This window comes from Lepidochelys olivacea (assembly GCF_965140295.1).
Source record: "Lepidochelys olivacea isolate rLepOli2 genome assembly, chromosome: 1".
Taxonomy (NCBI): domain Eukaryota; kingdom Metazoa; phylum Chordata; order Testudines; family Cheloniidae; genus Lepidochelys; species Lepidochelys olivacea.
The window spans coordinates 26,222,731-26,351,193 of record NC_140411.1 but is presented as its reverse complement, the minus strand read 5'-3'; the positions used below and the strand labels follow the sequence as shown (position 1 = coordinate 26,351,193).

General features: G+C 42.8%; 2 protein-coding genes across 6 annotated transcripts; both read right to left on the bottom strand.

The window, feature by feature from the left end:
* Positions 1–11,565: 11,565 nt before the first annotated feature.
* Positions 11,566–60,088, bottom strand: NAALAD2 (N-acetylated alpha-linked acidic dipeptidase 2). Of its 2 annotated transcripts, XM_084647401.1 has the most exons (19): positions 59,823–60,088; positions 57,687–57,798; positions 54,130–54,316; positions 51,319–51,420; positions 50,303–50,428; positions 49,068–49,254; positions 48,307–48,400; positions 47,692–47,790; positions 41,667–41,752; positions 40,731–40,850; positions 40,158–40,240; positions 37,146–37,209; positions 34,197–34,264; positions 27,991–28,082; positions 25,502–25,592; positions 22,826–23,090; positions 16,494–16,575; positions 15,205–15,297; positions 11,566–13,709 (listed from the first exon to the last, which is right to left on the bottom strand). In XM_084647401.1, exons 1-19 carry the CDS (start codon positions 59,902–59,904, stop codon positions 13,520–13,522), a joined length of 2,223 nt encoding a protein of 740 aa, XP_084503527.1. In that variant the 5' UTR covers positions 59,905–60,088; the 3' UTR covers positions 11,566–13,519. The 2 variants fall into 2 exon arrangements, with proteins under 2 accessions (XP_084503527.1, XP_084503528.1); XM_084647402.1 differs by lacking the exon at positions 47,692–47,790.
* Positions 60,089–62,886: 2,798 nt separating this feature from the next.
* On the bottom strand, positions 62,887–124,210 carry LOC311526286 (glutamate carboxypeptidase 2-like). 4 transcript variants are annotated; one of them, XM_084639159.1, is made up of 20 exons: positions 124,075–124,198; positions 123,703–123,833; positions 121,021–121,129; positions 116,855–117,041; positions 109,280–109,381; positions 96,095–96,220; positions 93,859–94,045; positions 92,622–92,715; positions 89,403–89,501; positions 86,980–87,065; positions 85,496–85,615; positions 83,502–83,584; positions 81,160–81,223; positions 80,510–80,577; positions 74,393–74,484; positions 72,913–73,003; positions 72,072–72,336; positions 70,498–70,579; positions 68,620–68,712; positions 62,887–67,531 (listed from the first exon to the last, which is right to left on the bottom strand). In XM_084639159.1, exons 3-20 carry the CDS (start codon positions 121,059–121,061, stop codon positions 67,342–67,344), a joined length of 2,070 nt encoding a protein of 689 aa, XP_084495285.1. In that variant the 5' UTR covers positions 121,062–121,129; positions 123,703–123,833; positions 124,075–124,198; the 3' UTR covers positions 62,887–67,341. The 4 variants fall into 4 exon arrangements, 3 of the variants coding, with proteins under 3 accessions (XP_084495285.1, XP_084495286.1, XP_084495284.1); XM_084639160.1 differs by lacking the exon at positions 123,703–123,833 and having other exon boundaries at positions 124,075–124,210; XM_084639158.1 differs by lacking the exons at positions 123,703–123,833; positions 124,075–124,198 and adding an exon at positions 123,134–123,438.
* Between the last annotated feature and the right edge of the window lie 4,253 nt (positions 124,211–128,463).

Sequence of the window (128,463 nt, the reverse complement as noted above, 5' to 3'; positions counted from 1 at the left end):
AACACAGCCTAAACAGACACCTTGTAATGCTGCTTAAAGTCCAAAGACTTGCTGTGCTGGTTGACGCAACCCAACAATGTGTTCGTGGGAGTCCCTTTCACACTGACTCCACTTTCAATGATTTGCACAACCGATGCCGCCTCGATAGGCTGGAGGGCTATTATCACACAATTCAGGGCCGGAGGTCTCCCACCGACATGGTTACACACATCTCCTGGAACTGCATGCAGTTAACAACGCGTGCTTGCACTTTCTGCCATTGATCAGGAACAAGACTATACTGGTAATGACAGACAACATTGCCTGCATGCTTTATATAAACCGACAGGGAGGGACAAGGTCGCACTTCCTATGCACCGAAGCCATGAAACTATGGAACTGGTGTATCCGGCACAATGTCAGCATCTCAGCTTTGTACCTTCCAGGATGTCAAAATACCACAGGTGAGCAGGGAATTCTTCCAGGACCACAAGTGGGAGCTAAACAACACAGTCCTACATAACATATTCGAGCACTGGGGTCACCCATGCATAGACTTCTTCACAACCTCCCAGAACTGCAAATGCCCGTAGTTCTGCTCAAGACCAGAATTGGGTTCCCGTTCCTTGGGTGATGCCTTTCTCCTCAAATGGGATGTGCCTCTGCTATACGCATTCCCACCTATCCCCCTGTTAGTAAGGGTGATACATAAAATAAGAGCCAACAAGGCCAAAGTCATCCTGACAGCCCCACATGGCTCAGACAGACTTGGTGCTCGTACCTGTTGAGGATGGTGGTAGGTGCAGAGTGTACTCTTCCACTCTTGCCGAATCTTCTCTCACAAGATGCCAGAGAGGTTTACCATCCAAACCTAGAGAGACTTCACCTGAGAGCATGGTTTCTAAATGCCTCCAGCAGGACAAACTGAGCTTCTTTGAACAGATGAAAAGACATATTAGTAAACAGTAGGAGGACAAGCACATGAAATACTTACCTGCATAAATGGAAGAAATTCACAATCTGGTGCCGAAACAAACGAGCCTGACCTGTTGTTGCCCCCTTATCAATAGAATACATGCTGGAACTAAAGAACTCCAGCCAATCCCTTAGCTCACTTAGAGTACACCTCACTACTGTTACTGCTTTTCACCACAAGGTGGATGGTATATTGATATTTGCCCATCCTGCCACCAAACGCTTTCTTAGGAGCATCAGAAATGTCTACCCTGAAATATGAGTACCTACCCCACCTTGGGACTTAACTTGGCACTACGCTGCCTTATCAGGGCCACATTTGAACCATTAGCAATATGCTCTCTAACACATCTGTCAATGAAGGTGGCATTCTTAGTCACTATCATGTCCACCTGACGAGTGGGAGAGTTAGGAGCCCTCATGGTGCTAAAACATCTTTTGCAAAGATAAGGTTACCCTAAGACCTCACCCTAAATTTTTACCTAAAGTATCCTCCTCTTTGCACCTGAACCAACCACTCCATCTTCCCTTTTTCTTCCACAAACCTCATGGGAGCAAACATGATGGAACTATCAGCAGTTTATTCATTGGATTGTTCTCTCTCTCTCTTAGCATTTCAGTAGTTTAGTTAATCCATTTTCTCTTAGTTGTAGAGCTTTATTTTCTCTCCCCTGCCACTTTAAAAAACCCTTTTTATTTTTGCCTTGTCTGTTTTTTTCCCAGAGACATGCCTCTTGTGAAAGGAGGTCATCTCTGTAGTGGATAAGCATTCTTGCTGTATCTGCTCCCTCAGGGAAAACCACATTCCTGAAAAGAGTGGTTTCTGCCAAAAACTCAAGCCCAGATAGCAGAAGGACAGAGAACTGAGACAAAAACTCATGCTTATGGAGACAGCTCTTCAGCCTTGCCTGTAGCCACACCAGGAGTCACCCAGATGGCACGAATCTTCCCCACAGCCCTCAACATCTAGGGACCATGGACTGAAGAAAATAGCTGCAGACCCCTCACATAAGGCTTCAAAAAGAGAGCAGGTTTCAGAGTAGCAGCCGTTAGTCTGTATTCGCAAAAAGAAAAGGAGGTTAGTCTCTAAGGTGCAAAAAGAGAGCAGTTAGTCCCCAGGTTGAGCCCAGAGCTAGCCAAAAAAGGATCACTGGCACATTAAGTATCGTCAATACTGAAACAGTCCAAACATGGTACCCATAGCTTACAAGGGTCTGGAGCGGCAGGTACTAAAGACCTGTTGGGCATAAGCACCAAAACAATGGGACAGGCTGATAAAGAGAAGGACAAAGGTCAAACCACTGATAAGATGCTGCCGGTACAAGCAGTACCATAGGCACTCAACAGTGAGCACCCAACCTTGGAGTCCTTGGTATGGCCAAGATCCCCGATCCCCTCTGTGTCAACCCACCGACCATCACCATCATGGCACCGGTTCAGTTGGTACTGCAGGAATTCAAACATTCAAGAGAACTTATGGTATGTGTCATACCAGTCTCCCTTGGTCTCCCCTTACCAAGTCTCCTTCAGAAACAGGAATCTTTACAGGCACCGTGCCACACACCTCCATTCTCCAGTGGTGAATCAGAAAGTGAGCTGGAGCAGGTCACCTCTCACCACTTTTTCCACGCTCCTTATGGTGGCCACTGTCAACTTGGGACCCTTCAGTCATACCCTCCGTCTGTTCCTCAACTACCATGGTATGCCCAACCATGGGCGCTGCCATTGACACCTATCCCACCACCTTGTATGCCATCCTTGGATGGCATACAGATTTCCCGCTTCCCGAGCATCCAGCAAGACCCACCATGAGCCCTTGAGGCATTCTCCCTCAGCCATAGCATCTACAGCCTCCAAACCCCAGAGGAGATCATGAAGGAATAGAAGGGCAGATTTGAAGAGGAAGTCATAACAAAGACCATCTTTTCCTCCTGTCCAGACGAGGCAGTGTGATCCCTTCCCACCATAAGCTCTTGGACACCTTGCCTTCCTCTTCCTGCAGAATAGCCCTCCCCATCAAGGAGGTTCTTCTGGACCCAGCCAAGCTTATGTGGCAAACCTTGGCATCAGTCATGCCTACCTGCAAATGGGCTGATGAAAAATATTACATCCCAGACAGGGATATGGGATTTTTTCCCCATTCCCCCTCCTAATTCTATTGTTGTGGATGCCATAAACTCCCATGCCAATACCAAATGAGATCCATTCCCTATGAGAGGTATTGGAAAATCTTCGACCTACTCAGGAGAAAGGCCTCTTCCTCTGCCACACTGCAATTCAGAATTGCAAACTATAATGCTCTAACAGCAAAGTATAACTACATCAAGTACCCCAAGCTTAACACTTTTATTGATCAGCTCCCAAGGGTCCTGTGAACGGTTTCAGGCCATTGTTAATGAGGGGCAACTATTGGCCAAGACAGTACTCCAATCAGCACTTGATGTAGCCAACATAGCAGCCCAGTTCATCTCCACAGTGGTGGTTGTGCGGTGAGCATCCTGGTTGCACCTACCTGGTTTCCATAAGGAAGTGCAGACGACTGTAGAAGACTTTCCCTTCAGAGGCACCAAATTGTTTGCCAGGAAGACTGAGGCATCCCTCCATATGCTTAAACGCTCCAGGGCTGCTCTCCACTCATTAGGGATTTATACTTCTGGACAAAAAAGAAAATTTAGTCCACAACCTCAGCATAAATCCCACACTCTGCATTTTCCAACTCAACACTACTCTGAGCCTCAGAGGAAAAAATCTAGATTACCTAAACATTAAACAATGAGGCCTCCAGTCTTTGCTGTCACAACCATCCACCTCAAAACATCAGTTTTTCCATATTGGTTGAAGCACTGACAGACCACTCCCCTCAATACCAACTGCAGCTGACGAACCCGTCACACCTATTTAGGTACCCCCTTGCTTCGTTCCTCAAAAACTAGGAACAAATAATATCCAACCAATGGGTCCAGGAAATCGTCCGCAATGGATACTGTGATGGGTTCAGTCACAGAGACCCCCCCTTGGGACTGTCGCCTGATGTGCTGAAATTACCTCTGAGCCTTGCTAGCTTGGGACTTCCAGAACCCTGTCTTGTTGAGCCAGACATGCTAGCCTGCAGCAACACAGACCCAGGGTCTGGTCCACGTCCCCAAGCTGCAGACTTAACTTGCTGAGCTGTTTTCAGTTACCTGTTTCCACAACCCAGACACCCAGTTCCCAATGGGATCCAAACCCCAAATTAATCCATTTTACTCTGTATAAAGCTTATACAGGGTAAACGCATAAATTTATCCACCCTCTATAACACTGATAGAGAGATATGCACAGCTGTTTGCTCCCCACGTATTAATCACTTACTCTGGGTTTATTAAACAAAAGTGATTTTATTAAGTATAAAAAGTAGGATTTAAGGGGTTTCAAGAAATAACAGAACAAAGTAAGTCACAAAGCAAAATAAAACAAAACACGCAAGTCTAAGTCTAATAAATTAAGAAACTGATTACAGGTAATATATCACCCTTAGAGATGTTCCAGTACACTTCTTTCACAGACTAGATTCCCTCCTAGTCTAGGCCCAATCCTTTCCCCTGGTACAGCCTTTGTTAGAGCCAGCAGACATCTCAGGTGGTAAGTAGGGGTTTTCTCATGATTGGCAGCCTCTTTTGTCCTGCTCTCCCCACCCCCTTTTATAGCTGTGGCACAAGGAGGGAATCTTTTGTCTGTGCTTGTCCCCACCCCCCGCCTCATCAATGGAAAAGTACAAGGATTAAGATGGATTCCAGTATCATGTAACATGGTCATGTCACCTTAAGACCCCTAGTCTCCATTCTTTCTGGGTTGGCCCACACGTACACAGGAAGGCGTGCAGGTAAATAAACCATTTACAACCAATTGTCCTAGTCAATGGGAGCCATCAAGATTCCAAACCACCATGAATGGTCCAGACTTTGCATAATTACAAAAGGACTTCAGAGTTATACTTCATATTTCTAGTTTCAGATACAAGAATGATACAGGCATACAAATAAGAGGAATATATTCAGTAGGTTATAACCTTTGTTTTGATACCTTACAAGAGACCTTTTGCATAAAGCATATTCCAGTTACATCATATTCACACTCAAGCATATTTCCATAAAACATATGGAGTGCAACATCACACCTCCCTCTTATGAAGGGGAAAAGACCTGTTTACTCTCACAGACAACACAGCGGCAATGTTCTATCTCAACAAACAAGGTGGCACCTGCTCATTTCTGCTCTGCCAAGAATCAGTTCACCTAGGGGATTTTTGCATTGCCAACTCTATCGCTCTCAAAGCTTCTTACCCTCCTGGAGTGCAGAACAAGCTGGCAGATCACCTAAGAAAGTTATTTACGAGTCAGCCATGAGGGGTCCCTTCATCTGAATGTAGCCAGTCCATTTTCTAGTCCTGGGGACTCCCCAGGTAGCTCTGTTTGCAGTGAGATAGGGAACAAAACTGCTGGCATTTTGTGTTGTATGTGGTTCCAGTCTGTTCCCTAATGGATGCTTTCCTGATACAGGAAGTTGCTCTCCCAGGGTACGCTTCCCCAATTTGACTCCTTCACTACTAAAAATCAGACTGGATCACGCCTGTGTCATTCTAACTGTCCTAGTATGGCTGAGACAGCACTGTCCCTTTTGGTGAAAGAGCTGATAACTGCTTCCATTGGATGGACATCTAATTTTTCAAGACCATGGTTGCCTGCTCTGTATAAACCTGCAAGCAATCCATCTAATGACATGGATGTTCCATGGTTAGATCCTGTGGAGGAATCATGTTCAAAAGAGGTTCAAGATCTGCTGCTGAATAGTAGAAAGCTATCTACTAGATCTTCTTACCTTTCTAAGTGGAAGTGTTTCTCTATTTGATCTGTCTGGAGTTTGAAAAATGCAATGGCAAATCTAGCATATTTTGGACTATCTTTTGTACCTAAACCAGCAAGATTTGGCAGTTAGTTCCATCAAGGTCACCTAGCAGTTATCTTGGCCTTCCACCCTCAGGTGGATAACTGCTCTGTCTTTTCTAATAGAATGTCAATAAGATTTTTGAAAGGTTTGGAAAAATTGTATCCTTAAGTATAAGATCCTAAATTTGGTATTGTCAAAGCATACGAGTCCTGCTTTTGAGACTTTTGCTCTTTACTGTACATTTCAATGAAGGTAGCATTTTTGATGGTCATCACTTGTGCTAGTAGGTTAGATGAGCTGCAGGCCATGATGTCTGGCCCTTTTAATGCTGCTTTCTTTAAAGACAAAGTTTACCTGCATTCTCACCTGAAATTTTGTCTCAAAAGTGGTGGTTAGATTCAATATCAACCAAGCAGTTTACCTACCTTCATTCTTTCCCAAACCACGCTTGAATAAAAATGAGGAAAGGCTACACTCTGGATGTCAAGAGAATGTTGGCGTTCTACCACAACAGGTCCAACCAGTTCCTTCCTAGCTCTTTGTAGCAATCACAGAAAGGATGAAGGGGCTCCCAGTTTCTGCTCAGTGGATATCATCTTGGATAGCCTCATGTATTCACCTGTGCTACAATTTGGCTAATGTTATCCTGCCACGCAGAGAGACCGCATATCAGCAAGATTGCAAGTGGCTTCTTCAGCCTTCCTGGCTAAGGCTCCTATCCTAGACACTTGTAAGGTGGCAGCTTGGTCTTCGGTGCACCCGTGCTTCCATTATGCCATCACTTGGCAAGCTAGAGATTATGCCAGATTTGGGCAAGTTGTCCATCAGTTTTTGTTTAGATAGGCTCTGATCCCACCACCTGTTTGCATGGTTTGTGAGTCACCAAGAGTGGAATGCACGTGTGTAATCACTCAAAAGAACAACAGTTGTTAACCTGTTCAGTAACTGTTGTTTGAGATGTTGCACATGTCCATTCCACGACCTGGCCTATCCCCTCTGCATCAGAGTTTTTCCAGCAAGAAGGAATTGGGGGGGGGGGGAGATCAGGTGGGCTCCACCCTTCATGTCTGCACACAGTGGCACTTGGCAGCAGAGGATGCTTGATCTTCATCGACAGGTATCCTGAGGGAAAAATTTCCAACAGCTGTGTTTAGGGCATGCACATACCCAGAGGAGAAAGGGACATGTGCAACACATCTCAAAGAACAACAGTTACTGAACAGGTTAGTAACGGTTTTTGACTGGAAAAGTAAAGACATCCCATTAACTTACGGGTATATGAAACATTTTAAAATTAACATTTTCTACTTGGCTCCTCAGTATGTGTGACCATTCTGCATGATGATTCCCTCCACTGCATGAATGCAGAGACACCAGTGGAACCAGGAAGATGGCAGGAGACATACTTCCAGTTTGCTGGGGGGGTGTCGGGAGCTGGCCAGAAAGAGGAAGATTGCTAAATAGCCGTATGTTGCAGGTAGAAGAAGGTACCATGTCCTCCTCACAAACTACTTAACATCTATATTTGAAAAATTATTCCATGGTTAAATATCAAAATTACAGCCATTGTTGTTCAAAGCTGAATCTCAGCATAGCCGTACCTTTTACTTAATTAAAATATTTTTAGCCTAAAGTTATGTATTTTAGGACAGCTTTGGCTTTGATAAACACATTATAAATCATCAAATCTATGGTGACTTTACTGCAAATATCATTTTGGTATAAAATGTTCCATAACCTAACAGCCAAAAATATGATCTATATGGTTTTTTTCTAGAGAAACTGTAGTCATGTATTTGTTCAGAAACAAAATAAGCCTTTCTGCTTTCAAGAGTTTCCTGTGTAGAGACTTTTTTATAGCATCTAATGCTTTTTAAATAAATGGAATTGTTTTTAATCAAATGATATTGTGCTTAATGGAGAAAACATTTTAACCAAAACTCTACATGTCCTTCATTAAATTTCCTTTATGCCCACTTTTGTGACAGTAATTAACATTAAGGGCACCCACTAATGAAAACTACCTATAGTAAAAGCATTGGTTCAGAATTATTCTTTAATGATGATGGCACAAATTAAGAGGATGTCAGCACTTCCATGATGAGCTGCTGGCTTCAAAGGGTTTATAAATTGCAAAGAAACACTCATTCCAGCGTGATATCTGCAGTATTAACCATTTAGGGAGGAGTGATATTAAAATGCTGCGCAAATAAAATAGCTATAACCATTGGCATAATTTACCCAGAGTTGTGGTGGATTCTGCGTCACTGACCATTTTAAAATCAAGATTGAATGGCTTTCTAACAGCTATGCTGTAGGAATTATTTTGGGGAAGTTCTGTGGCCTGTGTTAAGAGGTTGGACTAGATGATCACAAGGGTCCCTTCTGGCCTTGGAATCTATGGATCTATTTCCAAACTTTAAGTGGCAAGGATTTTCAAACATAATTACAGAAAGATACAATGGAGTCTGAGATAATGTGCCAATGTTCAAGGTTAATACAGTAGAATGTAACTGCTCCAGAAGGGAATAGTCTTAAGTTAAAAACAAAAAGAAACAAAAAAAAAACCCCTTCAATTGTGTATTGTCATGTTTATAAAACTAAAACTCTTCCCTATCTTGCTTTGTGTATCTGTATAGCACTGCTACACTTAGATGCATTGCACATGCATCTTTTAATGTATGACATAGGAGCACTGAAGTGGGGATGGAAAGGAGTCTGACATCCCACTCAAAGCAAGGAAATCCTGTCCAAACGTAAGCCTGCTCCATTGTGCTTAGGTATAAGGTATTACAAATATCTCCAGACAGTGTAAAAAAACAAACAAACAAACAAACAAACAAAAACAAAACAAAACCGGCCTACCTTAAATTTAGACACCGTGAATGAGTGACCACATAATTGATGTCCTTTCCTTTGTTATCATTTCCTCCTCTTTTAGTCTTGTTATATTTTAGATTGTCTTTTTTTATAATATTAAGACTCACTCTCTTCCTCTCCTCACAGTGAAAAGCATAGTAGTAAACCAAGTTAATTAGAGTGGGTTTTAATATCAAGAATGAATGGGACAAATTCATAAGTGTTGTAATCCACTGAAGTCAATGGAATTACACCAGAATCAATTTGCTCTATTATTGTTTCTCCCAAAGCCACTCAAAATCATTGACTGATGTCCATACATCACTGCATTAGAAATATGCCAGTTTTGACTGTCTCCAGCTCTCAGATGACACATAGGCTTCAACGTCAGACTTTTTTCTTTGGGGCACTAGTAGATGGTAGCAATTCTTTCCTACCCTGACGATCTGCTGCCTACGGATTAAGGAAAGGGGAGTACTATCAGTATCCACAGTTCAAGGGCTGTGGCTCAGGTTTCACTCTAAAAATATGGCCTAGTTTAGAAATGATGAAAATGGTTGCATAAATAACACAGCAGTATGCCACTGTAACTGGGTGTGACTTTACATGCCTATAGGGCAGAAAGAGCCGGTGCAAGCAAGAAAAGCATTTCTCAGTAGGATATCAGATAAAAAAAAAAAAAAAGGGAGCTGACAGCCTCCTGTGAGCTGCTTTTCCAACTACTCTCTCTCTTTCTGAGCTGTGTTTATTTAGAAGTATATAACTCCTCTCTGAAACACCTCACAATAGATTTAGAAATAATCAGCCAAACCTTGCAAGAGAAATAATGGACTATCTAATAATGAATTAGCTTCCTTCATTAAAGTGTCCAGAAAACCTATAGTTTTCAACCCTCACCAAGGAAATAGATGAGCCTTAGAGCGTGGCCTGATGGTCAATGAATTCAGTCTCTCACCGCTCACAGGAAACATTTTAATGTAGAGAATACATCCTGGGAAAAATCCCCTGCCAACAACCCCCCCCCCTTTTTTTTAAACCAGAGGATTAATAGGTCAGCAACCTACCTACGTGGATCAGCCCTGGCAGTAGCATGTACAGACACAGGCTGTGTGGTACGTAGGTACAGAACCATTTAGGGCATGTAAGTTTCGCCTGCTTAAAGGGACTTACTGATGTAACTCACATTGCCTTGTACCTGGCTTCGAGCCTGATCTCTTACTAGATTTACTGCTGTGTTGTTCCTTTACTTTGATGGAGCTACTTTTTATTCTCACCTGTGAGAGCTGGGAATGGTTTCAGGGCTAAGATGCAGCGGACTAAATTAATCACTGGTGAAATTCCTCGAGGCTTCTGTGAAGTTGATCCAAGAATAAATTATTGCCCAATGGCTGTATGTCTTACTACTTACTAGCTGTTGCTCTGTGGGAGACAGAAGTCACTTTGATAAGGCTGAAAAGATGCAAAAGTACCAGCGCCAAAGAGTTCAATAATGAAATGCTCCTACAAAAGCATCTCACAAAACTGGGTGACTGGGCAACAAAATGGCAGATTAAATTCAATGTTGATAAATGAAAAGTAATGCACATTGGAAAACAATCCCAACTATACCTATAAAATGATGGAGTCTAAATTACCACTCAAGAAAGAGATCTTGGAGTTTTTGTGGACAGTTCTCTGAAAACATCCATTCAGTGTGCAATGGCAGTCAAAAAAGTGAACAGAATCTTGGGAATCATTAAGAAAGGGTTAGATAAGAGAAAATATCATATTGCCTCTATATAAATCCATGGTACACCCACAGCTTGAATACTGTGTGCAGATGTGGTCGCCCCATCTCAAAAAAGATATATTGGAATTGGAAAAGGTTCAGAAAAGGTTAACAAAAATGATTAGTGGTATGGAACGGCTGCTATATGAGGAGAGATTAATAAGACTGGGACTTTTCAGGTTGGAAAAGAGATGACTGAGGAGGGATATGATTGAGGTCTATAAAATCATGACTGGTGTGGAGAAGTAAATAAGGAAGTGTTATTTACTCCTCCTCATAACACAAGAACTAGGGGTCACCAAATGAAATTAATAAGCAGCAGGTTTAAAACAAACAAAAGGAAGTGTTTTTTCACACAATGCACAGTCAACCTGTGGAACTCCTTGACAGAGGATGTTGTGAAGGCCAAGACTATAACAAGGTTAAAAAAAAAACTAAAGTTCATGGATAGGTCCATCAATGGCTATTAGCCAGGATGGGCAGGGATGGTGTTCCTACCCTCTGTTTGCCAGCAGCTGGGAATGGGCAATAGGAGATGGATCACTTGATGATTACCTGTTCTGTTTATTCCCTCTGGGGCACCTGGCATTGGCCACTGTTGGAAGACAAGATACTGGGCTAGATGGACCTTAGATCTGACCCAGTATGGCTGTTCTTATGTCCGTAACTGCATTAAACCCTTGTTTGAACACATTCATTCAAGATAGCTCAGTCTCTAACGTGCTTCAAGCTATGGTCTCTCTTGTAAGGCTGAGAATACAGATGGTAATTAAAAGTTAGTTTTGATAGAATTTTTTCTTATGTTGACACCTGTCCTCTAGGATCTGGACAAAAGCCACTAAAATAGCCACTCAATGGTTGATCGCTGTCAACCTGGGTTGGATTTGAACCTGCCTTTTAGCATCTCCACCCACCCCGTTCATAGTAAGGCTTTTTTCCTCCTGGTTTCCAGTGAAAATGAATTAAAACCTGACTGGCCATTTTAAATGACAGAGCTAAACTATTTGGCAGTGTTTCCCTGAAGTTATTTTTCTGAGTTACATCTAGCAAACCAAACATCAAGTTTCATCCAAATTTAATTTTGTCAAACTGCTTTATTGTCCCATGCTAGGCTTTAAATGCTGAGGACTGGATGCTGTTCAGCTACATGACCCACAGATTGCTTCAGACAGGTTGAATAAATGAATCAAAACATGGGCACTGTGTAAATGGAGTTGTGGAGGGCAGTGTAAGTGATATTTAATATTATCCATTTCTATGGACAGCCTGAAAGACCTCATAACCCTTATATGCAGCCAGAGCCACAGAAATGCAGCCACTTCTGGAACTGAAGGTAGCAGTAAGCTGCCGTATTGCACACCCAGGGGAAGAGAGGGAATGTTGGCCAAGCCACTGAGGAAAATCCCCACTCTTACAACATTTTCTTCTTTTTATATCTGGCGTATGGTTTCTGAAAAGCGTTTCAGTTTCCTTTTTGTGTGGTCATTTTACTTTCTTCCTTCATCCCTGTAATTTAAAATAACTGTAAGTTTCACATTAAAATTTTTACTGGTAACATTAGAAGACAAAAATTGTGTGTCGCTTAGTCCTGTAGAAGTTGAAGGAGAAATGCTGAGCATTCCATCCCTTCTGCTCAGAACAGTAATTAATAGCATTCTGGGAAAACATTTTCCATCTCTGTCATCAGACATCAGGTAGTGGGTGAGAGCATGGTATAAAATAGCTTTCCCAATTAAAGAGGGCATGAAGAATAACAGCTGATGAGAGGAAAGTGATAGCTTGTTACACAGGGAGCAGATAGCTCATCACAGGAGGGATGGTGATTCTCTACTGGCCCTTTTTCCTCTTAAAAATACCTGGGTAGTGATATTGCGTAAGTCTGGGATTTTCAAAAGGAAAATTTCAAAAAGGGATTTGGATGCCTAACTCCCCCCATCCCCTTTGTAAATCTCAGCCTGAGGGTTTTCAAAACTTCTGCATAGAAATAGATTATTTTTAGTACTTCATTTGATTAATAAAAATGGCATAAAAAGCATCTGGACCTACATTGTCAACTGTTCACTGATTATAGGTGTGCAGCATGGGACACCTAGAGCTGGAGTTTTCAGAGGAGGAGGAGAACACCTAATAACATTGAAGTAAGTTGGGATTGTGGGTGCTCACCATCTTTTATAATCACACCCACAATCAAAGACTATGGGTAGGGAGATAAAGCCTGATAATTCAGGGTATAAATCAATCTCTATGAGGGGATGACTGTGAGTTTCTTGTACCTTTCTCAGAAGCATGTGGTGCTGACCACTGTCAGAGACATGATACTGGACTAGATGAACCATTGGTCTGATCCAGTACTGCAATTCCTATGCCCTAAATCATTGTCCACACTGGGGAAAATTAGGTCATAGGCATGGCCATAGTGGATCAGACCCAATGCACAAGCTGCCTCAGTGATGGAAGCTCTCGTGTGGACAGAGTTCAGGCATTCTTACCATGTTGTTTAATCCTGCTCAGAACACCATTAAGACATGGTGTTAAACCCCTGAGTCCTATCTGCATTATGGCTTCCACGTGTTACCACTAACAAAGCTGCACCAGTAGCAGGGTCTAGTTTCTCTAGTGCAGATGTAGCTTAGGAGATTGATTTTCAGAAGCGCCAGGAATCCAAAAACTGAGGTCCCCAAAATTAGTGGATCCTTTGGAAAATGTAAGCGTTCTAACTGACATTTTTGAAAAAAAAAAGGCCAAGTAATTTTTTTTTTACTAGAGTTTTGTTTTGTTTTTTTTAAACACAGCAGTTATGCCAGTCTCAGAGAACTAACACTGGTTCCTTAACCATCAGTCCCATAATGCCAACAGCTCTCACTGACTCCCATGGGACTTCTGTATGGAAAACGCTGGTTATATTGCAACCCTAGTAAATACTATGCACAAAGTGGAAATGGCATCACTCGAGTACATTCACTGCCGTTTTTAAGAGTTAGCCATGTGTTCAAGCCTGCTGGTGCCTTGTTCCTATGCTACATCCTTCAGCGTCCCTGCTGCAGCCTGCACAGTGAAGGCTGCAATGGAGATCTGCCTCTTTACTTCTTCCCAGGCTTTGCGCTGATCTGCTTTGTTTTCAATATCAAACATGGCATCGTAGATCCCTGGGAATGACTCTCCAGCGTACTTGTTGTGGCTGCTCGGAGCAAAAACAATGTGTCTGTGGGGAAAGAGAAAAAAGCCTTAGACAGGAGGGAGGGATACAAGGGAGAAAAGGGGAGCTACTGAGACACAGCTGGGGGGGAATCCCTGAGAGAAAGAGCAAAAATTGTGCTGGAACTAGAGCTGTTTAAAAAAAAAGTTAATTTTCAGTAAATTTAATATCATTTGAAGTTTCAGTGAATTTTTATTTCATTTTTTGGCCAAAATGAAAAACTTTTGGCTCCTCCCTTTCATGGGAAAATGAAAAATGTTTGCCCAAAGTTGAATTTTTCTGCATAGATGAAAGAGCAGTACACTTTGAATGATGCAAAAACCTGAGCTGTCCAAAAACTGTCACTATGTGGAAAAAAAAATTTGAGCAGCTCGAGCTGAAACCCTTGCAAGCACGGGAAAGGATTTAGTAGTGGGAGGGTGAACAGTTGCTTCCTGGAAGGCTGTTGCATCTGAGGAGGCCTGAACACTATTTAGCTTATAAAGAGCTAAAGATTGTCTTTGGATTTCTGTGTGCCCTGGGATTGGAGGACTTCTGACTTGGCCAGAGGGCCACATCACTGGCACCCTTTCTCTCAGATAACTGGGCACTTCAATGAAACGGAGGCATTGGGGCAAAATGAGGTAGAGCCATATGCTTGACACCAAAGAGGGAAACTGCTCTATCACCAAAGCCTTATAACTATAAATCTTACAACATACTCTCCTTGTAAGACAGAATAGCATTACTACGCTCAAGTGAAAATCCTCCTCGGAGATAAGCAAACCTTACTAGCTGACAAGAAGGATGGTCCAGTGGTTAGTACAGGAGTTGGGAAGACCTGGGTTCAATCCCTGCTTCACCATGAGTCCTGTGTGACCTTGGACAAGTCACTTAGTCTCTTTGTGTCTCAGTTTCCCAGCTGTAAAAACTGGGCAATAACTGCCCTTCCCTACTTCACAGGATAAATGTGTTAAATGTGAGGATAAATGTGTTAAAGATTGTGAAATGCTTTGAAATCTAAGAGCAAAATTCAGAGACATTTAATACTACTAAAAATACAGTCCTATGCCCAACAGGAGAAGCTCAATAAAGGATGTAGATCACAACCTCGGCGTCTTTCCTTCTCCCAAATCTGCTCCACCATCAGGAGGGATGGAATCAGCAGGGGGAAGTCCTCACACTGCTGTAACCAGCACAGTTATTTTCATCTTATCTTTTTAGCACTGTCCTAGTTACTGTTCCGTGTAACCAAGCACTCTCACTGCCACAGCGAAGGTGCAGGAGGTGTTCACAAGAGGATCTCTGTTTTAGGAAGCTGTTCACAATATGAAAAAGTTCAAGAGCCATTAGGGTGAGCAGATGTCCCAATTTTATAGGGACAGTCACGATATTTGGTGCTTTTGCTTATATAGACATCCTGTCCCAATTTTTCACATTTGCTGTCTGGTCACCCTAAGAGCCATAGGGCTATGCCTTGCAATCAGTGCTTTTTAGTAGTCTGCATAACCTGTTGCCTTACCTGTAAAATTTCCTGCCTGGTAAACCAAGAGGATCGATAAAAGCTCTTTCCACAAACATCAGCTGATCATTCATGATTCGCACAGCAATTGGACTGTGGGGGACGAAGATAGAAGCATTTCACACAACAACAATGCATGAAAATGTATGAACTACATGGTTTTCTAATAGAGCTGGTTGGGAATTTTTCAACATTGTCTTTTAGTCAGAAAAGCTGATTAGGTGAAACCAAAACTGCTCCTGGGAACATACTGGCTTTGATGAAACTTTCACGAAGAATGGTTTCTCAGGAGAAGTTTTGGTCAAAACCAGAGCGATACCTCCAAACCCCAGAATAGGCAACAGCCTTGTGGTTAGGGCATTCGCCTGGGATGTAGGAGACCTGGAGTCAAGTTCCTGCTCCAAATTAGGCAGAGCAGTGACTTGAACCCAGTTCTTCCACAGCCCAGGTGAATGCCCTAACTACCACGCTATTGCCTTTTCACTGAAAAACTTCAGAAGTCTCAGTTTCATTCTGATACACAACAATAAAAATTTCCAAACTCTCAAAAATATTTCTGGGATAGGAAAGCCATTGCCAGCCCCGTTCTAGTTTACAAAGCATTAAACAAATATTAGCTAGTTACTCCTTCCTGTGCACCTGATTAGGCTGACAAGTATCATGACATAAATGGGGAAAGTGACACACAGGCGTTACATGTGTTGCCCAGCGCTACAGAAGACGATGGACTCTAAACTGTGATTAGAATTCAAGAGTTCCTGCTCGTCATCATGTGCTCCATTAGATCACATCGTCTTTCAAATTAGGACTGCTGATTCCAGAAGATGCTGCTTCAGACCGATTATCCTTCACACAAACTTGAAGGATAAAATCTGCATGTTAGACTGGGGGAACTTCTCATTATATAAACAACAAAAGGGGAGGCATCCTTTTCAGAACAACGGAAACCTGTGTTTTATTAAACAGTACTAGAAAGAGCCCACCAAAGAAAGAAGACACTAGCTTTTCATTGATAGCTGCTGCTTTACATGAAAAATATGTTCATTACATTATATAAGATATTCACTAAAATTATCACTAAGCTCATACAGTTCACTAGTGAGTGCGCCCAAGAAACAGAATGTGTTGAGGTTCAAATTCTGTAGTCCTCACTCAGGCAAAACTCCTATTGATTTCAAAGTGAGTTTTCGCTGACCAAGGCCTGATTCAGGATTGCAGGACTTGGCCCACAGCAAACAAAGTTGAGGAGCCTGGAGGTGAAATTGTCAAGACTGGGCTTTTTAACTTACTTATTCACATCCACCTCTTTAAGTCTTCTGTGAAAATCGGCAGCAGCTTCAGTGAAATTCGTCACAGCAGAAAAAAGGGGACCTAGAAATAGAAAGTCCTTGTTTACTTCAGCATCACACATAGAGTCTTGAACAATAAACAGTTCACTTATTGAGGAAAACCACGTATTTATTTTATTTAGTGACTTGACAAGGAATCCTTGGCTTCCCCATTTCTTCTGGGTCTGACTTTTAAAGGGCTGCAGTGCCCCCTCGTAATATGCAAAACCTATTTTAACCATGGCCACAGTGCAGAGGAAGAATGTCTAATAAAACTTCTACAAAGCGGCATTAAAATAATATTTCATTGAAATAGGCTGAGAATGATTCTTGGGGAACCTCTGGCAAAGAGAAAGTTCTGAGATTGGGGTGGATGGGGAGGAGGAAAACCCTGGATCTGCAATTTTAAGTTTACTGTAGACTTTACATGAAGAAGCTTGAGATGTAGCAACATTTCCAGCACTTCTGCCTGCCTGTGCAAGGACTGCACCGTTTTCACCTGAGGAGATTTCCACCCCGCCCTCTGCTTGTTTTATGTGAGCTCTTTCCCCAGCCATACCAAGACAGACTTGGAGTAGCAAGATCCCATCGGGGAGGAATCCTCCCGGCCAAGGCAAGGATGATGGTAGAGCCATTCTACCGCTGCTACTCAATACCTGGATTGTCTCCCATTATGTGGGAGCGCAGGCCCAGTGGATCATTGAAGTTGCAGAACACAGACACCCCCAAGCTCGTCCCCACTCTTTCCCTGGCAACACACTCAAGCCTTCTTAGCAGCTACTGGCAAAAGTCCCCATGGAACTGAGCTCTGTGGCATACAGGGCAGCCACGGCCCTGGGGGCAGGCCCTCCCTACACAGCCGCAGACCTGTACTGGTTTCATTGCAGCCAGGGTGGACAGGACTTCCATAATGGTGTCTATTTCATTCCTACAGCTAATTTTCCTACCTCCCTTTCCGCTGCCAAAAAAAAAAAAGAAAATTGGTTCCGGTTCATTGAGCAACAGGGGCTAACTTGCAAAAAAAGGGAAACTTTAGAACCTTGCCAAAAATACAAGTTTTATAGGCAAAAGGGAAGCTTCAGAGTATTTCAAATTTAACCATGAGTTTCAGAAAATCCTGGCTAATCTAAAGTAGCTCCCTCCCTATAAAGCCATCGCCCCTCTGATTGTTTATATCAAGAGAGTTGAATTACCCCCCCAAGGTCAAGTTTCTGTGTTTGGCTGCCTCTGTTTACTGAATTGGAGTTATGTGCAGTGGTTAGCTGGAGCCGGTTGTTAAATTTAGAAGCCCTTTTAGAACCCGTTGTTCCGTGAGGGACAACCGGTTCTAAAAGGGCTTCTAAATTTAACCGGCCAAAAGTGGCGCCTTAGGCGCTGACTCCATGGGTGCTCCAGCCCTGGAGCACCCAAGAGGAAAATTTGGTGGGTGCAGAGCACCCACTGGCAGCTCCCCGCCCCACCCCCGGCCCCAGCTCACCTCTGTTCCGCCTCCACCTCCTCCCCTGAACGCGCCGCCCCGCTCTGCTTCTCCGCCCCCCCTCCCCCCAGGCTTCCCGCGAATCAGCTGTTCGCGCAGGAAGCCGGGGCAGGCTGAGAAGCAAGCGGCGGCTTCCCGCTCAGGCCCAGAGAGCGGAGGTGAGCTGGGTCGGGGGGGAGGGAGGGCGCGAGGAGGGCTGCCCACACCGCAGCAGGTAACCCTGGTGGGGGGAGGTGCGCAGGGGAACTGCTCCCCGCCCCAGCTCACCTCCGTCACCCTCGGCCTGAGCGGGAAGCCACCGCCTGCTTCTCAGCCCTCCCCGGCTTCCTGCTGAACAGCTGATTCGCGGGAAGCCAGGGGAGGGGGCAGAGAAGCAGAGCGGGGCAGCATGTTCAGGGGCGGAGGGGGAGCGGAGGTGAGGTGAGCTGGGGCCGGGCGCAGGGCGGGGAGCTCTGCTCCAGCCCCGGAGCACCCAGGGAGTCGGCACCTAAGGCACCACTTTTGATGTGATGAGTGGGGGAGCGGCTGCTCCCCCTGCTCCCCCCCAGCTACACTCCCCCGCCCCTAGGAGCCAGAGGGACCTGCCAGATGCTTCCTGGGAGCTGCCCCAGGTAAGTGCCTCCGGGACTCCCCACCTCGCCCCCCGGCAGGTGCCCCTGGCTCTTAGGGTGGTGTGGGCACCCACTACGGTGGCCCACGAGACCCTCCTGCCCAGTTTTGGGGGCAGTCAGGGGACAGAGGTGGATGGGGCAGGGGTCCGGGGGGGGCGTCAAGGAATGCGGGGGGGTTGGATGAGGCAGGAGTTGTGGGGGGTAGGGGTGGGTAACGACCCCCTCGTGGGGTGAGGAGGGAACCCGTTGTTAAGATTTTGGCAGCTCATCACTGGTTGTGTGTATGTGCAAGGACAGTGTTTAGCCATTGTTGATATTATAGCCACAGTTTAGCAACAGCTCATGTTTCACAAGCAGAAGGAGAGGGCTGACCAGGGAAAAGGTCTCCTGAAAACATACATGTGTACTTATCACAAACAATACCAGTGTTGTTCACTCTACTTCTTTTTTTAAAATCACAATATTTACAATATTTCTGTTTCTTTAAGCTCCACTTTCTGGAATTATGTGATTATGAGAGAAATTTGTATTAAAAAACAAAAAGTTTCTAGCCCTTATTGTTGCAGAGGAAAACTTGAAAACCTGAACCCAAAAGGCAAATAAGCTCAATTTATTTATTTATTTTCAATAATGATTTTAAGCCAATCCCATGAGTTCACTGGGCCTGAGTTATGATCTTTGAATGTTTGGCATTGGCAACATCACAATGCTATGACAAAGGCTAGCAAAGTCATGTAAATGCATCATCCCAGAATACTATTGTGAGGCTGAGCCAATGCGGGTTAAGCAACACAGCAGCCGATGAAGTGAGCTGTAGCTCACGAAAGCTCATGCTCAAATAAATTGGTTAGTCTCTAAGGTGCCACAAGTACTCCTTTTCTTTTTACAGTAGGCTGAGTGACTTAAAAGCAACCCTTAAGGACATATTAGAAGAGTACTGAAATGGTAAACAGGGTCATTCCTTGTAGATAGACCCTTGATGTGTAGGCTTGTACTGTTAGAGAATCAAGAATAGATACTACAGTAGAACCTCAGAGTTACCTCAAGAATGGAGGTTGTCTGTAACTCTGAACAAAATTTTATGGTTGCTCTTTCAAAAGTTTACAGCTTTGACTTAATACACCTTGAAACTTTACTATGCAGAAGAAAAATTCTGCTTTTAACAATCTTAATTTAAATTAAACAAACACCGAAGCAGTTTCTTTACCTTGTAAATCTTTTTTAAAATTTTCCCTTTATTTTTAGTAGTTTACATTTAATGCAGTACTGTACTGTATTTACTTTTTTTTTTTTTTTTGGTCTCTGCTGATGCCTGATTGCATACTTCTGGTTCCAAATGAGGTGTGTGGTTGATCAGTCAGTTCATAACTCTGGTGTTCGTTACTCTGGTGTTCATAACTTTTGCGGTTTTACTGTCATATTTGTCTGTGTTTATCTATACCTTGTTAGAAGTTTAACAACGTGATCTAATTAGCTTGTAGATGCTAAAATTTTGTTCCTGTCTCTAATGATTTCATTAATGTAGTCTATTGATTCAGAGATCAAAAGGGAATATTATCAGTTAGATGGAATTTGTAGTGTAATAATATTATTGTCCTCATTTCTCTTTGAAACTTGTAAATTCCACATAGTAAACTTCCTGTGAACTCTTTGAATGGTTAATTGACTCATGCTAATGAATTAACTAGTTATGGGTATATGCCTAGGAAACAGAGATTAGCTTCAAAGTAACAGTATGCACTACTTATTGTTCAGCCAAGGAAGGCATGTTGTGACCACAACTGGTTTCAAGCTATAAAGCAGGGATCCGCAACCTTTGGCACCCAGCCCGTCAGGAAATCTGCTGGCGGGCCGGGACGGTTTGTTTACCTGCAACGTCTGCAGGTTTGGCCGATCACAGCTCCCACTGGCTGCAGTTTGCCGTTCCAGGCCACTGGGGATTGCGGGAAGCGGCGTGGGCCGACGAATGTGCTGGCTGCCACTTCCCGCATCCCCCATTCGCCTGGAATGTCGAACTGTGGCCAGTGGGAGCTGTGATCAGCTGACCTGTGAAGGCTGCAGGTAAACAAACCATCCCAGCCCGCCAGCGGATTTTCCTTATGGGCTTCATGCCAAAGGTTACCGATCCCTACTATAAAGAAAGTGTGGGGCCTGATCCTTGCTATCTCAGATCTGCTTAAACTTTGACAGGGAAAGTCTAAGCCTGCAAGACTGAGGTCTCCAGGTCTACGCTGAATTAACTCTGCAAATTCTCGTGGAAGAATTTGAATAAACACTGCACATGGACTGCCTTTTAGATTGACTCCAGAAGGATTTTTACAAATCAGCAGCCTCACCATCTCTGCCATGAAACTGACTTGAGAACTTTATTCATATCTGTATGTATAATGATCTTTAACTGTAGCAACTCTCTTTCTTTTCTTTTTATTAATAAATCTTAGATGTATAGTTAATAAGAACTGGCTGTAAGCATGTATTTAGGTAAGATCTGAAATATTCATTGACCTGCTGGGCAATGTGTCCAGTCTTTTGGGATTGGTAGAACTTTATATATGGTGAATAAGGTCTTAGTAACCCTTGCTATATTAGACTTAGCTGTCTGGATGGGAGCCAAAGGCTGGATTGCTTAAAGGGAACTGTATTTTGGCTTCTTGATAATGAGTAAGATATTACAGAAGCTGTTTGGTTACTGGTTTGGTGAAAATAAACCACCAGCTTTGGGGATCATCTCCCCTGTTCTTTGCAGTTTGCTCTGATTGAGCAATCTCAGCATGGCCCCTTCAGCAACCACGGTCAAAATTGTGGATGAATTTTATTGCATAATATTGTGAAAACTATCTATAAATTAGGACTGTTGGATACTTTATTATGATAGAGTAAAACAAAAGGAACAATAAATAACCTTCAGTAGATTGCTAAAGCTGATCACAAAATTTTTTTGCTGCAGGTTCATAGAAGAATCAAAGAATCACAAGAATGATTAAAGGACTGGAAAACCTGTCTCACAGTAACAGATTCAAAGAACTCCATCTGTTTAGCTTATCAAAAAGAAGGGTACGGGATGACTTGATCTATAAGCGTCAACACTGGGAACAGAAATTTGGTAGTAGAAGGCTCTTCAGTCTAGCAAACAAAAATAAAAAAGATGCAATGACTCGAAGCTAAAGCTGGACAGGTTTACACTCTAAAGAAGGCACACATTTTAAACAATGAGAGTAATTAACCACTGGAACAGGGCTGTGGTGGATTTTCCATCACTGGAAACTTGTAAATTGAGACTGGATGTTTTTCTAATAGATATGCTCCAGTTCAAACAGGAATTCATTGAGGAAAGTGCCTTTTACAACATATTTTAGAAACTTTATTTTTTATAATAAATGTTTTAGAGTAACTTTTGAAATAAAAATTTAAATAAGCAAACTGGCTCCATTTTTTATTTTTCAGCTACCTGAAGATATTTGCATATGCACTCATTCACTAGCTAAGACCCAGTTCCTGCCCCTCATCTTTGGACACCTAGGGTCTCAAAGGCATAAGACCAGTAGTGACAGACTACAAGGCCACTGGTGCTTTGTGGCCTGTGAGGAGGATTCCTTCTTCTGTAATCCTCCAGAGAACTCCTGCCCAAGCTTGTGCTTTAATATTTTTATCTAAGGTATTACCAGAGTAGCTGAGCATCATGTATTTATCCTCATGAGGTAGGAAGTACTATTTCCCCTTTTACTGATGGACAGAGAGGCCAATGCCCAGATTTTTAAAGGTATTTAGGCACCTTAGCACAGATCCTCAGAGGTATTTAGATGTCTAAATTCCATTGATTTCAGCAGAAGTTACACACCAAAATACCTTTAAAAAATCTGACCCTAAGTGACTTGTCCAAGGTCAAACACAGCAGAGTAGGGATTTGAACCCATGTTTCAAGCTCTAGGCTAGCATCCCAACCTTTAGAGAGTCTGCCCTAAGTAAAGAATGAGGCAATATACAGTGTTATAAGAGACATTTTGACAGTAATTTTTTATACCTTTATTATATTGAGAAACTTCTTAGGGAGATCTTAAAATCAGTTGTTTTATTCCGCTACAAGGCACACTGAAACTCAAAGTCCAGTTTCATAGATATAACAACCATATTTCTTCCCTTTGTGTACTTCTAATTGATGCACTCAGGACAAATAAACATTTAATGTCTGCATGGTCATTACTCACCAAATGATACTCCATAAGTCTCTACCTGTTCTTCATGTTTCTTGGCCAAATTATAGATTCTATTTGTGTATTTTCTTAAGTCTTCTCCATAATCTTGGCAGTTGAAAGGAATGACCTGGGAGTCTGCCAGTTCATACACCAGTCCTCCTCGTAACTGGGCAATGGTAAGCTGTTTTGTGAATGTGGGGTCATAAAATTGTTCTACTAACTCAAAGGTCTCGTAGACGGTGTGGTAAACTGGGTAATTGCTGAACTTGTCTGCTCTCTGAAAGAGAATAAACAACATCTCAGATGTTCTAACTAAGCCAGTTTGAGGGATGAAATTGGTCAGAAATGGCCAACAATAGATCACTACAACTTCCGTATCATGATAGCTCTTTTCCAGACACAGATGAATTACAGTCCTTACTGCTGTTTGTGTGAGGCTCCTATGAGGCAAAAAGCAATCCAAATTCGTGGGGTACTATGGCAGAACAAAAGTGTGTAGCAATCCTTACTTTCTGTCTATGGTAGCCTCTTTCTGGCCCCATCCTGAGCTCTAATACCCACTGACTCACTGCAAAAAAAAAAACAAAAACAATCTGGTAGAGTAGCACAAGTGCAAAACTGTAGTCCCATTGGATCTTGTGCAATTCAGTCACCACCTACATCTATTCTCTCATTTCCTCCTCCTCATCTTGCACCAGACTATAATCTTTCCATTCTCTATTCTTGTCTTCTGTCCTTGTACACTCCACTGTGTGCTTTCTTTCATCCAGCCTTCTACCGTTAGAATTACCTTCCATTTCTCATGGGCCAAGTTGCCTTCCTCCTTGAAATGCATGCTTCCTCCCCCTAAAAAACAGCCTCCAGTGTTGACCTCTTTCTAACTTTGATCTCTTTATGGACAGTGTCTCTTCCCAACTGCTCTTGAACTAACAGAATATTTCAAAACCATAGATTAGCTCCTCAGGGCAGAGAGCTAAGGCCTGATTGTCCACTCCATCCTGTGTAACCACTTACACTTGTGCTAAGTGGGTATTAAAAAAAACCCTACAGCTCTGATTTGGAAGTACTTCATGCCCATCTTACACATTTTAAAATGGCTATGGATACTGACTGGTAAAGAATCAGGCCCCAAGTCTTCTGTGTTCTGTAAAGCATCATGCAATCACATGGAGCCTGACAAATAATGATCCTAGAATCTTTAAAAAGACCTTAATTAGGATTTTTAGATATATATCTTCTGCATCTCAGCTTGATTTTTCTCCTCCAAAAAGGTCCAGTTTTACTAAATGTCTTCAGCCTGGCCTATACTTAAATATTTTTACTGACTTAACTATGTCCATAAGGAGTGTGATATTTTGCTGACACAGTTATGCTACTACATACCAGTATCTGTTTGGATCATTTTGCTTTATTGAATCAGGATAAGCTATACAGATATAAACCCTTTTATGTCAGTGTAATTGTGCTTATACCTGGAGGGGAGAGCAAGAGAGAGTTGCAGCTTTCAGTATGCCCGTATGGGTAAAATGACAAAACTTTTAGACATAGCCTCAGTCTTAAGTTCCAGTTGTCCCTGACTTTGGAGGGGAGGGATAGCTCAGTGGTTTGAGCATTGGCCTGCTAAACCTAGGATTGTGAGTTCAATCCTTGAGGGGGCCATTTAGGGATCGGGGCAAATATTTGGGATTGGTCCTGCTTTGAGCAGGGGGTTAAACTAGATGACCTCCTGAGGTCCCTTCCCAACCCTGATATTCTATGATTGTAGGACCTTGACCGTTAGTGCTAATGAAACACTTGTAAACTGGTTTAAACATAAAACTGTAGTCTAAAAGAAAAATTGAACAATCCTTTACTGCAGTGGGTTACAAGTGTGGTTTTTCACTTATGAGACGATGTGTCAATAGAACGAAAGAAAATACTACATGTAAGGGGACAATGTGATATGACAGCTGCGACCAGTAGCTGACTTGATCTAACCTTCTTTATCGAGGGCCCTCTTTGTGTAAATAGAGGGCTTAGAATGTACACATCACCATCATGGGTGAATTGTCCTTCCAGAGTCTGTTTCTTCACAAATTCAAAAATTGCCTTTCTGTGCACACAGGACCTACACCAGGGGTGGCCAGCCTGAGCCTGAGAAGGAGCCAGAATTTACCAATGTACTTTGCCAAAGAGCCACAGTAATACGTCAGCAGCCCCCCCCCATCAGCTCCCGCCCCTCCCCCCTGCTCCCAGTGCCTGCCACCCACCGACAGCCCCACCGATCAGCACCTCCCCCTCCCTCCCCACACCTCCTGATCAGCTGTTTTGTGGCATGCAGGAGGCTCTGGGGGAGACTGCAGAGGAGCGAGGGCATGGCACACTCAGGGGAGGGGGCGGGAAGGGGTGGAGTCGGGGCAGGGCCTGTGGCAAAGCCAGGGGTTGAGTAGTGAGCACCCCCTGGCACAGTGGAAAGTTGGCGCCTGCAGCTCCAGCCCCGGAGCCGGTGCCTAGACAAGGAGCCGAATATTAACTTCTGAAGAGCCGCATGTGGCTCCGGAGCCACAGGTTGGCCACCCTGGACCTACACTATGAAACAGGGTTTTTTAAACAAAAAATATTGTTGAATATCCCAATTGTACAGTAACTGTTCTCAAAATAAAGCCAAACCTTGGTATCAGTTGTTTTCAGGAAATCTGGATGCCTTACCCTGTTCTTTGTATAACGGGCTCTGCCTGATGTGATTCCCAGCCGCTGAAAATAAGCTTCAAAATCACTGCCTGATCCCAGTTTGTTTATTCTACATGCAGGAAAGAAAAGGTATCAAAATGAGGCTACCGTTAGACCTAGTATGAATGATTATGCAAGGTGTTGCTAGCAGAATTTCCAAAGCATTGTGGACAAGGCTTCTGACAAGCAAGGTCATAACGGTGTGTGTAAGGATCCTGATGTGAGAGTGCTGTAGAATGGCACCTGGGGCATCTTGGTGATCTCAAACATTAATAATCTAGTGTTGACTGAAATCAATTGGGAGACTATATAAAGATGTGTTTATAGGTGGCAGACGACTGTATAATCAAAACCTTGCAAATAGTTTCCATTGCAGAAGAGGCTGTTGCTGGCATTAATTTCAAGTGGATAATGCCATCTGCTGGGCAGATGCGGCAACACAGAGGAAAGGAAAATGAGAACAACACACACAAGTATAAAGAAAAGGAGTACTTGTGGCACCTTAGAGACTAACCAATTTATTTGAGCATAAGCTTTCGTGAGCTACAGCTCACTTCCATTCCCAGTCTCTATTCAAGCCTAAGTTAATTGTATCCAATTTGCAAATTAATTCCAATTCAGCAGTCTCTCGTTGGAGTCTGATTTTGAAGTTTTTTTGTTGAAGGATAGTCACTTTGAGATCAGAAATCGAGTGACCAGAGAGATTGAAGTGTTCTCCGACTGGTTTTTGAATGTTATAATTCTTGACATCTGATTTGTGTCCATTTATTCTTTTACGTAGAGACTGTCCAGTTTGACCAATGTACATTGCAGAGGGGCATTGCTGGCACATGATGGGCTACATCGCATTGGTGGATGTGCAGGTGAATGAGCCTTTGATAGTGTGGCTGATGTTATTAGGCCCTGTGATGGTGTCCCCTGAGTAGATATGTGGGCACAGTTGGCAACGGGCTTTGTTGCAAGGATAGGTTCCTGAATTAGTGGTTCTGTTGTGTGGTATGTGGTTGCTGGCGAGTATTCGCCTCAGGTTGGGGGGCTGTCTGTAGGCAAGGACTGGCCTGTCTCCCAAGATCTGTGAAAGTGATGGGTCATCCTTCAGGATAGGTTGTAGATCCTTGATAATGCATTGGAGGGGTTTTAGTTGGGGGCTGAAGGTGATGGCTAGTGGCGTTCTGTTTTTTTCTTTGTTAGGCCTGTCCTGTAATGGCCCACCTTGATTATCATACACATTGTAAGCAGAGGTTTCAGAGTAACAGCCATGTTAGTCTGTATTCGCAGAAAGAAAAGGAGGACTTGTGGCACCTTAGAGACTAACCAATTTATTTGAGCATAAGCTTTCATGAGCTATAGCTCACTTCATTGGATGTAAGGAGAGTGATCACTTTAGATAAGCTATTATCAGCAGGAGAGTGGGGTTGGGGGAGAGAAAACCTTTTGTAGTGATAAACACCCATTTTTTCATGGTTTGTGTGTATAAAAACATCTTCTGTATTTTCCACAGTATCCATCCGATGAAGTGAGCTGTAGCTCACGAAAGCTTATGCTCAAATAAATTGGTTAGTCTCTAAGGTGCCACAAGTCCTCCTTTTCTTTTTTTAAATTTCAGACTAACACGGCTGTTACTCTGAAACACACAAGTATATGGAGGAGGGGAGAAGCATGGCATTCTGGATTGGATTTGTTTATTTGTACATGTACATGCTTTTAGGAAATTAAATCTAATAAAGGCCAGCTCCTCAAATGGTTGTAGCTCCATTGAAGCCAATAAAACCATATGTATCAGCCGAGGATCTGCTCAGGAAGTCTGATCCTAGTGCTTACTTAGGTGAGAAACCTCACTGAATTCATGTGAGCAGGGGCTACAGAATTGGGGCAACAGACTTGGGAAACTTGAATCAAGTAACATTAGGGGCTAAATTCCATTTACCTTACTGACATAATTAGTCCCATCTTGTGAGTAAGGATTTAGCCTTGGCAGGCAGGAGCATGTAAACAACTGTATAGTTTCCACGGGGATGTTTTAATTTAGATAGCAACATTTACTGTAGATCACCTTGCATATTTAAAGGCATTTAAGTACACATTTGTATATATATAGTAGGTCATGGCCTTTTATAGTCAACTGCATCAAAAAAGAAAGAACAACCCTCCTTCTTAACTACTGTGGTAGTTTCTTTTAACAAAACATTTGTTTATCCTAACAAGAATACAGCACTAGATTGTTTTCCGAAGTGTTATTAACAGGACATTTAAACTTTTGTTTACCAATTGGCATAGGTACCGCCAATGTGGGTTTGTAAAAACATTTCCTAAAGTCATCGATACTGCTAGCTACTCACCTGCTACTAGGCACTTTTGTATGATCACTATCAATGGCAACGATGCTTTTAAAAACAACACAGAGTGATGCATTTGAAACACTGACTTGAGGGAAGGGGAAAAAAACACACACAGTTTCATAAACTTGCCTGGGATGACTTTTACTTTCTGTTGAGGGGTCCTTTTCAAGCCAACTCTCATAGAGAGACTTGCCTTCGTAACCCTCATCAGGGCTTGCAATCTGGGGAGGCAAAGCACATGCTCGTAATGGAAGTGTTTCCGCTTCCAGTTGAACTTTATCAGAAGAAGATGCATACTGTTAATCTGCATTATTCTTGATCTCAAACGTTAACAAATATGTGGCTTTACGCATGTCATTTACAATCTATGGGTCCCGATCCTGAGCTGCGTACATCCCGCACTTGGAACAACTTGAAGGAGCAGGGCTTCCTGGCACCAGCCATATGCTGGGGCTGGCCAGAGCACAGTCTAGTCACTGGTGTAAATTAGAGCAGTGCTGAGGGTTGCTCTGACTTATGCCCATTGGACTATGGCCTTTAGGGATGCTCTGAGTGGCAGCCTGGGATGCCCCAACCACACTCCTTTCCCCTTGGGAATGCCCTCTCTGCTAGGAGCGGGGAGACAACAGCCCTAGCCCACTCAAGGTTCTCCCTAGCCAGGGACGATATTCTCCCCACACAGGTTGAGCCTGCATTACAGGTGCTTTGTGGTACTGGAGGAGTGAAAAGCAGATGCACTGGAAGGCAGGATCTGGACCATAATAATAATAATTTATATAAGGGAAGTGCCTTGAAGTCTTGACTGAGATCAGGGCTCCATTGTGCATAGTAAGAGATAGTCCCTACCTCAGAGTATCTGGAATCTAAATAGACAAGACTGGCAAAGTCTGCGTTATTATCCCCATTATACAGAGGGGGAACTGAGAGATTTTATTCAATGACTTGCCCAAGGTCAAACAGGGTATGCATGGCAGAGCTGCGACTTGAACCCAGGTCCCCAACCATCAGACTGTCCTTCAAGAGGGAGGACTGAAGATAATCTTGTCCATTTCAATACCTTTCCAAAACCAAAGAGATTTGACAAGCAAAGCTTGCAAAAGCAGCCTGAACTCATTTCCCTGGAAAGCTGGAGATTTCACAAACACAAGAACTACAAAGCTGGGAGTGAACTGTTTCAGAATATTGGAGGGGGTCACTTTCTGCACTGAATAGCTATAGCTATAAAGATATACACTCCAAACTGAAAATCTTTAGGGTTCTGACCTCTGAGATTATGTCTGAAGCTAGCAGAAAAACAAGCTTGTGAAATAACTGCCTGGCTGCTATCACTACCCAAGCACTTTGGTCAGGTTTGGGGGCTAAACTCAAAATGAGAACTCAGCAGGAGCAAGCTGAACTCTACAGTGAAGTGCTCCGTGCTCCAGTACAGACTTTATCCTGACATTATCGGCCAAACCATTACCAGGTAACGTAAAAACCATTTTTTCGTCTTTTCCATAGCACAGGAATAGCTTAATATAACCTAATGTTTGCAGTGGCTTAAATCCAATCCTAGGCACTCTCATACCTTCAGGGTTGATCTTACATAGTGCAGATGCCGAGTTTGGCAGATATAAACACAGGATAAAAAGTGACGAACAGGACAAGGGAACCCAATCCTGTATTAATGCAAGTGTTGCCAGTGGCTATTAAATTATTCCTGCCTTGCAGTAGGGCCAAAGAGAGAGGAGTAGCTAAGGATCTCAGTTCCATGCTGAGGATCATGCTTAAGCCCATCCCTCCTCAGAAATCTCTACCTCATGCACCACACTCCTCCTTATAACTTGCTCTCTTGGGTGTAAGGGAGATGGGATAAAGGGGCCTTAAGACTGATTTCAGCCCAGCGTAAAGGATTATGCCGAGTGCATCACCTTGCTTTTACCCATAGCCTCCACTCACAGCTGCACTAAAGTGCAACAACCTACCATACCCTGCTGTGCTTGGGGCTGGGGGGGAAGGATGGAGGGAAATTCAACCCTACACAGAGGGCCAGCACCAGACATAGGTTCCACTTCAACCCTTGTTTTGAAGGATTAGTGGAGACTGCAGAGGTGCAAAGGTTTTGTGCTGTCCCCCTGCATAGGATAGTATTTCAATCCAGGCAAGGACTTGTTGAATCAGGGCCTTGTGGTACATTTTCTTGCTTCGCAATTATTTCCTCAAAGCAATGACATTTTAATTAGCATTTCAACACTAATGAACCTAGTCCTATGCATCCCAATGGTCTATACTTTTGTGGAAAGCTTTCATTGAGTCAATTTTCCAATCACTACTGAAGTTGCTCCTTTATAGCTCAAAGGGAGCTACATGCACTATTATCGAAAGGACAGAAGATCTCTTAGTCTCTCATTGAAATAAATGAGGTCACTATTTGAGATAAATTAAGATAACAAAAATAAAAGATTGGTATTTAAAAAAGGTATAAATTGAGCAGCTTTTTGCAATCTTTAATTTCTAAGGATAACTAGGAGGTAGGTTGTCTGTGCTTGTTCTCTGAATTTCATAGAATCATAAAAATGTAGGGCTGGAAGGGACCTCAAGAAATCAGCAAATCCAGCCCCCTGAGCTGATGCAGGGCCAAGTAAACCTAGCCCATCCCCAACGGGTCTTTGTCCAACCTGTTCATAAAAACCTCCAATGAACAGCATTCCATATTCTCCCTTGGAAGCCTATTCCAAAGTTTAATTAACCTGATAGATCGAAAGTCATTCCTACTATGTAACCTAAATCTCCCTTGCTGAAGATTAAGCCCATTACTTCTTGTCCTACTTTCACTGGACATGGAGGACAACTGAAGAACATATCTCAAGACTGTTATCAGATCTCCCCACTCAGTCTTCTTTTCTCAAGACTAGGCATACTCAGTATTTTTAATCTTTTCTGACAGGTCAGCCTTTCTAAATCTCATCACTTTTGTGCTCTCCTCTGGACTGTCTCCAATTTGTCCACATCTTCCCTAAAGTGTGACACAAGGACTGCAGAGCCTGCCCAAAAGTGGGCCCCTCCCTGCTCCTCCTCTTCCTCCCAAGCCCCACCCTCAACCAAGCCAGAAGCTAGAGCAGGCTGGGAGCTGTGGACCCAGGGCAGGAGGGTCTGTGGATCCCCACAACTGCCTGCGTGCCATGCACGACTCTTACCTGGACCCGGCTCTGTCTGGGGGACCACAGCCTGGCCATGGTAAGAGCCACAATGGCAGCTGTGGGAAGCCACGCCATGGATCCTCCACTTGCCCGGGGTGAGGAGGTCAAGAGCAGCCCCCGGCCCCTGTCCATATTCATCCCCCTCCCCCTGCCCAGGGCAGAAAGGTCTACGGCGCAGCTCCCCACCTCTACCCATGAGGCTCTTACCATGTCCAGGCTGCTGTGGGGATCCATGGATCCTCCTGCCCTGGGGTTGGAGGGTGAAAGGGAGGGCAGGGACATGGGCTGGTGGCTGCTCTCAACCCTCCCACCCCAGTCTGGTGGAGGGTCCATGGCGTAGCGCCCCACCACTGTCCGGGCTCCATGGCTGGGCTCCAGCTGCCGGCCTGACTGGGAGGGGCAAGGCACATGCTGAAAAGTGGGAAGGCCGTGGCCCCTGGTCGCCCCTATTCCATTGCCCTGGGTGTGACACCTGGAATTGGACACAGTACTCCATCTGAGGCCTCACCGGTGCTGAGCAGAGTGGGACAATTACATCCTGTGTCGTACATATGTCATGCCTGTTAAAACTCCCCAGAGTAATATTAACCTTTTTCACAACTGCATCACACTGTTGGCTTATATTCAATTTGTGATTCATTATAACCCCCCCAGATATTTTTCAGCAGTACTACTGCCTAGCCAGTTATTCCACCCCATTCTTGCTGCCTCCATGCCCTACTGCCTTAAGAGCTCTTCAGGACGGAGATGCTGAGCCCTTAACTGTGACCGTAATGCTAGCAAAGGAATGCAGAGCTCAAAATTGCCAGTGAACTGAAAAATCCATTATTCACACAGCTTTACTCGTGGCCACTGGTGGACATTAATGAGCCTCCACCACTTTAAATGAAGATCTTAAAATACATCTGGAAGAAGAGGAGAAGTCCTAAATGAGCATGTAGGCGAAGTGCCTCTGTGCATCTGGTTATAGGACTGTCTATGGCTCTTTGACCTTTGTAAAGATGTAATGGGCTCAAGCCTCGTCGTTTGTTGATTTTCACCAGTCCTGCAGTTAGAAGAATGAAGAAGTGAAAATGTGGCTCTCCACAAGCTACACAAGTTTTTGGCCAGTCCCTCCCTAAGGAATTTAGGAAGGTGAATAACTGCATTAGAAAAAAAAACAGTCACTTCCAGGACATAAAAAGACAACTGCTTTCCTTAGGGTCCGATGAACAGCTTTATTTGCACTGGAGGAATAAATACATCAAGCATCATAATCTTCCGTATCCTCGAGAAGGGTGAGGACATTCTCCAGTTTACTTCGACAAAGCAATCAGAAACAGAGAGAAATAGGAGATGAGCCATTAGATTACCTCGGGGATGGAGACAGCAGAACAGAACAAAAACTGGGGAAACTGCTCTTTGAATGAAGACAAAAAGCAGAGAGAGGAAAAGAATCAGAATAAAGTTGTGTCTTTTATCTACAAACTAATACAAAAAAGAAACCCAGATCATTCCAAGACTGACTTCAAACATGTCAGAGAATAGACAGGGCTTTTCAACGACAATAAATGCATCCCCATGATAAATGAAGTAGTGGAAAACATGAATGAATATAACATAGTACTGGGAATTCCTTGATACCGAGAGAGCATTCAATTACTGAGTGCTCCTGAGGCCCTTCCTTGTTCTATGCTACACTTATGTATTATTCAAACTCTTAACAGAGGGGCTTTTTCCAAAAAAGGCATGCTCAGGCCTCTCAACCATCTGATGGTATTTAGTTGGAAGTTACCTGGCTAAACACAGATGCCTAACTTAAGGTGTGACGTAAAATGGTGGAGGCATCACTAACAATGTTTTTCACTCAAAGCATTTTTGGTCTGTTTCTCTTCACAGATGGCTCCCTGGGTGAATGAGGAAAGGGAGGAATCCTAATCTGTTTCTTTCAGCAGTAGGAGTGTTTGCAAGTGAAACAGCCTTTCCTTCATTGTGTGAAGTGTTACTGCTGTGCTGATAATCTCACAAACATTTCCCTTTCCTCCTCAAAAGAGAGAGAGGAAAAAAAACCAGGAAGAGGTGAAAAGGGAGGGGAACGCACAAGTAGGAAACACAAAGTTGAAACAGTTGAAGATGAAGAAGCACATAGTCTAGAAACCTTGTGCACTATTTTGTGCATAAAGGAGTATGATTTACGCTTGAGAACAACCCAGACTAGGAAGAGTCTTTCATAGCAGGGGACACTAGAAATCTCAGTGGGGGTCAACTTTTTGTGTCTGTGCCAATAGATGACATCCACTGCAGGGACCAATGAGTGGGTGATCTCAGTCCAGTTCCCAGTGAACAGATGTCGAGCAGAAATGTCAACGACTGGAGATGGAAAGTGAATTAACCTATCTGTCTCTGGAGGTGGTTCAAGATGAGGCACTTTGGTGATAAACTCCACTATTCACAAGCCCAGAATTCATACAAAAGACACTTGTATGGCAAGATGAAGCTTGCTCTATATATTTGAAAACTGTCAGTTCTCATTCTTAAATGAGTAGAATGAATTCTCCTGAAGAGCCACATTTTATATGCATTCAAGGAGAAGCAGCATCCTTTAATGTGCCTGCCATCTACAGTAACAGAAGATCTAATGAGCATTACTAAGAAAGAAAGAGAAAACGATAGCGATCTGGGACATCATTTGTACAAATTGGGTATATCTGACCCATTGGAAGAACAATTTAATCCTTTGATAAATACTGAGGTATTTTGGAGGGGGAATGAGAAGAGATTTAGGGGGATAAGATGAAGAGTAAGGAGGGCACCAAGCCAATTTCTTTTAAATCTTTTCCATTTTCAGGATTTCTTTTTAAATACCATTTTTAATTCCTTCCAGCTTCCTGTCCACTTGTCCAATAACTTAGCTTTTAGTGGGTTGACTATCTTATTCTTGGTGTTTTAAAAATATACACTGTAATATAGTTTTGTTTGCTTCAGTAATACTCTTGATCCTTCATAGACCACTGAAGAGCAACTGTGGACCTGGATCATCTCCTAATGAATGGAAGATTTGCCATTGACGTCAAGGGGAGTAGGATCAGTGCCTGTGCAGGCTACAAACTAATCTGCAGTAAGTTTGTGACTTCAGTTATCAGAAAGTCATATGTAGCAAACACTTCGCTTTTGTACCTCTTCTGTCAGATTATACACCAATTTGTAGAGAAGGGGGCTGCAGTCAACTCTTAAAGTGTAGTTGCCTGAAAACCAAACACAGACAGGGAAATCTTTTTATACATGGCTTTGACTCCCTGCTAATGGACCAAACCCTGCTGTTCTCACCTGGGCAAAGCTCTCATTGACTCCAAGAGGAGTTTTAGCTAAGTAAGGACTGCAGGTCTTGGCGCAAAGCAATTACAAATACAGATTGTTTAGTTAGATTTACAATACATAAAGCACTTCTCCTAAATGCATCTTTGTCACAGATTCCAAATACAATCATAAAAATTAGACCTGGCATTGAGCCTCAAGCTCAACCCACCTCCCCCCCAAAAAAATTACGCCATCACCACATATACCAACCCCATTCGGTTCTTTCCCTAAAGCCTATGTAAACAGATGCACCCTGCAATGTGCCCTGAAAATCAGCAGATCTGTGCTATTTTGGATTGGGAGGAGGGAAAGCAAGTTCCAGTGTGGAAGTCCCCTCACAGAAGAAATCCTGCCAGCAGCTGCTTTTCTCCTATAATGAGGGATTTAGCTTCTGTCTTATAATGAATGCCTTTGCTGACCGCAACTATAGCAGTGAGATATTAGGAGAGAGACCAGCTCTCAAGTAAGCGATCCCCAGACCTTTTAGAGCTTTATATGTAAAAATTAAGACCCTAAACTTCATCCAGAAAACAGCAGTGCTCTGCAATCTGCATTGGCTGCTTGTCGTGTGCTTGCCACAAAATGCACTGCCTAACAAGCAGGTGTCTGCTCCCATATTCTGCACCACTGTTAGTTTGCAAGTTGATTTAAGTGAAGATAGAACATACTACAGCAAGCCAGTATTCAGGTGACAAAGGCATAGATTATGGCAGCAAGGTCCACAGCCAAAAGAAACTGTCACTATCTTCTAACCAGACAAAAGCGCAAAACGGCCTTCCTAGAAAATGTTAGATGATCATCTAACATCAGCTGAGAGAATCCAATCATACCCACAGACAGTAAACTCTAGCAACAAATGGTGGGTACATAGGGATATATAACAACTCTGCTGTATCTGATAGTTTATGTTTTGTTAGAACTGTTAGCAGATTTTGGTAATATTTTAGAGCAGTTTATTGTTTCTGGCTGAACAGACAAATGAGATTCACATTAAAACTAGTCAGACAACTACAATAATGTAATAATGGAAAAGAACCCGGGGTTACATTAGCTAGCATAGCCAAGGAGTTTGTGTATCTAGCCATTGGAAATTAGATGCAAGGCAACGTTCGCAAAGGACACCAACCATTTTCTGTGTGAAAGGACAATGAATAAGATAAATGTGCTGTACTGAACTTGGCATAGTTCAGAACGTACCGTGATGTACTAACTGATTCCTCCGAGGAATATAGATGCTATCATACCATGGGGGATTCAAATGCCTGGTGTCAGGGGAAAGAGGGCTAATGCACTTAAAACAGTGCACTGAAGCGTGGCACCAGTTTTGTTTATTATAGGTTTCACAATGCTTTACTTTCATATTTCGCTTAGATATGTAAACAAAGGCACCACTGCATAATCAAGATTTGGAAGCAAATTGGCACTGCAACAGCATGCTGGCTCCAAATCATCTCCAATAGATGTGTTACAATACACACTGTGAATATGAAGTAGCTGATAAAGCTATTATTTCAGCAGCAAGATCTTCTGTAGGCGTGAAATATAGGCTAAAAGTCTGCTCTACTTTTACACAGCATGTAGGCTGTGTAATTGAAGGAACAGCTCTGATTTCCGCCCCCATCCCCGATTCTTACTGAGCATTTAGAAAGCAGATTTTGTTTTTGTTTCCAGTCATTGTGTGATGAAAAGAATTCTCTGCTGACCCAAACAAAACTGAGCTATTAAACATTCATGGTGAAACCTACTTCACTCATGCAACGAAACCAGAGTAACTGGGGTTTACATGGACAAAGTTTAGATAGAATGTGGCACCCTCTAACAAAATGAGGCCACGGTGCAGCACAGCACCCACTCTCCCCTGGCTGCTACCCCGGGGATGGAATGGTCGCTGCATCCCCAACAATAATCACTGGTGTCACTGAACACTGGGATGTGATGGGGTACTGACGTCATCACCTTGACTTAGATCACGTGGCGGGAAATAAAGTCCAGTTTCTTTCCAGCATTCCTGTGCCAGAATCTTAATACGTCATCTGCAGCACTTGAGTGGTGAGGTAGGGCCAGCTGAACCATGCAGCTGTGGATCACTCCCCCTCTGGGCCACTCTCAACCTCCTCTTGTTGCTGGCATGGAGAGCCCACCCCAGTGCACACAGCCTATGCAAGGGCTCTCCTGGCTCATCTCTGCACAGACAGAACACGTGGCATAGCTCATGGCAGGGGTCTGTGGCCACAGGGTGAACTCCATCCCCAGTGAACTCAAAGCTTAAAGCGATAACATGAGTTGTCTTGTGATACTACAGTACTGTACCATGAGACATTATACCATAACTCCATTGAGTAAAAGGAGTCAGTCTGGTACAGTGAACATTGTCTTCCATAAACTACATAGCAAACTGGATATCAAACCAAACGTAGTGATGAAATAGATTAAAACCAAGTTAAACTGCTGAACTCATTAAAATATCAATATTAAGCCCTGACCTTTTCAGGAGACATATTTAAGGTATATTTCTATAATCACCTGCCTTTGGCGTAAAGATCTCTCCCCGAGTACATAGCTCATGATGGTGCTATTTGCTGTGGGAAAATAGTATGAGAACCGAGTTGGATTCTCTCTCCACTCTCCTCTAAACTTGTCTCTGCCCTGTGCATTCTCAATATCCTGTTATGTACCCTGCATCACAAATCCTTGATGCAGTAATAAATATGCAGCAAAATGTTAACCTACATCTAGGAAGCCAATAGACAAAAAAATTATTAGACACACCTTCTATAGAAGAATCTGTGTTGATGTAAGCAACGGCTCGTTCCTGAAGAACTTTAGCATTCTCCTGTAGTTGTGAAAAGGGAAACATGTTTACTTTACTGATAATATGTGATCATGTAATGTTGCAACATTAATACTATAAAAAACAAAGGGGTTCTGGATCAGTCCAGGTGAGAGGTACTATATAAATGCCTAACTATAGTAATGAATAAGATTGGCCAGTGGTCAGGGAGCGTGAAATTCAGCTGTGCTAGCTGTGGTGTTTTTAAAGTTGATCTTCAAACCATTCATGAAATATTAGAGGTGCCAGCTGCACCTCCATCAGAAAGAAGATGCGGGGCTGAGGCTATTGGTGGTATTATTATAATTGCATGGTGTCACCACAGGACAGAATTAAGCCGGTATGGGTGCCTTAATTGTGCATTTCCATCGCTTGACTTGTCCGGATTTCTTTCAAGATTAAGATTAATTCTGAATTTTGTGGGTTTGCAACACTTGATTTCGGGATAATTACAATATCCCTCTCCTGTGTCTTACCCTGAATTACTGATATGGGCTCTCAGCCTTAACTCCATTTTAACTAGAGCTGCTGAAATTTTGAATTTCCGTTCCACAGGAAACTCTTACATTAAAAAAAAAAACAAAACACACACACACACACAATCTGAATTGGAATGAAAAGACAAAAGGTTGAAGTTTCACAAAAAAAAATTTGTTTCAAGTAAATCAAAATGTTTCATTCTCATTTTGACTATTTAAATGTCGCTATTTTTATTTTACAAATTGGTAATTGGTTTTGAAATTGGTATTCTGATTGTAAGTGGTGATTTGGTACTCAGTATTCTACTTGGTTTTATAATTGGTACTTGGCTTTGTCAATTGATATTCTATCTTTTTTTCTTTTGGTAATCATTCTATTTGGTAATTTTCTACTGTAAAGTAGTATAGTATACAAATGATATAAGAATCAAATGTAAAAATAAATATATTATAAAATAAATGATCTGATGGAGGATTTCCCCAATGGTGTGTGTGTGTGTGTGTCTGAGAGAGAGACAAAGTGTCTGTATAAAAAGAGAAAGAAAGGGAAGGCCTGAGCATGTATATATATTCACTAGCCACTTGATTTGAATGAATCACTTCATTTATGAACAGATGTTTCCATAACTAGGGGGTACTGATACATTTTTGGATATTGTGTTCACAACCCTCACCTAATGAGCAAAGGGTTAGTTTTCCTCAAGACTCAGTGGATGAAAGATTGTCCAGGTAAATGACTGCAGAGGATCTTTAATGTGAGCATTGACTAGCATATCTAGAGTCAGAGTCTAATCCAGGATTCAGAGGGAGAGAATGGATGGCACCAAAATGAAGCTAAAAGGCAATGAACTAGAGACACTGGGGCTAAAGTCTGAGAGGTTGTTAGGGTCCAGAGATTCAGTATAACTCTGCCATTGGGTGAACAATGGATAACTGGGTATTAAATTATCAAACCCAAAGTACCTTAGCACAATGATTCACAAAAAGAAATTCTATTATATGCCTGCAGAAACAGACGTGCTTGATGAGAATTGGTGTTTTTTAAATGTTTTACATTCACTGGAGCTCAGTCCTGTTAGCTATGAGTTTTTATGCTTCTTACTGCTGGAGTTTAGTTGGGATGAATATTTACTCCCCAGAGTTTAGTTTTCCTCGAGTCAATTGGTGTTACACTTAAATTTTGGTTTTCTTGTTAGTGACAAAACTTCCTCTGCATTAAGCAGAGTGGGCAGGCGAGTCTATTTCAGTTGAATATTGGAAAATGTACTTGTGAAAGAAGTTCAAGGGCAGTGGGAGCCTCAAATTTGCCATCAAACAGGGAAACAGGATTCCTTTGGACATTAGGAATAAACATTGTCCATTGTCATTTGTCACAGTATTCTATGGTTTTTGGTTTTGTTCCAATGGCAGCGCAGGGGGATGGGCTAGATAACCTCTGGAGGTCCCTGCTAGCTGTACATTTCTATGATTCTATGAATGTAGGCACATGAATTTAAATGTTATACAGCAGCATAAAATAGAATATAGTTTTTTAAATGAAAAGTTATTTTGAAACAAAAAAATATCAAAATGTCTCTAAATAAATTGTTTCAAAATGAAATTTCATCAAAATCAAAATTTTCCCTGCCCACCATTTTTGATTTCAACAAACCAACATTTTCCAATGGAGAAAATTTTCCACTCTAATTTTAACTTCGGGTTTGTCAGTGAGTTAAGATAAATTTTGATTAAGTCCTATATTTCTTAGTAGGACTGACCAATCCACTTGCAGCATAAGAACTGAGGGCCAGATTGCCTCGCTCATGGTGAACCCCTATGAAGAGTGAAGTGGGAGGAAAACTCCATAGATTCCCCTCTCTCTGCTGGAGAGATGTGGGGAAACTCAGAGTCAGGCAGTCTGGGCTCCCACAACTGAATTAGCTCTGGGACTAGCACCCAAATCTCTGGGACCCACAGGAGGCAAAAGCCATCCACAAAAAGATATCTGGCCCCTTTCCTTTGCAAAGGAGAGTTGAATTCTACAGGCAGAGGGCTCTGTGGATGTCTGTGGATCACCAGGGCATGATCTAACTTTCAATTTGTAGAGGCCATTTTGTTTGCTGAAGAAACAGATTTTCAAGCAGGACAGCAATTTACCATACTCTTCCTTGGTGTATTTGATTCAAAGCCGACAGTCCTGTGGTTTTTAAATCTTAAGAGGAGCTAGTGCACGCAGACCATTGTTATTAGTTAGTTAGCATTTATATCAGGGTAGTGTCCAGAAGCCCCAGTTAGGACCCTGCTGTGCTACAAACAACTGCGCCCTGATCCTACAATGGGCTCTGTATAGACAGACCCCCCTGAATCTGCATGGAGCTCCATTAATTTAAATGGGGTCTGTCCACATAGACTCCATTGCAGGATTAGGCCATATAGGCAGACATTGGCCTGGACATGTTCATCCGTCATGCTTTTGTACTATTCTTTATTTACCTCAGCCCACTCTGTGGAACCTAATAGTCCAAATTCTTCTGCATCCCAGCTAGCAAAAATAATAGTTCTTTTAGGTCTCCAACCTGTAATACATAGTAGAATTTGACTTAAAAGAGAAAAATTGTAATAGAGACTGCCACAGTTGACTGAGTCACTTAAATAAAAATTAGTACATCATGGAAAATGATGTATAATATGTACCAGTGAAATTTTTTCACCCCAAATTCCGCAGATTAGCACATCCACTGCAATATTTTTATTGTAAAGAAAAAACTCTCAGAGCACATAACATTACACAGGCAAGGACAGCAGAAATTCAAGCAACTCACATCATATGTGATGTTAAGCTCATTGCAGATATATATGTTTAGGAGCTCCCCCAGTTCCTCACTCACATGCACGTGCACACACATATAAGAAGTTGCAATGCCTATTATGTGAAATTCAACCCTATGCATAGGGCAAACATAAAGTCTATGCATCTGCTTACTGGTAAATTCCACGCAATTTATCAAAATAGTGTTTTTCATAGCACTTGTGTTTCGTCTTCTCCATTTATAATGAATAAGTTACCTTCCATTGCCATTTTGCCGAAACTCCGAGCAACTTCTTGAAGAACAGCTGTGCCAGTGGTTGGATCAATCCCACCAAATACCCAGGAGTCTCTATGTCCTCCCAGAATAATATATCTGTCTGGAAACAAAGATACAGAATCAGTCTTTAATTCGGAATACACTTGGGGTACCTATAATTCAGTCTTTCCCTTTAACCTCATTTCCCACCTTCCGAAACCACAATGAAAACTAATTTCAGTGTTTTAAAAAGCCCAGCCTATTAGCCCTGCTGACCTTGTTGCAGTTTACAATCTGACACAAAAATGCTTTTTTATTTTTTTTTTCCGGTTTACAACCTTTGTACCTACATAGACTTGTTTTAAGAATCTTTTCATCCCTTATCTTGGAACCACTGTTAGAATAAAATTACCCGGATCTGTTTGCTCAATGACGATTTGAGCAATTTTAGACTCTGTGCTTTTGAGATGGAACCCAGATGTAGAATTCAAATCAGAACACAGAATTAAATACCAACTACCCCAAAGTTTGTATCCAGGGTTTCAATTTAGGCCACTATAAAGACACAAGCAGCTGAGAAATGTGGATCTAGACCTTGGTTCATATCCTGAATCTCCAAAGTTCAGGATGTTGTGGGATCCAGCACTTTGTTCAGCTCATCACTTTGTGTTGCACTAGAATATGCTGGTGTAAGACTGTATGAATGATGTGCTAGAGACCCTATAGAAAATGAGATATCTTGTGCAAGGCTGTCCCAGTGAGCTGTTTATTGTAGCATTCTTATGTACCACTTATAGATTTCTTTGCGGGAACACTGTGATGGGAGGGACAAGATGACCTAGTAAGTCTTTTCCAGTTTCAAATTCTATCTGATTATCTCTGAAAAGCTAAACCTCATGCCACCTAAGAACATCTTCACCAAATGCAAAAAGCTCACCTGGTTCCTCTGCTCCACTGATAGTGCCGATAACATTGTAAATTCGTGTTACTTTGTTGTGAGTGTGGACATGCATTCTGACCTTTCTGAAACAAAAGCAAAATGAAGTCGTGATCCATGACTTGAGGAGGCATTTGCTAGGGTTGGAACTGTGATAGATGAACCAATTTTAAACATGTTTTACAAACACAGTTAGAACAAGCTCTTGTACATTTACAATAGCCATTTAAACACCATAGTGGAATGAGGCTGGATTAGCATCCACAAAAGGGTTGGGTTGTAGCCTATCTCCATGTAGAGGGGATGAATTGTATTTCAATCACCCATTTAGTTCCCCAAAATAAATGGAGTTTTTGCAGCGAGGAATGAATTAGGCCAAGGTAAGAAAAAATATGTTTCGATATTTATGATTCTCTTAATGGCGAAATTAATGAGAGGACTAGTTACCATTGTCAAACTCTCAAGAAAACACCAATTGAAACTTAAAATATAAAAGTTGAGAACACAGTCTATGTGTACAATTTTATCGTTAAAGCTTTAAGATTATAATCCAGCAACACTGGTCAACCAATTCGCAGCTACTTGCTATGTGACCTTGGCAAACATCTCAACTTCTGTATAATAGGAATAATGAAACCTTATCTCTGTAATAAACTGTTTTGCAATCTATGAATGAAATTACTTATACATGGCCAATGTACTAAACATGATTATCAGTTTACAGGATCTATACCAGGGCTGTACAAGTTCCTTATTTTTATTTGAAACTGAAGGATGACAAGAAAAATTCCACCAAACACACCAATTCCTAAACTTTCAAAGTTCTTTATGAAATTTGTCACAATGGTTTCAAAGAGAGTCATGCCAATAATATCTCCTTGCAATACTTTTAAGACGGGGTAGATTAACAGCAGGCCCACAGATCATGCTAAAAACAAAAAGTAGTATCTGAAAGCATATTAAATTTTAGCCCAAACGATTGGACAATATTTAATTATGGGAATCTGTTTTTAAAAATTTCATAAGAACATGCTACTTTTCTTTATAGAAATATGATGAGTAAGTTTAATTATGTGGTAACTGGGGAAACTGTCATTAAAATTGCATGAAACAACTGAACGGTGAAAACATTTGAATAAATTGAGTATTTCTCCAAGAACATTACAACAGCCGATCAAAGTGACCAAGCTTTGCCAGACCATTAAAAAATCATTCATTTATTAGAAACTCTGTAAAAGACAGGGAATATTCAGTCCTCTCTCTCTTTGTGAAACAAAACACACACTTGTCTGCCCTGGGCAAAAATCCAACGGGGTCTCATTTGAAGTTATTTTCTCAATGGCAAAGCTCTCTAGCTGTCAAAACCAACACCTTCTTCAGCACACCTAATCGATTTTTGCCCAGAAGAGAAGCTAAGCCCAAGGCCTTGAGCCTGCAAAGAGTTGGTGCACAAGTGCTTGCAGGGTCAGTGCCCTGAGCTTGTAGTACAGGGAAACCCTGGGAGCCTAGAACCCTAGAACCCTAGAATCTCAGGGCGGGAAGGGACCCCAGGAGGTCACCTAGTCCCACCCCCTGCTCCAAGCAGGACCCATCCCCAACTAAACCATCCCAGCCAGGGCTTTGTCAAGCCTGACCTTAAAAACCTCTAAGGAAGGAGATTCCACCACCTCCCTAGGTAACGCATTCCAGTGTTTCACCACCCTCCTAGTGAAAAAGTTTTTCCTAATATCCAACCTAACCCTCCCCCACTGCAACTTGAGACCATTACTCCTTGTCCTGTCCTCTTCTACCACTGAGAATAGTCTAGAGCCATCCTCTTTGGAACCCCCTTTCAGGTTGTTGAAAGCAGCTACCAAATCCCCCCTCATTCTTCTCTTCTGCAGGCTAAACAATCCCAGCTCCCTCAGCCTCTCCTCATAAGTCATGTATTCCAGTCCCCTAATCATTTTTGTTGCCCTTCGCTGGACTCTCTCCAATTTATCCAAATCCTTCTTGTAGTGTGGGGCCCAAAACTGGACACAGTACTCCAGATGAGGCCTCACCAATGTCGAATAGAGGGGGACGATCACGTCCCTCGATCTGCTCGCTATGCCCCTACTTATACATCCCAAAATGCCATTGGCCTTCTTGGCAACAAGGGCACACTGCTGGCTCATATCCAGCTTCTTGTCCACTGTCACCCCTAGGTCCTTTTCCGCAGAACTGCTGCCTAGCCATTCGGTTCCTAGTGTGTAGCTGTGCATTGGGTTCTTCCGTCCTAAGTGCAGGACCCTGCACTTATCCTTATTGAACCTCATCAGATTTCTTTTGGCCCAATCCTCCAATTTGTCTAGGTCCCTCTGTCCTATCCCTGCCCTCCAGCGTATCTACCACTCCTCCCAGTTTAGTATCATCTGCAAATTTGCTGAGAGTGCAATCCACACCATCCTCCAGATCATTTATGAAGATATTGAACAAAACCGGCCCCAGGATCGACCCCTGGGGCACTCCACTTGACACCGGCTGCCAACTAGACATGGAGACAGTCTCCAAGAACTGACTTAAAAGGACACTGTCAAGTAGGTTAGGGTGTCAAAAATCCCATGAATAAGTATGTCCTCAAGAAATGTGATTAGCAACTTAATACAAGTTTTGTTCATTTTCATATTGTTTTACCTCTCATTATACAGTTTATTGCTCTCCAGTGTGCTCAAAACATTTTGGATCAGATCCTCAAAGGCATTTAGGTGCCTAACTCCCACTGATTTCAATGGGAGATAAAAGCCTAAATATCTTATGGATCTAGGCTTTTGTCTGGAAGCGGTACTACCCCTTAAGGAATAGTCTGGCGCGTATAGCTGAAGCAAGTCTAGGTACTTTCAAGGATCCCTCTGCCGTAACCTGGCCTATTTAAACAGGAGGAGGAAACTAGAAGGCATGCAGCTTCAGAGAGCAGAAATGATATACTTAATGAAATATTACTGTTAACTGATTTGAAACAGTTGGGTGTAAGCATAGTAATAGCATGGACTCAGTGCATGTAGGGATATTGGCCACTGAGCTGGCAGACAAAGTGGCAAAAAATGCTGTCAAACACCAGTAAGCTGATTTAGCGATCCCTTTAAGAAAACTGGAATTTAAAAATCTAATTAAAAATAAGTTTAAGAGAGGAATGGAAGGAAATATGGGAAAAGAAACGGATGGAAAAATATTCCGTGAAATATTCCCAAGAGTTGAAAATGCTGATATACTCCACAGCCCTGAGAGAAAGAACGAAGTGGCTCTATTTAGAATTTTAACTGGCCATTGTGGCTTAGATAGTAATTTGTTACTAACAAACATAAAGATAGATAATGTGGGACATGCAAGATCCAGGAAACAATTGATTATCTCCTTTGGGAGTGTGAAGAATGTATCATCAAAAGGGGGTATTTATATGAAAAACTTTAAGGCCTCTAAGTATCAAAATTCTCACTGCGGTGCCTATTAAGAGCATCAGGAAAATGAGGCAATACAGCAATACAGCAATACTGCAACTCTTCAAAGAATATTGGAAAAGGTGAAAGACTGATTCACAAGTGAGTCTGCTTTGTCATAAAACATCAGATGAAGAAGAAGGAGGAGGAGGCATGCAGATTGCAATGGGTCTTGGTCTTTCTCTTAGGGTCTCGGGGACTAGCGTGACCAGGCCCAGAGACTTTATTTGCTGACTCTCAGTTCAGGAGCTCTGAACCAGGGCGCCACAGTAAGGGCCTTATGAACTTTGTTAAGATTGCTCCTTCCCTGAGACCTTCTTAAAGGGGGCATCTGTTTTATTAGTTTGTTTTGGCTTCCCCTTGCTTGGATCCTTTACAGTCCCCTTTATCGCAAGTGTCAAATTTGTTCTGTTGACATTTTTGTTTGTATGCTTTCTAAATCTTCAGTAAGTTTTAACATACACCCGAAAAAAAAATCCAATTAATACTTCAATTTTTAAAATTTAAACATGTCCTTGCAGTGTTGGAAAAAACACATCATTATACCCTCCTGTTCATGATCTTTCAAACCACCTCCTGTCCCACTGGCAACGGAATACTGTACCTTTGTCAGTCAATGACAGCCACATGGCACATTACCATAGTAATGCATTTTTTAGCTTCATTTAATGCAGTTTAGTGGCTGGAAGCTAGGAAAAGGAAGCATCACCATGTGACCAGATAGGTCTCTGCAGACTATCAGCTCCATGGCCCATGGTTTGTGGCCCTCTCTGCTAGTGCCAGAGAGCCAGAAAATGAAACTGACCAGTTTTGTTTCACTACACAAGCTGAGTGAAGTATTAAGAGCAAATGTAACCCATGCACCTTCTTGGTGTGGTGTTCTGTCCCATCCAAGACCACTTAGAGAGAGTTAAAAAAATCTGCTCTACAGCCTTAGCTAAAAGCTACTTGACTTTTAGCTCATGCAGTAAAGGCTCATGCACTAAGCTCCAGAGATCACCGGTTCAATCCCACGCACCGATGACTGAGGTCTGTTGGCATTACACAAATACAGTATTGCAAACCCCAAGCATTCAAAAATCATAGGTCACAGCCCCAAAAATATGAGTAGATTTTTTTAAATTAGTATATTTTGGGTTCTTTTTATTTGTCTTCTTAGGTCCACATTTCCAAGCTTTGCTTTGAAACTAGGAAGGCTAGAAACTTTGGAGAATAGCTGATCTGTGGGCCCCAGTCACGCCCATACTCCATAGCTCTAACTCCAAGAGATTCTCATAGAAGGCTTCCATGGGACTCGGGAAAAGGTGAAGGCAAGTGAGCCACTGCAGAAGTTGTGCTCCCTTCAGAAACAGAAGGGTAGAAAAGGGCCCAGAAACAGAAAGGGTTTAAAACATTTGCTTTTCACTTGACAGTGGAAAAACAGTTAATAAAAAAGCTAGTTACAGTCGATCAGAGTTAAATTTTGAAAGTGTCAAGAAAGTGTAATAAAAGACCTGAGAAAGGAGATATGCATGGCCTCATTCAATGACTGTTGATGTCAATGGCAGTGTTCTCATAGTCACCGAGCAGGCCCATTGTTTTAACATTTTATCTTTAAATCCTAAAGATTCTCATCCAAACATACTGCTCATTTCAGAGGGAAGTTAGTTTCCCCTCTGTCATAAATATAAAGGGAAGGGTAAACCCCTTTAAAATCCCTCCTGGCCAGAGGAAAACTCCTCTCACCTGTAAAGGGTTAAGAAGCTAAAGGTAACCTCACTGGCACCTGACCAAAATGACCAATGAGGAGACAAGATACTTTCAAAAGCTGGGAGGAGGGAGAGAAACAAAGGGTCTCTGTCTATATGCTGTTTCTGCCAGGGATAGACCAGGAATGGAGTCTTAGAACTTTTAGTAAGTAATCTAGCTAGGTATGTGTTAGATTATGATTTCTTTAAATGGCTGAGAAAAGAATTGTGCTGAATAGAATAACTATTTCTGTCTGTGTATCTTTTTTGTAACTTAAGGTTTTGCCTAGAGGGATTCTCTATGTTTCGAATCTAATTACCCTATAAGGTATCTACCATCCTGATTTTACAGAGGGGATTTCTTTACTTCTATTTACTCCTATTTCTATTAAAAGTCTTCTTGTAAGAAAACTGAATGCTTTTTCATTGTTCTCAGATCCAAGGGTTTGGGTCTGTGGTCACCTATGCAAAATGGTGAGGCTTTTTACCAAACCTTGTCCAGGAAGTGGGGTGCAAGGTTTTGGGAAGTATTTGGGGGGAAAGATGTTTCCAAACAGCTCTTCCCCAGTAACCAGTATTTGTTTGGTGGTGGTAGTGGCCAATCCAAGGACAAAGGGTGGAATATTTTGTACCTTGGGGAAGTTTTGACCTAAGCTGGTAAAGATAAGCTTAGGAGGTTTTCATGCAGGTCCCCACATCTGTACCCTAGCATTCAGAGTGGGGGAGGAACCTTGACACCCTCTAAGGTCCGAGATGTAATATTCCTCAGAATCCTACTCTGAAAGGTTTGGTTTGGTTTGGTTTTTCAGTGATCAATAAATAGGCAAAAGGGCTCAAACAGACCTTATAGAATAGCTGCCTGCAAATCCAGGCCCAATGTTGTAAGACACATTGAGGTTTCCCCTCCAGCTATTGTCTGGTGCTGCAGGTCCTCCCAGGATGCTGTCAAGACAAACACAGTTGGCCAATTTGCTAAAAGTAGAAGTCTCCCCAGTGGAACAGCACACCTGAAAATGAGGTGTGAGGAAGGATTACAAAGCTCTAAAAGATTGTGTTGCACAAACTGTATGTGCAACCATTTACTGTTTGTTAAGAGGACCTGTAAATTAGCATAAACCCTATTAAAAGTGCTTAGAAATTTCATAAGCTAAAATGAGTGTAGAGTTAAAGCAGAGAGACTAATAAAATAAACTCCCGGTCTTGTATCCCTTCCGTGGCAAATCTACAGAATACACTTGTGCTCCAATTTGTCTTTCAGTAAAAGACTCACAGCCAACAGTGGTTTGTAATTCTGTAGCGTATGTTTCTACTATTATATCTCTGTGTGTGTGTGTGTGTGCGTGCTACACAAAAGCAATAAAAAGGGCATCAATTTTACTATCTTTTAATGTAAAAAAGGCTTTTTGCAGTGTGCACACGAATACTGAAGCTAAATACAAAGGATTGAAGTTTACCTACCGTAATAATATTTCTGCATCATGATATCCAATGGGATGAACTGGGATTTTGGGAATTCCCACTCCCTCATCAACTTCAGACCTGAAGATGTATTCTGAGAAACCAAGAATATTCTGGAATATCAAACTTTGCTGTCCTCAGCACCTTGCCTTTTAATTGGAGTTGTTTGTGTAATAATTAAGAGTCCCACAGTCACATCTAGGATCAACGTATACTGATCCCTCCAGTCATCCAGCATCTTGTCACACATCAGGGATTAGTCCCACTGACTCCAGTGGCTACTGCTAGTTTTAATGCAGAAATTTCACTCCATATAAACAGAAGTTTGCAGTGTTTTTCTACCTGGCATTTATGATCAGCAAAGAAATATACATCCAAGCAAGGTTATTACTCCTCTTTGATGGTAGGCATTAATCCAGTTTCAACTAGTCCTCTTGAGAAACATAGTTCCTTGCAAATCTCAGTAAATCCTAATTCATTTCTACCGCATGGCCTATCCACATCTTGATTTACAAGTGCTGTAAAGCTTGGATCATACGCAGAGAGATACTGGCTGGAAACTATTTTTGCTTGGGGAAGGCCAGTTGGAATGATAGGCAGGTAGAACCTATTCCACACTAGGAAAATAAACTCTTGCTGGAAATTCTCTTAAACAGCAAGTCTTTTTGCATGGATACGAAAAACAGTTTAATTGCTAGTGACGAGACCCGTTTCGATACCAGAAGGTGTCAGATGTTTAGAGCTACAAATCTGTCCCTCACCTTTTGCTGGATAACCTGGTGTGAGAGGATCCCCTGCTCCATTCAGATTTAACACATTCCCACGCTGGACTCCCCCTCCAGGAAGGTTCCAGCCACTTGGATAAGGATCTACTCCAGGGGCGCAGTAGTCAGCAGGGTCTGAATACAGTATAATCCCTTTGGCTCCAGCTAATATGGCATTTTTAACCTGCAAAATGACTTGTTTTAAGAAATGTCAAAATGTTTGTATTTGGCTAAGACATTCCCAGGCTCTGCAACACGCCACCAATTGGGAGACTCTTCAGAACGCTCACGTGGCAGAGCTGAAATCAATGACCCAAGGGAAGCATACGTCAAAGTGCAGCATGATCTCAAACAATAGGCATAAGACTGAATAAGAAGAACCAGGTGTTGTTCCCAGCATAACCAGTTTGCTGTATGACCTTAGACAAGTCATTTAACCTCTGTAACTCAGTTTCTCCAGCTGTCAAAATGGGATAATGACGCTTACCTCTTGAAAATGCTTTGAGATCTATGGCTGAAAGAGGCAGTAGTGTTTACTGGTTGTATGGGCTATTAAATTCTGGGCCGGTTTGTTTACCTGCCTTGCCCTCAGGTTCGGCCGATCGCGGCTCCCAGTGGCCGCGATTCACTGCTCCAGGCCAATGGGAGCTGCTGGAAGCGGTGGCCAGTCCTTCCCTTGGCCTGCGCTGCTTCCAGAAGCTCCCATTGGCCTGGAGCAGCGAACTGCAGCCACTGGGAGCCGCGATCGGCCGAACCTGCAGATGCGGCAGGTAAACACACCGGCCCGGCCCGCGGGGGGCTTTCCCTGCACAAACGGCGGAACAAGTTTGGGAACCACTACCCTAAACTAATCTCTTGCAAGCCCTTTCTGAGAAGTTTGCATTCATCTCAGTCAACGTTTCAGTACTCCAATACAGTCATCTCACTTTACTGTTTTGCCAGTCCCTGTTAATACACATGATAAGCATATACTGCAGGCCTGGTTTTTGGATCAGAGCTGGCTCCCGTCACTCACATGTTCTGGTTTACAGTAAAATAAGGAAAAATCTCTATTTGGAAGGAACTTCTGGCTTCTGAAGCAGGAAGTTAATGCTTAATCTGGCTCCCACTAACATCAATAACAACACTCCTTTTGACAGCAATGTAAGGAGCCTCAGACCTTTAATTTACTAATCTAATTCTGATTTGAGATAGAGAGAGAAACAAAACAAAAAAAACCCCACAACACTCACTTTGTTTCCTCTGAAGATTTTCCCATATCTGACAATGACAATCTTTCCAGTACAATTAATTCCCATCTCTCGCTCTAGCTTGAAAAAATCTTCTGTGCGGCCATAGTTCACGTACACCAGATCTGCCTATCCAGGGAAGAAAGAAGGCCAGAAACTAGAAATTATACTGTCATAACCATTTGAAAGGATCTCTTTTTAGAATCATGCAACTTTATTTATTGAACATCTGTTATATAGTACTCAATATTTGCAGTTCTACAGTTTTGATCCGGCTCCCAGTGACATTAATGGCAAAACTCTCCCAAATTATTTTTTAGAAAGGCTTGTTTCATTGATGAATTCTCTACATAATCCCATATTTAGAAGCATCCTCATTATCTGATGTTAAAAACTACAACACTAGATTGTTCTTCTGGCAAAGCATGTGCAAGCTGTTGATGGCATGAGTAAAGAAAAGAGCGCTATTCCTAACATGCTGTTGCACGATAGGTAGACTTCCTATTTTACTTATTTCTGCCCACTCACGTGATGTGACATGTGTGGTGACTGTTGTCTGGGATTATCCATCATAGAAGAATCAATCAGATTAACTTTAGAGAGTGTGATCTTTCAGAACTTGAGTGTGCTTCAGATTTATAACAAACAAGAGGGTTTACTCTTAATGAATAAAGCAGATAAAATCCAGACTACTTCCCCTGACCCCATCTCTTAGGTTTCCCCATTAGAAGGAACCATATAAGCTGTAACCTCACCCAGAAGTATCTTTCTAACTAGAAATAGCAATTTCTGATCTGAACAATTTTAGAGCATTTTTATTAGATGGGTAACTTCTAGACTTTACTCTGTCCAGTACATACTGTTGCTGTCCCTTAGGCTATAGCATAATGAAATTCAGTATTGTCACCTAACTGAGATCACTGTAAAAATATTTTAAGAAGTCAGAACAATACACCAATGGTAACTCTTTCCCAAAATATGATTTCAACCATCAGGACTCATAAGAATTGTTTTCTTACCTCTGGCACTCCTTGTGCTGAAAAAGCATTATATGGTGGCAGCACACCGGTAATGTTTTCGTATCCCTGAGGGGGCAGCTCAAAGAAAGATGTATTGAAAATCTACCAAAAGAGCCAAGAAGAAAAAACAGTTACTTTAGAAAAAGCTCTGGGTCAGATTCTTCCTCTGGGCAAGCTCAGTGAAGTCTTGGCACAATTTTGTGCACTAAATTTAGTTATTAAGAACAGTGTGCCATTTTATATAAAAAATATTATCAGAAAAATAAATCATGTATAACTTAAAATGAGAGAGGGATACATTGTTAGAACTTCATAACTGAACAAGAGTAGGAAGATAGACAGATAGGAAGATAGATGGATATTTTTGTGGGTGTAAGGTTTTATGAATCACTTCAGTTATTCTTCTGTTTTGATTCAGGCAGAGTGCTGAAAAGGGGTGATAATTAGAGACACCTAGTTTGTCCCTATTATTATAGAGACTTTTTGTAATTTAGTGGTTACACCCACTTAGACTATTGCTCCTTTCCTACTACTTCAGTAGCTGATCTACTCTCTGATTAGGTACAGTACCTTTTGTTACTACCCAAAATCGTCCCATATCTATAGTGCCCATTCCACTCTTACTCACCCAGTAAGATACTACTCAATGTGAGTAAGGGTGGCAGGATAGGCTTTTACTTTGGATCCGATCATTATTATGTAAAAGAAAATCAACAAACACTTACAAATAATAACTAATATTACAAGGGGTTCTGCAAAGACATTATTTATTTATTTGTTTGTTTATCTATGTATTTATTTAAACAAAAAAAAGTCCAGGAATTTTTCAGGATGGATTTTTTTGGGACTGGTTGTCCACTTGGCAGAACAGTGGGGTGCGCGTGTGCACACACTAAGGTCACAGCGTCAAGCACTGAAAAGTTAGGAAATACTAGATAACATGATCATGTAATTAAAGTCTGTATCATAATACATATGCATCATGGGAGTGAATTAAGGATTCTGGCATTTCCTAACTTTTCAGTGCTTGACTCTGCAACCACAATAATGTTCTTTGTGTGTGTGTGTGTGTGTGTGTGTAATTTCATAGCTTGGAGGGGATAGTGCTCCAGTGGGCACACACTGTCCTGCCAATTCACCCCAAACTTCACCCCTTCGGCCCCTCACCCTTCAGCCTATACCTGTCCTAGTCCTGCCTCTTGCCCACCCAAGTTCCTCATTCCAGTCCCATTCTCCTCACCTAGCCAGTCCCAGTTTCTGCTCCATAAGTTTCTCATTTCAATCCCCATTTCCATGCCAGCCACTTCTAGTCTCCTCCGTTTAGACTTTCCATCCCAGTCTCCCTACACTCACGGTCTTCCCTTCCCTTCCTTAATTATCCCAGTCTCCTTGCCAGTGCTTCTCCCACACCCTGGTTCCTTGTTAATGCTGACTTCCCCTCCACCTCACTTGTGGCCAGTCCCAATCTTCCTCATCACCAGCTCCTCATCTCAGTCACCCCCCACCTTAGCTCTCAGTTCCAGTTTTCTCCACCCCACAGGCTCCTTTTCCCAATCTCCTCTCCCTGTCTCTGCCCTCGTCTGGCTCCTGTCCACTCTGCATTCCATTCAAGTGGCTTTCCTTTTTCCCTGTTGGGATGTTAGCAGAGGGAGCCCAGTGAGCACAGAGGAGACAGCTGCCCTACTCTCAGTCCTGGTGCCCAGCTTGCAGCAGCCCAGAGTCCTGGAAACTCCTGCTCAGCCCTAGGCTGGAGTATGCTCAATATGTACAGAATCTTCCGGGAATTTAGCTGTGAAGCTCTACCAAGTAGCTACTGATCATGTGCAAACCCCAATTCTTCAGAGGTTTATAACTTGACCAAATTTGGATAGATTTTTCAGAGGGAGAACAAAAGGTACATCCCTGTCACAAAGGCAACCTCCCTGCCAAATTCCAAGTCTCTGCTCCAAAGCACGAGGACTACAGAGCTTCTTAGATAAAAGGTCATCAGAATTTAACGTGGGCAAAACAATATATTTTCCCCTAACCTCATTCTCAGAAACAGCTGTACTTGTTTGGCTGAAATTAAAAAAATAAAAAAATAAAATTCAGCGTGAGGCAGACATGCGGCATGGCAAATTTCAGATGGTTACAGTTTGGTAATGGTGTAAGTTACTGAAAAGAGGATCCTAGAATGGGAAGTGTTGGGCAACCTAAATAATGGCAGTGCTATCTGCCCCTCCTATAACAAATAAATTGGATAAACTAAGTTTTCACTTCATTTGCATGGTTACTCGATATTCCATATTCTTTCCAAAATCTTAATTCTAGATGACTCATGTAGCCCCTGCATTGTATTATTGCATTCTGCAGAGAAGGTAGGCATGTAATGCATTCATGCATCATTACGTCTACTTCAGTGCACTAGGCACTTTGAGGAAGGAAGCCAGAAGAAAAAAAACCCCAAACATACGGAGTTGTCAAAACTGTACCTGAAAAGCAGTGAAATATTGGTATTCGATCTTGGGGTGGGGATGGCTTCGCCATACACAAAACCTGCCTTGTGCTTGGTTTGCTGCACAGCAAAACAAGGAGGGCGCAATAAGGCAGTGGATTCCTTTTTTGTGTTTGCAAGATGTAAGCAATCCCCACTGATCTGTCCTGGCAGAAATCATTTCTAAACATTAGCAGCACTGGATTTCCCTTTCTAATAAAGAGGCTTTTCATCAGATTATAAAACACAATGAAGATGCACAGGTGTGAGTGGGGGCAGAACCTGACCCCATTTCTTGAAAGAGCTATTCTACATACAGTTGACTAAAATAAGATCACCTCATTCCCTTGATCATCAATAATTGAGACATAGTTGGGCTGAGTTTCATTCGGGTAGGAAAGGAGGACATCATAATGAACCAGCTCTGCTGAATCCAATCCAAATTCCTTCCACTGGGCTTGAATTTGTTTAGCAAGGTGAAGGTTCTGTTCTGTTCCTGCCAGGTGAGGAAACTTTGTAAACGAACTAAAATAAAACAGAGTCATGGGTAAGCAGAGAGTTCAGAAAAGCATTTGACAGAGGAGTCCAAGTAGGCTAATCTTCATAACACATGCAAGAAGTAAGTTGTTATGGTTAAATCCCTTAGATGAAACGGTGAGCGGTACAACATAGTTACCAGAGCCTGGGGCAGGATAATGTGCAAAGAGATCTTTCCTGCTGTGCTAAGACAAATCAGCTCAGCTTTTCACTCTGAGTAACAGGGGTTAGAGCACTCTCCTGAGAAGAGGGAGACCGCCTGCTCAAATCCTTTCTCCCCGTTTGGCAGAGAGGGGGGAATTGAACCTGGGTCTCCCATATCCTAGGTGAGTGTTCTAATCACTGGGAGAAAAGATATAAAGTGGGTCACACCTCCACCTGCCAGATTTTCAATGGGGTTCCATTTGGGAGGCAGCCACTAATCACACCAACCAGATTGGGCTCTGCATGAAAATTAGGTGGACGAATGCATGTGTTCCCCCATTTGTGACTTGCTCTAAGGCTTAGGTGGGAGACAGTTGGCTGAACGCCTAGAGGGAGGCAGCAGCATGCATACCTAGAGGCAGAAACTTAGGTGCAAAGTGAATTTAGATGCCTACAGGTTTAGGTAGCAGTTTTGTGGATCATTGTGGAGACAAAACTGGGATTTAGGCACCTGAATCCAACATATAGGTGCCTAAATCTGGGGTTTAGGTGCCTAAATACCTTTATGGATCTGGGGTTATAATTCCCAAACAAAAAACACATTACATTAAGTTACATATAAATAATTTAGGGTTATCCTCCCAGTTAGGAGAATGTGAAGTAAATAGGGTAGAGACTAAATAATAATAATTTTGCTTTTGGCCTTGCTTTTAATTTGAAGAGGCTAAATAAGCAAGTAAGAGAATATAAGTGAAAGCCCAAGACTGTACCCCTCCTCCCCACGCACCGAGCTGGTAGCCTTGAAGATAAGGGGCTAATCAAGCAAGAGGTTGCAATGGTTACCAAGTAGCTGGAGGGGAGGGTGTAAGGAGGAAATGCAGAGTCTGCAAGAGAGTAACCATGACCAAAAGAAACACCGCTCCTTACCTCTCCTATCAAGTACAAAAGAGGTGGTCCTATCGACCCCAGACTCAGGACCCCCAGAACGGAACATGACCATATATTGGAAGGGGTGATACCAGGGGAGTGTCACTACAAGTATAATTAAGTTTGCCAAGAAGAGTGGGGGAGAAGAGGGAGCTCCACCGGCGTGCGAAGCAAAGGATTAGGAGAAGAAGGGGGTTCTATCAGCGTAGAGCACTGTAGTTGGGGAAGGGAAAAAGGAAAACTCTACCGGCATATAAAGATAGTCCAGCTGGTGTGAAGGGTTTCAGAATATGCTTGTTTATTTAGCCCCAATAAACCCACTGAATTACCTGCAAACTGGACTCTGAACTGTTATTTTCCGGCAAACTGTGTTTGGGAACTGAGAGGGAGGAGGGAGCTGGACCCCTGCCAACACTTCCCCCCGCCCCATAAAGCCAGAAACTTCAAAGTTAAATTTAAATGTAAAAGAAATCCACATGTTAAGGTATAGAAATGCACATAAACAGCCTTAACTTTGCCCCCTAATGGCTCCATTCAATAACCATACAATTTTGGTTGTTGCATATTAACGCTTTTGGTCCCATATTAAAGTGATTTTTAAAGATACATTAGGGTTCACTTCATATGTTTTTTCTTGTGGTCTCACTCTCCTCCTTAGAGCAGTGATCAAATGGGTGCACAGTTAAGGTTATGTGATGTGGGAGGTATTACTTGTACCTCTGCATTTCCTGATTTTCTGATGTTGAAGTTTTGCTTCTCCTACCCTGTGAGAATAGATTGAATAGCTTGAGGGAACGAGAGTGTGATGTGGAAGCCTTAATTTTGTATTTCTTTTACAACACCTTTAACATAGTCTTTGGATAGTGAATTAATGTAAAAATTTCTGCAGTTCCTGCTTTAAAGTGTACAGAAGGTGTTCTGGCATTATGAAAACAAGCAGACTAGATATGGATAATTCCCTGTGGCCCAGAGACTTCAGCATAATTACTGAGAAATTTCACACTGTTTTCAGTGTGTACATTTCCTAGACTTTTGTATGCTCTCTCTCTCTCTCTCTCTCTCTCTCTCAACTCTCTAATTTACTGTGAGCAACAAAAAACAAGACAGGGTCTATGTAGTTTTTGCTCTCTAATTCATGTTAGAAGTGAAAGCACTTAGGTTTAAAATAAATAAAATCAAATAGAAATCAAATTAGTCATGAGTTGTACGGTGTCCTAGAGGCATCCTCACACTGTCAAATGCTGAATATCAACATATGTTACTAACCAACGTTGATTTATATTGGCTTTTGGGGATATTTTTGATTACATTATCCAAAAGTAAACGTGTGCAAGAGTCATTGTTTTCATTTCCAGTGACATACATGACAGAAGTAAAGGCTACTGATGTGTCTTTTGCTCTTCATACATAGGGTTACCGTACGTCCGTATTTTCCCAGACATGTCCAGCTTTTTGGTTCTTAAATCGCCATACGTGAGGAATTTTTAAATATCTAAAAATGTAACATTAATATATTTCTACAAGATAAATTGCTTTCTACTTTACCCCAGCTAATTGAGTCACTAGGTGCTGAGATACAGAGATTAATGAATCACTAGCTATATTATTTATCATGTAATAGCTGTCCATCTGCAACACATAAAACATTTTCCTTTTCTAAGGTATCTGTTCGAGACTAAAGCAAAGTTCTTTATTGAGCTTAGGACTTAAATAATGTAAGATGCAGGGGGGAAATGTTAAACTAGCTGGAGTTCAGATAATGGAAAGGCTTTTGTATAAAAAAAACAGAGAACTTACAGAACTGCATAGATAACCTTAATAAAAGCAACATAACTAACAGCATGAATTTTTCAATGAGAAAATCATATTGTTCAAACCATAGATTTTTCAATGGTCTGCATGTAGATAAGTTTTGTCTGCACAGTCTTGCAACACTATGTATTCCTTTAACATCTACATTTATATAGCAAGTATACAAAAAAAACTTGTGTAAATAGAAATATTATATATATCACATCCTCTACTTTTCAAGCTTTATCAGTCTATTTGGAGAAAAGGACACTTTGGAGTACAATAATTTCTAAAAATTATTATTGGAAAAAACCATTAAAATGAGAGCATATGTTTTATTTCTTTTCTCAACATTGTGCACAAACCAAGTAATCCCAAAACATAAAAGATATCATAACAGCACAGCCAACAAATGCTCTGCCATGGGGCTAATGTTACAACTTATGGCTTTTGTGGCTGATATAATTATTTGAAAACCAAAAAGGATAAAGCTTACCCAAGAAACTGCTTGATGTTTTCTGCTTTCATTTCAGCCACAAGTTTCTGTCTCACATTTTGATAGGCATCTGCTGAGCTAGTTGTTTTTTTAGTAGGTTTCATTAACCAGCCTGAAAAATATCATTAAAGTCTGATACTTACCAAGCCCTACAATGCTCAAGTATTTGTGAACATGCTTAACTTTAAACACAAGTAATCCCATTAAAGTCAATGGAACTATTCACATGCTGACATTTTAGCAGATCCCTAAGTGTTTGCTGGACTGTGGCCTAAAATATAAAAGGAATTACAAAGTAAAATGTTTATTGTTACTGGATCATGATGAAGTGACAGGTCACTCCTGTATTTATATGAGCACACATGATAAATATAGAATATTGTTTAACCAGATTCTTCTGTCAGCAGTTTTAGACCTGTAACTTGAATGGAGTACTACCAGTTCACAATGAGAGGAGAATCGGACCCATCATATTCACAGTGAATCTTTGCTGAACAGTGAGAGGGACTGACCCCTTCCTGAATGAATTTGCTCAGGTATTTAACTTAAAGCATGTGCATGAGCATTTTCAGGACCAAAGCCCAGGATTCCATGACCTCCCGCCAGCTCCATAATAGTTATTTGGTGTTCAGGGGAGGAGGGGGAAAGTTAAAAGTATTTTCAAATACTGCATTGTCAAATCCTGTCATTCATTGCAAATGTTTGTGGTGTTGCTCCTCTGTAGCAGAAAACCCACATAAACATGGAAAATGACTTCAATGAAACTGACAATCCACAACAGTGATGTCAAGTGCACAATGGAAAACTGAAAGAGACTCTTTGTCGCTAGGATCTTTCAGTAATAGTCATCTTAAGTGTGTTCTGTAAAAAAGTTTCTTTTGAAAAAGGGCAGAAGTATTGGGTTGGTTTGTTTGTTTGAGATTGACCAGATCCTTTTAATGTTTAGCCTGATCAGTTTTAAGCATTTCAGGCCCTATATTGCAAGTGACTGTACAGTCAGACCTCTGTGCCCATGCAAAGACCCACTGGAGTAAATGGGGATCCCATAGGAGTGCAGCAACCCACCTGTGAGTTGTCAGTTGACAGTCCCTTATTTCAAAACCCAAAGGTTCAGAGTTACTCAGACCTTAAACTCTATGATGGCAGCAAATGGAAGCCGCATCCCCACCTTTTACAATAAAACAAGGAGGAAAAGCACAACCCTCTGTAATTTCCAAACTGTATTTCTTGAATCAGATAATCAGACTCCTTGCTAAGAAGCTACCAGTTCACTCCGCCAATTTAGCAGTAAACATGGACACACACACACAAACCCTCACCCCAGTCATGCAGGTGGCTGGGAATGGAAGGAAAGGACAGCCTTTTTTTGAAACCCTCTAAAGAAGGTGAATATTTTGGAAGTCGCTGACAAGCAGTAAAATCCCTCCGGGTGCTATTCTTAACCTTCACACATACACAGGGTAGGTTTCAGACAGTGTGTATGGTAACACCCATTGTTTCATGTTCTCTGTGTATATAAAATCTCCCCACTGTATTTTCCACTGCATGCATCTGATAAAGTGAGCTGTAGCTCACGAAGGTTTATGCTCAAATAAATTGGTTAGTCTCTACGGTGCCAGAAGTACTCCTTTTCTCTTTACACAGGGTAGGGAAGTTTAAAGTGCAGATCTGGTAAATGTTTGGGAGATGGAAATAATAAAGGGGACTGTATGGTGGAGGATGGTGTGTGGAAGTGGTGGTATGTCTATAGAATAGTACCCGGGGAGTTGGGTGTGGAGGGCTGAGTGCCTAGGAGGTTATGTGCCTGTGGGGGAAAAGCAGTTGCATATATTTGAAGAGGGAGAGGAGAAGGAGACTATGTACTGGGGTGGGGAAGGAGCAGTGGGAGGGATGGGGGGTGTGTGTGTGGTGTATGGGGAGGAGATGAGGGGGGGAGTGTGTGGGGGAGGAGGAGATGGGGGAATGTGTGTGTGTTATGGGGAGGAGATGAGGGGCGTGTGTGTATGGGGAGGAGATGGGCTGTGTGTGTGTGTGACGCTGCGAGTGTGTGTGTGAACAGTCTGTAAATCCCCGGTTCAATCCCTGGCTGAGCTCTGGGGCCCCAGCTGGTCTCCGCGCGGGGCGCTCCATACTCACCTCCCAGGAAGCCCAGCAGGAAGAGGGCCAGCAGCAGGGCGCAGCCCAGCCCCGTGCGCAGGGCGCCCTGCCTCCCGCCCATGGCTCCAGCCCCCAGGCACAGCGCGGGGCCAGGGCCCCTCTCCGCCCGCGCCGGGTCTCCCTGCTCCCCGCGCGTGGCGCCCTGGCCGAGCGGAGCGCGAGCCCAGGTGTGATGTGTCACGCTGGGAGCCGCGGCCCGCTGGGCCCGTCCCCTTTGGCAGGGAGCGGAGCTGCCAAGCGAGGCCGAGCGGCAGGGCAGCTGCTCCACCAAGGGAGGCGCTAGGAGGAAAATCTTGTGCTTGCGTTGCGGGCTGTTTCTGTTATAAGGCTTAGCAGCAGCGTCTTTTATCCGAGACCCTCAATCTGCTCCCCACCAGCGGGGACGTCATCACCCCCATTTTACAGGTGGGGAAACTGAGGCACAGCGAGATTTAAATGATGCCCAAGGTTAGGCTGTTGTCAGTGGCAGCAGCAGGGATGCAACCTGGATCCCCTAAATCTGTGCCCCTGGTCCCTTGTAAGACTTTGAGGCAAATTTTATCCCTGTAAGGACATTTTAAGATAAAACAAGTGTTTTTCTTTTACACCCACAGACCAGAAAATAGTAGCAAGAAAATATCTATATCTAAAATGGACCCAGAGCAACACAAAGGAGAGCAGTTGTTCTGAAGGACAATTTGTGACAATTCTCTCCCCTGCTTTTATTTAAAAGTTACTCTTTCTATATTCATTTCCCATTTGTTATGGTAGAATGGGCTACAGTAGGAGATTAGGCTGATGCGTTGGAAGGGAAGAAAAGGCTGGAGAAGCACAAAGGGCTGTTGCTGATTCTTTATTGTTATTTATTGTCAAGTTGATAACAGGCTCCCTGATGAATAGTTGGACCAGCTCTAAATACAACTGACTTCCACTGTCTCTGGGATTATTTACAAAACTCATCCAATTAAGCTGACCCTGAAACCCAAAGTTGCAAAATTGTTGCCCATAATCAGCAGCTTTGTATAGCTTATGTGATTGGTTCCAAAGGCTCTTACAGGCAAATCTTGCAGTTCTTACTTAGCCAAATCTCCCATGGAACTTCTTCCCATGGATTTGTACTGCTAAGTACAGCATGCTGTGAGACAGGCCCACGTGTAAGGGGACTATTGCCCCCTTACTAACATTCAGTGGGGGTGTTTTAGTTGGCTAGCTCCCAGTACTAAAAAGGGGGAAGGGTCGATGGGCAATCAGGACCCTGAGACTGACAGCCCCCAGGAACAATGGGGAGAGGCCAATGCCCCAGGTCAGCCTGAATGACAGGGTGGGCAGGCTAATCAGGGAGTCAGGAGGCCAGGGAGGTCCCATCCGCCGTGTGAGCTGGAATTGCCTGGGTCAGACAGAGTGGGGCCGAGCTAAGGAGAAAGCAGGGGCCCAAGCTGAGCTGGGGAGCAGAGCTGTGCCAGATCCAGAGGGACCAGAAAAGCATCCCAGAGAGAGCAGACCCTGTCCTGGGAGCAGAGCTGCAGCCCCAAAGCCAGAGGCACAGCCTAGAGAGAGCACACTTGCCCTGGGAGGAGAGCTGCAGCAACCAGAGCCAGAGGGGCCAGAAAAGCAGCCCAGGGAGCTGGACGCAGAGCAGCAGAGACAGAGTGGTGGAGCTGGGGCTGGAGCAGTCTGGAGCTGGGTGCGGTGAGCAGCTGGGGAGAGCGAGGGGGACCCTGGGCAGCAGGCCCAGCACAGGGAGACGCCTCAGCCAAGAGGCTCTGCAGGCCAGGCTTGGATCGTAACCCCGACAAGGCAGGGGCGACACTGAGAAGAAGGGTCCTACCACTTAGAGCCTGAGAGCGTGTGGCCACACCAGAGCAAGTGTCCAACCCACAGCATCCCGGCAGCACAGCCAGGGCCTGAGAAGAAGGCCTGGGACTCACAAGGAACAGACTGTGAACTGCCCTGACATTCCAGAGACACTGTTTGTGATGTTCCCTGCCACAGAGCGGGTTGATGTGTTTCCTTTAACCTTTCCCATTATTCCTTATTCTTTTTAAAATTAATTGTTGATTAAATAACTTGCATTTGCTTTAACTTGTATATAATGGTCAGTGGGTCAGAGAAGTGCCCAGTGCAGAGAGAGTACCCCGGAGTGGGGACACCCTAGCCCCTGTCCTAGGTGACCACAGCAGGGTTGGGGGTTGAGCCCCCCAGGAATCCTGGGCCCAGGCTTGTTGGGGTTACGAGGACTCTCCAGACAGGAGAGTGGAAGGGGAGTCCTCAAGGGAAGGGAGGCCACTGGGTAAAGGAAGTGGGAGTGAGGACTCAGATCCTTTCACTAGCCCACTTCACTGGGGTAGTGCAGAAGCCAGGAAAGTTCCCCCACTTACACAAGGATTCAGACATCTTATCTAAGATAAGTGGAAAGTTGCTAGTCAATTGCACATTTTCCTTTTAAAGCCTATTAGGACCCTGATCCTGAAGGTGGACTCTTACTTCCATGCAGAGCCTCACTGAAGTCAAGGGGCACAAAGACCTATCCACACTGGATCCAATTATAAGATCAGATTATAGGTTAAGGTTGAAGGTGTGAAAGCTTCCTGGGGACCCCTGGACATGACCTCAGCTCTCGTTTCACCACCACACAGAAAGGATGAGCCCAGCAAGGAATGCTAAAAGAAATGACTGTGCTCTGCATAAAACTCCTTCCTCAAATACAGGCAGCTGAGCTGAAGCCATTCAAAAACAGGTGGAAGATCTGGTTAATGTTTAGATCACTTCCTAGGAACTTGGCAGTGGCTTTTCAGAACAGACACTGATAACACAATTATATCACTTGGGGATTCTGCTCTCACTCACATCTATGGCTTTAGCACCTTAGTCAGATTGTGCCTGTTTTCTTGGACAAGTGAGAAGCATGTCCAGTTTTGTGATTACTATTATTGTTTTTAACTACTTGATGACAGCTTGCAAAGCTCTCACTAGAATTCAGAACAGAGAAACCTTCCACTCCAGTAGCTCATTTGAGATGCCAGATGGAATTCCACCTACAGAAACGACAGCTGGGAACACATGGTGTATTATTAGCGTTTATTTAGCACCGCAGGTGCATGTGTGGCATTTAACAGACAGCAAACTGACAGATTTCTGCTTTTAGGCATTAACAGATGAAGTTAGACATAATACTGCATGTGATGATGAACAGGGGAGTGGGAGAGGAGGATGAGAATGAGACGAGCACCAGTTAGAAAGTATGATGTGATTTTATTGCTATGTATGGGTCCATTCAGTGTCACAACCAGTACTAGGGGTCAACAGTGGGGACTAAACCTAGGACCTTCAAGTGTAAAAGTAGTTCTGCCACTTCAGCTACAGCCTTAATTCCTCTAGCTGAGAGCTATAGTAGACTCTTATCTGTGGACCAGCCACTATAAGGCCACATGCACTTTAGCCATTTATTAGTGTAATATGTTAAAATATTGTCCTGTGTCTAGAATAAAAGGGTGGGGTGGAGGTCTGTATAAGGAGAGTCACACACCAAGCACGTATCTTTCTTCTTCCCAGTGGATCATTCTAGAACATCTTCATGTACACACACACACACAAATTGTCTATGAATGCCACTGAGGAACCTTGTGTTGAAACATTAAGTCGTTATCCCACATAGCTGCCTCGTGAGAAAACAACAGAGTCAACATATACAGGCCTCAGGAAAACCCATTCTCCCAGGGACAAAGAGAAATTTTAGCTTGGTGAGAGGGGCTGGAGATGCTTCTATTTCTCTGGAAGGGAGGAGGGAGAACAGCCAACAAAAAACCATCATTTCTTTAACCAGACAGGAGCAGAGCAGTTGGAGCTGCAACATTTTTTCCCCAAGGCGGGGGGACTAGGTCGAGCTTTCCCTGCTCCTAAACTGGGGAGAAGGTGCTCCTCCCTTGTTCTGTCTCTCCCTATCACACGGCTCCTCTCTCTCAGTCCGTCTCTTTCTCATTCTTTCCCCTCGTTTCTCTCCCTCTCGTATTTTCTCCCCTACAAATATGCTGCTCCCTTCTCAGAAACAGAGTTTCTCTTCCGCTGTATGTTGGAGGCCTGTGTCATTTTATTGATCTCATGCATGGTTGTGTTCCCTGTGTGCTTTAAGACGGTGTATATGCAAGATGGATAGTCTTCTGGGGAGACAGGAGTTCTTGGTAACACTTGACAGCATCCCATCTCTTGATCATATTTTGTAAATTAATATTCAGTAAACACTGTTGTTTTTCTAAGTCGCCACCACATTCTTTAATACCATTGTTCAAAACAAAGGAAGCACTGAACAATGTTAGTTAAAGTTTCCTCATAACTGGTTAAATTTATACTTGGGTTCCTTCTGCCTTTTGGCAGGTGCTTTTAAAAACACTAACTACAATTAAAATAATCTGTTGGTAACTGTGGGTGTACAAATCAATGCCTGGATTAACAAGCTTGGTGAGTTTGTCTTTGGGGATTTTGAGAAAAGCAAATGTGCAATACTCAGCCATCATAACATGTAAATTCCTTTGTGGATCCTGGCCATAGGCAACTTTTCTATTCAGAGTTTTAGAGCCCTTTTAATGATTAAGAAATTGGTTTAATTCGTGATTTAACTCAGCTGCCCATCTTTGTTAATCTGAGATGATGAATTTCTGCACTTTGACAACCAAAACTGTCACTCTGGTAAATAGAGCCTGACAATGTCTGAGAGTGAAATTCCTCAGTGCAGAAGCCCAACAAAAGGCCTTTAGGTTGTTTAAGTGAAAGGTAATTAGTACATAAGACTTGCACTGGACCCCTGTACCACAGTGAATTTCACCCTTGGGCCTACGTTCTGCAAATGGATCCACGTGGGTGCATTCCTGTGTCCACACAGATCCATTTTCAGGAAGCATCCCTTAGTAAACTGCCAGGAAAATCCATTTAGGCAGGGCTCCCCACCTGGGTAATAAATCTCCTCGTTTGGCTTTCAGTTTTTATAATCAAGGGACCATAAACGTTACCGCTAATGTAAAGAAACTCACAAATATTAACAGGCAAGTTTTGGTAAGTGTATGCTAATTATTTGCATCCCAGGCATAGCCTAACTAGATGGCGCCATTAACTGGTATAAGTCAAACATTAAGCCTTGCCACACTTTCTCTTGGTTTATAAAGGTCAAATGTTATCCTCATTCTTTCCCTTTAGACAGCAGTGCTGGAAAAGGAGGCACACTACAGAAAGTTACTCAGTGCACTCAGCACTCATTCCTCTACTTTCCCGGTTGTTCCTAAGCATACATCACCACCACAGCAGCATGTGTAAAGGAGCTGCCAAACAAAGGGTGATTAAGACAACTAAGCACAAGCTGGCTGTGAAGGGAAGAGGAGCCATGGCTCTGCCCTTGTGTCCAATAATGCCACTGCTCACACTAGTCTGGAGCTATCACTTATGGAAAGCAAGGACTGTGCTGTTGTTGTCTGGACTTTGTACAGTGATGCAAGCAAGAGGCGGTTTAGAGAAGGGGGACAGCTCTTTGTATACTCCCCCCCATATTTCCCTGGGAAACTTTGCAGGACTGGCCATAATCTGACCCTTTACTTTAAAAAAAAATTATTCAAGAACATCAGACTGATTAAGGAGTAAGTGTCATTTTCTGGTGCTAGCACGGCTGAGAGCATTATAGAGAGCTGGGGGGAAACAGAGAAAAAGAATGCTCAATAAATCAAAGCTTTAGATAAAAATCAGATGTAGAAAAATCTGAAAACCAACTGGATGATGTAATGTGCCAGACCACTTCCATTATTTTTTTTTAGCTGCAGTATCTGAGGGACTGATTTATGAGGAAAGAGGAAGAGCTAAATATGCACAGCTGGGCCAAATGATGACTATAGGGCAGTAATGGGCAACCTGCGGCCCGTCAGGGTAATCCGCTGGCGGGCCGCGAGACAGTTTGTTTACGTTGACCGTCCGCAGGCATGGCCACCCATAGCTCCCAGTGGCTGCCGTTCGCTGTCCCTGGCCAATGGGAGCTGTGGGAGGCAGCGGCCAGCACGTTTGTCACAACAAACTGTCTCGCGACCTGCCAGTGGATTACCCTGACAGGCCGCAGGTTGCCCACCACTGCTATAGGGGATAATAACCATGTAACTGAAGGATGCAAACATGAAGGAAGGAGAGGAATAGTTTATGGTGCAACAAAACGTTTGGGGAGGGTGGGGGATGTCATCATGACAGTGAGAACCACGAGAACATGGAGGAATCTTCCAAGAAAACTGCTGGAAGCCTCATTTCTTGGGTCATTTAAAATTGGCAGGACAAAGCACAAGGAACTACACCATCGGGAAAAATCCGAGAGGCAGGGATTGGAGAGCTGACCTAACTTTGAAAGTCTTTTCTCTCTCTGATTTGAGTTGGCTTGTGTGCTCAGTGGAGCCAGCCACTGCTGATCATATGAGTAAACCGCATGCCAGACTCATACATGTTTAAATTTGTACTTTGTCCCACCTTTTTCTTTCTCTACAAATTTTACAGATGGCAGGTGTACTGTACTTATAGCAAAACTTGAAAGGAGAGTCTAAGGAAGACAGTAATAGTTTGGCTCTTTCAAAGTCATCAGTGTCTCCTTTGCTTCTAATTGCTTGTGCATTAGAAATACCTTGAAAACAGACAAACAAATAGATTTAGTTAGGAATACCTTTGGCACAGATAAATAGATCTTCATCCTCAGGCGGAAAGCCTATTTGTGCGAGGCCATTTCATGGGTGACATTTATTGTTCCCATCCACCTTTTTATTAATAGTGACCGAGAGGTTTCTTGTTGTTTTTAAATGGCGTCAAGATGCTAAGAGAAAAGTAACATAGATGAGTCACCTGAGCTCTCAGCCCAGAACTCTCCATGATCACTACCTTTCCCCCATGCCATCTGTGACACCATTTTAAGGAGATATTCCCATCTCATTGTGTGACTCCTTGTGCAATAGGGGAGTTGTAAGGGCATCACCTAGAGTATATTTATGCAACCGTGTAGAAAATACTAGAAAGTTAACTAATATGTTAGAAAGTGTTGGAAATAAGGATGACTGTTCTGTTTTACTGATAAAAGTAGTACAAGATAATCATCAAAACAATCAGGCTAATATATTAGATTAATTACATTGCACAACTGTGAAACTACAAAAATTGTGATTTCTGCAATTTAGCATGTTAAGTGGAAAGGAAACCAGGGTTTTTTTCTGTGCGCGTGGGGGGGGGTGTTGTTTTTAAATATGAGGTGGCTATTTGAAATGAACGTCTTTTAATTTAGTATCTCACTTGAACAATGATCTCAACTCCACTCTCTCCTAATAGAGTTTCAGAGGGATCATACCTTAATGTTGTTAAATATAATGGAACTGAGGGAGGGAGACTGACAGGACTGGACTGTTTGCAAAGAACAAGGTTTTTAAATAATCCTCCTCCTGTCTGTAAATGCTCTGTTTTTGAGGGCTCCACAGCTGTCAACTCCAGTCTTTCCCTTCTGAGTATGTTGCTTATATGTTTACGCGAGGTCCTTCAGCGTCCCTGCTGCAGCCTGCACAGTGAAGGCTGCAATGGAGATCTGCCTCTTTACTTCTTCCCAGGCTTTGCGCTGATCTGCTTTGTTTCCAATATCAAACATAGCATCGTAGATCCCTGGAAATGACTCTCCAGCATACTTGTTGTGGCTGCTTGGAGCAAAAATAATGTGTCTGTGGGGAAAGAGAAAAAAATACTGCACATTATGACAATAGAACAAATGTTTATTTTCTGAATAAATCCTCATCCAATGAATATATCAGCTGTCAAAGCGAATCCTTAGTATCAGGAATGCACATAAATAGGGTTCTTTTAGCAATGACACTATACTATATAAAGCAAAAAACCAAACAACTAAAATTCCCATTTCTCCCCCAGATATCTTCTAAGCACACCTACGAACATGCTAAATTAGTCCATGTGAATGCCAGTGTCCTGGAGGAGTGGCGACATGGATTATAAACGTTTTTTTCTTTCCCAATGTTTTTGATTAAAGGAAAAAAACAACCAACCATGGTTTCTGGCCCTGAAGAGTACTTTGAGTTAGGAAGGCTGACGCTTAAAGCGTCAGTAAACTGGCCTTGACAGATATTTATTCAGGAGTTGTTAAAAGTACAACGATTGTCAATATTAATGTCTGTTTTCTCTTGCTAGGCTGCTTTTTTCAGGAAAGGTGAATGTTCTGCACTATGCTGGAGTGAGAGAAGGATACAGAAGGTTCAACTAGTCTGCCCACAAAACAAGATTCAATGGTTTGGTTAAAATGTTAGAGACCAGCAAATCTATTTTCCTACTACTGCAGTGATGGTCTTTCACTATATTTTGTACCACTATGATCAGTCTAAGGTTAACTGTTCCATGTGTTAGGGCACCCCCCCCCTTTTTTTTTTAGGAGAATGTTAGGGCTTGATTCTACATTGCTTTGAGGTTTTGGATTGGACTTTAATGGGAACAGGATCAAATGCTCACGACCTGATCCAAAGCCCACTGAAATCAGTGAAAATACTCCTGTTAACTTTAATGGCCTTTGGATCAGGTCCTTATACAATATCACTGAATTTTATCCTAATATTCAGACTAATTTTTCCCTTTCTTTTTCTTACCCTATTATTCTTAGTTATGCCCCCTTTTCCCGTGCTAAATAATACTTTTCCATTCTTGTTCACACTCTGCAGATACCTGTAAATCATAAATGGTTGACATTTCTTAGAGTTATTAGGCAAAAAACAAGTAAAGTTTGTTTTAGATAACGTTTTCCTACCTGTAGAATGGCCTGCCAGGTAAACCAAGAGGATCAATAAAAGCCCTTTCTAAAAACATGAGCTGATCATTCGACGATCTTACAGCGATTGGGCTGAAAAGAAAGCAACAGAGGACTATCTTAGCCTCAGAGTACTTTGAACATGTGCATCCTGTATTAAAACTTTCACAGCTTCAGATTTACAATACATATCTAAACACAGCTTGTAGAATTTAATGAGTCTAACACCTGTGAAGCCAATCACAGAAATCAACGGACCTATATCAATCTACCCTGAGGATCTGGCACATAATGCGAAGGTTCTGTAAGGCTGTTCTTAGGTGCTAAGGAATGTGCTGTAAGAAGGAATGGATAATTAAATACTTTCTCCCAAGCTGCCCCTTATATCTGAAACTCTCTCCCAGTGTCATGTTCAAGACAACCACTCCCTCGCCATACAATTCTTTTTTAATACTCATTTCTTCCATGAAGCCTGTCAAAGTCAAGCAACTTCAGTAAAAATGCAGGTATTTTTATATGTAAAAAACCTCTGCATTTTTTAAAAAAGGAACTTTGCAATGTTAGAATAATTTTTGGGCTGGTCCTTGAATTGTGTTGCCTGAATTGTTCTGTGTGCTTGTTTAAATGTAAGTTTGTAGGAGCAGAGATTATGTGTACCTGTGTGTTTTGTACAGCGCCAAGCACTCTACTGATGCGTGACAAATAATAAATAATGTATTTACCAATGGGACTGGAAACCCGTGTACAGTGTGACATACTGCTGAGCTTTGCAGCAGAATCACTAGGGCAAAATCTCAGCTCCATTAGTGTAAATCTGGAGTAACTCCACCGTCATCAGTTCCAAATTCACACCAGTATAAACAAAAGCAGAATTTGGTCATGGCTTAAGTTCAACTAAAATTCTGTTAATGTAATTGCTCTTGAACTGAGGTATCCCATTTGATATTGTGTTGGAACATTCAACAACACATAGAAAACTATTTGCCATATGGAATGATTCATAATTATAATAATTAGCGTTCTGATCTTAAAAAAAGACACCAAGCATTTTTTTTAAAAATGCTGAAACAAAGTTTAGGTAGAGTTCATTGGTTTGTACTGATGTATTTCAGTGATTCAGAAAAAAAACAAAAACCAACCAACCAGCTAAATAAAAACAATCCAGCCATTTACAAAGGGTGAATCTTAAAGTGTAAGCCTTATAACTGATAACTAACAGAAATTCATGTTCCTAGGGTTAGGGAGAGGTGCTACAAAAATCAAAATAAGAAAGAAAAGAGAGAACTAAGAAAGCTGCAACATTTTTATGTGCAAATGGGATGTAAAAGAAACAGCTGACCAATTACACCCAGCTTTAATATTGGGCCCAGATCCTCAGCGGGCATACATCAGCATGCTGCGTTGAAATCAACAGCCTTTTAGAGTTAGTATCTTGCATCTTTAGCCCTGTGAGCAGTCCTGGTACTAAAGAGATGATAATCACACAAATTCGTATAAATAAGTCAAATGCTGTAATTTATTTAAATTCAGAACAGCCACCATTAAAAGGCCAACAACTATCTATTCTGGATCTGCTTCTCATTTGCAGTAAGGCCCCGTTTCACCACTCTGGCTGTGGGTCAGAAAATGAGACCATGAGTGGCAGAAAGGGACATTAGTGTAAACGAGAATCTGGCACTATAAGTGTAACAGAAGACTTTAACGGTGACCTGATTATTATAACCCTTAAAGGGACATAATTGGTACAACCCTCACGCCCATTAGTGGGCACTTGTTAATGAGATAGTTTATATAAGTGCTCATAGCATGAGTGAAGGCTGCCCCATTAGGCCTGACAAATTTAACTATTTGGATGGCTAAGGAACCTGTAGAACTTACTTATTGATGTCTACTTGCTGCAGTCTCCTGTGAAAGTCAATGGCAGCTTCTGTAAAATTCTTTGCAGCAGAAAAGAGAGAGTCTGCAGAGATGGGGAAGGAAGAGCTTAACCTTGAGTTCTGTTTAGCTTTTGGCAATGAACCAACATGATCATGTTAATTCTCATAGCACAAATGGCAAACTGAAGTGTGTGTATGTGTGTACAGTTCAGACACTCAAACAGCAAAAATGTCCTCACTATCACATGATTGCACATGCCCGCTGACAGAGCTCACATGAAGATGTGGGAGAGGTTTTGTTTTTGTGTTGGGTTATCTGAAGAATTATTTACCAAAATAAATAAGGCCTAGTCCACACACGGATTTTGTACCAGTATAATTATACCAGAACCAGTCCAAGTGTGAGCACAGTTATAAAGGTGCCTTATGCCAATATAGAGTATTTCCCTTCTTGTACAGGTGAGTCATTTTGGCACTACAAATGTATTCCTTGCATTTTATCAGCAAGAGTTTAATTGGTGCAAAGCACTGCAGTCGCTCCTATTACTTGCACTAATTTGGCTTTATGGGATGCATTGCAGCTTGGGTAGCGTATATTTGTATCTCCAAACATTGCAACCAGGAGGGGCATTGGGGTATGGAAACTGCCTGCCCAGGTGGTGACTCCTTTTCCATCCCACAGAAATGCCCATCTATGAGTCTGCAGGGTGAAATCCTGGCTCCACTGAAGATAGGCAAAGGGCAATGCAGGACAGGATTTAAGATTCCTTGGGCATGGTGCTTAATTTAAGCAGGAGACGGTTGCTGGCAGTGGGTTTTTTTCCTGTGAGGGACCCTCAGTATTTCCAACCCCAAGAGTTCAAAAATCTTGAGTCAGCCCCCACAATCATGAGATTTTAAAACCAATCATGAGGGTTGGGTTTTTTTGAGCAATCAATCTTGTAATCACTTTGTTTTCTGGTGTTCGAGCTTTTAGGAGTAGCTTTTTCAAGATTTCTCAGCAACCATCAGGGCTAGAGACTTACTTTTTATTTCAAATGAAAGTTGAGATTTCCCCCATTGTCATGTGATGACAGCAAATGGAGCTTTGAGAAAAACGCCAAATATAATGAGACCCATGATAAAAACCACAAGAATTGGCCACTCAACTTTGTAATTCATTCCCCCTGATTTGTTGAGATTAGCGTACAATTGTTGACCTTCAGGGCCACAGTGCAAAGCCCACTTATTTCTCTGGACGTCTGGCTATGGATAGTGACCTGTAGAGAATGGGGGTTTGTTTATTCATTTGCTCTGATTGTATGGTTGCATTTCGTAATGGGGGCTGGGCCTTTTGTATTATTAGAGGTTTATTTTAACAGATATTCAAAAGGGTCTAGTGCACATGGTTGCTTTTTAAAAAAATCAAAATAAAATCATTATTTTAATTAGATTGTAATCTTCTTGGGGGCAGGGACTAGTTTTGTTCTGTTTGTACAGGACCTAGCATAATGGTTCATGACTGGGGATCCTACATGCTATCACGATACAGATAATAATAATAAGAGGAAGGGTCTGGTGGAGGGCGGTACATACCAAGCGACACACTGTATGTCATCAGTTCCATTTGATGATTCTTTGACAAATTATAGATGACTTGAGCATAGTTTCTTAAAGCCTCTGCGTAATCTCTGCAGTCAAAGGGAAGGACCACGGAGTTGGCCAGTTCAAATACCAGCCCACCTCGTACCTGTGCCACTGTCAGGTGATTCTTAAAAGTCGGATCATAAAATCTCTCCACAATCTCATAGGTCTCATAGACACTGTGGTAAACTGGGTAGCCACTGTATTTTTCCACTCTCTGAAAAAAAAAAAAAAAGAATGAAAAAATGTGTTACTTATAATGCTGGTTGGGACAGCTTGACTATGCTGCAAAACATTCCCTTTTCTGTGGCTGGGTCACAGCAATCCTCTTTGTTCATATTTTCAATACTCCTCTTCATAGGGGAAGACCTTGCTTAATAGACTGTGACTTGTTATCTTATTGTAATTGCGCATGTCTCTCAATGTGGACACAGAAAGAATCAAAGCCATCATGATTGTAAAAAAAATCACTTCAGCATTCAAAGCTTTCTTAGAGCAACTGGTCATAAACAATTCTGTGTCATTACCCTATCATTTACTTTGAACTAAATGCCTTTATGTTTCCGTTGGTTCATGCCAAGTTCACAGTTATTATTATCACTATGTATGAATTATTGCAGTAACATCCAGGCACCCCAGTCCTGGAGCAGGATCCCATTGTGCTAGGCTCTGTACAAACAGAGAACAAAAAAGGCAGTCCCAGATCCAAAGAGCTTATAATTGTTGAATCCCAGCTGATGGTATTCAGTGGGTTATGAGGGACAGTGATGAGATGGTGTGATGACAGACTTACCCAGTTTTTGCTGTAACGTGCTCTGCCTGAAGCAATGCCAAGCCGCTGAAAAAAGACTTCAAAGTCATTGCCAGAACCCAGCTTATTTATTCTTTTGACAAGAAAAGGGAACAAATCTTGAGTAAAGTATCTAAGTACAATTTTTAGTACGTTTCAAAGCACCATATTAATAAACTCCCCACTCCTGTCTCTTGCCTATTTCACCCCATTCCAGGGCATTCCCCACCACACTCTTCCTCCAAACATCTCCTTAACATAATCTCTGTCATTCCTGAGTCGCCTATCACCCACCATGTGCATCTCCTAGCAACTCTGCTGTTCACAGTGGGCCAGACTCATCACATGGAACTCAGTGGAGTTACTGCAAGGAAGAATTTGGCTCCAAATCCACTTCCTTATTCTCACTCACTTAGGAGCCTCTCTGACATGGAGTCTCTACTGAACCCTGGTCAATCCCTGCCTCTCATCTGACAGGTCTAGGGGAATCGACCCATCACCCAGCACCTCTTAGTCATGACTTAACAGGATCAGCATTATATGTTATGAGGGGCAATCCCTGAAGATCTGAAGGGCGATATTGCTACAAAAAGCAGCCCTGACCCATTCTCACCCAGACAAAGTGTCTTCTTTAGGCTACAGAATCTAAGGCTTTCCATGTGGTTGGCAGTAAAGGGTAGGGGATGATGCTGTATTGGCCCAATCCACCTCCCCCTAACTTCTGGGCTTTTTCCATTTGAGAAAAGATTTCTATTCCTACTCAGCTAGCTGCAGAGACCTTTACCGAGAAGATTATGGGGGGCTCTAGGGCTTGAGCTCGCCTTTCAGAGAGGCACAAAGAAAGGATGAAGTGAGAAAGATGAAAAATTGTTGATGTGACCAGACTGAAGAAAACCATACAAAACAAAACACCAGCTCCAAAAAATTCTGGCTAGTTTTACTTCCTCCAGGCACTGAATAAAATGCAGAGTCCAAGGACTGCTAAACCTATAACAATAAGGATCACTGTTTCTTTTCACACACTAGTTATGCTTTCTCGGAAAAAAGACTAAAATGACAATAAAATGCTGCTTCCTACTTCTAAACATAGAACACTTACACTTAGCTCTGACTTCAACCCCAGATGGGCTATGTTGTAATTGACACCATACCCACAAATATTTTGGAAGCAGATAATCCCATTTTAGCTGTGGTTTCCTAGGGAGTTAGACGCATCCTGGAACCTATGAGGAATCGTGTGACTAAAGCCCTGCTATACTGACAATTTACTCTGTCATATGTAATTCCTCCAATTCTGAGTATGGGGACAGATCCACAGCTGGTGTAAATTATCGCAAGTCCATGGATCTTTGACAATTACACCAGTTCTGAGGATCTGCCCCACTATTTCTTTTAAGAGTTCAGCTTTCCATGTGGCTAAAAATACAAAGAAAACCTATTTTGCAACCTACACTAACTTCTGCACATACCCTTTGTCACTTACCTGGGGACATCTTTATATTCTGTTGACGGGTTTTTTTCATACCAGCTCTCATAAAGCGATTTGCCTTTAAACCCCTCATCTGGGCTTGGTATCTAGAAAAATACATTAAAAAAAAAAGACAGAGAGATACAAGTTTAAGTCTTATTGAGCAACAAATTCACAACCAGATATGACATAAAGTCGACTACTTAGAACAATGACTAAGCCACTGACTCAGGTACCATGAGCAAATCACTCAGCCTTTCTGTGCTACTTTCTACTAATTTGAAAAAAAGGTGTAAAAATAGTTACCTATCTCACAACAGTGCAGTGAGTCTTAATTATTGTTTGTGCTGTAGTTTGTGGTGCTCAGATGACAGGTGCTATAGACACACAAATATTAATAATAATTAAGCTGATGTCACGCCTCTATTTTTAGTTTGTCCTCTGATTTACTCGGCAGTTTCAACAGCTATAGGTATTTTTTTCCCTCAAGGATTGCTACATTTTTATTTCTTTGTTTAAGGAATTACTCAACAATAATAATCAGCACCGAAAAGGTATTTGCATTTACCTCTTTAGGTCAAGTTCAAGATTCTTCATGAAGTAATGTTGTGAAAGCATTTTGTCACGTATTGGCCCAGGATAGGGGTGGTGTAAGTCTAGTATTGCTCAGACATTAGCAACCAATAGGTTGTGGTATCACTAGGCCTAATCCTGTGTACTTTGCTACTGGTACACAGTTTGAGTATGGGTTATGGAATCAGGTTCATTGTTAGGTATTGGGCCAACAGATTCAAAAGTGTTCTGGGTGCTCAATCTGAGATGCCTTTGGTCTGATTGGTAGAAGTGCTGAACACGTACAGTTTCCACTGGCTTTAGTGGAAGCTGTGGGTGATCCACATCAATGAAATTTAGACCAGAACTATCTCAAGTTGGGCACCCGAAAACTGTGGCACCCACTGTAAGTAGGCTCTTTTGAAAATCTGGGCCACTGTCTTTCAGTTGTCAGCAATGACTATGTTGATTTGTGTGATGACATAGACAAACCCCACACTGGCCTGGAAAGGGTTAATGAACTGCTGTGGGCTCAGTCAGCCCTGCCCCGCTACACCTTGGAGGGAGAGGCTCAAAGGGGAGAACCCAACCTATGTGGGAACTGGATGGGAGGGAGAGCGGACTTCCTGCTCCCACTCTGTGAGAGAGGCCTGGCTGGGGCCAGGGACTGACCAGAGACTGTGCCTGGGACCAGGGACCGACCAGAGACTGTGCCAGTATGAGGGCAGGTAGCTCTGATGTGGGACTATTATTCTGATTTACTACCAGTGACTTGCTGAGTAAGATTGCTGCAGGGGGTGTCCTTCATGAGGGGATTGACAGCCAAATAAAACCCTTTATCTTTGCACCCAACTGGAGACATAGCCGTAGGTTGTTGCGAGACCAGGAGCAACCTGGTCACAAGCTGATTTTCCCCTTGCGCTACCTGCCAAGATGTGGCATATTAAATGAGAGATTCTTGGTCTAAAAGGGCAGATGGACATTCTACATGTAGAAGTCCAACCAAGTATTCCTAAATGGACATCTTGAGTTACAGATGAATAGAAAATACCAGATTAAAAAATCAATGTGGACCAGACTGGAATATCCTTACTTGTGATGCGTAGCACCTTACAGCACAAGTCATTGGGACTATTTAGGGAATAAAGTCACCGTTCTTATTTTTGTACAAATCTAAATAAGTATATGAAAGAACATAAACATAAGAACGACCACACTGGATCAGACCAAGGATCCCTCTAGCCTAGTATCCTGCCTCCTGACAGCAGCTAGTGCCAGATGCTTCAGAGGGAATGAACAGAACAGGGCAATTTTTGAGTGATCCATCCCGTTGTCCAGTCCCAGCTTCTGCAAGTAAGAGGTTTAGGGACACCTGGAGCATTGGGTTGCATCCCTGACCATCTTGGCTACTAGCCATTGATGGACCCATCCTCCATAAACTTACCTAATTCCTTTTTGAACCCAGTTATACTTTTGGCCTTCACAATATCCCCAGGCAATGAATTCTACAAGATGACTCTGTGATGTATGAAGAAATACTTCCTTTTGTTTGTTTTAACCCTGCTGCCTATTAATTTCATTGGGTGACCCCTGCTTCTTGTGTTATGTGAAGGGATAAATAACACTTCCTTATTCATAGAATCATAGAATATCAGGGTTGGAAGGGACCTCAGGAGGTCATCTAGTCCAACCCCCTGCTCAAAGCAGGACCAATCCCCAACTAAACCATCCCAGCCAGGGCTTTGTCAAGCCTGACCTTAAAAACTTCTAAGGAAGGAGATTCCACCACCTCCCTAGGTAACACATTCCAGTGTTTCACCACCCTCCTAGTGAAGAAGTTTTTCCTAATATCCAACCTAAACCTCCCCCACTGCAACTTGAGACCGTTATTCCTTGTTCTGTCATCAGCTACCACTGAGAACAGTTTAGATCCATCCTCTTTGGAACCCCCTTTCAGGTAGTTGAAAGCAGCTATCAAATCCCCCCTCATTCTTCTCTTCTGCAGACTAAACAATCCCAGTTCCCTCAGCCTCTCCTCATAACTCATGTGTTCCAGTCCCCTAATCATTTTTGTTGCCCTCCGCTGGGCAACAATTTTTCCTCTTTCCAATTTTTCCACATCCTTCTTGTAGTGTGGGGCCCAAAACTGGACACAGTACTCCAGATGAGGCCTCACCAATGTCGAATAGAGGGGAACGATCATGTCCCTCGATCTGCTGGCAGTATTCACTTTCTTCACACTATTCATGATTTTATAGACCTCGATCATACACCCCCTTAGTTGCCTCTTTTCCAAGCTGAATAGTGCCACTCGTTTTAATCTCTCCTTGTACAGAAGTTATTCCATACCCTTGATAATTTCTGTTGTCCTTTCTATATCTTTTCCAATTCTACTATATCTTTTTTGAGGTGTGGCAACAGAATTGTACACAGTATTCAAGGTGTGGGCGTACCATGGACTAATATAGTGGCATTATGATATTTTCTGTTTTATTATCTATCCCTTTCCTAATGGTTCCTAACACTCTGTTAGCCTTTTTGACTTCTGCTGCACAAAGAGAGATGTTTTCAGAAAAGTATCCACAATGACTCCTAGATCTCTTTCTTGAGGGGTAATAGTTAATTTAGACCCCATCACTGAATACGTATAGTTGGGATTATTTTTTCCCATGTGCATTACTTTGCACTTATCAACATTGGATTTTATCTGCCATTTTGTTGCTCCTTCACCCAATTTAGTGAGATCTCTTTATAACTCTTTGCAGTCAGCTTTGAACTTAACTATCTTGAGTACTCTGTATCATTTGCAACTTTGCCCACTCGCTGTTCACCCCCTTTTCCAGACCATTTATGAATATGTTGTACAGCACTGGTCCCTATACAGATCCTTTTTTGCGCGGGGGGTGGAGGGGCATTATTTGTGTCTCTCCATTGTGAAAATTGACAATTTGCTCCTACCCTTTGTTTCCTATCTTTTAACCAGTTACTGATCCATGAGAAGACCTTCCCTTTTATCCCATGACTGCTGAATTTTCTTAAGAGCCTTTGGTGAGGAACCTTATCAAAGGCTTTCTGAAAGTTCAAATAAACTATATCCACTGGATCACCCTTGTCAACATGCTTGTTGACACACTCACAAAATTCTAATAGATTGGTGAGGCATGATTTCTCTAAAAAGCCATGCTGAATTTTCCCCAACATATTCTGTTTATCTATGTGTCTAATAATTCTGTTCTTTATTATAGTTTCATCCAATTTTCCTGGTACTGAAGTTAGGCTTACCAACCTGTAACTACCAGGATTGCCTATGGAGCCTTTTTTAAAAAATTGGCATTACATTAGCTAACTGTCTTCAGGTACAGAGGCTGAGTTAAATGATAGGTTACTAGTTAGTAGTTCCGCAATTTTATCTTTGAATTTCTTCAGAACTCTTGGGAGAATACCACTTGGTCCTGATGAATTATTACTGTTTAACTTATCAATTTGTTCTAAAACTTCCTCTACTGAGACCTCAATCTGGGACAGAATAAGAGGATCACAGTCTGGCCCTATGAATATATGCTAGGTGAAATTAAAATTGGACATGTTAGAATCATAGAAGTGTAGGACTGGAAGGGACCTCAATAGGTCATCTAGTCCAGCCCCTTGCACTCAAGACAGGACCACATAATAACTACAGCATTCCTGACAGGTGTTTGTTTAAACTGTCTTCAAAACCTCCAATGATGGAGATTCCACAGCCTCCCTAGGCAATTTGTTCCAGTACTTAACTACCTTGACAGTTAGACTTTTTTTTTTTTTTTTGACTGTCCACCTTAAACCTCCTCAGTGGCAATTTAAGCCCATTGCTTCTTGTCCTATCCTCAGAGGTTAATGAGAACAATTTTTCACCCTCCTCCTAGTAACAATCTTTTATGTATTTGAAAACTGTTGTTATGTCCCCTCTCAGTCTTCTCTTCTCCAGACAAAACAAACCCAATTTTTTCAACCTCATAAATCTTGTTTTCGACATTTGGCTTTAATGTTGGCCATATCTGTCACACTGTGTTTAATGCAGCAGGCTGGAATGCCTTGAAAAGTCTTAGTGCTTAGGAAAAGTACCAGAATAGACAGATTTCACAGCACGCATGGCTGCAAAATAATTGCTGCAACTTATCTGGCATGGCTATTTGCGGGGAAGAGAGGAACGTTTAATATATATATTGATCAAAGGTATATATAAAACCTTTATTTACTCATTAGAAACTGAAATGTCATTATACTGTAGCATGCCACTGAAATTTTGAAGTTTAGCAGAATTACTTCGCAGAAGGGAAAACCTGTTCACATTAGCTGTTACTGCTGTAAATCATTCTTATAACTAGATAAGTCATGGTCTACAGATTGAAACTCTTCTAATAACGTTTCACACAAAATATTGTTAACTTGGAATAAAGGTTGCACAAGTGCATTTTTGTTTAATACAGTCATTAAAAATCAAGGAAATCCCCAGTTCAACCAACCCTAACATCCACACCAAGCTCTGTTCAAAGGTTTTACCTGCCAAACATTGTAACAGTCAAACACAGGCATCTCCACAACAAACTCCCTTTCACTTTCAACAAATGACCACCCAATTAGTACACATCCAATTCCTCACCAGTCACACTCAAGCTGCATTCAGCCAGTAAACTGTGGGACTTGAATTATATTGTGATAGTGTCTTCCAGGTGGCCTAGCTGGCCTTTTGGTCTGTAAGGCTGTGGGGTAGGGGGACCCAGACCCGCCCTCTCTACCAGGCCCCAGTCCAGGACCCTGTGCAGATCAATCCCTAAACAGGGGAGATGGGGTCTCCCTCCCAGCGGGAAGTCAAGACCCATTTCCCCGGGCTACTTCATACAAGTCTCTTCAATTTGGGGCGTGGCCCCGCTAGTCCAGTTGCCCCAAGTGCTGGAGCTTATTTGCAGCCTCTCCTTGGCAGGGGAGCCCTTACTTGGCACAAGTGGCTGCGCTGGCTGGCAGGTCACTAATCTATCCCTTTGGGCAGGCAGGCAGACAGAGCACTCCTGCTCCTAGCCAGTCAGCCTCCAGTTGAGCCAGGCTCCCTTCTTTTCTCCCCCTCCAGAAAAGCCTTGGCTGTAGGTCTAGTGGGGTGGGGCTAGCTGAACCCAAAGGTTTTATTTAACCCCTGCTGTGCCGAACACCAGTTTCTCTGCTCCCTCACACACATTTTAAGGGAAAAACTCAACATAACCTTAACTATGGAGTCACTACTGACCCCTCCATAGTACCAGTATATAAGAAATGTGAATGGGTGACATTATTAAACTGAACTCTTGATGGCCAAATACTACTCTCATGACATCTGGTCAACCACACTGGTGGCACTGAGGTAAATGAGAGTGGAATATGACCATTGAGGCCTAACTATCTGATGATGCCCATAACAGATTTTACTACTATCAACAGAAGCCCTGACAACTGTGCAGAATTTTGGCCTAAGTCTGTTTGTAATGAGAACAGTTTCACATCCAGTACAATAACCAGCTCCTATGGGTAGTTACTGTTGCTACATCAGTTGATATTTTAGTGTATCTTTACCTCTTTCGTCAAGCTGTACACCAGGCTGTACATCAGCGGAGTACAATCAATTCTCAGAGTGTAGTTTCCTGAAAGACAGGGTCAGCGTTTACAATAGAAAACCAAGTCTGCTCTGTGTTTTTGTGGAGGGAGGAGACATGTCTGTAATAAGAGGAGACACCAGGAGGAAAAGCAGGATCTCCAAAGTAGATCGGGCTGCCAGCTGTAGGCTGCTCAGTGCATTCACACTGGCTTAGGATTTGGGCTAAATTGTGCTTCAGCTAGCACAATAGCTCAGGGGTCCTGCCTTACACCCCGTGCTCACTACCCATATCACGGATAGCCACACGGGAGGGGAAGCTGACTCTACAGAGCCACTGGGAGGGATGTATAGCAGGTAGGTCCTTGGTTCTACCTCCATCTCTCCTTCCTCCCCCCAACACCATGTGTCAGATACTGTAGTTCTATGCCCAGCATAATATACTCCCTCCCCGAAGCAAGAGGGTAATTGTAACTCTGGGTCACCATCTCCCTCCCAAGCTGCTCACGGGCCAACGCAACAATGCACTTTTCTCAGGGCCCATGGCAAAGCCAGCACTGAGCCTCAAGTGAAGTTGTCTCAATTTTATCTACCTCCCACCTGCCACTGCCATAGAAACACAAGTATACACCTTCAACTGAGGAATCGGCATTGATATACGCCACCCCACGGGCTTGTAATAGTTTGGCATTTTCCTGTGGTGGGGGGAAAAAAAAACAAGTTGATTAACTTTTCCCCTCAAAATAACACTGTAAATTTTGCGATGTAGAATCTTGCAGCATTCCAAACTACCACAATCCAGTCCATACGGTACTTTTGGACTCACACGTCAGTCTTGACTCCCAGAGCACATGAATCAGTTTCTTTCAGAGCAAGGAGAACTGCACACAAGAGTTTCTGGATAAGTATTTAAAGGTGAGATTTGGGGCCCATTCCAACCAAACACAAGGTTTTGTTTAGTTAAATGGAGCAGATGCTCTGAACTACTATAGACGGCACCTCATGCCTTCTTTACGGTTAGGAACATATGAATGGCCGTACTGGATCAAACCACCTAGTTCAATATCTCATCATCTACACTGGCCATTAACAACTGCTTCAGGGAAAGTGCAAGAAATACTGCCATACACAGTTACGGGATAATCTGTCACCAAGGGAAATATCCTCCTAATCCCATTAGTCAGAGGTTTGCTTATGCCATAAATCTTGCAGTTATTTATATGCCTTCCAAAATTCTTTGCTGCTTTAATATTTACTATTACAGCTCTGCATCTGAATCTGCTAAACTTCTGGAGTCAACAGCTTCATGTCGGAATGAGTTCCACAGGCTAACTGTGTGCTATATGAAAATAAGTCATTCTATCAGTTTTGAATTTCCCACCTTTCAGTTACATTGAATGTCCCTTTGTTCTGGTGTTATGAGAAAGGGAGAACAGAAGTTCCCAATCTACCTTTTCTAGATCATTCATTATTTTGTGAACTTTTCTGACTTATAATTACCATGCCATCCAAGAGAAAACAAGGAGATTTTGCAGTAAGGAAAATTGTGGATGATAAAACAGCAAGCCAGTCATACTTCACATGCTGAAAAGAAGCTTCAGTGCAAGATTTATGGGCCTTCTTTGGAATGATTTGAGTTAGAATAGCCTTTAGCTTGACCTTGTGGGTGCTTTTAAAGTCAATGAACTAGTGTCTTCCTCTAAGTGGTTGTACAGAGACATGGTACCCTTGATTCTGAATATTATTAATGCAGATGGATTTATGACACGGGTATTCACAATCTCAGTACGAATCAGAAAGTACCTAGGGCAGCAACCAAAACAACAGATCTGATTCTGATCTCGTTTACTTCAGTGTAAATCTCAAGCAGCTCCATGGAAATCAATGGAATGACACCCATTTAAAATTGGTTTGAGAGGAGAATCAAGCCCAATATCTCCAACTTGCTGGGTCACTACTTGCAAGTATAGGTTGGTATAGTCTCAGACACACTTTGTTTTGGGATGTAGCATTGTTACTTTGGTCATACTGTGGGTAGCACAAGTGGCCTCTTCAGATGAAATTCACATTGAGGTTGCTCATTGCTAAAGCCGAGAATAATTTACTGTATTCCTGGGGAAGGGTTATTACTAGGGCCCTACCAAATTCACGGTCATGAGAAAAGTGTCACGGACCGTGAAATCTGATTCCCCCACCCCCACCCCATGAAATCTGGTCTTTTGTGTGCTTTTACCCTATACTATACAGATTTCACGGGGGAGACCAGCATTTCTCAAGTCAGGGGTCCTGACCCAAAAGGCAGTTGCGGGGGGGCTGCAAGTTTATTTTAGGGCGGTCATGGTATTGCCATCCTTACTTCCATGCTGCCTTCAGAGCTGGGTGGCAGAAGAGCAGTAGCTGTTGGCCAGGCGTCCAGCTCTGACAGCAACACCCCGCCAGCAGCAACAGAGAAGCAAGGGTGGCAATATGATACCAGGCCATCCTTACTTCTGCGCTGCTGCTGCTGGCCGCAGCTCTGCCTTCAGAGCTGGGCTCCCGGCCAGCAGCCGCCGCTCTCCAGCTGCCCAGCTCCGCAGGCAGCGCTGCCGCCAGCAGCCGCGCAGAAGTAACAGTAGCAATACCACAACCTCCCCCTATAACCACCTTGTGACAACCCCCCAACTCCTTTTTGGGTCAGGACCCCTACAATTACAACACCTTGAAATTTCAGATTTAAATAGCTGAAATCATGACATTTACGATTTTTAAAATCCTATGACCATGACATTGACCAAAACGGACCCAGAATTTGGTAGGGCCCTAGTTATTACTTGAATGTTGCGGGACTGTTTTTTGGTATTTAGCAATACAACCTTGGACACTCTCTCATGTGTTTGTGTGTATATGAACATGCCTCACTGCAGCAGGTTCCAAAAGTGGGGGAAAGATCTACCATTGTGCAGAACTCTCTTGGATCACTTATTCTTGATTTACCTCAGCCCACTCTGTAGATCCCAGCAAGCCAAATTCCTCCGCATCCCAGCTTGCAAAGATCATTGTTCTTCTGGGCCTCCATCCTACAATAATAAAAGATTTAAAGCAACAGGAGAATTACTCCAGAGAAATACACTGTGAGTGTATATTAAACTGAGAATAAATCATACCATGAGTAACAACAGTTTGGATCTCAGCTGCAAGAATGATGTGTGGTGTAAAAGGCACACTTGGGGAATCTACCCCAAAATCTTTTGTAATTTTACTCATAGTTTGCAGTATTATGCCTGATACAGACCTTTGTCTTTGCTCAGTACCTGAGGTGATTGGCATTTTCCTAAATTCAACATTTTGGTAAATAACCGGGGAAGAACTTTTGCAAAAGTGTTTTGATTTTTTACAACCAGCTCCGTTCAGTACAGACACTAAATTACTGTCCTCTTTCATTTAAATATACATCTTAGTACTTGTTCCACGTCTAGGGTCATAAAGGCTTTCCCTGACCCCCATTCTTCCCAAACACCAACTCTCAAATATCGAGAAATCCCCTGTGTGGTTTTGATAGATCCACCTCTAAACAATAATCTTTCGCTCTAAAAAGCTTTGCATGTGACTTGAAGCCATGGTAATCTGGAGCAGGATATATTGCAATGTGTTTTTATCTGTGTCTACTTTATCCAAGCTCTCCTTCATGCCACTGCTATTACTCCCGTTCCTGGTTGGCTTCACTAAACATTGTTTCCTATTACGTTCGGTAACTAGGCAGTGAAGGAAACAAAATTAACCTCTAACAGGTTTTAAATGCTGTGGTTGGGCAAAGAAAGCTACTGGAGCACAGTGTTCCGGTTATGTCAGGACCTCTGTCTCCAGGATTTCCAACTCAATAAAAGAAGACTCCACTTGTTCTGGTAGTTGACTTTTAATGGTGTTGACATTCCTCACCACCCTTAAGTATATTAGGAACCTTGTATTTTTAAACTTGTTCTCCTATTAATTTTTCACTGTGTATCCTGTACGTATTCCGGGTCCCATTCACACTGGTTTAACACTTAACTGATCCGGAAGCTATAAATGTTGTCTTCTCAGATTCTTGCTTACTCTCTTATGGCACAGTTCCATAGATTTTTAAGGCCAGGTGGTGCTACTACATGATCTAGTCTGACTTCTTCTGTGTCACAGACTGTAGAATTTTAACCAGTTACCCCGTACGTCATATTTACTTCCCAATCTTCCACACGCTGCCTGATTTTCTTCCCCAGATGAAACCTTCCATACCCATCACCATCTTGGAAACCAAGGGTGTCATAACATCAATAATTTGATTAACTCATTATAGTTAAGATAACAGTGATTAGCAGCTGCAAAGCACTGTAAAGATGAAAACTGTTATACAAGAGTTCAGTAATTTCTATAATTACATACTGTAAATCCTTGCCAAAGCAAATTTACCACACTATGAATGAAAGAGGCACGTAGGCCAAGATCCACGAACGGACTTCGGAATTGCAACGTAGAGCACGTCTGTCGGCTCAGACTCCTCCACGCAACTTAGGCTGCTGAATGCCTAACGCCCCTGGTTTGTGAATTGTTCTGGGGCTTAGGCGGGAGATACAGATTCGGGCACCTAAAATGAGGCTGCAGTGTGCATGCTCACAAGCAAAAATGTAGGCCCTGAGCAAATTTAGGCACCTACGTGGTTAGGCGGAAGCCAAGCTGCATTTTGTGGATTGCAATGATGCCTAAAAATGGGACTTAGATGCCTATATATCTTCATGGATCACACCTTTGGATACCATCATTATAGGGACTTTGAAATATCTACAATAGATAACTGAAGAGTTGACAGCAAATTCCAAATATGAAGGACTGTGGCCTTGATTTAGCAGAGCACTTAAGCCTGTATTTAACTTAAATCAACTGGGAGCAGAAATTTGACCCTTAGTTTAAGAAAAATCTTTAAATGGTTCTGTTTGCTTTATTCTTTAGTCACATACCTTCCTTCTTCAATTTCCCATAACTTCTCACAATCTCATGAACCACAGCTGCCCCGCTCTGAGGATCAATTCCACCAAAGACCCAGGAGTCACGGTGGCCTCCCAGGATGACGTATCTGTCTGGAGAAATTAATCAGAGGGGTTTATTTGGAGGATCTCTTTCCTGCAGTAATAGTGTCAATGGAGAGTAGCGATGTAGTCTATGTAGGTTTGCAGGCAACAAATACATCACTTTAATAGTTTACTTCACGAATGGCAGGAGCCACTGTAAATCTCTTTAGAAAAAAATTACAGGCAAGTTTGTCGCTGAACTGCAGCTGGTTTGTGGCTTATTTATATTTGCATCTGTAGAAGTTCTAAACTTAGTAGCACTTTAACTCCAAAAGATGTTTATAACAGACACCATAACAATAATTAGTTCCAACTGTAGTCTACATTTTTAAAGTTGTTGCGATTATTAACCCCTTTTTTCTGACATGCATCATTTTCCAAAATATTCATCATTTGGGCTTTTGATTTTCTATGCTGTCTTTGCCTGAAGTTTAATCAAGTCACATGAACAAGCAAACAAAAACTGTACAAACCACCAACTCTAAAATAAAACTGCACACATTTAAAAACTGTATCAAAACCAATAACCTTCTGGGTTTCTATTTATCCTCATTATTCTGTTTCAAATCCCTCCTTAAAACTTTCCTTTGCTATGACAGACACTCCATCATACACCTTATTATGGTGCATTTGATGGTCAAAACTGGCCCAGTATTTACATTTTTACATCCTGAGTGCTCTTAACTCAACAAGTTTTAAAGACACTGAAGTAGTATTTTCTTGCCCTAGGTGATAGGTACATTACAATGAGGGTTAACCAAGTCACAATGGAAGATGCAGTTGACATGATATGGCACTGAAGAAAGAATAAATCCTACTGTCTTGCTTGATGTTGTTACAATTGTGCTTCAGTCCAGAAATGGCTGTATTGTGGTTGCGGATGAAGAGATCTTACTATCCTATAAATATCTGAAAACCAGCTTAGGGGCTTTCAGATCACGTTGGATAAAAGATGCCATAATATAGTACACATAAGCCATTAAGGGGTGAAGCAATTTCATTGGCAAGAACATGAATGTCTTTTCAAACTCGTAAAGATCTAAACTTCCATTTATTATTAAATTCCCACAACTCTCTTATTAAAAAAAATCCATTAGAGAATGTACTTGCAATATTGCTTGCCTGGACGCAAATGTTTATGTCTAGGTTACGTTCCCCTTGGAAAACCAGTTTTTACAGTGAAAGTGCTGACATAACCTAAACTGTGTGAGTGCTCCTGCAGGAAATCCCCAATGTGTACAAACAGACGTGCTCACCAAGTAGAATATAGAGAAAACCCTCTTCCACGTCCTCTCTTTTTAATTACTATGCTTAATTAGGTGTATCTGCAGTTCCCTGCACCCACAGATAATTTATAAGACAAATGGCTTTACCTGGTTCTGTTGCTCCTCTGATGGTACCGATCACGTTGTAAATTCTTGTCACTTTATTGCTACTGTGAATGTGCATTTTGACCTTCCTAATGCATTGGAAAGCAAATGTAAAGAGAGAACTCATCAGATCACTTAATAAAACATTATATGCTTTAAAAATGCATAAGGTATATATTGTTTATAGTAAGAGATTAAGGGCAGAATTTTGCTCTCACTTAAACAAATGTAAATCTGGGAAAAGTCCACTGAAGTTGCACCAGCTTTATATTATTGAAATTGAGGACACAATTTGGCATTGGAAAGTTACCTAATCACATTGTTGGTGCATGACTTATATTGGTAACGTGCTATTTATATTGATTGCTGCTATGATTTATACTGGCAACAGACTAAAAGCTCTGACCTTAAAATGATGTTCTGTTAGCAGCTGATTTTTAAAGTTGGGAGGGAGAAAGGAAAACTAACATATTTTATAAATATTTTGTTAAAAATATAGAGGTTGGTTCCTCTGTCATTTAGCCAGTGTAACTCCGGGGTAACACCACTGCAGAGAATGGAATCACAGGGGCGGGAGTCAGTGGGGCATCAGGCCCACCCAGAACATCAGGACACATTCTAAGTTGTAACATAGAATCATAGAATATCAGGGTTGGAAGGGACCTCAGGAGGTCATCTAGTCCAACGCCCAGCTCAAAGCAGGACCAATCCCCAATTAAATCATCCCAGCCAGGGCTTTGTCAAGCCTGACCTTGAAAACTTCTAAGGAAGGAGATTCTACCACCTCCCTAGGTAACGCATTCCAGTGTTTCACCACCCTCCTAGTCAAAAAGTTTTTCCTAATATCCAACCTAAACCTCCCGCACTGCAACTTGAGACCATTATTCCTTGTCCTGTCCTCTTCTACCACTGAGAATAGTCTAGAACCATCCTCTCTGGAACCACCTCTCAGGTAGTTGAAAGCAGCTATCAAATGCCCCCTCATTCTTCTCTTCTGCAGACTAAACAATCCCAGTTCCCTCAGCCTCTCCTCATAAGTCATGTGTTCCAGACCCCTACCATTTTTGTTGCCCTTCGCTGGACTCTCTCCAATTTATCCACATCCTTCTTGTAGTGTGGGGCCCAAAACTGGACACAGTACTCCAGATGAGGCCTCACCAATGTCGAATAGAGGGGAACGATCACGTCCCTCGATCTGCTGGCAATGCCCCTACTTATACATCCCAAAATGCCATTGGCCTTCTTGGCAACGAGGGCACACTGCTGACTCATATCCAGCTTCTCGTCCACTGTCACCCCTAGGTCCTTTTCCGCAGAACTGAGAAAACATTTTAGAACATTCCCACTTCATCACACCCCTCCACCCAGGGCATGCCATTCCCAGCTCCCCTGGGTCCCCGGCCCCAGAGCTTTCTGGGTAAAGGTGGTGTGACGAAGTGGGACTGTTCTCAATGTTTCCTCTGAATAGTGTGGGGGCGCCTCAGCTTCCCCCAGGCAGCTCCCAAGCATCCAGGGAGTGGGGCAAGGGTGCATGACCACTGCAGAGCCCTAGAGGGCAGGCGCGTGCAGGAGTCTGGACACAGAGAACGGCCGACACCCTGCCTCCCGGCAACCGATGGCCCGGGCCCCTCCCCCCCCGCAAGGCGAGAGCCAAAGGGCTGGAGAACAAAGGAATCAGGTGACCACCCGGCCCGGGAAAGGAACAAAGCCCACGAACATGTCTTTTGTTCACTTATGTACCAGCCAACCTAAGGGGCAGCATCTGACTCTCAGTGCAGTCCTGTATTTTTTTAATCTCATTTTCCTGATGATTTGACTATAGGAGGAAGAGGAGCTCAAGTGGTTCATCTGAGGTCATTACAATAGTTCAGTCTGACTAGTTCAACATGTGGCTTCTAGCCATTGGCTGTAATTCAGTAGATCATGTGGCCTCAGTCATAGCCACCTGAAGCAAAAATGAGGCTTTCTAATGTAAGGAATAACACATTACATTAGAATTTTCAGAACAATGTACATTTGAGATTAATATCTTCCTTATTTTATATGATGCAACAAATAGTCCCAAAGCTAAAGACAGCTTAGCTCAAAATAGACGTGAGTGGAACTTTTATTGTGAGGCCTTCGACTCAGTCCTGATTGATCAGAGAGTTTGCTAAGATCTGGAAACCTTGCAAATGAATTCGAGCCCTGGATTGCTTGAACCTTGAACAATGTATGAATTTGCATCAAAACTAGGAGAAACTGAGCTGATGTTTTGCTCTGAGTTCACTTTAGCCCAGAAACAATGCCATATGCCCTGACACCAAGGAAAAACTGGCAATGACCCCCAAATGTCAAAACTTGCAGAGCTCTAGTTCAAAGATTTCACCAACTGTTGTTATATTTCCCTATCTATTAAAACTTGCTTTATGTCATGCAAAACTGACCTTGTAGAGTAACTGCTCACAAAACCAGGCCCAATGTTGTAAGACACATTCAGGCTTCCTTTCCAGCTGCTGTCTGGTGGAGCAGGTCCTCCCATGTTACTGTTATAAAAAAAATCTGTTTTTTAGTATTTGTTATTTGTGTAAGTGTAGTGCCAGTCATGGACAAAGCCTCTACTGTGCTAAGCACCGTACAAACACTGAACAAAAACCCACACACACTTACCTCAAAAAGCTTACCATCTAAGCTTTAAAACAAAAAATGTATTGAATAGGCTTCTAAAATGGAGGGGAATTCGATTGGATGATTCAAGTGATCTTTTCTTGCACCACTGGCTATGGGCTAGATCCTGGTCTCAGTTACACCCTGGTAAGTCCAAAGTAACTCCAAGTATTTGCACCAGCGGAATGACATCAGAATTGGATATACTAACTGATGCTTTGGCTATTCAATTGAAATTACATTTCAGTGATACACATGGACTTGTGATGAATGTAGTTTCTTTAGCTTCAAAACGTCCTAGGGTCTTGAAAAAACCAGACTAAGACCAGTCCTTATTCTAAATAGTGAACAATCTAAATCCCCAAACTAAGTCGCTAAAAATCAGGGCCTGCTTAGCTGCCTGTGTGAGTAGATGCCTTTGCAGCATCCAAGCCTCTTTTTTAAAATATTTATATATTTTGCTAAGTGCTTATAAGAATTGGGGTAAGCTTCAGGGACTATGAATGTCAGAAGGTGGCCCTGATTCTGGCCCCAAATCAGCACAACACTTAAGCGTGCCCTTTATTTTAAGCATCTGTATAAATTCATCTACATTCAGCAAAGCTATTAAGCATATGCTTTATGCCCACGATGAGATTATCTATGGAAAATGCATTTGTTTTATAAATAGGAAGAACTAGGCATTCTGATCTTTCAAGGTTTACATGAAAATAAGAACCAAATGTCTATTGAGGATATATATTTCATTTATGTTTTTAAAACCAACTCTCTAGATATTTACAACTCAATTAAAGGCAAATTACTAGTTGTGCTACACTGCCAACTATTGACTGGCTCATCGATCATAAAAAGCAAGTTTCAAACTCACATCGCTTTTTTATGAACTAAGCATAAAGCTTTGTGGGAAAGTGATTTGGGAATATAGTATTCCTTAGCAGGTTGGCCTGAAATATGTGCTTATACTAGGACCAGTTCAGTGAAAGCTAGGCACAGACTGATTTTTAAACTTCATCCAAAGAGGGCCTAATTGTGCCATCTTATGCAGGTAGACAGCTCCTATTTGCTCAGGGAAAGACATGCACATACAGCTGGGGGAATAATTCAGTGCAGAAAGAATGCCTAAAATAAATGCAAAGACCAGTTATATGCAAGTTCTATGTAAACCCGAAATGGGCAATATCATGCACATTGTCTGAAATTGCCAGAAGTTTTGGATTTGTGTAGCTTTTAACATTGTAACTCAGATGGCTTAAACAGATGTAAAATCAAATATGTTGGCGTTTCCCTGTCAGAAGCTAGGAATTGTATTATGTGTTACTAGAGAAAAGAAACTATTGTATCAACAGATTAATGCCCAACTGATGTACAAAGTAGAAAAGCAAAAAGATAAATGTGTGGGATTTTCAAAAGCAGTTATGTGACTTTGGAGCCTATGTCCCATTGAAAGTCCACGGACACTAAAGTCACTTAGACACTTCTGAAATTATTTTCGAAAGAGAAGGAAGTAAAAAAAGAAGTTTATGTCGCTGATTCAAAAAAAAATTTTTTAAATGTCTTTTCATGCTTCCATTATGACAAACCAAATACCCAAGAGTTACAACTGGATGCGGGGGAAAGGGGGAGGGGGAAGGGAGCACACAACTTTACAGTAGCTCCAGGGCTCCAGAATTTTCATGTCAGCCTTGCCCATATGACCCTAATGTTCTAATTGTTCAAATACTCTTGCCAAGGTATTTGTGAATGTGATCTTTGACCTTTTTGTTCTCAACACTGAACACTAGCTTATTTCTGGCTCAAATAAAGATTTCTGCAAGAGGGGAGGAGGGAGGCGAGAGAGAGAGAGAAAAAAACTTTTGTAGAGCAGGGAAATAGAAGAAAAAAACTAAAGAACTTGTACCAGCACACAGTGTCCCCTTCGCCACTGCTCACTAGAATGATCTCTGATGCACAACCAAGTTAGAAACTATTGTTTTAAGTTTACTGAGGCTCAGATTTCACAGATTAATTATCATAAAGCTTTTAAGACAGACAGGTCCACAGACTTTTTATACATACATTGTTCACCTTTATTGCCCTGACCCTAAATGTGCTTACCCACATGAGTCACGTTATGTGAGTAGATCCATTGAGTTCAACAGGGTTATTTATGTACATAAAGTTACTGTGTGTGTTTGCAGGATTGGGGCTTGTTAGTACAATACACAGTACCATCAGACACTGAGCACTATCATCAATATTAAATAATGTAATATTAAATAGTAATAATAATTCCGCACATCCTACCAAAATCTAAAAGCAAAAGCTGATCGTTAAACTCACCCCTCCACCTGGTCTCAGGGCGAATGAATGAACATTCTGGAGAATTATTTGACTAAACAAAGAACCTGATGGTCACTAGCTTTGACTGTGTAACTGCACACAGAGTACGACTAACCTGACAGGTTTAGTCTGGGAGCTGGCAACAAATGAGCCTTGCCTTACAAGAAGGTGATAATTTTGCTGAATGAATGAGAAATGCTAGATGAACACTGGGTCCAAGTTTTAGCTTGTTGGCATCATTTCACATTCAGCTGATTTAATACACTGTGAGAGATTGCCAGCATCTAACAATGTGGGGATGGCACACAGGTCCTTACCCATCCTCCAGACATGAGAGAAAAATGTTTCACAGGGTGAATGGTTGACTCATTTAGGGGTACCACCTCCCAAAAGTAGGCGACTTGACAGCCCTGCTAATTATTACACTTGGATTACTTATTCAAATTAAGGTACATTTTATAGCTTCAGTAAAACATTTATTTATTTTGATTTATTTAAAATGCTCTGGGCACTTACCCAACATATGTTTTTTCCCTTGAGGTCCCCATAACAGCAAACAAGCTACTTTAGTAAATGTGCCAGAGGAACAGTATGAATTATTTTCTCTCCTTCTTTCAAATACCTCCATGGATTTCACAAGACATTCTTATGAAGCTTCCCCTTGTCTTCCATTTACTTACCGTAATAACTTTTCAGCATCATTGTAACCAATGGGATGGACTGGAAGTTTTGGAAGACCTACAGCCCTGGCTTCCTCATATCGATAGGTGTACTCTGGAGGTAGAAGGTTGGTGTTTATTTTATCTGACTTTTGAGAGCGATTCATACAACACATAACACAGTTCTACATAGACGTCAGGAATAATTACTCTGCTGTGCTAAAAATGAGGCCGAGATTTCTACAAGAACGCTGCTGTCTACACGACATAAATACAGTTTCAGAGAGGCCTCAACACACTCCTTGGGCGTCCACAACCCTGCAACCCCTGGTTGGTGTGTGCAAAATTCCAGTCTGGTGTGTGTGCAAAATTCCACATTTGGAAACCATCTCTGAATACGGTTCCTTTGCAGAATGTCTGAGAGAAGGATTTCCTTAACATGGGAGTAGGAAGGACCCTGGCTCAGACGGGACTTTTTTGCAGAGAATATCATTGGATCTAGCGCAGGGATGGTGGCTGATCTCCTACTTTCTCACCACTATCTTTTCCTGCTGCACCGAGAGGCACAACAGTAAGGATAGGAGGAGAGATGGCCACAAACAGCTTTATAGGGAAATGCGGAACAATCGAAGGGCCAAGTGGCTGAAAGGGAAACAGACCCAGCCTTGTAGAGCCGCGGAGCTAACGATATCCCCCCTTCATTGGGGATTATGCAAGTGGTCTTGGGTCACCCCTAGTGTGCAGAAATGAAGGGGAAGAGACAGAAGGTTTAATACATATATCTGTATAAACACACATACATATATATAACATAACAAAACATATGCATGTTGCCCTTTGACAGCTGTCCCCAGTGAGCTAGGAGTTGTACCAGCAAGAGGGGGTCCCCTCCCAGACCAGTATTTGGGCTGTTGAATGTTAAGAGTCGCAACCTCAGTGTTATTCCCTCATGCAGACTGTTCTCTCGAAGTGAGAATACTTTGAGCTTCAGTAGCACAATGCTGCCCACTCTGAATCCGCTGACAGCATCCTGCTCCCTCTTGTGGGTCCCATGCAGCAGCACTCTTAGCAGGAGGAGCCCAAAGCTGCCTCCTCCATGCAATGGCAAGAACAGGTGGGTTTACATACATCTGCTCCAAAGGAATGAGGAACATGCTGTCACCCTCTCCCACTCTTTCTGAGACCAGACCCCTTTGGGACCACCTGGCTCTCATCAGAGCTTGGGCCATGGCAATGGCTTCTTCTCAACACCACTCACCTTTTGCTGGATAACCTGGCGTGAGAGGATCCCCTGCCCCATTCAGATTTAACACATTCCCGCGCTGGGCTCCACCTCCAGGAAGGTTCCAGCCATTTGGAAAGGGATCTACTCCAGGGGCGCAGTAGTCAGCAGGGTCTGAATACAGAATAACTCCCTTGGCACCAACCATCTCAGCATTCTTCACCTAAAAAGCATATCCCGTTTCCTTGTTCAGTCCTTGACAGCTTGACACCTGTGCATGAATTCTCCAGGCCATGGTCCCAAGAGGAGGGCACCTGGCATTTCACAGAATAGACTTTGATTCTTTGCATTGAGGGAACTGGTTAAAGCAGCATCCCCTTTTAGATTTCTCAACGAAGGGCTGAAAATGAGGATAAGTCCTAGAACCCAAATCTCATTTATTACCGTTCTGGCATTGTAAAGGGCTATAAATTACATTAACACCCACTTTAAGGCCACTTGACACTACCCGAGTGGCTTAAAGGGATTTTAGTGTAAATAAGAAATTGGCCCATAATTATTCTCATGTCATGCAATTTCCTGGCAGCCAATAGGTTTGGTATCCTGCTGAGAAACCTGATATAGCATGTGCATAAGGGACTTGGTGCTACTTAGAATCCTAGGCAGGAGATATGTGCAATAACATGGAAACAGCACTCACAGGGTACTACTGTATCAAGTAATTCTAGTTTGTTTCCTGTCACTCTGACAAAAACAAGCAGCTGATTACTGAAATATTCAGTGCACAATATAAAAGTCTGACAAGTGTTAATACAACCTGAAATCTTAGTTGTTAAGTGAGAGATTTACATGCAATATCTCCGGGGGGGGGGGGGGAGGGAGGGGAGGGGTTCAGAATCGTAAACCATACGAGACAGAAAAATGTATTACTCCAGGACTTGAATCTGCCATTTGTTTGAACATGTACATAAAGCCAAAGAGTAACTGTTTATCTTTAGGCTTACCGGGGCATCAGATCAGCTCTGTGCTGTTTTAACAAAGGGAAGGGTTTTCATATCTGTGTTTCTGGCAAACAAAATCAGTGTTTAACTCTGGCCCACAGATAGTGCTTTAAGATGCTACAGATCTCATTTTTGCTTCCTAATCTATTTTGCTGCAGGTAACACAGATCAATATAGTAACGGAGTGACAAATAATCTTCAACTGAGATTGTAAGATCCAGATATTTTAGTCAAAACTTATCATAGCCATCCCCAGGACATACAATATTTCCCTTCATCCTATCCTGTGGGACTGTAGAAGCAAACTTAATATAATCAACCAATGGAATTCACTGGACAAGATATATATTGTCTAATTTGTCAGTAGGAATGCAGCATTTCCAATAAGTACAACAAGAATGAATTTGTGTTGCTCCTTTTAGTGACAATAAGTCCACGTCACTCTCGAGCCTTAGGAGTGCTGCATGCCACAGAAGAATGCTACAAAACATGGGAATCCTCTCTCTCATTTTCATGAGCCTTTCCCATCCAGCTGGATTCTTGACCACTTGGTGTTCTAGAAACAATTCAGCACTATAGAGTATTACATATATTATCTTTCACTTATGAAAATGACACGAGCCAGTTGTCCCTTCAATGGGCACAAAATATTCCTCAAGAGAATATCACCAATCTAGGCATCCCTTTTAAAAGATTCAGCATTAGGATTGCTGGGTTAACTGAAAACTGTGTAAAATGACATGTAAGGTCTAATCCTATTCAAATTGAAGTCAATTGGATTTTTAAGAGAAATATGATCACAGACATATCCAGGCTAGGGGCCTGATTGAGGAAAGCATCCCTAGTCAAGAAAGCTTTTAAACATGTGCTTAATATTAAGCATATGCTTATGAACTTTCCTGAATCAGGGCCTAAAGTATTTGAGGAAATCCATAGGTGTTTTTTTTTTTTAAACTAAAAAACCCTGTGTTGGGCTAATCCCTGCCCAGTTTGGGGAAATCTTTAAATAGAAACATGTTAGATACATTTTAAAGAACAGCTGAATCTGTCAAAAGGAGTAATTTTAAACAAATGTATTTATTTATTTATACTGTCGTAGATATGCTTGTATATATCTCCTACTCAAGAAGCATCTTTGAGCATAGTCTGATAAACAACTCTATTACGCTAAGATCACCAAGAGATTCTAAATATGGCCATCAGTCACCAAGACATGTCATATCTTAAGCACAAACTGAGAATATATATCAATTATAGAGTAGATACGTTACCTTATTTCCTCTAAAGATTTTCCCATATCTGGCAATGACAATCTTTCCAGTACAATTAATTCCCATCTCTCTCTCCAGTTTGAAAAAGTCTTCAGTACGGCCATAGTTGACGTACACCAACTCACCCTAGTAGATGAGAGGCACCGAGAACAGGGATATCAGTGAACATAAGAAAGGAGATGTGCTCTAATAAGGGGCAATCTGGGAGCAAGGAACTCAAGTTATAACCGTGGGTCTGATGTGGTTTCCCTCTGTGGCCACAGGCAAGTGAAGATGCCTTTAACCTGTGAGGTTCTGAGCACCTTCAACTCACATTCAAGCTCTTTATCTTCCTGATCCTGTGCCCAATGAAGTCAATAGCAAAGCTTCCATTAACTGCAGTGGTACAGGACGAAGCCTGAAACCCCATCAGTTTCCCCATCTGTAAAATGAGGACAGTAATACCTAGCTACTTCACAAAGATGTTGGGAGTCTTAATTAATTAATACTTGAAGATTAAAAGTACCCCATAAGCGTTTCTAGGTATTATTTTTACTAAGGTAATGCTTTTGGCTTTGCTTTAGTAATTAAAGCACACTCTCACAAAGACATTAGAAGACATTAGTTCTGTGGGTGGGTTGATAAAATGCTTGAAATCTTTGTCCCAAAGCTATTGCACCAACTCCTTCTTTTCAATGAACTCAAGAATAACAGAGTCATAGCAGATTCATGTTAACAGTGGATCCTAGTATTCTTGTGCTTACAGAAAATGAGGAGTTGGTGCAATTTTCCAGTAGCTTTGAGGCCATTTGTAAGTGGGTTTATGGCAAAATGGATACAGTATATGTATTCTGGGTGTGCTATAAATCTTTATGTTGTCATTTGGGCTTGGTTTACACTGAAAAGTTATATAGGCATAACTGCATTGGTCAGGGTGTGAAAAAAACCTACCCCTGTAACTGATGTAGTTATGCCGACAAAACCCACAGTATAGCAGTCTTTAAGTCTTTACGGTGCCACCGGACTCCTCGTTTTTGTGGATACAGACTAACACGGCTACCCCTCTGATATTTATTATTTGAACTCAACTCAAACAAAACTATTCCCCAGTCCTCCTCCAGGCTGTCTGCCTGGGAGTCCCCTGCTCCAGGAGCTAATCTGTTTCTTGGAGATCTCTTCTTCATTTGAGCCTTCAATCCCTTCTACAAGGCCCAATCACCTATTCTTAAAGGGGCTCACAGCGCTAGTTGGCTGGCCCCAGGCCTTCTGGCCCTTTGAGTGGCAGATCATCCTGTTACAAATACATTTGGGCTTGTGTTACATCAGTTAGCACATTCCACAAGTACGTTTTACACAATTTTACCGCTCTGTGACTTCAGCACTGCTCCATACAAAGAGTGGACTCTACTTAAGCCAGACACAATGGGCCAGATCTTCAGCTGGTGTAAACCAGTGATGCTCTGTTGAAGTCAGTGGAGCTGATTTACACCTGCTCGAGATTGTGGCCTGGTTTGTTCAGACCAAACCGTATGTCCAAACTAAGATGATTTTCTGTAACAGCTTTCTGAAACCCTGCCATGGGCTTGAGTTTCCACGTGCTTTCACCAGTGCAAATCATCAGGAATTCCAATGAAGTCAACAGAGTAACACTGGAGTCAAACCACTGTAAGTGAGAGAAGAATCTGGCCCATTCTCTCATCATTATTTCTATAGAATGTCGAGTACAGAATCCCCAATTTTATACGTCTCCATATTTGTCAGCCAACACAAAAATGCTGTTTGTGTGCATCATAACTGGAGTGCTGTAATTATACCAATTAACAGCAGCCTGCTGGGTTTCCACAATCAGGGAAATTGTTTTACAGTGAAAGGATAAGCCAAGTCACCATATGAGTTAAAATTTATTGTTAAAACCTTTTCATACTATTCTATAGCTTTTCATTTTTATGAATTCTTTGATTAAGCAAAGGTATTCACTGCAACATCCCACTTTTTAAGAAATACAATCAGGAAAATTAAGTACAATAAAAAGAGTCACTTATTTGAATGCTCAGGCATCTCTGACACATTACTTAAAAATACATTTTAGGATGGGATTTCTTTATGAAAAATCCCAGCTTTACCTTTCAGTAACCCCACTGGGAGTCACAAAGTGAGCTGTAGCTCACGAAAGCTTATGCTCAAATAAATTTGTTAGTCTCTAAGGTGCCACAAGTACTCCTTTTCTTTTTACAGCTACTGTAGATCCCCACAGAACACTGATAATTTACACCGGAGCCTGCTAGTAATAAAATGAAATTGCCAGTGTTTATAGCGATGTCACTTCAAAAATGCACAAAATTATGCAAATGGTAAGAATTCAGTGTGGACTCTGTTGTAAAATCCTGCAAGACTCTTTCAATTTAATTGCAGGGCTCATTTGGCAAAAGCCCTCTACGGTACCTGCTTCCCTATTCAGTGTCTGATTCTGCCTGCCTTTCCTGACTGGGACTACTTGTGTAGTAAAATCTTACTCCAGGTGAGTAAAGGCAGCAGAACTGGACCACCAGTGATGCTGATGGAGGTATTCCAGATTTACACCAGTGTACATAAGTGCAGAATTTGGCCCAACATGTCCTCACATCATTGCTTTGCCTGTTTTTCATTAAAGATTTCTATTTGACATCCAAAAAATTTAGAACACCCTTTTTATTTAGTAAGAACACAGATGGATACCATAATAACAAAAATGAAGCAGGTCTTCCATAGGTCCTGATATCTGTTCTTAAAATCAAGGAGAGCAGGGCAGGATTAAGGCATAGGTATAATTGGCAGCTCCTGGAGTTATATGATGATGTCAGAATCTCAGTTTTCATTTTTAAATGAAATAAGGTCCCAGTATCAGCAGATTAAATTACATGCCTCCACTGAAAACAGAGAGATTTACCCCCAGCTGCACATCTGGTCTTATGTTTCTATCCCTCTTGATTACAAAGATTTTTTGAAAATGTGAGCCCAGAACAGCCAACGCAGTGGTGTCCACCTGAGTCTGCAGAGAGCCTGAAACAATAGCTCAAAGAATTGTAAATTATTTTATTCATTTTAATGAGTTCTAAACTCTGAAACCTGCTGCTCTTGGAGCACTCCCTCCTGTACTATCCTCACAGAGGACTCTAGGTGTGTTTAGGCCCTCACTGCTGTCATTCCATCATAGTACTTGGGCAGGGACAGCGGGCGGGGGTTGTTTGCAAGTGCCCCACATGCAGAATCCCCTGCGTGGGTGGGTGGGAGCTGTGTTCAATGGGTTTTAGATTAGGTCTTTCAATTCTAATTTTCTCTGTGTGCTTTCAGCCAGGCTACGGTGGAGCCTTTATTATGTTTCCTGCTGGTCAGCATCTGCACTGTTAGAGGTTTTAATATTTTTCTCTTATCCTTCCTACTGGGATTCAGTTAAATACACCAAGTAAAAAGTAAACAGGCTAATTTTCAGTACTGTTTACATCTGGGATTATGCAAATTTCAGGGACAAACTCTGCTTTCTGATGTAAATCTGGAGCTACTTCATTTAAATCAATGGACATACACTGGCGTAAATAAATATGTATTTTGGACCTATAGCCTTGAATTCATGTAAATGGCTGATTTCTCTCTTCCCCGCTTCTTTTTTTTTAAAGTTTCGGCTGTGAAGTGCCTTAGGATTTCTTGGCGGGGGGAAGGTTTGTAATGGTCTCTGTTGAATTTATGATGCCACATGCTGTAACGAACATTCCCCCACATTCCTAATGATACTTAACTGTGGATTTGAAGCAAGCACTTTTTACAGAAACAAAGAAAATCACTTTGGAACATTATACAGTCAAACAGTTTCCTGGTGATAACCAGGAGTCGAGTCAAGTCTAACTGTGGTATGCTGCTTCCTGGTCATATGGGTGGAGGACTCAAATTGTTATGGGTGCAGCATATTTTTCAAATGGTTTGTGCTTTTTGAAAACATCCCACTGCTCTCGTCCAACAGGAGTCTTGTTAAATACAGTTCTCATGTTAGACGTTTGGGAGCACGCAGGGTGAAAAGAAAAAAATCCATATGCGATTATACCCTAGTAAGACCGGTGCCTACTTGGACTCCTGGCTCCTTCAAAAGATAGTTATCTTTTCTATAAAATGAACTTCCATATGTAACAAAACTAGGGCTTTCAGTAATACCACTGGGAATTGCACAGCGAGTGTAGATCCCTTCAGAATACTGTGATAATTTACACTGGTATTTGCTTGTAATACTTTGAAATCATCAGAGTTTATAGAGATGGCCCTTCAAAAACGTGCAAAATTATGCAAATAGTGAGAGTTAATTGTGGACTCAGTTCTAAAGTTTTGCAAGACTCTTTAAATTTAATGACAGAGCTCATGGGTTTGGCAGGTACCCTCTACCCTACCTGTTTGCAAATTCAGTGTTTGATTCTGCCAGCCTTTCCTGACTGGATTTCTTTTGTCTGAATAACTACAACTACATTAGGGCTTTTGCCAGCATAGCTATTTCTGTAAGAGGTGCAATCCCTTTCCACCTCTGCCCCCACTCCTAACTGACATAGCTATGCTGGAAAAACTTTTAAGCATAGACCAGGCCTAGCAGTGAATACTCAGGTAAGCCCAATTCTGCTATCCTACTGAGGTAGGACACTACCTTTCTTTTGCCACCTGACTCCTTTGCTGTTGGTAATTAGAGCTGAGTGAATAATTGATCTGGTTTGATTTGAACCAAAATGAATTTTTTTGAAAATTTTCATTGAATTGAAACATTTTGAAAAGAAAAAAAATCAAAATGAAATGTTTTAAAATATTGAAAATATTTCATTTCTATTTTTTAGAATTTTTTTCCGAGAAGCTATTTGTTGAATTAAACCCAAAATCACTAAGAATTTCAGACTCCAAAATGGATTTTTCAGCAAAATTTCTATTTCTCCAAAATCTTCACCCGATCTTATTGGCCACCCTGTTAACACCACTCAGAACCTCACGCAGACAAAGACAGTCACGTAAAATGTAACTAGTTATGGTGTTAAATGATACTTAAAAATGTAACACGCTTTAAAACGCTACTCATTTTCCAAGAACAGATAACAGCAATTCTCACCCCTTCCTTATGCCCATTGTATATACTTCATTATTTTCTTTTCTTTTTGTTTTCTTGTCTTTTATAGTACTTCCTCTCTTCAGATCTCATAAGATGTAGGATACTGTTACTGAAGACAAGTCTACACTACAAAATTAAAAAGAAAAGGAGTACTTGTGGCACCTTAGAGACTAACCAATTTATTTGACCATAAGCTTTCGTGAGCTACAGCTCACTTCTGCTCAAATAAATTGGTTAGTCTCTAAGGTGCCACAAGTACTCCTTTTCTTTTTGCGAATACAGACTAACACGGCTGCTACTCTGAAACTACAAAATTAAGTCGACCTAAATGATGTTGATATGCAGACACTGCAGTAAAATTGATTCAACTATATGTCCACACTACACTCCTTGTGTCAGCAGTGCACCTCCTCACCAGGGTGTTTGCACCAATTTAACTGCCAGCGTGGAGCACTGTGAGATGGTTTCTGAAAGTCGATGTAAGCAATACAGTGCCTACACTGACACTGTGTTGACCTAACTGCATCGACTTAACCGCTACACCTCTCGCAGAGGTGGAGTTATTAAGTCGGTGTAGAGGACGAGTTACATCAGTGGGAGCTACATTTTAGTGTAGACACTTATAGACTTAGATTGATGTAAGATGCCTTACGTCGACGTAACGCTGTAGTGTAGACCAGGCCTCAGAAGAGGCCCTTTCTAAGAGGTGGTTCTTGCATCTAGCCCTCAACATGGTCAGAAAAACTAAGAAGACGTTAGGCTGCATAAAGAATAGAATGATGAATAATATGGAGAATACTATAATGTCTTTATATAAATCAATGGTGTGGCCTCATCTGGAATACTGTATCCAGTACTGATCATCTACATGGAAAAAGGGTATTGCAGAACTGGAGGGGGTTCAGGGATGAGTGATAAGAATGATCAAAGGTCTGGAAAAACTTTCCTGTGAAGACAGGGAACAGATTGCAATTATTTACCTTACAAAGGAGACAAATACAAGGGAATCATGATAAAAGTAAATAAAATAATGAATGGCCTGGAGAAGGGAGATTGGGAACTTCTGTCCCCGTCTTGGAACACAAGAACAAGGGGACATTCAATTAAATGAAAAGGTGGGAAACGCAAGAAATTATTTTACACAAAATGTGTGTAAACTGTAGAATGCATTGCCACAGGAAGTCATTGAGAAAAAGCATTTAACAAGATTTAAAAGGGGAATTGGATATTTATATGGATACCAAGAATACCCAGCGTTATGATTAATAACAAAAATTTTGGAAAGACTATTAAACCCCATGTTTTGGAGTTTAAGCCAATCTCTAACTATTCAAAAGCAGGATGAGCTTTACATGGGGGCAGATTACTCCACATCTGCCTACTAAAGGGTTCTTGCACCTTCCTCTGAAGGATCTAGCACTGGATACTGTCAGAGACAGAAAGAAAAGGAGTACTTGTGGCACCTTAGAGACTAACCAATTTATTAGAGCATAAGCTTTTGTGAGCTACAGCTCACTTCCTCAGATGCATATCGTGGAAACTGCAGCAGGCTTTATATATACACAGAGAATATGAAACAATACCTCCTCCCACCCCACTGTCCTGCTGGTAATAGCTTATCTAAAGTGATCATCAGGTGGGCCATTTCCAGCACAAATCCAGGTTTTCTCACCCTCCACCCCCCCACACAAATTCACTCTCCTGCTGGTGATAGCCCATCCAAAGTGACAACTCTTTACACAATGTGCATGACAATCAAGTTGGGCTATTTCCTGCACAAATCCAGGTTTTCTCACATCCCCCCCACCCCCATACACACACAAACTCACTCTCCTGCTGGTAATAGCTCATCCAAACTGACCACTCTTCAAGTTTAAATCCAAGTTAAACCAGAACATCTGGGGGGGGGGGGGTAGGAAAAAACAAGAGGAAACAGGCTACCTTGCATAATGACTTAGCCACTCCCAGTCTCTATTTAAGCCTAAATTAATAGTATCCAATTTGCAAATGAATTCCAATTCAGCAGTTTCTCGCTGGAGTCTGGATTTGAAGTTTTTTTGTTTTAAGATAGCGACCTTCATGTCTGTGATTGCGTGACCAGAGAGATTGAAGTGTTCTCCGACTGGTTTATGAATGTTATAATTCTTGACATCTGATTTGTGTCCATTTATTCTTTTACGTAGAGACTGTCCAGTTTGACCAATGTCAGAGACAGGACACTGGAATAGATAGACTTAAATCTGATCCCATATGGCAATCCTATGATCTCCTCTGTTCCATAGCTGCAGTCTTGATACTGAACTGCGCTTTGTCTGCACACAAGAGCCTTCTGGTGAGCCCATCTAGTTGTAATGTTCCTGAAAAGCACAATTATTTTAGAGGTCATGAATGGTGGTCTTTGAAGCAGCTTGCACTCATCCTTTAAAGTGCCTTGTGGACCAGGATCTTAGTCACTCCTGCAACAGGGAGGCTGGCAGTGGAGCTCTCAGCACAGTGCTATGATTAGGGCCCTACCAAATTCACGGCCATGAAAAACGTGTCACGGACTGTTAAATCTGGTGTCCCCCTGTGAAATCTGGTCTTTTGTGTGCTTTTATCCTATACAGATTTCACGGGGGAGACCGGAATTTCTCAAATCGGGGGTCCTGACCCAAAAGGGAGTTGCGGGGGGGGGGCTGCAAATTTATTTTAGGGCGGTCATGGTATTGCCATCCTTACTTCCATGCTGCCTTCAGAGCTGGGCGGCGGGAGAGCAGCAGCTGTTGGCCAGACGCCCAGCTCTGAAGGCAGCACTGCCGCCAGCAGCAGCGCAGAAGTCAGGGTAGTAGAACCTCAACCCCCCTTACAATAACCTTGCAACCCACCCAAAAAACTCCTTTTTGGGTCGAGACCCCTAGACTGTGACATTTCAGATTTAAATAGCTGAAATCATGAAATTTATGATTTTTAAAACCCTATGGCCGTGAAATTGACCAAAACGGACCATGAATTTGGTAGGGCTCTAGCTATGATGTGTTCTTGCCTGCGTTTGTTGGTTAGGGGGAGTGCTGCTCCAAGCTGCATGAGCTTCTGCTTCCTGGCGGAGGTCCCATTTATACCCACAAAGAGCAAGTTGCCATCTTCTTCTTCTACTGCGTGCATGGGGCCAAATTCACAAGTAGCATAAATTTCCTCATCAACAATATTTTTATGTACTGTAGGTATGCATCAGCCCTGATGGGGGTGGTCGTACTGTACCCAAAGAAGGCAGAATTCTATCAGAAACAAGGCAGTCACCCCAAGTTTTCCTTCAGTTCAATAATATGATCTGAACACGCTCCCAAGAGCATGTCAGGGAAGTACAGCAAGCAGGATTTGGCCCATACATATAATGAGCTGATAATGGAGTGGTCATCCCTGGCTAAAACATAACTCACAAGTGAAAAGGGGCTCTGTATCTTGTGCAGTTGTACCAATCATATCTTACATTGCCCCTCCTAAAGGAGCCCACATAAAATCATAGAATATCAGGGTTGGAAGGGACCTCAGGAGGTCATCTAGTCCAACGCCCTGCTCAAAGCAGGACCAATCCCCAATTAAATCATCCCAGCCAGGGCTTTGTCAAGCCTGACCTTAAAAACTTCTAAGGAAGGAGATTCTACCACCTCCCTAGGTAACGCATTCCAGTGTTTCACCACCCTCCTAGTCAAAAAGTTTTTCCTAATATCCAACCTAAACCTCCCCCACTGCAACTTGAGACCATTACTCCTTGTCCTGTCCTCTTCCACCACTGAGAATAGTCTAGAGCCATCCTCTCTGGAACCACCTCTCAGGTAGTTGAAAGCAGCTATCAAATCCCCCCTCATTCTTCTCTTCTGCAGACTAAACAATCCCAGTTCCCTCAGCCTCTCCTCATAAGTCATGTGTTCCAGTCCCCTAATCATTTTTGTTGCCCTTCGCTGGATTCTCTCCAATTTATCTACATCCTTCTTGTAGTGTGGGGCCCAAAACTGGACACAGTACTCCAGATGAGGCCTCACCAATGTCGAATAGAGAGGGACGATCACATTCCTCGATCTGCTCGCTATGCCCCTACTTATACATCCCAAAATGCCATTGGCCTTCTTGGCAACAAGGGCACACTGCTGGCTCATATCCAGCTTCTCGTCCACTGTCACCCCTAGGTCCTTTTCCGCAGAACTGCTGCCTAGCCATTCGGTCCCTAGTCTGTAGCTGTGCATTGGGTTCTTCCGTCCTAAGTGCAGGACCCTGCACTTATCCTTATTGAACCTCATCAGATTTCTTTTGGCCCAATCCTCCAATTTGTCTAGGTCCTTCTGTATCCTACCCCTGCCCTCCAGCGTATCTACCACTCCTCCCAGTTTAGTATCATCCACAAATTTGCTGAGAGTGCAATCCACACCATCCTCCAGATCATTTATGAAGATATTGAACAAAACCGGCCCCAGGACCGACCCCTGGGGCACTCTGCTTGACACCGGCTGCCAACTAGACATGGAGCCATTGATCACTACCCGTTGAGCCCGACAATCTAGCCAACTTTCTACCCACCTTATAGTGCATTCATCCAGCCCATACTTCTTTAACTTGCTGACAAGAATACTGTGGGAGACCGTGTCAAAAGCTTTGCTAAAGTCAAGAAACAATACATCCACTGCTTTCCCTTCATCCACAGAACCAGTAATCTCATCATAGAAGGCGATTAGATTAGTCAGGCATGACCTTCCCTTGGTGAATCCATGCTGACTGTTCCTGATCACTTTCCTCTCATGTAAGTGCTTCAGGATTGATTCTTTGAGGACCTGCTCCATAATGTTCCATGATTGATACAGAAACTATTAGTGATAGTACTAATGGGAAGGCCACTGTGCCTAGGCAAGGATGGTCTTGTGGTTGGGACACTGGACTGGGACTCACCAAACCTGTTAATTCTTGACAGTCACAGACTTCCTGGTTGCCCTCAGGCAAGTCACTCCCCTCTGTGTATCAGTTCCCCACCTGTGAATGAGGATAATTCTTTCTTTCTGCCACCCTCTGTTTGCCTTGTTTGCTTAGATTGTAAGTCGTTGGGATTGGGACTGTCTCTTACTATGTGCCTGGCACAACAGAGCCCTGATAGTGTTTGGGGCCCCTACGTCATACGATTATACTAATAATAAACAACAGGGTGGGGCAGTTGGCACTGATGTAGACCGTACTGTATCTGTTGTATGGAGAAACTAAAGACTTCAAGCTTCCAGGTCTGCTGACTTGGGACTTCTCACAAGCACTAAACTAACTGTATGGAGGGGAGGGTAAAAGCGTATAGTTAGTATAAAAAGAAAACCCATCATCTGGAAGTTTCTGATATGTAATGGAGCAGCCCATTGGAATAGTTTATTGTTGATAGCACTAGCTAGAAGTATGAAGATTTTGCCAACACTGTGATCACGAGTAAGGAACAATTAGCATCCGATTCTTTGAAGAGACAGTCTGGTGTCTCTCAGGCATCATTCTTTTCTCTCAGATAACATTCATGTATTTAATTTTAATTAGTTTTTCGAAAAGGAGGCTTCAGCCTTTCAGATCTATTTGTATTGTTCCCCTACTTTCTATCACTTATTGTGGCTCACCAGAGACCAAATAGAATGACACAGTCATAGTGTTTTTCTCAGGATACTATTTTATGACAGGAGGTCATAATCCATGCATGTGCCCATACACCATGCTCCAAATGTCCTGCTGCAGTTCTACAAAATCTCATTAACTGAAAATTCCCTGGTGAATAGACATTATCTGGTCTGATTTTCCAGCTACCTCTGAATATTAAACCAAACTGTGAGCAGGATACCTTTAATTTTCTGGACTTGAGCAGCCTATTACTAAACTGCAAAAAAATAGTAATTAACAGCCTGAATTAAATAGTCAAGAAAGGTATTGTGCACGAATAAATCTTTTCTAATCTTACGAATTGCTGACTAAACCCGCTAATGAGCGGTAAGAACATAACACAGGAAAGCTCCTGCTCTACAGACCAGTTTTACAAGGAACCCTCTGTCCTTTGGAACCCTCTGTAAAACAGGAGGTACCCAAATTAATACGCCACGGAATGTTCTAAAGTGCAAACGTCCGTTAACACAGAAGCACTGGGATTTAACAAGAGCCAGATTGTGCCCGATGCGTGCCCATGTGTGCAGGAGGGGGAAAAGACACAAAAAGCTTTCCCTAGCTCCTCTTCTGCAGGGCAGGACAACTGACTGGACGCAGAGGGCAGCATGACACACTATCCTAAGAGCTGGTGCTGTATGCACATTTCCCTCATACACAATGACTTCCAGATCCATTTGGTATGGTCAGTGCCTTCAAGGAACCACTCACCCTAAGACAAGGATAGCTTACCTAGAATTTTTTGTAACCAAAACTTCCCACACCACAGTGGGGTCTGATCCTGCATTCCTTATACTCCAGCCACCGTCAGTGGGAGTTCTGGGTGCATAAGAAATGAAGGATCTTGCCCATGATGAGTGCCAAATGATTTTTCATCATTCCTGGAAATGTGGAGCTTTCTAAGAATGACACGGCAGTGACAGTGGCACAAGATATTGCCGGGTTAGCACTGTGGCAGCATTCACAGAAACGTCGGTACTTTCAGAAGCAGCACAGCAATAAGGCACCCGGCATTACTCCATAGATTGTAAAAAGAACAGGAGGACTTGTGGCACTTTAGAGACTAACAAATGTATTTGAGCATAAGCTTTCGTGAGCTACAGCTCACTTCATCGGATGCAGTGGAAAATACAGTGGGGAGATTTTATATACACAGAGAACATGAAACAATGGGTGTTACCATACACACTGTAACAAGAGTGATCAGGTAAGGTGAGCTCACATGGCTGCTACTCTGAAACTGGTCCATAGATTGTGTGGCTGATTAAAGTATAACCACACAGATACCCATGAGTACCGAGCATTTCATCACCAGCTAATGTTTCATACAAGTGTATTTTGAAGGACTTGGGGTACCAGTTAAATACTCGTTGCTCATAATAGAGCATGTCTACTGGTAAAATGCATCATGTTAGAAAAGTTATTAAACTCATATTGTTTAGTTAACATGATGGTAAAAAAAAATTTGCCCTGAGAGGCCGTGGGGTAGATTTTTAGAGGCATAAAGGACACTTAAGCACTTATCTCTTATTGAATTTCAATGGGAGTTAAGCACCTATGTGCCACTTGACCTTCTGAATATCTACCTCCATGTCTACCTTAGGAAAAATATGTATCTTAACATGTGCTAGCTAGCACATGGTATTTTAATACATATTAGTCACCTGTGCTTGCTGGTTAAGCTAACTTGTTTTGAAATATGGCTGTCCTTGTCTACACTAAGGACAAAGTAGCGTTTAACACTGTGCTAATTAAAACACGTCAGTTAACACAATTTCTAACATGACATGTTTTCCCAAAATAGACAAGCCCATAAGTTACAAAGTTTCTCCTTGGACGAAATCCTGTCCCCACTGAAGTCAATGGCAAATTCCCATTGACTTCAATGGGGCCAGGATCCCTTATATTTATATGGCAAGTTTATATGACCATCTTCTGAGATACTGAAGCTCAGAATTTCTATTGATGTCAATAGAAGCTGTGGGTACACAACACCTTTGAAAAAAGTGTTATTTATTTAGATACTTAAATATGGATTTAGGATCCTGACTAGTTACCCAAGATTGAAAACATTAAACTAAGTTTACAGTGATCACTGGGATGGAATATAGCAGCCAACAACACTAAACATCTTTTTTTTAGGAAGAGAGTCAAAGGAACATCTCCAGCTGAAGCTAGAGGGCAAAATTTAAGCAGGAAAATATAATTTCCTAATTCAAAATTTTCGCAATACACAAGGGCTAACACTTTTTAGGGATGATGTGGTCTCATGGTATAAGTGTAGGGTAGGGTTGCCAACCCTCCAGCATTGTCCAGGAGTCTTCAGGAATTAAAGATTAAACTTTTAAGATTATGTCATGTGATGAAACCTCCAGGAATATGTCCAACCAAAACTGGCAACCCAAGTGTATGGCTGGGAGCCTGGAATTTCAGAGTTCTAAACTCTTTACCTCTGGTACCCCTTGGGCTGAGAAGGCACTGTATGGTGGCACAACATCTGTAACAGTCTCATATCCTGGAGGGGGAGGCTCAAATAATGATGTATTGAAGATCTAGTGTGAAAGAAGAAAAAGAAGACATAATATTAGAAAGAGGCACAGTCCAAACGGGCATATTTCTCAGATGGTTATGGTTTAGATTAATCTAGTTCTGCTATCTAACCCAGGGTTCCTCCTGCCCAGCTACTGGGCATGCGCTTCAGGTTGCAGGCTTAAGCCCCGATCTTGCAAAGAGAACTAAATCGGTAGACCCTGCACGAGCATGGAGCCTCAATAAAATATGCACAGGCCCAGTGGCCCACCCATGGGGCTCTCTTTGCACAACATGCAACCCAGGGTTAGACAACACAGTGGTAAAAAGGGCTAAGGTTTGTATACACCACAGCTTCCACCAGCAAAGGAGCTGCACTGGTGGTGAACTACACATCCAGTTTTTGCTTGTGTAGATACAGCCTTAGGTCCACGCTCTAGCCCTAGACACACACTGCCACCCTTAGAACTACAAAGTTTGAACACAGCACAATTACCTCCACTGTAAGTATGTGAATAATGAAGCAGAACACAATTTAAAAAAAAAAAAAAGAACAGGAGGACTTGTGGCACCTTAGAGACTAACCAATTTATTTGAGCATAAGCTTCCGTGAGCTACAGCTCACTTCATCGGATGCGCAGAATGGAACATATAGCAAGAAGATATATATATACGTACAGAGAAGGTGGAAGTTGCAGCTGCAGCAGCACAGGAGCTAGCAAACAGAGCTGTAAACAAGGGAGTTTGAGTGGGAGTTCTGTTGGAGGAGAAGGTATTTGTGTTTGTTTGGCTTTGTATTGGTAGTATTTGTATGTGTAGAGGCTTGTAGGGGCTTTGTGCTGGGAGAGAAGCTGAGCCCTGATTAGGGGGCGGGGCTTCACTGACTAGGGGTCCTATAAAGGTAGCAGCCAGTCAGGCAGCAGCACAGACAGCTGCAGCAGCACAGGAGCTAGCAAACAGAGCTGTAAACAGGGGAGTTTGAGTGGGAGTTCTGTTGGAGGAGAAGGTATTTGTGTTTGTTTGGCTTTGTATTGGTAGTATTTGTATGTGTAGAGGCTTGTAGGGGCTTTGTGCTGGGAGAGAAGCTGAGCCCTGATTAGGGGGCGGGGCTTCACTGACTAGGGGTCCTATAAAGGTAGCAGCCAGTCAGGCAGCAGCACAGACAGCTGCAGCAGCACAGGAGCTAGCAAACAGAGCTGTAAACAGGGGAGTTTGAGTGGGAGTTCTGTTGGAGGAGAAGGTATTTGTGTTTGTTTGGCTTTGTATTGGTAGTATTTGTATGTGTAGAGGCTTGTAGGGGCTTTGTGCTGGGAGAGAAGCTGAGCCCTGATTAGGGGGCGGGGCTTCACTGACTAGGGGTCCTATAAAGGTAGCAGCCAGTCAGGCAGCAGCACAGACAGCTGCAGCAGCACAGGAGCTAGCAAACAGAGCTGTAAACAGGGGAGTTTGAGTGGGAGTTCTGTTGGAGGAGAAGGTATTTGTGTTTGTTTGGCTTTGTATTGGTAGTATTTGTATGTGTAGAGGCTTGTAGGGGCTTTGTGCTGGGAGAGAAGCTGAGCCCTGATTAGGGGGCGGGGCTTCACTGACTAGGGGTCCTATAAAGGTAGCAGCCAGTCAGGCAGCAGCACAGACAGCTGCAGCAGCACAGGAGCTAGCAAACAGAGCTGTAAACAGGGGAGTTTGAGTGGGAGTTCTGTTGGAGGAGAAGGTATTTGTGTTTGTTTGGCTTTGTATTGGTAGTATTTGTATGTGTAGAGGCTTGTAGGGGCTTTGTGCTGGGAGAGAAGCTGAGCCCTGATTAGGGGGCGGGGCTTCACTGACTAGGGGTCCTATAAAGGTAGCAGCCAGTCAGGCAGCAGCACAGACAGCTGCAGCAGCACAGGAGCTAGCAAACAGAGCTGTAAACAGGGGAGTTTGAGTGGGAGTTTGAAAGCGGAGTTTGTCTTGTGGTGCTTGTGTGGGGTTTGGTTTTGCTGTGGGTGGTGGTGTTTTGGTGTGGTTTGTGTTTCCCAGATTAACAGGATTTAGGTGGGAAGGCTATGACAGATTCAGAGGTGGCAGTGGGAGTGACCCATGTAGCAGATGACACAATGAAGATGACTGGATGTGGAAGCTGTGGTATGTACATGATCCTGGAGGGGGCACCTGGTAAGAGTTTTGTCTGCATGAAATGCCGTCTGATAGAGCTGATGGAGGAAAAGATCAGAGGTTTGGAGATGCAGGTGGAAAGTCTGGTAGAGTTTAGGAAGGGGTTTGAGCAGATTATGGAGCAAAGACATGAGGTATCTGAAGGGAAAAGCTCAGACTTGCAGATGGAAGCAGGACTAGGGAATTCTGAGGGGAGACTGGGTGAGGAAAGTGGTCAGTGGAAGCATGTGACTAAAAGAACTAGGCAGAGGAAAAGACGGGCTAGTGAAGGAGAAATAGAGCTTCAGAATAGGTTTGCAGAGTTGGAAAATGAAGAAGGGGCTCAGCAGGTAGTCACTGAAGGTGACAGGGCAAGGAAGAAGAGAAGAGCGGTTAGTCCTATAGGAAAAGGGGAAGAGTTAATGGAGATTACACCAAATATGAGCCCCAGGAGGATACAGGATGGGTTAAAAAGGATTACAAGGGAGAATGGGAATGGAAAAAACTTGCAGCCAGAGGGAACAGGGGATAGACTGGAGAATAGCACCGTCACTAGGAAAAGGCAGGTCTATGTGATTGGGGACTCTTTATTGAGAAGAATAGATAGGCCTGTAACCAGAGCTGATCCAGAAAATAGGAGGGTGTGCTGTCTTCCAGGTGCTAAGATACGGGATGTAGACCTGAGGTTAAAAAGGATTCTAAAGGGAGCGGGAAAGAATCCCCTAATTATCCTTCATGTGGGAACAAATGATACGGCTAGATTCTCACTGGAAAGTATTAAGGGAGACTATGTTAGGCTGGGGAGGACGCTTAAGGAAATTGAGGCTCAGGTGATCTTTAGTGGGATTCTGCCTGTTCCTAGAGAAGGGCAACAAAGGTGTGACAAGATTATGACTATCAATAGATGGCTTAGGCAGTGGTGCTATAAGGAGGGCTTTGGGATGTATGGCCATTGGGAGGCATTCATGGATAGAGGACAGTTCTCTCGGGATGGACTTCATCTGAGTAGGGAAGGAAATAGACTTCTAGGATGGAGGCTGGCACAACTGATTAAGAGAGCTTTAAACTAGGAATTTGGGGGAGATGGTTGGGAGATGTCCAGGTAATCTCCACGCCAGAATTTAGCATAGAGTGGAAAGAAAATGAAGTAAGAGTGGATACAGCTGTAGGTAGGAGGAAGGGCAGTGTAGATACAAGTCTAATAGGTTATACTGGTAGTAAAATAACCGTGCCTAATAGGGTACAGAATGTGAGTGAGGCCAAACAGCAAAAATTAAGATGTTTGTACACTAATGCAAGGAGCCTAGGTAACAAAATGGAGGAACTAGAGTTACTGGTGCAGGAAGTGAAACCAGATATTATAGGTATAACAGAGACCTGGTGGAATAGTAGTCATGACTGGGCTACAGGTATTGAAGGGTATGTGCTGTTTAGGAAAGACCGAAAAAAAGGCAAAGGTGGTGGAGTAGCACTGTATATCAATGATGAGATAGAATGTAAAGAAATAAGAAGCGATGAAATGGATATGACTGAGTCTGTCTGGGCAATAATTAAATTGGGGAAGAAAACTATTAGAGCCTCCCCTGGGATAGTGCTTGGGGTGTGCTATAGACCGCCGGGATCTAATTTGGATATGGATAGAGCCCTTTTTAATGTTTTTAATAAAGTAAATACTAATGGAAACTGTGTGATCATGGGAGACTTTAACTTCCCAGATATAGACTGGAGGATGAGTGCTAGTAATAATAATAGGGCTCAGATTTTCCTAGATGCGATAGCTGATGGATTCCTTCAACAAGTAGTTGCTGAACCGACTAGAGGGGATGCCATTTTAGATTTGGTCTTGGCGAGTAATGAGGATCTCATAGAGGAAATGGTTGTAGGGGATAATCTTGGCTCAAGTGATCATGAGCTAATTCAGTTCAAACTGAATGGAAGGATTAACAAAAATAAATCTGCAACTAGGGTTTTTGATTTCAAAAGGGCTGACTTTCAAAAATTAAGGAAATTAGTTAGGGAAGTGGATTGGACTGAAGAATTTATGGGTTTAAAGGTAGAGGAGGCCTGGGATTATTTTAAATTAAAGCTGCAGAAGCTATCGGAAGCCTGCATCCCAAGAAAGGGGAAAAAATTCATAGGCAGGAGTTGTAGACCAAGCTGGATGAGCAAGCATCTTAGAGAGGTAATTAAGAAAAAGCAGAAAGCATATAGGGAGTGGAAGAAGGGAGGGATCAGTAAGGAAAGCTACCTTATTGAGGTCAGAATATGTAGGGATAAAGTGAGACAGGCTAAAAGTCAAGTAGAGTTGGACCTTGCAAAGGGAATTAAAACCAATAGTAAAAGGTTCTATAGTCATATAAATAGGAAGAAAACAAAGAAAGAAGAAGTGGGACCGCTAAAAACTGAGGATGGAGTGGAGGTCAAGGATAATCTAGGCATGGCCCAATATCTAAACAAATACTTTGCCTCAGTCTTTAATAAGACTAAAGAGGATCTTAGGGATAATGGTAGCATGATAAATGGGAATGAGGATATGGAGGTAGACATCACCATATCTGAGGTAGAAGCGAAACTCAAACAGCTTAATGGGGCTAAATCGGGGGGCCCAGATAATCTTCATCCAAGAATATTAAAAGAATTGGCACAAGAAATTGCAAGCCCATTAGCAAGAATTTTTAATGAATCTGTAAATTCAGGGGTTGTACCGTATGATTGGAGAATTGCTAACATAGTTCCTATTTTTAAGAAAGGGAAAAAAAGTGATCCAAGTAATTATAGGCCTGTTAGTTTGACATCTGTAGTATGCAAGGTCTTGGAAAAAATTTTGAAGGAGAAGGTAGTTAAGGACATTGAAGTCAATGGTAAATGGGACAAAATACAACATGGTTTTACAAAAGGTAGATCGTGCCAAACCAACCTGATTTCCTTCTTTGAGAGAGTAACAGATTTTTTAGATAAAGGAAACGCAGTGGATCTAATTTATTTAGATTTTAGTAAGGCGTTTGATACTGTGCCACATGGGGAATTATTAGTTAAATTGGATAAGATGGGCATCAATAGGAAAATTGAAAGGTGGATAGGGAATTGGTTAAAGGGGAGACTACAACGGGTCCTACTGAAAGGTGAACTGTCAAGTTGGAGGGAGGTTACCAGTGGAGTTCCTCAAGGATCAGTTTTGGGACCAATCTTATTTAATCTTTTTATTACTGACCTGGGCACAAAAAGTGGGAGTGTGCTAATAAAGTTTGCAGATGATACAAAGCTGGGAGGTATTGCTAATTTAGAGAAGGACAGGGATACCCTACAGGAGGATCTGGATGACCTTGTAAACTGGAGTAATAGGAATAGGATGAAATTTAATAGTGAGAAGTGTAAGGTCATGCATTTAGGGATTAATAACAAGAATTTTAGTTATAAGCTAGGGACGCATCAACTAGAAGTAACGGAGGAGGAAAAGGACCTTGGAGTATTGGTTGATCATAGGTTGACTATGAGCTGCCAATGTGATATGGCTGTGAAAAAAGCTAATGTCGTCTTGGGATGCATCAGGAGAGGTATTTCCAGTAGGGATAAGGAGGTTTTAGTACCGTTATATAAGGCACTGGTGAGACCTCACCTGGAATACTGTGTGCAGTTCTGGTCTCCCATGTTTAAGAAGGATGAATTCAAACTGGAACAGGTACAGAGAAGGGCTACTAGGATGATCCGAGGAATGGAAAACTTGTCTTATGAAAGGAGACTCAGGGAGCTTGGCTTGTTTAGCCTAACTAAAAGAAGGTTGAGGGGAGATATGATTGCTCTCTATAAATATATCAGAGGGACAAATACCAGAGAGGGAGAGGAATTATTTAAACTCAATACCAATGTGGACACAAGAACAAATGGATATAAACTGGCCACTAGGAAATTTAGATTAGAAATTAGACGAAGGTTTCTAACCATCAGAGGAGTGAAGTTTTGGAATAGCCTTCCGAGGGAAGTAGTGGGGGCAAAAGATCTATCTTGCTTTAAGATTAAACTCGATAAGTTTATGGAGGAGATGGTATGATGGGATAACATGGTTTTGGTAATTAAATATTCATGGTAAATAGGCCCAATGGCCTGTGATGGGTTTTTAGATGGGGTAAGATCCAAGTTACCCGGGAAAGAATTTTCTGTAGTATCTGGCTGATGAATCTTGCCCATATGCTCAGGGTTTAGCTGATCGCCATATTTGGGGTCGGGAAGGAATTTTCCTCCAGGGCAGATTGGAAGGCCCTGGAGGTTTTTCGCCTTCCTCTGTAGCATGGGGCACGGGTCACTTGCTGGAGGATTCTCTGCTCCTTGAGGTCTTCAAACTACAATTTGGGGACTTCAATAGCACAGATATAGGTGTGAGGTCTTTTTTAGGTGTGGTGGGTGAAATTCTGTGGCCTGCGTTGTGCAGGAGGTCGGACTAGATGATCATAATGGTCCCTTCTGACCTAAATATCTATGAATCTATGAAAGTTGCCATACAAACGGTAAGAGGCTAATTAATTAAGATGAGCTATTATACGCAGGATAATAATTCCACCTTCTCTGCATGTGTATATATATATATATATATATATCTTGCTATATGTTCCATTCTGTGCATCCGATGAAGTGAGCTGTAGCTCACGGAAGCTTACGCTCAAATAAATTGGTTAGTCTCTAAGGTGCCACAAGTCCTCCTGTTCTTTTTGCAGATACAGACTAACACGGCTGCTACTCTGAAACCAGTCACAATTTCTTTTCTCCTTGTATTTGGCATGGCAGTTTAAAATAAGACAGTAATAAGCAGCATTTATGTAATACTTCTTCCATCCATAGATCTCAATACATTCTACAAATATGGGCAAGCGTTATCATCCCCAATATACAGTAGGGGAAATTAAGGTACAAAAAGATTAAGGTCTCAGTCTTGGTCCAAAGCCTGGTGAAGTCAGTGACAGTCTCTTACCATTGACTTCAATGATCTTTGGATTGGGCCCAACATGATTTTCATACAGTAAAACACTGGCAGAGTGGAGGATAGAATTTCCCCTCCCCAAACCCACAGTTTCTTATCCCAAGGTATATGAAAGTGAGTTTTTCCTCTTAGGGTTTGTCTACATGGGGAGCTAATCCTGATTAATTATCTATGTGGACACTCTTATTCTGAATTATCTTAATCTTATCTTAATCCACTTAATCGTTCAATGGACTAAAATAATTCAAAAGAAATCACTCCCAATCCAGAAAAAGAGCATCCACAGAGTGAGTTAATAAGGATTAACTATTCCACTTTAAATTCACATCCTACTCTGATCTAAACTAACTTCCCTGTGTAGACAAATATGAGTTGCAAAACCTGATGTCTTCTTTACCTCATTTCCATGCTCATCAATAATTGAGATGTAGTTGGGATTCGTTTTATTAGGGTAGGACAACAGGACATCATAGTGAGCCAGCTCAACCGAATCCAATCCAAATTCCTTCCACTGGCCTTGGATTTGCTGTGCAAGGCGCAGGTTCTCATCTGTGCCTGCGAGATGAGGACGCTGTGTAAAATTACTAGGGAAAAGAAATGGGCATTTATTAGCAGTCAATACTAGGACCTGGACTTTGTAATTAGAAGCAACCTTGATTTAACTGGAAACAAGTACATTTTAAAACATATAAAAAGCCATCAGAACTACCCAGAATAAACCAGCTACTCTGTCATCCCTGTACCTATGGTTTTAAGTTAGTTTTATAAACATAGACATCAAAGACTTCAATTTCCTCTCAACTACTACTACTGCCCCCTGCTGTGTTGCCTAGTGAATAGATCACTGCATTGAAATTCAGGAGACCTGGGTTCTATTCCCAGCTCTACCATTGGCCTGCTGGATGAGGCCTTCACCACTCTGTGACTCAGTTTCACCATCTCTCAAAAACAGCGATAATGATATTGACCTCCTTTGTAAAGCACTTGGAGATCTACTGATAAGAACTAGATATTATTATTATTCCCCTGTACTACAGCCAAACACTGAAGAAACACTGATTTACTAATTTATTGAAAATCTGATCTCTACATTTGATTTGCTACTGTTCAGGGGGCCATATGATATGCAATATTCATGATGTTCTTCCCAAGTCTTAATGAATTTTGGCACAAATGTTTATTTGTCCAAAAAAAATTTACCCTGTAAGTTGATTATTGCGATTTGCCTCTTTAAAAAGATTCAGTCATCCAATCAGAGATAAAAAAAACAGTACCTTGTGACCTAGCTGACCCATTGCATATCATGAATAATGAACAGCGAATAGACAGAATGAACAGTCTGAAAAAAGGTTGTGAACAACCATAGTTCTGAAATATTATTTATGGAGACGATTGAGGAAGGATGGCTTTGTGGTTAGGGCACTGGAAAGAGACATTAGCTCTGCTACAGACTTCCTATATGAGCTTGGGCAAGTCACTTAACCTCAGTTTTCTATCTGTATAATGGGAAAAACACTTCCATAGCTCACAGTGGGGCTGTGGGTACAAACTCATCTACTGTTTGTGAGGCACTCCGATACTATGGTGAGGGGGGTGATACAAGTATCCAGATATTTATTTGGCCAGTATTTATAACAAATCCATTTGAAGAAATCACTATCAGCTTGATAGTGATTCACAAACAGTTCCATTTTCAAATGACTGAGGCCAAAATATTGAAGGTCTTTAGGCACCTAAAGATGCACATACATGCCTTTCAAAAGCACCTAGATGTCTACCTCCCACTGATTTCACTGGAATTAGGTGTCTAGGCACTTTTGAAAATCCTGTCTGGACTTTTAGGGGCTTAAATACCTTTAAAAATCTGGTCCTTAGGAGCCTAACTCCAATTAACTTTCAGTGAAAGTTAGGAACCTAAGTCATTTTTGAAAATGGGACTTTAAGTTCTAAGAGACTTAGGCACTTCAGACATTTTTACCCTAAGTAACCAGTTCAAACAGTTCTGCTCTCCTCACTGCCTTTGAAGATAGTGTCATGCTGCCTGCCTTAAGCTTTTTTTTGGATGCAGACAAAGGACATGAGACCTCAGATCAGTCCACTAAACTGAAAGGACTGTAGCTTTTCCTCCTGTCTTGCAAATGTTACCGATGTAACATCTGAATTAAATGTAGTGTTTATTTAACCTTTACAAAAATATGGTAGTCTGGGAGGCTGCCTACCAATGTGCATATGTATCTAGTGCTTCCTTTGTTTTACATCACTTAATTAAATACTTACTTTTTTCATTACACTGATATTGCTTTTTGAAAATACTAGATTATGTATGTGTAAGTACATTCCATCTGCCACATTTAGGGCACCCTTGTGTACAGTGGCATATGAGCCCTAACCTGGGGAGAATTCCTGATACTCTAGTACTCTGGTGAAGATCAGGCAATGCAACTTTTACAGAGAGCAGTTACTAGCCAAGCCCTAGAGTCACTATATGACTCAGTCATGCAATATTATGTGAACTACAGAGGTATGATTGAGAACAACTTTGACCCTTGCTTCTTAGATCAATGAGAACAGAGCTGGCAAAGTGAGCACTCTGGAAGACCTGTGTTCCTCTACTTTTACAAAGAATGTCTGTGGATAACCCAATATTCCCTGAGTTAATATTAAGCCCATGTCCTAACATGGTGTTGGGGAGACTGTTCTGGTGGAGGTGACATGCAGAACTGAGGCTCGGACCATTTGTGGTCATTAAAGAGAGAGTGGCATTTTTCATTAGAGTTGGGAACGTTTAACTCCCAGGATCCTCCTGGCTATGATCCATTTCAAACACAGTAATTGAATTCTCCATCCTTATATTCCCTTTGCTGTTTTTATTGGATGTTGGGTTCATTTCCTGCACCAATCTGCTGTTCAGTATTACTGTTGTGTTCCTGCCGTAGCCGACCTCAGAGCTGCCTTTGTTTCAAAAGCTGAGGCAGCAATGTTAGGCATAGAGACAGGGAGTTCTGATGGCATAAAGCAATCCCACCGCAAGAATGTTTAGCAACCATCTTACTTTGGTAATAACCAAATCCTGGGTTAAAATTTTATTTCCGATACAATCCTGGGCCTTTAGCCTGAGCTTATTTAGTCCAGGGTAATTTAATAATTGCAATGGTTTGTGGCAAATGCATTTAACATTAAATCAGTGGATTTGCCATGATCTCATCCAGTGAGATTGTTTTTCTAAGAACATTTCCACCCAGGCACAACCATGTGTTTTTTAAAAGGTTGGGAGTTATATGTAAGGCAGAATCCCTAAATCACTGATACTTTTTTACACTGAAAGTTAATTACTAGCAATAAACAGAGGTCTCTGGTCTGTTCCTGACTGGAATTAATAGTAGCTTCTAACAAATGCTGGACTCCATTAAGAGACTACTAATAAATTTACCCAACCACATCATATACATTACTAAATGTGTCTCAACTTTTCCCTAATTAAAGTTTCTAGAATAAATTATGGAAATTAAGGACTACTATGTTTTTTTTTAAATCTATGCTCCCCCCACCTCCTTGTATCATTGTCTGAATTTTCAGGAGATGCTAACAGCCTTCCAGCTGGGCTTTAAAACAAGGACAAGATTATTTAAAACATTATGGACCAGATCCTCAAATCTGAAATCAGTGGGAGCTAAGAGCCTAAATACCACAGACGATCTGAGCCTACCCTCCTAGTTAACATGCTTTGGGATGGGTGAGTGGAATAAGCCTTTTGGATTAAATGTATCCTTAAGAAGGAACTTGAAGGCGTGAGAACCACAGATATATTTTGCGGTAATTGGTCAGATTTTAAATTGACCAGCTGGTATCTACCCCATCTCCAGATTCCCATATAAATTATTCGCATCACAAAGGAGTAGATCTTAAAGGCATGTCAGAAAGGAGATTCCAGACATAGGGTCCACATGGAAGGCGTCGCCAGAGTAAGAGTGGCAGACGAAAATAAAAAGGACATGTGATTGGACATAGCAAATGTGAGTAGGAGACAAGAGCAGACAGGTAGGAGGGGCTAACCTGCAAATAGTCTGGAAGGCAAGGACCTGCTGCCTGGTTCTCCTCCCATTTACACTGGTGTAACTCCGCTAATTTCAGTGGAGTCACTCCTGATTTAGGTCCCCGATCCACTTGTATATCTCCCTTTGAAGTCAGAGCATTGCCTGAAAATTGATGCACGGTGAACACTCCCCTGCAAATGGAACCTGGCTGCAGTGGGGAAGGCTGGGCTGTGATGGGGTGACAGCCTTGACCTCTGAGTCCTCTTAAATTGATTACCACACCAGAGAAGCACAGAGTGAGGGTCTGACCACTCTGAAATCGTTGGTCCTTGCTCTCTATAAAGGGACCACTGTTTTCCACAGAAATTAAGAAGCAACAGGAGGACCTGTGATGGGCTCCACTGTCAAATATGACTCACATGGGTATTTTAGACACAGGCTATAACCCAAAGTCTGTTCACAAACCTAGTCATTGTACTAGTTGATCACAGATGAATGTTGTGGATAGGTAAGTACAGACTTCACTTACTATAGAAACTGCTTGATGTTTTCAGCTTTCATTTCAGCCATAAATGCCTTCTTCACCTTTTCATGAGAATTAGTGGCTGTTACCTCATCAGTAGGTTTTGTAAACCAGCCTGCAAAACACAATGATAAGAGCACTAAGAAAACATTATTTCTATGGCCCATGACAATATCCTTCAGTATCACATCAAGGTTTTATCATGCCTTTTATTGTTGATTTTATTACACTAGTGTTTAGAGGACCCAACCAAGATCAAAGTCTGATGTGCGAGACATTGAGCCAACACAAAGTAAGAGCTTATAGCCTGGATAGATAAGACAGCCGGAATGCAACCCTACTTGACTGTGGATTTTGAAGAGTTCCATCTACTGTCCAATAAGCACCAGGCCACCAAATGACTAATCACCTTAGTGCATGTTGGTTCAATTCATCTCAGCAGAAAGACAACATCTTTAGAAAGACACACAGAAGCAAAGGACGTGGGTTGCAAATTCATGGAGTGACATGTAAATCTCTGTGACTTTGGTCTCTGCATACTCCAAACGTCTGTCCTATGAAACATCTGTTATTATAATGTCTCCTTAAACAAAAGTTAACTGTTGTAATGATTGTTTTGCTTCTGATATTTCTGAAAATAATTCAGCTAAGGCTTTCTAGGGACACAAACCATGAATAAACGACAAAGACACTCCCCCAAGATTAAAGGTAGGGCTTTTGGGGCCTTTTCTTATACTTTTTTCCATTACTGCTCCCTTTTAACCTGTGGAACTGGGGGGAAATGGAAGTTTCCGATGGAAAATGCTCAGTTCAGTGGTAGGGAAGATGAGGAGTTAAAAGAAAAACCTCCCTCCAAGGGAAAAAGCGAATGCTCTCTCCCAGCCAGTCTGTGGCTATTCATCTGGGGCTCTTTGTTTCAGTGTGTCTCTCTTCTGTCTTTTGTTCTGGCCCTGTCTCTGCTATTCCTCTCCCCAGTAAATGTGTAAAACAATCACACCTAAAACTCTCCGGTTAAACACCAATCCCCCCCCCCCCCCAAGTGCTTGCTTGTGAGCTCAGTTGCTGCGAATCAGGGGCTGATCCGGCTGCCGCGGGCCAGGGTGTTATACAGGGCACTTTACCCCCACAGTGAGCGATAGCAAAGTGGAGCAGGCTTGCTCTCCTAGAGCAGTGGTTTTCAAACTGCGGGTCGCAACCCAGTACTGGGTCGTGGAATGTAAGGCATTGGGTCGCAGAGGCTCTGGTCAGCACCACTGACTGAGCCATTAGAAGTCCCGATGATGGTGCTGCCCAGCTAAGGCAGGCTAGTCCCTACCTGTTCTGACACCGCGCTGTGCCACAGAAGTGGCCAGCAGCAGGTCCGGCTCCTGGGCAGGAGGGCCATGAGGCTCTGTGCACTATCCCTGCCCTGAGCACTGGCTCCACACTCCCAATGGCCAGGAATCGGTCAATGGCAGCTGGGGGGACGGTGCCTGTTGGGGGAGAACCGTGCAGGGCCACTTGTGTACCTCCACCTAGGAGCCGGACCTGCTGCTGGCCGCTTCCGGGACGCAGCGCAGTCCGCGGTGCCAGGACAGGTGGGAAGCCTGCCTCTGCACCCAGGCTGCACTGCTGACCAGGAGCCACCAGAGGTAAGCCCATGTCCCAACCCCACTGCTCCAGCCATGAGCCCCCCCTCAAGCCCGAAGCCCCTTCCTGCACCCCAAACTCCTCATCCCCGGCCCCACCCGAGAGCCTGCACCCCCAGCCCAGAGCCCTGACCCCCTCCCGTACCCCAACCCCCTGCCCCAGCCCTGAGCCCCCTCTCACACCCTGAACCCTCATTCCCAGCCCCACCCCGCAGCCCTCACCCCCCGCACCCCAAACCCCTCATGCCCAGCGGGGCATCATCAACCATTTTCTTCAACTGGGTCGCCAGAAAAAAAAGTTTGAAAACCACTGGCCTAGAGAAGCGCAAACAAACCTCACCCGATCTAAAGGGGCTCACTCCCTGAGTGGGCCCCCACCCCTTTATCCCAGCCAGAGCCCTCCTCCCCACCCCACCGCCTGGCCCCCAGCTCGCCCCGGGCCGGGAAAGCAGAGCCGCCCAGGCTGGCGAGCCCGCTGCTTAGCACAGTACCGATGAGGAAGCCGAGCAGGAGCAGCGCGGCCGCCACCCCCAGGCTCAGGGCCCAGACGCGACCCCGGCTGCCCCGCGGCGAGGTCCGCTCGGCGCCGCTCCGGAGCGCGGCCCACATGCTGGCCCGGTCTGGCCGCTCTGCGCCGCCCGGCGATCCGGCCCTGGGCGGGGCGCGGCCGCTGGCCCCCAGCCCGCGCCGCGCCGGGGCGAAGTCCGGTTCGCTCCCGCAGGCAGGGAAGGGGGATTCCGGGCTACGGCGCCTCCCTGGAGGCAGCCCCGCAAGTCTCCGGCCTCTTAGGGGGAGCAGGAATTTGCAACGTGTTTCAGTTAGAGACGGGCTCAGATCAGCCCCACCCCGGTTCAAAGGCCCTTGGCACGATCCGTATCCTGAGCCAGACTTTGCAGCTTCTGCCTCTTGCGAATTGAAAAGAAGCCGGGAGACCGACATGCGGGAGAGGGAGAAGATGATCTGAACAGGGTTTGGGGGTGTCACTGTGCGAAGCTAGCGTGGCTGAGCGGCTCTTTCTACAGATCCCTCGTTTTACATACCCCACTTCCCCTCCTTTTACCTGTTTGCTCACATCCCACTTGTTTATGTCTGTGCGTCCACTCCGTCAGGCTTCATTTCTGCCTCTAGATAAATTCCTGGAGGATAGGTGGTCCATCAATGGTTATTAGCCAGGATGGGCAGGGATGGTGTCTGGGTACAGAAATTATATGGTGGGCCATGAATGCTCACGAAATTGGGGACTGGGGGGTTGAGGGCTCAGGCTGGGGGTGCAGGCTCTGGGGTGGGGTTGGGGATGAGGGATTTGGAGTGGAGGAGGGTGCCCTGGGCTGGGACCGAGGGGTTCAGAGGGCAGGAGGGGGATCAGGGCTGTGGCAGGGGCTTGGGGCATGGGGAGGGGGAATTAGGGGTGCAGGCTCTGGTTGGTGCTTACCTCAAGCAGCTCCCAGAAGCAGCGGCATGTCCTCCCTTGGCTCCTTTGTGGAGGCGTGGCCAGACACTCCTGCAGCTCTCTGAAGCAGCAGCATGCCCCGCTCCGGCTCCTGCGTGGATGTGTAGGGGCTGCCAGAGGGCTTCGCATACTGCCCCCACCCCAAGAGCCACCCCCCGCAGCTCCCCTTGGCCAGCAACCGCAGCCAATGGGAGCTGCAGGGAGCGGCGCTTGGGGCGAGGGCAGTGTGCCTAGCCCTCTGGCTGACCCTATGCATAGGAGCTGGAGCGGGGACATACTGCTGCTTCCGGGAGCCGTGTGGAAAGCCACCGACACCGCTCCCTGGCTGGAGCTCGAGGGCTGGATTAAAACTTCTGATGTGTTGGACGCAGCCCGCGGGCTGTAGTTTGCGCACCCTGACCTAGCCTCTGTTTGCCAGAAGCTGGGAATGGGCGACAGAGGATGGATCACTTTTTGATTGCCTGTCCTGTTCATTGCCTCTGGAGCTCCCAGCACTGGGCACTGTTGGAAGACAGGATACTGGGCTAGACAGACTGTTGGTCTGACCCAGTATGGCCGTTCTTTTGTTCTTATGTTCTCTTTATTTTCTCATTATCGTAAATTTACTTGCAGTATATTAATGGGCTGTTACGTGCAGAGCCGTCCCTTGGGTATGGCGAATCGGGGCGACCGTCCCAGGCACTGCGCTTTGGGGGGCCCTGCGCTTCGATAAAATTGTGAGGAGGCGGGTGGGGAGGCTAGCGGCAGGTGGGTGGGGGGGCAAAGAGGAGCCTCCCTACCAGAATCTCCCCCTCCCCCCAGCGCCTCCTGCCTGCTGGCGGGCCCCGCTGATTAGTGCCTCCCCCCCCCCAGCGCCTATCGCCTGCTGCGGATCAGCTGTTTCGCGGTGTCAGGAGGCTCTGTGGGGAAGGGGAGAGGAGCGAGGGCCCAGCATGCTTGGGGAGGGGTGAAACGAGGCGGGGCAGGGGCAGAACGAGGTGGGGCAGGAAGAGGCGCGAAGGGGGTGGGGCCACGGGGGAAGGAGTGGAGTGGGGGTGAGGTCTGGGTGGACCTTGGGGGAGAAGCACCCCCAGCAGATTAGAAACTAAGGGCCTACGTCCCGGGTCCCACACCCCCTAGGGTTATATGTCTCTGTGTACGGTATGGAATTCCATAAAGGGTATAGTCCCTGGTAAACAAAGGGGAATAAGCTGGGACTCAAGCTGTGTGGAAATCTGGGTAGTTGCAGCTGTGTTCCTCACTCAACACCTCATGTTTGGGGACTGTGATTTCAGATATCATAACATTCTCACCCTCATAGCTCCATTCTCTTTTAGAATTATCCTCCACTGTCTGATTTACTGAGCTCCAACCCTCTAGAAGAAGAAAGCTGTTTTACACTGGAACAGCTGCAGACCAGTGGACCGAGGACAGACCTGAGAGACAGCACTGCTGTGTTCTCGTCACAGCTCTTAAGATCCATTAATTGTTTTGAAATCTTACGCATTCCGTTCCACCAGTTTGAGACATGTGGACACAGCCAATCCCTGGCAAAGGGGATCTTGCAGCCAATGGTTTGGGAAATTTCCGGGAGGAACAGTTGTAGGGCTGTCACCTGTCCCAGCACTCTGAGAAAACTAGCACAAAGCAGTAAAGCTTCACTTGCTGTGATATTGCAAGGTTCTCAGGAGCACTGTATAAATCTCCCCACTGTAGTCAGGTTTGGGTCCTGTTCCCAGTGAACTCAGTGGGATCAGGCTCTCACTACACAAAAGCCACAAGGATGCAAGTGCATTAAATATTCCCCTTATGCAGACCAGGGTGTTTCAATGGTCTAGACAAACACTCCCAGATCATGTAAAGTGGTGTAATCTGATGGAGGAGAAGCTGGATTCTGGATGTTGCCTGGGGTTGTCAGGTCTGTGTGTTTTCTCAAATGATCTACAGGCCTGTTTGTGGGCCCTGTGCTAATATTGCATTGAAGCTGTTTTATATCAAATTTTGTAATGCGTCTCGAGCCATAGACAGGTGCAGTGACCAAGTCTGAATAAACAAAATAAATAGAACGCAGGGGCATTATGAGCTTAATTCAATAATATTTGTCTTGCACTTTGAGGCTCGTAAGCAGAAGGTGTTATGTAAGTACAAAAGTGTGATATATTACACTCAGGATAATAGAGTTCACATGTGAAACCATACAGATAATTTGGATAGGTGGAACTGGCACAAGAATGAGGGAATTTAATATTTCTTCTCCACCTGCGATCTAAGAGGAGTCTCTACCAGCTATTCTAATTTGTTAGTGAAACATGGAGGTGGAGGCAGAATGACTTTTTTTCCCTTTATTTTTTCCAACTTGAGTAGTTTGAAGGGCAAAAAACCCTGCTGTCTGTTAAGATGCAGGACACAGATAATCTCTTAGCTGGGATCATTCAGTCTGGTGTCATTGGCATGATGCAGTTTTCCCTAGTACAAATAAAACCACTTCTGGTTAATTCTATTATTTGTTTATTTGTATTACAGTAGTATCTAGGAGCCTAGTCATAGACTAGGACCCCCATTGCACTAGGTGCTCCTCAGACAGATAATATATATAGGGAATTAATTAACTAATTAAAAGTCTGCAATTTTGCTTTACAGTGGCTGCAGAGTTTCTAGTTTAATCTCTGGTAGAGGTTGTGGCTATGAGCATGTTATTGCATTGATTTACTCTGAATAAAGTTCACGAATCTTTGCTCTATGGGGGCTCTCTGATGGAGTGTACCACCCACTGGAGTTCCAGAGCTAAACTGGTGATGGTGATGAATGCAAGACGCTCTAGAATTCCTCCACAGAAAGGCCAAGGTTAATAGAAAAGCCTAGGGTTCGCCCGCCTGCAGCCCATTTAAGGAAGAGTAAACATATGTCTACCCTGCATTTAAATAGCCCCTAAACTGAGCCCTGCAAGCCCGAGTCAGCTGGCACAGGCCAGTCCAGGGTGTCTAATTGCAGTGTAGACATACCCTCTATCAGCTGCCGGGTGTGGAGACAAGAGGTTGTTTTGGGAGCCTGGAAAGGTTAATTCTGCCCTCACAAACAAGTCAGCTGAAGAGGCTGTGAGTTTGTTTTTGTTGTCTATGTCTGAATTGTAGTTTCTCAAGTAGTTCCATTTACTTCTGTGGGCAATTTATGAAGTAATGTACTACCATTAACCTGCAGTCAGGATCAGCAGCTAGCCCTGTATCCCTGTGTATAAAAAGGCAAGTATTTTCCCATCTCCCAGGAGTGTTGTGAAGATTAAATTTACTTTGTAAATGTAAAGCACTGTAAGTGCCAAGTATTATCCTAAAGAGCCCATTAATTAAACCTGACAATTCTTCTGGGAGATAGGTTATTGTTACATGCTTTGTGGATGAGTTAATGGAGGTGTATAGAGATTGTGTCAATAGGACAGCAGGAAATGAAACGTAGGGGACGCATACTCCTACCCTTCCTCAACCAACTTTGAGCCACCCACCTCCCATTTTGTACCTGTCCAACAGAAGGCACTGAAGCAACTGGTGACTTTTTTTTTTTACTTGCAGGTTTTTTCACTCCATATCCCTTTCCTGATGTATTTACAACCTAGGTTGTAAGCTCCTGGGGGGGGGACGACCTCAATCTGTCCATAGGATGTAGACTCATCATTGCAACACCTAGTGCTTAGGTGCCCTGCTGCCTAGTGGAATCCACAGCCCCAAGGAAGATGCCCAGGCTCCCACAGGAGAATTAGGTGCCTAAGACTGGGATTCTCTGAAGACAGCAAGCTGAGCTAGCCAACAGGAAATGCCAAAAGGAATGCCTAAGCCCCACTCTTCAAAGGTAGTCGGTGCCTAACTCTGGGGTGAAGGGAGGCACGTCTCTCCACTTGGGGTTCACAGCTATGAACCCTCTCCTGGAATTAGGAGACTAAGTCAGGTCAGTCCTTTCTCCCCAGCTCCACCCCCTCAAAAAAAGAGAGAGGCCCCACACCATTATAGTCAGGACACTCAACTGGGATGTAGGATACCTGTTTTCAAATCCAAGCTCTGCCTGATTTGGAGGAAGGACTTGAAGCTAGGTCTTCCCATCCCAGGGGCTGTACAGACATTCTCTCTCTGCCCTAATGAATAGTGAATTATTTATACGGAGTGGAGCAGCTTCAACAGGAAAGAGTGAGAGAGACCCAGGCCAGAATACTCAAGGTGCTTGCCTGGACTGTGGGAGACCCAGGTCTGAATCCTTGCTGAGTCTGATTTGGAGCAGGGGCTTGATCCTGGGTCTCTCAGAGGAGTGCCCTGGCTATTGGATATAAACACAGCCACACATCTTTTGTGTGGCTTGTGTGTGAAATAGGTGGGGAAATGCCTAGCTTGTGAATCTAGGCATGAGCTA

Excerpts from the sequence above, each read along its gene's own strand:
- LOC311526286 (XM_084639158.1), bottom strand. The coding sequence starts at position 123,251 with ATGTGGGCCGCGCTCCGGAGCGGCGCCGAGCGGACCTCGCCGCGGGGC. Across the intron at positions 89,502-92,621 it reads GATGCTGAAAAGTTATTACG|TAACATGGGAGGACCTGCTC; the intron begins GTAAGTAAATGG and ends TTTTTATAACAG. Across the intron at positions 68,713-70,497 it reads CAGCAAGTAGACATCAATAA|CCCAATCGCTGTAAGATCGT; the intron begins GTAAGTTCTACA and ends CTTTCTTTTCAG.
- NAALAD2 (XM_084647401.1), bottom strand. The coding sequence starts at position 59,904 with ATGGGCGGGAGGCAGGGCGCCCTGCGCACGGGGCTGGGCTGCGCCCTG. Across the intron at positions 57,799-59,822 it reads CCTGCTGGGCTTCCTGGGAG|GCTGGTTAATGAAACCTACT; the intron begins GTGAGTATGGAG and ends GATATTTTTCAG. Across the intron at positions 49,255-50,302 it reads AAATCTTCAGAGGAAACAAA|GTTAAAAATGCCATATTAGC; the intron begins GTGAGTGTTGTG and ends GTCATTTTGCAG.